This window comes from Bombyx mori, chromosome 12, assembly GCF_030269925.1.
Source record: "Bombyx mori chromosome 12, ASM3026992v2".
NCBI lineage: Eukaryota > Metazoa > Arthropoda > Insecta > Lepidoptera > Bombycidae > Bombyx > Bombyx mori.
Genome location: NC_085118.1, coordinates 4,620,941 through 4,743,287, shown reverse-complemented (window position 1 = coordinate 4,743,287; position 122,347 = coordinate 4,620,941). Strand labels below are relative to the sequence as shown.

The window sequence follows — 122,347 nt, the reverse complement described above, 5'->3', positions numbered from 1 at the left end:
AAAAAAGCCTAAGTAAAATAGCAATTAGACACCTACCTACCTATTAACAATCTTAGTGACAGTCAAACAGCTCAAACTGTAATTAAACCCGACAGTCCGAAACAACTTGTAACATAAGCACCTAAAATTACATAATCTAAGAGTTGATATTAATAATAGATTATTATTGCTGCTGCATTTAAAATTACTTTTTTACATTTATACTAAATAACATAAATTGTTAAATGAATATGATCCTTCAACTATACCCGCTTCCTAAAGAATTAATATGTATTTTTTTGCACCGTGCTTTAAATAACTTCTTTTAGTGAAACATCTTGTGCAGCTAATTATTTTAAATTACTCAAGATATCTATTTTCTATTCTTTCAAATCTTCAAAGGAAAGCTAAAATTTTAAATTGTAAAAATAAGCTGATTACATATTATTTATTTGATCGTTCTACTAGCAATAGTAAGCTTCTGCCTGAAAATATTTAATTTCATAAGAAGACTACTTTTGATTACGAAATGGTCTCGGTTTGTCAACATTATTGTACTGATAATTGCAATAAAAGATAGAGGTACGATTTAAAAAAAAATTGGCTGTATTGTCTTTGTTCCTTTTCTTTGTACAATTAGACAACTGATGTTAAACCTCTTTGATTTTTTAACATTGTAAACATGGCGTCTTTGACAGTTTTATGTGTCAAGGTAAACTTAAAAGTAAAATCTACGTTGTGAACATTGAATTTTCTGAATCGATTTCACATTTTTGTGTTTTTAAATTAAGTGAAGTGTTATAAAAATAAAACAATGAGGCTCTTTATGAACTGTTATGTGTCTAAAGATAAAGTGGATCGATTAAACAAATCATGATACCAAACCCATTTTAAATTTTAAACCAAGACTAAACAATGTTAATAAAAAAACTTGTTCCTATGACTGTTAATAATTATATTAGTTAGAATTGAATCATGGAGGAGAAATTGAACGGGGAATACTTCGAAGGTCAAGCGGAAGGCTTCAATTACAATAATCTGGTAAGTTTCAAATGATATCGACGAAAAACCTAAAATATTGGCACTGAAACAAAAATAAAATGTAAAAAGTCAGAAAACTATATTTCGACTCTGTATGTTACGATACATCAAATAGTTACTGTATTCTGTTTAATTTGTCTACTAATTTAAATTAAAGTCTACGAAGTCAAAATTCTCACACTAATCAAGGTTATTTGTTAATTTCTAAATAAGTCAATTGTACATTGAATCTAAAATTTATTGAATGACAAGAGAAAAAAAACTTTTCTTTAGGATTACTTAGATTAAATCAACAACAAATTTTCTTGACCCATGCAAATATTATAAATGTGAAAGTTTTATGTTTGTTACTTAATCATGCGAAAATAGCTTATATTTTCACAAAGATACTTTGAAAGCTGAAATAACACAAAGGATGCTTTTTATCATGGTAAATGACAAGATCAGGGCAATGTAGAGTAAATCTGAAATGATAATTATAACTGTGTTTGCTCTTCTGTGATTTTAAATACCAATGAATCTGCTAATCAACTGGTAGTTTTTTTATGATTGAGGGATTAATGGTCACCCGGGGCCTGTCCGGCTTCACCAGAACAGGTGGGTGAGCAAAGGTTCAGCCAGCCTACAACAACCGACCCATAGTTTATGGACCAAAGAATAATACAAGCAACCATTTGCTCTGAAAAAATGCATTGTGTTTTATTTATTTCAAATTTTACATGAGTAATAAGGCTTGGATAGTAGGGAATAAATTAAAAAAAAATCATTACACTTTCTTTTTAAAATGCATTTTGTTGAACTACTACTAGTGCAGTAAATTACAGAGTTACTGGTGTATTAATATCAATATCATCATCATCAGCCTATAGTTGTCTACTGCTTGACTTAGGCTACTCCCAAATTTCTGAGCGTAGTTTGTTACGCGGACGAAACCTTGGTCTTTGCCTGGGGTAGGGACTTGCGCGAGTCTGCCCGTCTTTCCTGCGCAGGGGTGGCCTTCGTCGTCGGCAGGATCCGAAGGCTGGGTCTGGAGGTGGCGTTCGATATATCTCAGGCCCTGTTGTTCCACGGGGCCCGGAGAGCGCCGCCTCAGGGGGCCCACCTCGTGATTGGAGGCGTTCGCGTCGAGATCGAGGCGACCGGGTTGCGGTACCTCGGCCTCGTACTGGACGATCGTTGGAGCTTCCGTGCTCACTTCGAAAGATTGGGTCCCCGACTGATGGCAGCCGCCGGCTCGCTGAGTCGGCTATTGCCGAACATCGGGGATCCCGACATGGTGGTGCGCCGCCTCTACACGGGGGTGGTGCGGTCAATGGCACTGTACGGGGCTCCCGTATGGTGCCACGCCCTGACCCGTGAAAACGTCGCAGCGTTGCGACGTCCGCAGCGCGCGATTGCGGTCAGGGCGGTTCGTGGGTACCGCACCGTCTAGTTCGAGGCGGCGTGCGTGCTCGCCGGGACGCCTCCCTGGGACCTGGAAGCGGAGGCGCTCGCTGCGGATTACGCGTGGCGATGTGATCTCCGCTCCAGGGGGGAGCCGCGTCCCGGCGCGGCGGAAGTTCGAGCGCGGAAGCTTCAATCTCGGCGTGCCATGCTCGAGGCGTGGTCTCGCCGCCTGGCGGACCCCGCCTACGGGCGACGGACCGTCGAGGCGATCCGCCCGGTCCTCTCGGACTGGGTGAATCGCGACCGAGGACGTCTCACCTTCCGAGCGACGCAGGTGCTCACGGGACACGGCTGTTTCGGTCGCTACCTGCACCTCGTTGCCCGGAGGGAGCCGACGCCGAAGTGCCACCATTGCAGTGGCTGCAACGAGGACACGGCGGAGCACACGCTCGCGTACTGCCCCGCTTTCGCGGAGCAGCGCCGCGTCCTCGTTGCAAAAATAGGACCGGACTTGTCGCTTCCGACCGTCGTGGCTGCGATGCTCGGCAGCGATGAGTCCTGGCAGGTGATGCTCGACTTCTGCGAGTCCACCATCTCGCAGAAGGAGGCGGCGGAACGGGAGAGGGAGAACTCTTCCTCCCTCTCGGCGCCGTGCCGCCGCCGTCGAGCCGGGGGTCGGAGGAGGGCGTTTGTCCAGCTCCGGCCCCTATGAGGAGGCAGTCTCCTCCCGGTGATGGTCACGGGGCGACCTAAGGGGGTTGAGACTGCGCCGCACGCTACCGTCACTCTAGCGCGCTGGCACCAGGAGGACGGGACGACGCGTCGGCGGCTGCGGACTGCGATGCGGTCCGCATTTTCGTCGTCGCTGTCGTCGTCGAACATACTGTGGAAGAGCAACCCGGTCGGCGGTGTAGCGCGTTCCGACCCGGCAGGCTGGTTCTGGCCCAGCGGGGTATCCCGGAACACCAGCGGCATCGCCCGGGCAGCCCGGTAGGGCCGCCGTACCGCGGAGACTGACGTCGTTGGTCGTCGACTATCGCCTCGCCGACCCGTCGGTCGGGCGTCCTCGGGGTGGCGTCGCGTGTCTGGTTGTAGTGTTGACCGCGGGAACCCCCCTACTCTAACCGGGTTTTGACCCCGGACGGAGATCGGACGTCGGGTGTAAGAATGCAGGGGAGTCGTTTAGTGGGTGGGCCCTAAATTCCTTGGGCCCGCGGTCTGCTCTCAACACCTGCAGATCGTTGAGTCTCACATACCCCGCGCGCCCCCCAGGCGCGGGGACCTCGAAGGAGGTTCGGCCCTCGGCCTGAAAAAAAAAAAGGCTACTCCCAATTTACACTATTTTTATATATTTATTTATATAGAAGAAACAATATAGTTGTAAGAAATCAATTACTCTATAATATATACATTTAGAACTGTTAACTGTAAATGGCTAATAATTATCTCAGATGCTTTGATTAAGTAATATTTTAGTATCTTAAAAAAAAGTGGTTTATTTATTTTTGTATACAAAATAATATGGTATTGTACTTGGTATCTTTATAATATTTTAAAATTTCGTCTTGTCTTATTCTTGAAGGACTAGACTAATTGCACAATAGTTGAATCCTTGTGATATTTTTTATCAACTACTATGTAGATACTTTGATCTTCTTCCTAAACACCTTTTAAATAATTTTTGTGTATTGTTGGATCATGCACACTTACATTTTAACTAGCATTTTAGCTTTATCATTATATAGATATAGAGCTCACTGTCCATTGGGTGTTAATTGGTTACCAATGCCCATATAAATCACAATGTGAAAGCTGCTACTCACCTTGAGACTCGAGGTCAAAATTGTGAGTTTTAATGTATGTAATCATCTGTATAAATATGATAAAAATGGAATAAATGTCTGATTCATGGGGAAGATACAAACTATACACTACACACTTTTTAACTTTGTGACCTACCTGGCTTAATATGATGTGATTAGAATAAACATGCTTGGTAAAATAAATTAATATTGCTGGTGCCCTGAAGTCCTTCCTGCTTCAAAAGGACTAGAGATCTGACAGGTTCAAAGTTGTGTGGACAAAGGCTGGTGCATTTGTATCAAGCAATGTAATTATGACGGTATTCAAATCCCCCAAGTAAGATACCAATTTCTCTCAGAAAATTCATACGTGACACATGTTAATAAATTATAGTATAGTGGTATAATAAATAACAAACCATCAAAACCTATGAATTTTCACAATTACCAGTGGCTAATATGCATAGGCTCCCCTCCCCTCCTTTTAGTAACCGCAGCTAGGAATGCAAAGTATGAATGGAATGAATGAAAGTACGAGAGGAATAAATGCGAGAACTGGTATGATAAAGAGGCTCGGAATGAATGCGTGACCTAGTTTTTAAGCCCCTTATGGGCAGGAGTATAAACTATAATTAAAATTAAAAGAAAACATAAAATGTAAACATGAATCTCTGGCTTTGTTGTTTGCTAGAGGTACGGCAAAAAAAAAAAAAAAAAAGCATAGGTAGCACCATCTTTTATTATTTCTGTAACAAAGTAGTAATGTATTCAGGTTTGTAGTACCTATCAATTTAGACTTTGATATCGTGTCTCAAGTTGAGTGTCTGCATTCACGTTGTGATTTCTATTGGCTCTGGAAAACTCTTTACATTTGGTGACTCACTTCACCAGTCTATGGAATAAAATAAAAAAGCCACACCCTTATTCACAATGAGTTTTCAGAGCTTTGTAAACTTTGTAAAAGTCAATATGTGAATATACATATTATATGTATGATCCCATAGATTCTGAAATGGCTGAACCGATTTCAATGAAATCAGGAAATCTTCAGATTGGCCATGTGAGTAATTCTAGAAGTTTGGTGCTGTTAGAATCAGTGTGGAATTAAAGATCTGCCAGCAAAGTGGGATGGTTTTGACTTCTTGAATGTTTCAATATTGTCAAAATATTTGATAGTGATAGATTAGATGGCAACGGCAACAGACATGGATGACTTCGGTCATCTGTTTAATCATTTATGTTAGTATTTCAATTGATTTCCAGTATTTCAAAGCCTTTACTTATAATATTTCCATTTAAATTAAGTACTTTTGTTGACTATTGCAATTAGGGTTTCCACTATTTTTTAAATAATGGATTTGTATCCAATTGGGCTATCTGACTGATGGAAGGTGTGTAAGCACTGTGGTTACAACCAGAATGAATGAATTAATTTGCGTATTACAAAAAATAGGGTCAAAATTTGGTGAGACGTAATCGGGACGTGGTAAAATATAAATTCAGGGCAGCTCCAATTTCAATGACCGAAATACGTTTTGTCTCTGCATTATAATGGCGTTAGATGATGTTACAAAACATGATTAAATAATTTCGGATAAACTTACGTTTTAATTAATATCAGTATATTATATAATAAAATAAAAATGTGATTATATTATAATATACCTTTAAAATGAATGTTAAAATTTTTCAATTAGTTAATGAAAAAATTCGAACGTCTAGTAAATTTGTGACTTTGTATTTGACTGGTATACCGTTAGTCCAAGCCATTGGCTTGTATTGACATGGCATATATATAATAAATAATTTATGTGAAGCTATCATTAATTCATATTGTCCACAAAATGATAAAGACTACAGAGTAACTTATCTTCAAGATAATCAATTTGCAAACAGATGTTATGAACTGACAGTGTTTGTTAACTTGAAACACCATCTCCTTGATACGGCAATTCTGGATGAAATCAAATTGAAATTGAAGTGAGTGTTGATTTATGTTTACAATATCGTGGACTGTAAAACATGTGTTACGTCACCATCGACGCAAATACTTAAAACCATATATCTTGTAAAATTTTTGTAGCGAAGTTAAAAGTCGACTGTATTGTTCACGTTTTCTATTTTACTACTGGCTGGGCCAATGAACAATAATAATATCTTGATCCCACGCCGAGAGACAATGTGATGTGGGGCAAGCAAGCTGACACAACTAAATTTGCTCGAAAAAAAACCTCACATGGTATAAAAATTTGCAGAATAAGCTAGTTTAACTCCAACGCTTCTACTTGTATAATCTATATGTAGTTAATTTTATTAGAATGCTACGTAATAATAAAATTGAAAATCTTCTTTTAAATCCAAAATGATTTTGAAAGGACAGATGGTCTACGACAGCTGTTTGTAGGCAGCTGTTGAATACAAACAGGTTTGTATGTTGTAAATATGGCACAGCAAATCAGTTTTTGGTTAACTCATCTCATACTCAACCTGTAAGAATGAGCTGTGATCCAAAAATATAAGAAAATCATTACAAAAACTTGATCTTCTTTTTCATACTGGTGGTAGGACCTCTTGTGAGTTCACACGGATAGGTACCACCACCCTGCCTATTTCTGCCGTGAAGCAGTAATGCGCTTCGGTTTGAAGGGCGGGGCAGCCGTTGTAACTATACTTGTGACCTTAGAACTTATATCTCAAGGTGGGTGGCGCATTTACGTTGTAGATGTCTATGGGCTCCAGTGACCACTTAACACCAGGTGGACTGTGAGCTCGTGCACCCATCTCAACAATAAAAATATAAAACAATTTAAAGTGCAGTGAATTCGATATTCAGTTTTTGTAATAAAACGCGCAAACAGCAGTCTTATTTGACGTGCAAGGTCGCATGTTAAAGGCGGTTATGTCGTCGGTACCAGGCTCCGGGCACGGATCGTCTTCGCGTGATATTTTCCTACTACCTATCTTTAGTTTACTACGCTAGCTAGGTTATTGCTATTGATCAAACTGAACGAATTCGTGGGTACGTTTGTATAAATAGTTCTGTTAATGTCAGGGGCCAGTTTTTATTGATAATATACCGGTTAGTCTGATTTTGAGACTTATAAACGAAGGTTAGTTTTAAAACGATGAATTTTATTATGATATTACTTTGGTTTTCTGCTAAATAGCTCCTCTTGAATAATGTGCTTAAGGAACGAAATCAAGTCGAATACTAAATTATGTTTCAATAATTGAAGGACATTACCATTAATGCTATAATCAAGCTTTCAAATTTCATATAACAGATTTGTGCAGAAGAAGCATAAAAGGTACCGATCGCGTGTCTGCCGCAAAACTTAACTACCCAGTTGGCAATGTTCAAGTTTTGTCAGCCAGTACGTTTTGGTCTCGCCGTTTCGTAAGACTTACTGGATCGTGAATAACTTACCGGTGCGAGATTCGTTTGCATTAATTCGGTACCTAATTGTACTGTTTTAAGTCTGTGCAAATAGTAATGAAACGAGTGAGCTTTACGAAAAAGAAAGTAAAAAAACTGGTGCGTGATATAATATAGTAGTAGTATTTAAAGATTCGTGCCTTCTTACACACAAATTGTCATAAGAAGCTTCACTAGAATCGTTAACAATGCGCTTCTATGGATAAACAAATTTCAGTTCAAGATCCAACAGATAGTAATTTCCTTTTTGACAAAGTTTCAGTCCGAATTGCTTTGGATTAAAACAACCTTCATATTATGTTCTTGGAGACTTAAAAAGATATGTTGCAATTCGCTGATAGTCGTTTCGAAAAGTATTATTCAATTTCCAATGAAAGTTATAAATTGTACACATAATTGTTAATAAGTTTTAGTAATTATATAGTTATATTAAATGTTATTTTTCATTTAAAGTAATAGTAGTTAAAGATATATTTCACCGACAATTCCTAGTCATTAGTTTTTTTCTCCATCCGATTGCTAGAGCAATTCTATTTCTAATCCGTTTAGTTTTGCTCTAAAAGCGATCAATTCGTTGTAACTAAAAGTGTAGGTAGTTTTATTTTTCACTTATTTTCTATTTATTCTACGTGAGTTTGTTTTAATCGTGTCGCTTTCGTTATAAACGTCCGTTTTCATTAGCATAAACCCCATTTCACGTTAAAGTCCCGTCATATTCACCCGTGACTGTAATCAACGAGGTTAGTGCTACAATAATGTAATTAGAACGTGAAACGGATTATTTAATCGAGCACAATTACTTAAATATCCAACAAAAAAACGAATAACCTGCAAATGATTCACCGTAGTTGTCCTAAAATAATATCTTCATAAATTGACTGACTACGTTATGGTTTCACGTGAAAGGCGGATAATAAATATGAGGTTGAAATATTGCATTTAGAAAATATCGATTTAGGTTACATTATCGATTTTAATTTTTATATTACTCATCTCTCGGTGCTTTCTCATTAGATGTTAATCGGCACCCTTTCTCACTGCGTGTTTGTTGGAGTATTTTATTCGCTGCACTGCGGTAATTAGTCACTTTCTCTGGTTATATTTCTGAACTGCCAGCTAATAGATTACACTGACAGTAATGGATAAGAAGGGCAAAAGTTATTGTATATAATTTAAATATTAATGTTTGGAATTGAATGACGTGGACGTTAATGATGTTTTTGTATTATCTATTATTCTAACCAGGGTTTTGGAATTATGAATACAGTATTTCCTAATTATTTATTAATGTGGCACTGGTTCTCGATACAGGGTTATCAAACACCCCTATTACTTATGTATGTCAATTGTTTACGATTATGCTAATATAATGAACTCTACGTAACTTAGGTTAGTGTACGCAGCTCCTTCATAAAGAAAACGGTTTTTTTTTTGAAACATTTATGTTCTAAAACTTTGAAATTGACTTCTCTCTCTGTTTAAAAAATTGGGAAAAAAGTAAGTGTACTGTTTGTAAACCGCGGGGTACACTATCTTCTGAGATAACAAGTTGTGGTTAAACAGTGTATGTTGCTTTACCGAGCTGTGTAATTAATGTTTGTGTTCGAAAAGAAGAATTAGAAACCAAATAGTTGCTTTCTTATTGTTTGTCAGCATATCTATTTTATACTTTCGTAATGCTCATTGTTTCGTTTTGTCTATTGTGCATTAATTAATACACATGCTAATTTTATTTATTTATTAACATAAACACACACGCACATATACATTTACATGTATATTTATATACTACCTAAAAGTAAACGAAACCAAAATAATGGTAAGCTCATTACATAAGTACATATTGCACCATATTTTTCTATTCATTCCCGCGCTTGTTCCGAGGTTTTCAAAAGGGTACAATTGGAAATATCATTTTCAAATGAACTAATATTAATTGAGCGTATGGTTTGAGACAAGGGGACAAATTAATTAATTGTAAGTAAATTTGTTCAAATCGGATCTATAAGACGACTGGTAGTTTATGGACAACAGAGAGAGAGAGAGAGAAAGAGAGAGAATACATTTTATTGCACACCAAAACAAAAATTAACATTCAAAATCAGTCAACAAGCAGATTCTATACATTTATACAATATGCGCTACAGTGTGGCTAAGAGCATTTTTTCTTCTTCTTTGAAATAATATTTTTAATGATTTACAAATTTAGCGCAGGTGAAACCACGTAGCGCGTTTAATTTTTTATAAACAAGAATTAACCCATAGACACAGCCCACTGAGTTTCTCGCCGGATCTTCTCAGTGGGTCGCGTTTCCGATCCGGTGGTAGATTCTGCGGAGCACTGCTCTTACTAGGGTCAGTGTTAGCAACACTCCGGTTTGAGCCCCGTGAGCTCACCTACACACGTTAGGGTGAAGCTGAAATAGCCTCTCAAGGCTATCAACATAGGTAAAAAAAAAACTTTTGAATCATCTAATTTAACGTATTTGATATCAATAGCGTTTATTTCCTATCGCAAAATCTAGTGCTTACGTCACTACCGTTTTGTTGTCGACCTCGAGTCGCGAAAGCCTAGCCTATACAGTAAAACCTTTTGATTCCTCCTTCCCACGCTAATAATGCCAAAATCAAACTGAACGTTATTGTGTTGTTACAAAGCAACTTTACGAACTTGCCGCTTTGAAAAAGTTAAATTTCGGAGCAGATATTTATTGTTGACTAGCTGACCCGGCAGACTTCGTAGTGCCTCAATCGATAAATAAAAGACACATCAAAGGGACACATCAAAGGAAAAACAAAATTGGTTGTTTTTATATATTTCCGAGTTTTTTTTAATTTTCTCACCTTTTAAACCTTCCCTGGACTTCCACGAATAATTCAAGAACAAATTTATTAAATTTGAGCTATAAATCCACCGGTAGTTTATGGACAACAGAGAGAGAGAGAGAGAGAGAATACACTTGCACTACATTGCACACCAAAACAAAAATTAACATTCAAAATCAGTCAACAAGCAGTCAAGCAGATACATTTATACAATTTGCGCTACAGAGTGGCTAAGAACATCTTTGTCTTCTTTGAAATAAAGCGTAGCGCGTTTAGTTTTTTATAAACAAGAATTAACCCATAGACACAGCCCACTGAGTTTCTCGTCGGTTCTTCTTAGTGGGTCGCGTTTCCGATCCGGTGCTAGATTCTGCAAAGCACGGCTCTTGCTAGGCTTCGTGTTAGCAACATCGTCAGGTTTGAGCCCCCTGAGCTCACCTACTAGCCCGGCGACGTGGCATGGTCTCTCTAGCTAAACCATCAGCGTAGGTAGGAAAAAAATAATAATAATATATCTTGCATTACAATTATCTATACGTTCGCGTGCTTAAAATTTAATTAGTTCCTTTTAATTATGAAAACCTAAGAAAATACAATATCTCACTGTAATTGAAATCTTTCATCATTAAAAAAAGGCGTCTATTAATCGTGGTAGTTTAAAAAAATTAACTCAAACGTGTTACGCAATTCACTCGAAGCAGTTTTATCTCAATCGAGCATCTCGAATAGTTCGGTCATCTATGCTACTAAGATGAAGATCGAAATTCTTGCCAATCATCGCGTTGCTTTAGATGTTAATCTGGAATGCTTTTCATAATTTTTATGTTCCGTGCAACATACAAAATCCTTTATAATTATTGCAATAGGAAGTTATGCAAGTGGATTCATTGAATAAAGCACTGTATATTATATTTATTCTTAAGAAAACGTATGATTAATACATTTGGCTTAATAATATATAAAATAAATTAGTTGCATCAATACATATAATTCAAGATTTAGTTCTCTATTTTATTTTCCATTCACGTTTTGGAAAAATAAAAATTGTATTGACAATAAAAAAAAAATATAACGTTAAAGCTCATTAATCGGCCAAAAAAATATGTTGACAAACGTAGCAAAAATGGTACTTAACTAATTTATATGTATAATTTTATTTCAAACTAGCTGACCCGGCAGACTTCGTAGTGCCTCAATCGATAAATAAAAGACACATCAAGGGGACACATCAAAGGAAAAACAAAATTGTTTGTTTTTATATAATTCCGAGCTTGTTTATCGTTTCTCACCTTTTAAACCTTCCCTGGACTTCCACGAATAATTCAAGACCAAAATTAGCCAAATCGGTCCAGCCGTTCTCGAGTTTTAGCGAGACTAACGAACAGCAATTCATTTTTATATATAGAAATTGAACTGATGTAGTTTCTCAATAAGGCATAAATTCGAAATAAATTCAACTGCCGATGTAAAAATACCGACAAATACACGTGTGGGCTTACGACAAAGATGACATATTTAGAAATCTTTCATTTAAGTTCACTTCCACAATTAGAATAACAAAAAATCGAATTACCTCACTGCGCCTTATAAGATGTTCGTATAAAAACGTCTACAACACCAGATGGTGGTCGTTATGTCCTTATTGCGATGTAAATCAATTTGCGTCACCATTCACCAATGTCGATTAAACAAATAAAAATTTAATTACGGTTTTCTCTATATTCTCATAACCGTTTAAGGGAAACTGTAAATCTTTTGGTTGCTAAGTAGAATTATCTCAAACAAAGCGAGACACATGCATTTAATGTTACTAAAGCTATAATTTAATGTGATAGTAGAAAGCTTGGGTACAATCTAGATCGTTCTGTGTACTTGATTTTAACTCTGACAAATTATCATTAGCTTATTTTATGTACTGGTCGAAAAGTACTATAAAATCGATAGTAAAATTCAATGAGTTATGATTCTATTTTTATTTACTTTCAAAGACTCCGTTACATTTTAGCTATTAAATTTCTTGTACATATACAAGTTTGTTGTAATCTTCAGCATTAATTTTAACTGATTCATTTTATTACACGTAACTAGGAAATACTTTTAGATTATTTCGTCAAGAATTTAGTTGGGTAGAATGAAACCTATTTTAAGGGTTTTATACTTACCGAAATAATCTTAGACCAACCAGTTGAGTGTTGTATCAATTTTCAATATTGACTTTTGAATTTGATAAGTTTGTGAACAAGCTCATAGTCGGGAATTAATCGGTGTCTAGAACCCATAGACGTTATAATTAGATTGCCCTGCCTTCGCCCAAGAAACACTTTTTTTTTCCTACCTAAGCTGATAGCCTTAAGAGGCTATTTCAGTGTAACCTTAACTAGTAGGTGAGCTCACGGGGCTCAAACCGGAGTGATGCTAACACTGACCCTAGCAAGAGCAGTGCTTCGCATAATCTACCACCGGATCGGAAACGTGACCCACTGCGAAGATTCAGCGAGAAACTCAGTGGGCTGTGTCTATGGGTTAATTCGCTCGTCGAGCCCTCAGCAAGGACGGTGACCGGTGCTTGTGGTAACTAAAAGCACCGTTAATGGATCGGGAGGATCCGTAATGACGTATTTTGGGCAAGAAACACTGCGCAATGGAGTTTACTCTAGAGCCTAGATAGAGAATGGTACGTGACAAGAATAATTTTGAATAACGGAATGTGGAACACACGGTAGAATAACGTTGCTCTTCCAGGTAGAAGGGATGAAGTCTTCCGGTGGCGGGTGGTGCGATTGTAAAAATGAGATGAAATATCCTGTCGCACCCATTTGATTTCCTTTACAAAAGAATAATTAATGTAAAGGTATTTTTCAGATGAATCACTTTTGTGGTTTTAACATGGAAACGAGCTGACGTTTTTGTAATATAATACAAATGCCAGCGACTTGGAGTATTAAAACGCATTATAACTAAAATACATTCGATTCGGTTTTTTAATATATTATTTGTCATACTTCGAATAATGTTCGTAAATTCAAGTAAATCCATCGACACGTGTTGTTCAATTGCAAAAATAATTCAATTAACTTTGCAAACACAAAAAAATTTAGATGTTCGTGACACGTGTAATTATGTGAATTGTTATACATATTGGCAACATGACGATGTTGACCTATTTACAGGTTACAGGGCGGATAGTCGGTCGCAAGTATTACTTCTAACTTTGCATTCAGTCCCACCTTAAAAGCACGTTCCCTAAACAAGACCCACCCTGTACAGACACGCGAACAACGTGAAAACATTTTAAAATAACATTTTAGACATTTCGCTTACGAATGAAGTTTTTGTTAAAGTAAAACGGGTCGCTGCTAATTCAATTTTGGGATTCTTCCATAAACTTAAAAATAACAAAAGCATTCCGATTTTGATTTGAGAGCTCTGTTTTCTTTTGTAATCGATATAGATTAATTAATTATCACAAAAATAACAGAGAGATTATAGCACTTTATTAAGATAATCGAAATGTTTCTCAATTGCGAACTAAAGTTCACAAATATGGCGGTGTCGACACGGCATTATAACTTTCCAATGACTAAATAATTTATGGAAAGTGTTTTCGAATGCAGAAAGTTACGCCTAAATGAGAAAAAGTGGTAAATAGCAAAATAAATCATCACATCGGTCGATCGACATCGGCTGCAACAGAACAAGTGTTTTTGCTTTATTTGTGCCCAAAGCGACGCGCTCTACTTGTTTCTTCGTCTGAGTACGCTAATTTCGTGAAAAAAAAATGTGACAATTATTCGTAACGGTGATAGCGTCACATCATGTTTCTCAAAGTACTATGATAGTACGCGAATAAACCAAAGAAAATTTTAATTTCAAGAATAAATTCTAAAAAATATGTAGTTTGGTAAATCAACTCTACTGTTCCTGATATCTGGCATGAGTGACTCAAATCTGTCTGTATTTTATTATACTACATTCAGTCATATTAATGTTTTGCTATACGTTAAAAATTTGCTAACTATTTAAAATACAATACATAAAATTATTTAAAATTCTTTTTTAAGGATTCTAGTAGCTAAAATTAAAATTTAATATGTATTCTTATTTATTTTTTATTATATTCTTATTTAACATTAAATTATTTAACTATTCTAGATTTAATGTGACTATATACCAGATTACTATTTTATAAAAAAAAAAGATAGGTTTATAAAATTTACTTTTGGTTTATTTATTACACAACGTTCCGTATAACAATTGTGATTTAATTATGAGCGCACGAGCGTATTCTGACGTTCACGATTTGATCAATAACATTACGTTGATATCAATTTGTGCGATTCTATCTTACTTAAGTAACGTTACATGTGTATTACCAAACTGTTTCACAATACAATTACTTTAATGTTATTATATCAAATTTGAAGTTTATAATGGTGCCGGATTAACTGCACGTAGAATAAACTTCTCAAATAACGTGTAGGTATAAACAAATTGTAATTGGATGACGTAAAATGAGCAACAGTGCCACCGTGCAATAAAATGACGTTCTTTCTGTTAGCAAAAAATTATTTAATTACAGGAAAATATAATAATTGTGCGCAGTTAGTTACGATACAATTTTATTGGCTGTGTTATGTGGAGAGAAGACATTGGCTTTCGAAATCGACTCGACCACATCACATGGTAAATAGCGATTTCTTTTCGACTTTCCGGTTCAGTTTCGCTCGATCTTTGATTAAAGGCAATAATAATCGGTACGGCTTCGTTTTCAAGTGCATTTGTAGAATCAAGCGTTGCCCGTAGCCAATACTTGCTCGTTAACTTTGATATATTGACCGGTATTCGATCCGTGATAGGTGAGAGTAGCACGTTACACATCCATAGTTCACTAGAGTGCCACATCCGTGTGTGCCTTGTTCTTGCAACGTAACCATAATACTTAGCCTGATTCTGATAGGTACTATTCTTAGTTAAGTAATTTATGAATTGTAAGAGAATTCTCTAAGGGGATTGAAAGTAATCAACACTGATGTCAATGAGTCATCACTAGCGGCCGTAAATCGTCGGGAAGGCATGTTATATAAAGTAGTTTATAGCCCAGTAAATTATGATGAAATTTAGAATTGCTCGTGCCTTAATAATTGGTTCGGAGACTTTGCCGCTTAATTAGAATGGATAGGCGAACTCAAGGGCTCAACCAGGAGGACGAAGTTTCCTAATAAATGTCGGACATTTATCGCTCCTAGTTGAGGTTTAACAGCTTAATAGCTGCTTCGCGAGTGCAACTACTATCAGATCGGAATCGCGACGCACTGAGAAGATCTGAACAGAAACTTCGCGGCCTTTAGGCGATGGTCACCAGTTGACCAGTACAGTACGATGATCTGTGCTTTGGTTGATGCTACCAGTAGCGTCAGAGATCACTTCAATCCGATCCGAAGGATCTGTGAGGACGTGTTGCAGAGACGGGCAGCGTCCTTGGATTATAATACCTGAAATACTTTTTTTTTATTGCTTAGATGGTTGGACGAGCTCACAGCCCACCTGGTGTTGAATAGTTACTGGAGCCCATAGACATTTACAACGTAAATGCGCACCCACCTTAAGATATAAGTTCTAAGGTCTCAGTATAGTTACAACGGCTGCCCCACCCTTCAAACCGAAACGCATTATTGCTTCACGGCAGAAATAGGGAGGGCGGTGGTACCTACCCGTGTGGATTCACAAGAGGTCCTACCACCAGTAAACATCTAAAGTCTAAAACACATAGCGCTGCAGCGAGGCATTGTGATCACTTGCACGCCCCATACATTACTGAGACCGCCGCCAGTGTGCTAGGCTTACGCTGTGGGCCCAATGTTTGAATTTTAAAGAAGCTTTGGTGATCTACAATTTCACTTTTTTTTTCTAAAATTAAAAAAAGTGATCTACAAATATGTAATCGGCATGCATAATCCATAACAGTAAAAACGAAAACGCTTCCAATTGTTCAAAGCCTCCTGAACGTAAAATTCAGTAGGTTGGTAAAAATAGATTTTCTTTTCGGTTTAATTTAACAAAAAGAAAAAATTAAACCTATTTACAAAGCGTAATGTATAGTTATTAATGAATGAAAATTAGAGTTGGTCTAATTATCGGAATTCGATCGTAATAAATTCTGTGTTTAGGTTCCGTTTTTATATTTATATTTTTATGTATTTCATATATTTTTTCCAAATATTATTTATTGCAAACAACTTTTAATAAAATAATAAAATAAATTATCTTGCACCACAGAGGACAAGATTATACTTAATTATTTAATTTGATTTTAATAATATTTTTATTTATTTAATATATATCAAATCAAATCAAATCAAAAAATTTTTTATATAGCAATAGATAAAGTCTAAGTAAGTCTAATAGTAAAGTTTATTTACTGCGTTAGTTTATTTGTTTCGTAAGCTGTATCTATTTCGGTTGTGCAATCCTTCTCACACTTGATGATTGTAACAAAAAAAAAACCGCCGGCGTTACTAGTTCTGTAATAATTATTTCGAAAAAAAAAAAAAATGGTTTAAATTTTCATTGTAGTCCTATAGAAATTATTACTGCATTAAGCAAAGAGAATCTATTACTATTAATTTTTTTAAATGTGTTGAAAAAAAAAAAAAAGTTTCTTATAATTTTTTTTTTTTTTTTATTGCTTAGATTGGTGGACGAGCTCACAGCCCACCTGGTGTAAGTGGTTACTGGAGCCCATAGACATCTACAACGTAGACGCGCCACCCACCTTGAGATACAAGTTCTAAGGTCTCAGTATAGTTACAACGGCTGCCCCACCCTTCAAACCGAAACGCATTACTGCTTCACGGCAGAAATAGGCAGGGCGGTGGTACCTACCCGCACGGACTCACAAGTGGTACCACCAGTAAAAAATTTACCACCAGTAATTTTCAGTCCACCGAGATTGAGAGTAACTTTAATGAAATCGAGCCGAAATTTATGTATCATTTACGCGGGTAGTTCCACTTGTCAAACTTTAGTGGTATAAAAAAAAAAATCTTTAAATCAGGATTTTAGTCAATATGTAACAATTCGTATGAATCGTGACGTACTTTCGTAATGTGTATGCGTTAAACGTCTGTCACGTACGAAATCTCGAATGGCGTCGGATTTAATCGGCGAAAGTAGTTGCGTGTCATGCGCGTGCGCAGAAGTTTGATCGCCCTCTTGTTACACTACTATTATACGTTATATGAACACTTAAAGACCCATTTCACACTAACGCGCCGTGAGTCTGGAAATTGTCGATTACGACTTACTCTTGATTTTTTTTATTGCGTAGATGGGGGGATGAGTTCACGGCCCACCCGGGGTTAAATGTTTACCGGAGCCCATAGACATCTACAACGTAAATGCCGCCACCCATCTTCAGATATGAGTTCTAAAGCTCAGTATTGTTAAAATTGCTTGGTAAAACGGGAACGTGCTAATATATTCGAAAAATCATTTTTTCTTAAATTATAGTTTAGATTAAGATTTATCAAACAACTTTGTTCCCAACGAAATCATAATGCAATCGTGTTTGAGTTTACATTTATAAAGTAGATTTATACATATTAGTAGTATGCATTGGATTCTACTTTATATTACTCGGAATAATTATTTGAGAAGATAGCTACGATTAGTATCACATATAATTATGTATTTATTCACAATTTACTTAGTGTAAACACCATTGTATTGCTATAAATGTTGTGTTTTCATGTTTCATATAGGCGCTACACTAATAATGACCGGGTTATGTTCTGTTACATTTCTTTAGTTACCACATGGTTACTACTTCTTATATTATTTTTCATCAATGCTCAAATACACGAAATTTTACTGTTTATATGTCATTATATCGAAAGACAGAATCATGGTCCAGCCAGTTTATAAACGAAATACTTTATAAGGTTTAAAAAAAATCATAATCATCGGGGTATGAATTCATTCAGCTGCGCGCCGAGAGCAGCAAACGGAAGTCGTTTAGTGGATGAACCTCTACTATCTTCGGTCCTAGCTTCGGCCACCGAGTCCCACATATCGTCTTCTCGCATTAAAGCTATAATCTCAAAACTTACTAATTTTACAGGAGAGTGTTTTATAGGTTTATCTTGCAATATTTTTAATATTAATCATATTTGCAACATTTATTTTTTATTTTTTACCAGTTACATTATTTATCTTTTAAAGTAAGATAAAATTATGTATTAATTTTGTTAATATTATTCAAAACAGGTAAACCAAAAAAAAATTAAAACTAAACTACGCTCTTTTGACAGTATTTATGAGAAGAATACTAGTGATACCAAATGTTTACGCATATTAATTCAATTTCGAATATTTTTGGAAATTCTATAGTTTTAATGCGAAAAGGCCGATATACGATATACTCTAAGGCGCGGGAACCTCGAAGGTTCAAACTCGACTCTGAAGAAAAAAAGTCAGAACCCGCATTTCGTTATACTATCATTATTAATCTTAGATGATTGGTAATTTATAACAATAATTTCTGACGTCTGTTCGTTGCTGCGGGTGAACATTCCGCTCGCCGTATCATTATTACGTTCATTACCGCATTTACACAATTGAACAATTGTCAGTTTGGTTCCGATTACGAAACTGGATCAACACGAAATTGCTTTTCGTCATATGTTTCAGAAAAGAACTATCAAATTTGATAGCAATGCGTTACGCAGAAACGTAATTGAAGTTACTTAATATAATTAAATAAACTAGAGGTCCCGCAGTAGTCGAAATTCAACTATAATTAATTGGAATTTTAAGTGTGTACACTATTATGATTGTATTTTATACTTCTATAATCACAAATTTCGCCAAGGCTACACTATAAAAAAATATTATTAAAAACAAACAATATTTAATCTATTCTCAATTTGACCACAGACGTTAAGGACAAAAGTTTGACAATAAATAGTATGCATGCGTGTGTGCGTCAAATACATGGTAGTGTGTGTAATGTTTTTTTTATTGATTTAATGTATTTATTAGGCATAATTTAAAAAAATATTAACATTCTGCACTCCTTCTCTATATTATCTATAAGTGTAGAAAATTTCATACTCCTCCGTCCGCGCAATTTTCGTAAAAAAGGATATAAAAATTTTCCTTCACGTATTAATAGATATAACTGTAATGTTTGTGTTTTTTTTTTCCTGAAAAACTGAAAACTACCGAAATATTATGGCCGACTTCGTGTCTCGAAGCTATTCATTTAACTAATGAATCATGCCTCACCTTATATACATACTTTATAGGTTTATAGAGTACCATAAAAAGTTATTGCAATACCATAGTTAAATGAAATTGATAATTAGAAATGATTAATGCAGTATGTGCTATTATGAAGTTCAGGAAATTAATACGAACAGTGTCAAATATTAACGATATTACTAATTTAAAACCGTACTATATAAGATACCGCGACTTCATCCGCGTGGTCAAGACAAAGCGCGGCAGTGTAATTTCCCGTGCCATATAGATTTTTTTGAGTTAAAGTGTAGGATTTGTCACTTTCTGCCCGAATCTGTCACATTAAAAAGATCATGTTAATGCGTTGCTTCCTTGCGATGTGAAAGAAGGACAAACAAACACACTTTCACGTTTTTTAAATATTAAAATAAAGTATGGATTACGTATGGACATGGAAGTAGGGATTATATACATACGATTAATATTTTTCCCGCTTAGCCGTCGCAAAAGTCATCTTACGACTCTCGCTCATTCAGCGCCAAAATAAGCGGGTTACTGTGTCACTTTCCCCGTTTTTCGTTCAAAATTGACATTATAAGTCCTCTGCTGTCCTCCGTCTAGTATGTGTGATATCGGAAGCATGTATCGATATCGATAGATATACATCTATACATATACGCGTCCGTTCATTTACAATAAGCCAAACGACCGGTTTAAATTCGCCGGATGCACGAATAAAAACTCGTTTGTTTTAATCACGTTATGATGAGTTCAAACTTTCTTTGTGAGTGCATTGTCAAAATTTCACTTTGGAAGTACGTGTCCTCTCGCTATATACAATAGCCGAATTAGTGCTTTTCCATTTAATTTTGTTCCATTGTTATTCGCGTGTAACGAAACGATTCTTGTTTGTGGTAAACGAGACTACAATTAAGTATAATAAAAAAAATACAACTGTAATTGTGTAACAAGTATAATTCTTCAAAGTAACGATAACTTCACTTCTAGCCTTGTAATTGATACAAGCTCTCGGAACCACATTTTGTTATCTATAATCGAGATTTCAAAAACAAGACATCGAGTAGGTTTATTAGTATTTTACTATTCTTTGATCATTAATCAACATAGTTATGATGAGCACCTGATGGTGAGTTGTCTCCGTCATTCATGGACTTCAGAAATGACATGGGTCATACCATGCTTCCGCCTATCGAAAATATATTTATTACAATATCGATCATGTTGATTATTAGAAAATGTTCAATAATTCTACTACTTAATATTTAACGATTTCATTACTCTTACAATAATGAGTTCGAACCTAAGTTTTCATAATAAATACTCATTATACTTATTATCTTTGTAGTCAAATTGTCGAGAATGTAAGTTGCAATTGCAGAGTATAATAATGTATGTCAATGCTAATCACACTTGGTGAACACCCACTCACAATAAAGGTCGCACTAAGACACTCGAAAATGCTTACACAAAATTGTATTATACGCCTTCAAACACATAAACGTGTAGGCTAATTAATAGTTACAGACAAAAAAGCGATGCTTTTACAATGTAGCCCACGTAAAGCTTCGCTAACCTTCTACCGTAATCTAAAGTTTTGCAAGGCCTTAACCTTGAAGGAAACTTAAAGCTTAGGCAAAATAAATCAACACAATAAGGCTCCGACGGAGATTTCCAATATTGTGATTTAATTATAAAAAATCTTACGTTACGGACGTTTTTTCTCGGTTAGGGTACCCCTCCGCATCGTCCCAAAGGAACTTCGTTCCAAAAAATTGTTTAAAATCTGTTTTTCCAGAATATGGGTAGGATTGAAGTACTAAATCTAATATTTTCACTTAAGTTTATGTTAAAACGTTGTGCAGTTGTTGTTGATTGTACTTCAGAAACGCTTTCTGGAATAATATCATAAACATACAACGGCCGTTGGGTGGGTATACTCGTATTACACATACTACAAACTACATTGTATTTCTGGAATTAATATTCATGGCATTGTTTGTACATACGTGTTCTATGTATTTACGCAAAGTTGAAAATTCGTACAGTTTTTCCTGTTGCAATTGTCGCTAGAACTTTCGGTAAATCGGTTATTCTTTAATGAATAAACACATATGTAATTAGATAAGAATAAGAACTTAGACAGTTTTCGATGGCCTATCAATAACCTATACCACGATACGGCCAAAAGAAAGCGAAACTAACCGGCCAACCATTCACGAGGTCTATTGTTTGATTGTTAACATTTTACTGCATAACAATCGTTAACATATTTTTAATACAAGATAAAGCCGAAAACTACGGTGTCAGGATGAGATGTCGTAAGGGCAGGATCGTGCCATTTCATCTTTGTTGCCTCAGATTGTGTACCGAATTGTGTGACTGCTTGGAGTGCTTGGACAACGAACGCTAAGAGGCTTTAGTCGGATCAGACATAAGAAAATAAACGTACGATTTCTTCCCGCCAAAAAATTAGACTAAAATATGTCATAGAAATGTACCTAATACCATGGCTAATAATTAAAAGAAACTGTCAATTAGAAGATAGATAAAATGGTTTAGTCGAACATGAATGAAGAGGAAAGATAGGATATTGGTTAATATAATGCCATTGAAACAACGACTACTAGGCATTTGTGTTGGGTTATTATATTACTTCCAGTAAACGTTTGATTCCATGTGAGTTTGATGACTTGAGCTCGTCGCCTACGTGTATGTATACATTTATTTATAATAAAAAAACAGACATGAACTACGCAAATTGAATGTTTCGGAAAATTACTTAACGGAATTTAGTTTTGTTCTAAGCAATTATCGTCGTAATTAAAAAGCTAGAGGAATGGTCACACATAACGACTTTAGAAGCAGTTATGTCACCTCAATACAATACCTTCCCTTTAAGAATTCCATATCGTTTTTAAAACATTAACGATTAAAATATATTATCTTGGTGCATATGAAGATTTGGATTTTTTTATTCGGATGCAAACGTTTTTTCCCCCTGTTTTCGTTATGCTTTAGTATAACCTCGTTTATAGTCGTAATGTACGTGGCCAGACTCACATTTAAAAAAGGAGATTTTTCTAAAGGTTGCCGGCCCTATCGTTGTCGTGTTAAATTTTGTACCGATATGAATTTTACTGATATTCGTGTATTATTCTATAAGAGTATTAGTTTTTTACTATTAGGTACTAATATTGCAAAAGCTGTTCATAAACCAGGTAAACCTGAGAAGTTCTAAAACATGCATGAAACATTGAAAACTAATCAGCTTGTAAGACTTGATCGTTCCTAAACCTAACACAGATATAATTTAGAAACGTAACTTAAAGTAAATAACTTGGTGTTTTTGTATGTTCATATTTCGTGGAACCGTAAACTAAAGCGAATACTGATGGGGACGCCACACCCTCGCCTATCCTGAAACAGTAGGTCACGCGCGTCAGCAAGCTCAATACTATGCTACATCGCGTGCCGTGCAAGTCTATACACCCAGGCAGTGGACAGAAAGCCTGACTCGACGTAATACTAAGAGCATCGTTTTTTTGTTATTCGGCCATACGGAACCCTAAACAGATCATACAAAGTAGTTACAGAAGGGCACGAAATAATGATCCTTCATGGTCGATTGCGGTCTTTGGCCTTGTATTTGAGGTCTTTCAATTTGCCTGCACGTATGCCTTAATAAAAAGTAGACTATCATAGCGTGATCCAAACATAATACAGGTATTTTACGGAAGTAATTACATTGCTACATCGGAGTTTCTTGATCCTAACGCTGCGTGATTTGGAACCGCGGGTGACTCATGCTGATTTAATGTAATGACTATCAATCATAGCCCCAGGAACAAACAAAACTATTTCAACGAATTGAAAAAGCGATGACGCAGTACTTTGTAGTAGATATACTATATGTTTAAAACAAAGAGAGAAAAAAAATATATTTGATTTGCGTGCACGAAGATTTTCTTATATTTGTTGGCGGTGATGTCGGCGGCAGACACCAAGGCGCAATAATTTTCAAATTCCATCAGATAACTCAATAACAGTAACTGTTATTTTTCAGAAAAGTCGCCTTCAAGATATCAACGAGCGAATGTAACTGACACATTTGGAAATCAGAACCACCTTCGCATTTTTACAGCTTGCTATGTGCATTAAAATATGTGGTAGAAATTGTTGAGCTTCATGATGATACTGCGTAATATAGTTATCCAAGTTAACGTAAACTATATAACAGCATTTAATGCGTTAATGTTTTAAGTATGTAACTATTTAGTCAATAATAGGCTTTGATGTCGACGATGTCTTGTTTCGCTTGGCGTAACAAATGCAAATGCAATTACCAGAAACTGGAGCATAACTGGCAGCGCAAATGTCCAGTAATGGATGGATACCGTTTGCACATTACTGTGTGCTGGCGACACGAAACGTGCTCAAATGACGACAAATAGTATAATATCAATCGACTTCAACAGATAACTTTATTGCCAGGCTTGTTTTTCACAGAAGTGATATTACTGTTTAAAATTTATTTCTAAATGGATTGCAATTTTATTGGTTTGTTGGAACGTAAGTCTTTACTGTCGCTAGGGCTTTGTGGACGACGCCTTCGCCATAACGTATAAATGAGTGATAATCTGTAATATGGGATGCCATCGCGCCGTGCCGTTTCCATGCCGTCTCTTGCCGCTATCTTCGTTTAGTTCAAAATAATCATGTGCGCTGTACATTTGGTTATACATCACCACCCCTGAACTTCTCAAACGTAGCACGATGAACATATCAAATTTTATTAAGAAAGTGAGTTACCATTTGTATATTACAACTAGCTGTACCCGTCCGCTTCGTTAGGGCATTTAAAATTAATATTATTATTTCTCACCCCCACAAAGATTCTCATCATTAACGCCCCCGCAACTGGTGTAGGGAGTCCAACACTCATATAAATATTAGCCTATCCATTAAGTACATGTATTTTCTACATGGATACCAAGTTTCAAGTCAATCGGATGCATGGTTCAGTAGTTATAACGGAACATCCGTAAAAACACTGTAGATTTATATATTTTAGTATAGATAAGAAAAATAGCTCTGAGCATGTTAAAATCCCCCATAATACACACTCAAAGGTGAATCATATTCGGATACCAAGTAAATGCTACCGTCATTTATTTATTTTAGATTTCACAACAAACCATTGTAACATCACGAACGATTATATCTTAATATTACATTTTTAAAACATCAAAGATGGTTATCGCCTGCTTGTTTGCAATCGTATCAATATTGAAACACCAAAAACGAGCGAAGCTTAATGATTATGATGTGCCATTGTGAAATTCAAATTTGATGCTATTTATGTCATAATCGTGTTATATTGAGAGTAGAAATGTTTAAACAAAACTAACACGTTACAATCATAACTCTCAAATAACATAATTTGAATGTGTCACAACTTTTTCTTCCGCGACGCTTTAATGAGTCTTCTGTAACTAGAATAAGATACAATTAATATTGATTAATAATCGTCACGCCCACATCTCTGCAATTCATCATGCTCTCCACACTGTTGATTTATTCGTTAGCCAACAGACGTTTTGTATAATATCATAATGTGTTACGTTCGCAATAGTCGCTCATCAAACTGATGGAATGGATATAGAACTTAATTTCGCCATGTCACTCACAATTCTTCAGAAATTTGTACGCAATTTTATAATTGTAGACCGCAAGAATTGATGACTTTTAATAATCGTGATTAACAAATAGAATATGAGACGAGATGAATCAGGTTTGATAGCTGTTTAAAATGCATGCGTTACTCAACCACGTACCTAGTTAAAAGCACCCGTTCGCTTTATTAGGCCGTTTCCTGTCTGAACTCAAAGGGTTGTGGGACCGTCTGTTAGTCATTAATAAACAATGTCGTGCATCAAAGTACCGATTCTGAGGATGTTCGTTTTAAACATTTTGGAAATTTGCCTGTTAAGAATATTAATTTCTTGTTTGCGAAACTATGTGCTCGATATTCTTTCTTCTAAAAATATCTGTCTTAATATATATATTTTTTATATTTGAGAGATTACTGGTGGCCCGGAAGCCTTTTCAGTTTTACTAGGGCAGGAGGGTGAGCAAGGGTTCAGACAGAAGGTTTGGGATTTGCTAACAGCTACCCGAGCACCTCCAAAGGAGACCTAACAACTCAAGAGTAGCTGTTTCGCGAATGAATCTACTACCGGATCGGAATCGCAACCCGCTGAGAATGCAATGCAATTGCATGTCGAATTCTTTGCCGAGTTCGACGAGTACGGTTACTGGGGTCCTTACTCCTAGTGTTAGAGCTAAAGGTGTCTAATGCAAGGGTTGCCTTAATATTAACCTTCTTGTGTAAGTGTTCTTTTCCGTATGTACATATATGTTTACTAAAAGTGTTTTACAAAGTCGTGAACGACGTTCGTTGCGTCGTGACAGTGGGCTGTTTGCAGTCGCGCATCACAAACACATGTGTGTTGTGTACAACTAATAAAGGGTCACCGCTTGCTTTTCAATTACATCCAACATTGTCTATTCAATTCGCTTCGATTCTTACGAATCACTTTGTATTATAACGCGTCCGACTCGTAACGACTTTGCAAGTGTTCGATTAAATTCCAATTGTTTCGAGGCCGTTTGTTGGCTCTCAAACGTTTAAACAAAGTTTTATTCCTCAAACGTGCACGTAGTCGTGAAACGTTCCTCACGTTGTTGACTCAATTTCGGTTAAGTTAATATAATATAATATAATAAAAAGTTAACATAAAGTGTAATTGTGTTGTGGTCACTGTCTCTAGTGTTTTTGTATGTGAAGTGTAGGTACTCGCGGAATTTTAATGACCTTGACATTTGTTGTAATTGTTAAAGTTGATGTATTACAGAGAAAAAAACGACAGCAGTGAGTGATGTATAAAGGTGTACATTAAACCGGTAGATGAAATATTCCCAGAAAGGACATAATTAGGCTTAGACAGCTAAGTGCCGTCGCAGCTTTCAAAATAACATTAAAGGCGGTTGACGATTAAAATATACACCTTGACCGGTCTGACAGCATTCAACAACATTAACATAATGCTAACAAACTAGGCGAGTTACATCGGGGCGTAAAAGAAAGTAGATACGGTTGGCAGAAGACAAATGAATCTAGAAATGAGTCCTGCTTTATTTCGACTCATTTTGTTATATCGAAGGCTGAAAGGCTATTTTTGGTTTAAGCGGCATTTCGATTAACATGCGATATTTATGCTTGAAATTAAAGGTGCATTTTATGTATTTGGTATTTGCATCAACAGTTCGATGTTTTTAATTGAATTTCAAGTAAGTTTACTCCATTCAAATAGCTGAAGAAGGTTTTTTTTCATGGTATTTTTTCCAAGTTTTAAACTTGTAATGGCTTTCCTATAAATTTCAAAAAGTGCCGCTTAGCCCAAATAAATAGCTTTTCACCCCTCGATATGTACTATAAAACATTGCTGATATTATTTGCAAATAAGTGACGCACGAAAATTTTCGGTAATGGCCATCATCATGTTTAACGTCGTAACTGCTCACCCTGTCACAGTACAGATCTTAATACTAAGAGTTACTTAATAAGAACAATGTTTTTGATAACATAAAAATGTACAAGTAAAGATAATTTTACAGTTAAAAAGTTAATCTTGGTTTTGTGACATTTGAAATCAATAGTGAACAGTTCTAGGGACTCGTCACTTAAAATATATTTTTTACTTTTATGATCACACAATCTTGGTTCATTACATATATCTCATACTAGCAACATTTAAATTCAAGCTACATATTTTAGTGACTTATTTGCCATATTAGTCCCTGGCTCAAACAGAAGTCGTGAGCACAATCGTATATTTATTGTAATATTATTTATATTTTGTTTGTTTGTTCTAAGATATTAAAACCAATACTTTCAATTCCAACAATAAAGTAGTATTATTCCAGGTAACCCGCACAGTAAACGATTCTGAATTTTGACGTCATAATGTTATATCCATGCTTAATATTATAAAGACGAAAATAACTCTGTCCGAACCAATTTAGACGGAATTCGGTATAGAAATAGTTTAAACCTTAGGAAAGAATATATGCTACCTTTCATATTTTGTAATTCGGGCAAAGATGTGAGCGGAATATTAACGATAATTTTGTTTCCAAGGTCGTATTAATGATCACTGTATGGAATAAAAGTGATCACGTTTTTAGCGCAATAAAATCTACAGAGAATCCACTCTGAAATCCAATACAAACCATGTATACAATGAATCGACTCATGAATTCTTTTTGATTTGAACTCCGTTGAAATGAACATTCTTGAAGCTTTGTTTGTTCGTGTTGTGCATTCGATTTCAGAGTTGAAACTGTACGGTTTGCAGGGTTTGGTTTTATCACTAAGGTACGGTGGGTGGCGCGTGAAATATTTCAACAATTTGAAGTATTTTTATATCTTTAGCAACTGAATTCACTTAGCGTATAGTTAGTTACCAGGGTATCTTTTATAATTTAAACATTTAGACTTATTTTATTTATTTTATTTCTATTTGGTAATTAAAAAATATACCTACTAAACAAAACAAAAACGGTTGATAAACTGACAAGAAAATAGTGCTTAACTATTTTGTCTTTACCTATTTCACATCTACTTTTTTTTTAAAGTTGTCCGTAGCCTTAAAGGGTAACAGGCCGGTGTACTTGTATCAAGCGATCCGACTATACCGGTGTTCACATTCCGCACTAATCTTTTTACTTCCACAATCCGAATCCGCATCGTGTAATGAAAATCAAAGTCGCCAAATTTCAAAAGCTTTGTAGTTGAACTTCTTGTAAGTCCATCACCTGACCTATTTCTGCTGTGAAGCTGTCCCTAGGACAGCCCTTCAGGCCATAAAGTAGTTGAAACTAATTAGGATAACATTAACAAAACAAAATTTGAGACTACGGATGGCCCTCGTCTCGAATGTCGAGATTAGTTCTAATTATTTACTACCATACATACCAGTAAATACATTTAAAAGGGTACTTTGAATATTAAGACATGGTACGCTAGTGGAGTTTTACAAAAAAAAATTGGCTTATATAATTTACACGGCAGTTGTTTTTCTATAAATTGCAAATAAAAAGACACTTATTGATAGATAATTTCATTGTAAATATTCAATTATTATAATTAACAGACAAAGTGCAATAAACTGCAACAGTACGCTATTGTATATGGGAGGTGCGTCTAGTCGTGAAATGTGACGTGTGTCGGCCTTGGCGTTCGGATATTGTCGGACTGATTCGTTGCTAGCTCGGCTAGTATATCCATTTCAGTCGTACACAATGTCTGCAATCCTTCTACCGTTTCGGATTTCCACACTCAATGTTCGAGGAAACTGACTCAGCTGTGAAACTAATCTACAGCTATGCGATACCTTATTTCGTTACAACCAAAGTCCAATTTCGTTTACACCGGCGACACGACGACTGATATCTGCGACTTCGATACGTCAAATTATAGTTCTTTCTCTTTTTCCCAAACCACAAACCTACCTCCGTTTAGTATAGTAAAAGCGCTGAGGAGATATGGACTGTTGCGCGATTCTGACGTTTTAATCGAACCAGCTTTCGAACATAACGAATCAACGACGTGTTTAACTGCAATTTACTAAATACTAGCCATTTCAGATTTAGTGTTTTACAGTGAAATTACATACGAATAGTTATTGATATTGTTATAACGAAAATATCGATACAATTGAATACGATATTGTCGTAGCTATTGTTTTCACAACATACAATTAGCATTTGCGACTTGTGAAACTACAAGTGATCTTGTGGACAATATAATTAAAATTAAAAAAACGGGAACTAATACGTGTTGTGCGCGTGTTCGTTACGGTCCAGTGATTGTTGATCCCCCTGAATCTAGTGTCCTCAGTGTTAAATTGAATACACGAAGGAATTATCGAAGCGCTGATGGATTGCGTGGTAAAGGTATTCAAGTCGGGGCGTCATGGTGGCGCGCGTGGTTGTGACTAGCGTGCACAAACACCGGCAAAACGGCGACAACGGAGACAACGTCGATCCTGGCACCACAGGTCAGCTGTCCTAGACTTTATCGACACTAATAATCTCTGAAAAAATATACTCGTTTAACATGTCAAACGTTGTTTTTAGACTTTAGAATAACTGTAAGTCGGGGCTGCACTACTTTTAGAAGTATATCAGTGACTAAGGAAACAAGTTTTCAAGGTAATCTGTGAAGGGATAAATCTATATATTAAGACGTGAAGCAAAAACTTTGTACCCCTTTTTACGAAAATTCCGCGGACGGAGGAGTATGAAATTTTCCACACTTATAAAAAATATAGAGAAGGAGTGCAGAATGTTAATATTTTTTAAAATTATGCATAATAAATATAATCTATTAAAAAAAACATTACACATACTACCATGTATTTGACACCCACATGCATGCATACTATTTGTTTATTGTCAAACTTTTCTTATTGCTTTTAGTCTGGTCAAATCGAGAATAGATTAAATATTGTTTGGCTTTATTAATATTTGTCTTAAGTGTAATCTTAGCGAAATCTGTGATTATAGAAGTATATTACTTTTTGACTTTATATGATTATAGTCTTCTTTTTATGATTCTTTATATTATGATTATAATTTCAATTAATTATAGTCGAATTTCGACTACCAGGGGACCACTAGTATTTAAGAAATCGGCTAAAATTCTTTCAAAAACGCTACTGATTCTAGAGAGACGACAATTTTAGTTATTATCTTAACAAGATAAATAAATAAGAGCAACTTGGCGAAGATTGTGATAACGTCTTTGTTTATCTGTATACTTACTTGACTTAAACAGAACAACAGATCTGGGGAAAAACAATTTTTTGTCATCTCTGCGACCGTGAAGCAAGTAAGTACCTATCACACAATACAAAACTGAAGTTTTTGTTCACTCCGATGACATTGATGTACAAATTTCAAAGGCTGCACCTAGCCGCACACATCGAATATGCTTGAAAAGATTTTTTTTATAGAATACGTACTTGATAAAGTTTGATCGTGACTATTCTAAATTAAACGACGTGTTCATATTGCATTATTTCCTTGACATGTCAGACTTATTGTAAAGGTTAACCACCTGCCATGTACGTTTTAATATAACACATAATATGTGCAAACCATAAAATACGTAACAGTAATCTGTTATCTCAAAGTGGCATTTAAATACTCATCACCATACTGTTTTTTAGAAATTTCCAGTCGTATGGAAAATTGCGTAAGCGTTCATATAAATTAAGGTTACGGACTACTTTTGAGACTTATTGTACAGTTCTTTTAAAATAGTGTTTTTTTTACCTAATTGTACTTTTGTTTAAGAAGTGGATGAGGAGAGCCGCAGACCGTGCTCAGTGGTGTGGATTGGGAGAGGCCTATGTCCAGCAGTGGACGACTGTGGGCTGTTGATGATGATGATGATGATGTACTTTTGTTCGTGTTCATAAATAAATATCATTGGTATAATAATGTGATTGAAATGACCATTATAAAAACCATTTGCTTATCTTATTTACTGTACCCTCAATGTGTATTAAATAAATGGATAAGTTCGAAAACGCAAGTTAAAACAGGGTTAAACAAAGTTTTTGAAAGAATGTATATATGTATATCCATATTAATATAATTAATATATTCAATGCAAAAGCTGTATCGAGATAAAATATTTAAAGAATGATACGCGGATCCATCGGATCGAAATATTTTTGCTATGACGAACAGGCTCGTGATTAGATAGCGCTCGTTTCAAATTTGATACTAAACAAAGCTAAAACTATTGTCTGATAAACAAAAAGGTTTTGCAATTGCATTTTTTTCTTTTAAAGAAAAGGCATTTAAGGAATGTCTTAAATAATGTAATTTTATTCTTATTTTTTTCACAACGCATTTGTTTTCCGGATTCAAACACATTTCATCTTGTTACTTACTTTTAATTTTTTACGTATTATTCTACTTACCACTTCTTAATACAGCGTATAAATAAATAAATTAATAAACGCGACAGTCACATGGAAGTGTGACGTAGCCGTAGCTGCACTGGTAACTATTGAACAGGCAATGTGGATAAAAGGTTTGAAACTCACAGCGTCGCAAATCGTTTAAAACGCAACTAGCAAAAAATAGTATGAATATCTTATCTTAAGACTTTCAATAAATGAAACATTCAAACGTACATACACTGATTGTTTTGTCGAGTAAACACCATCTCTGCAACTTTGCAAAGAATCGATTGTTAATGTGTCATTAAAAATGAGAGAGCATGGCAGATTTCACAAAGCATTTTTACTTTTTTGAAACAAGCGGAATTCTGTGACAGAATTTTAACGATTAAAATTTATTTTTTATAATAGGCGATAGTTACTAATGACCAAATGGTTTTGAGCGCTTATGTCTTCGACCACAGTGAAAAAGTTGTTCATTCATTTGTTTTTACTAAAAAAACACCAAAGATGTCTTGATTTAATACTAGTGTGGTTTGTTATTTAGTCCGTATTAACGGGAAATTTTCACTCAGAATATATAAAAGTCAAACACACTATTTCATACTTATAATGTTTTACGTATACGAGTATACGAGTATGTACAATATTAAAATATAAACAAACGGAAGAAAACGACGTTAGGCACTAGACTGCACTAGACGATACAAATCATACTAAAATTTCGATTTTATGTTGAATTTAAATCGACACCTGCGCGTTCGGGAATTCCGATTACGCCCGGTGACACCCGAGTGCTACTTGATGTGCCAATGTAGCCCGCTACACTGGTATCCTGTAATTATTATTGCTCCTCTACTGCATATCATATTTTGCTAAAAAAAGGAGTCATACCATACTTTTTTTATTTATTTTTTATTGCTTAGATTGTTGGACGAGCTCACAGCCCACCTGGTGTTAAGTGGTTACTGGAGCCCATAGACATCTACAACGTAAATGCGCCACCCACCTTGAGATATAAGTTCTAATGTCTCAAGTATAGTTACAACGGTTGCCCCACCCTTCAAACCGAAACGCATTACTGCTTCACGGCAGAACTAGGCAGGGTGGTGGTACCCATCCGCGCGGACTCACAAGAGGTCCTACCACCAGTAATTACGCAAATTATAATTTTGCGGGTTTCATTTTTATTACACGATGTTATTCCTTCACCGTGGAAATCAATCGTAAACATTTGTTGAGTACGTATTTCATATAACGTCTCATGCCTTACATAAAACATGGGTTGATGATTACAATATTAGACACGACGTCTTGGTCTTGATCTACCAGCTCTGATGTATTAATAAATTGAATATATAGTGGAATTCATTGAGATTTTTCGTAATGTAGTTTTAGTTTCATGTTAATATATTATACTCATTATAAATTTTCTTGTCGTTAAAATAGATTGTATACCGAGAACTACCCCTTAAACATAATTGCCTTGGGAAGGAGTTTCCTTAAAAAAAATATATAGGTCTGTTGGATTTTGGGAAATTATAATTAACAAGTTTGGTTTCCACGTTTACGGTTAATAAAAGCGGGCATCGAAGTTTGAAAATTAGTTTTCCTTCGTCCGACATTGTAATTGCTAGAAAGTTTGCTTGAAAAACCTTTCGTGAATATTATGCGCTTATTACACATTTATGCAATACCTTCGTTAACTGGCACGTGGAAGTCGACTCGATACGGTTTAGATCGCGATAAGCACCCGCAAAACGTGATCGATTATTCATAACTTCGTTTGTAATAAATTAAACAATTCGTGTCACAGAAACTTATGGTATTCGCTATTTTCTGTTATGTTAATACTAAAGATATCTATCGTATAGTAATAAAATTAAATAGGTACGAGAAAAATATTTTTATTTTTTTTGAACTGGGTACTACGTTAAAATTGTCCGGTTTGTGTATAGTGGTGCGACTTGGCCAGGTCCTAAATTATAATTTTTTTTGCAAACACCAACTATACGATTGTTCACGTATAACTTTCAACTAATAATAAATAACAATATTATATTTTTTTACAAAAATCATACCTGAAATATTTCTAAAGCGTACTTAATAATGGTGGTGGAGCGCGTTCTGAGCCTAAACGGGTAGGTACCACCACCTACCTGCCTATTTCTACCGTGAAGCAGTAATATATTCCGATTTGGATGGTTATGTCCCGAAGTGTCCTGTCTCATGGTGTTATGTTGTCTGTGGGTTTCGGCAACCAGTTAATTTCAGTTCTCTAAGTCATTTAAAAATACAGACAATAATATAGACTCTCTTTTGAATGATAAGTTAATTCCTCGGGGATATGGAAAGGTTGCCGGCCTGTCGTGATGAATGCATAGCACATTTCAATTGAAATACTCGATTCCAAATTGATTTTAAACCACAAACACTAATGCCAATGGATGAGAGTGAGAATAAGATCGATTTAAAGAAGTCCAAAAATACGTGTCCGTCTAAATTAATGGCTTGCTCACCGTGCGTAACTCGGTTGCTTTTATTCCAGAGAGAGCACTTTCTATCCGTTATCTCTCGATCGGCACCTCTTACCTCACGGTAGTCGATGTCGGTACGATTAGAGACACGCTGATTAAATGCTGTAAAAGCAAATAATTCGAATAGGCCTTTCGTTCATAAACATCGTAAACACTTCCTTTTCTGGGTTAGCGGAACGGTATCGATATTGTAATTAGTTTGTTACGTGAGTATCCACAAAACGTATAATAAAACATCCACATATAATAGAACAGAATTTGGGTTTTTAATTGGCTTCTCATTCGTTATAGCATAATAATAGAGAATGAGCTACAATGCTATGCTTGTACAGTAAGATTGTATACGTCCCATCAAAATAGAGCGTAGTATGAAACAGCGTAAACGAGGATATCACATTATGTGGTGATGGGGTTTGGGGAAGATGGGTAGTAAATTGGTCAGGTATTTTACCATTCAATTTATTATGTTTCATTATTTTTTACTTTTATCATTTATTTAACAATAAAGCAAAATAAAATCTTACAAATATAATAAACGAATATACATATGTACATATAAAAATAAATAAAATTCTAATAAAGACTAATAATCATAATATTTTATTATAATATGAATGGTTCTTTTATTAAAAAATGTATTTACAATACATAAAAAAAAGGATAAAAATACGTGCGTAGGAAAGAAGAAACTCAGATAAACTGCTTCGGATATCGGGAAACCTAAGGCTGTGTGCAATTTCGGGGAATCCCACAATACAAATAAAAGAGCATTAAACTGAAACAGCCTTAAGGGTGGTCCGGTCGCACTGTACCAGTATCGACCCACAGCAATTCGCAATAATTATGATAAAACAATACGCTTTTTGCAACAGTCTCAAATGTTTAGTCACAAGTTCTTAATATTATTTATTATACGGGCGTTTGTGACTGCGCCTATACCTAATATAAAACGCGATTTCGATGTTCCAGGCTAGTGATGTCGACCGCATGCATTGTGCTGCGGTTGTTTGCCATCTACGGTGCATTCGTCTCGAACGAACATCGACCCAGTATTTTTAAGGTATTAAATAAATTGCGGTTAAACAGTTGAAACGGTATCTTTAATTCAAGCGTGGTCAATCTATTGAAGATGCCACAGGAGAAGGCTAATATCGTATGGGTTCCCTAACAATGCTATGTCGTCAATTGTTGCAATCGTTGCATTTTATATAAATTTAAACTGTTTAAAACCAAACAATTCAACTTATGAAACATATCTAGTTTTTGCAGTGGATTATAAAAAAGCTGCATTAGCATAATCCCAGACAACAATGCGTGCAAAAGTCGACTAGGCGTGCTTTAACATAAATAGAAAGTGTCGAATGCTTTGCATTTGTGTCCAGAGTTGGATACCAGACGACGCGGGCAAAGATTGATAGATACCTTACAAGCTAAATATAACAGTGATTAAATGTCATTTGTTATACTGAAACTAAACAAGATTGTATTCTATCCTTTGCTGTATTTGTTCATGACCACGAAAACTATATAATAGAGAATACATAACCTCAAAAATTGTATAATATAAGTAATAAAATTAATAGTTTTATAGTTAATGTTAATTCTGTTACACGTAAAAACATTTTTTATTACCATACTATTCTTTAAATTGTTGATCATTTTGGATTTAGTTTTAAGATAAACTCGGGCAAATGTCGAGTTTTGATAGGTTTTATTTTAATATTCATTGAAACAACATTAAAACACATAAGTAACCTATATTAAAGTACACATAGTGAACGCACTTGTAAATAATATTTTTGTCGAAGAGGTACGTTTCATTGTCAACTTGTGCCCGTCACGTTCCACTGAACGAGACAAGGATGTAATTCATGTAGAACCGACGGGGTCGCATCGATTACAATCTACCCAAACTTTAGAAGATTCATTACGACATTGAACTGTCAAGCATTTTTTTTTTAATTCCAATATAAATACTAATGTCCATTAGTTCAGCTAGGCTTAAGAATAAATTCTCTTCTTGATCTTTCTACAGTTAGCCAGGGTAATTAACAAATTAAAGAACGAACGGTTAGCGTGGTATGGGCATGTGATGCGTAGAGAGAAGATGCATGTGAGTAGGAGATGTATGGGAAAGAGGTCGAACAAAGAAGACATGGATGGAGTGTATGAATGATGATATAAGAAAGAAAGGAGTGAGTGTTGAGATGACGGCTGATAGAAGAGAATTGAATAGAAAAACGCTGTGCCCCATCAAGGTGGAGAAAAAGAAGAGATGTTTCCACAACATATCCTTCTTCAAACTAGTTTTGAAAATACTCCTTGACGAAAGGTCAAGATTCGACCGTTCTCGTGATATATTGATGTCTATCAATAATAAAAACACTCCGATGAATTGGACCGCGTGGTCTTCGTATTAACACGTCTTTTAGATGTAACAGTTTCATGAATCTAATAGATCATAATATCTATTCACATTTCATAAATCGCGACATTTTGAGGTCGTCGAAAGAAACAAAGCAATTAGAAACAATTGCTTTATAATGTATGATTTAATGAGACAAAGGGTACGGGAGTTATACCGCTTTAATGTTGTTTGCAATAAACAATACAATTCCTTTCGGTACTCTCGATCAAAACCGCAGTTCTGTTGGTTTATAACACAATACAGTAGAAGTTTTCTTTCGGGTTTCAAAACTAATTTACGGCAAATGAAATGGTTGTTGCACAGAAAGAAAAACTTTCTTTAATGTATAATTCATTTATTCGAGGATATGAATGCACGATTGGATCTTCCGTGGCGAGAAGAGCGTAATTCAATTACCGCCTACTGCTCATAAATGGGTTACTGGCCTGGGCATGCTTCGTTACACAAACAAACGTAATGCTAGAAGAATCTGTTTGAGTAAAGGTAATATATTTTATAAAAACTATTTCAAAAAATATTTGTTATTTTAAATTTCAACTACAAAAATTCCGACTTATATTTTATATTATTATTGAAATAAAATTCAAAGTAATCTTAACGAAAGACGGTATAGGCCCTATTACCTGATTGTGCAAATTCAGGCTTAGCAAAGTTTATACGAAAGCTCGCCTAAAACAAAACTTGATTGTATTTTTTTTTTAAATCCATTGGACATACTTTATATAATAATATGTACATATAAGTACTTAAAAATGTTAATTTAAAAATCTGCATCGTCGACCAGCTTGGCCGTATGGAATATGGTAACGTGATTGTCAAAATTGAAACAGTTCAAATTCTGTAAATTCTGTTTTTAATATCGGATTTGTAATTGGATTAGGTATTAGGTTTACCGAATTTAAGAACGATTGTTATCAAAGCAAACTAAAAACGGATCTAATTATGGATCGTTGGAACAAAGCATTAATTTAATTTAGGTTTAATTAGGTTTACAGAATTTAAGAACTATTGTTATCAAAGCAAACTAAAAACGGATCTAATTATGGATCGATGGAACAAAGCATGAAAATGTAGTTTGTATGAATCTGAAAATAATAATTCCGACTTTTTTGTATAAAATTTCGTATCACTGACATAGAGATTGCAAAGATGAATTCACTTGAATTGTTATTTTATATCTACTTGAAAATGATGCTTTTATCTTAGGAGCACCTTGAAACGTCACTCGAAACTCGTGATATTTGATAAACTAGAACTGAATGGATTAAGTACTGCATTATTTTTGATTCGTACCTACTTGTGATAAATTTTGTATAATCCCTAAGAAATTCAATGTAAATTAACAAATAATTTGTGTGTTGATGTGAAATGCGAATAATAACAAAAACCTTTAGGTACGAAAATTTTAGTAACGATGCTATGCTGCGAAATAGCAATGACACCTGCGATTTCATCACGAAACTTGCTAAAAACTTGATATTAACAAAACGTTTAAACTTGTACTCCCGGTGTGTCCAGAGAGTGACGTCACGTCATAGTGTTCGCGTGTGCTGTGGACCGTGACGCCGCTTCCGCCGTCGCTTCCGCCTTCCACCACAAATTATGTGAACTCTTTGTTAAGTTCTATTTCGTAATACACTTTTAGATGTTTTGTATGAAGTAGTACCCTTTTAAAAGAAATGAGGGCCTTTGTTTTTACACCCATAAAAAAGGAAATTATTTGAGATTAAAACATTTTAAACTTTTTCGAGTATGTAAATCTATAGGCACTACTGATATATAGGAAGAAGAAGGATATGGAGCGTCCTTTCACGTACTGAGATGATACTGTGCGATATGCGATATAAACTCGTCGGCACAAAAGCGGTCATATCTGACCGCATGTGGCATGATACAGATTTTTAGCGACTTCAAGAACAAGGTTTCTTTTTAATGCAAAGTTATTATAAAGTGCAGTTAATCTCAAAATCAAATGAATTGAGATTTAAAATCATAAAACCTTTGCATGGTTATATCAAAATTAGTACATCGAAGTTATACTGAACTAGCACAGGGGATTTCATGTGCGTCTGGATAACCAAAAGGAAATCCTTCTGTAGCGGTTCCGAAAGTCCTATTTGTGTTGCACTATAGGTGAGTAGATGTCGCAATATTCTTGTTGCTAACCCATCTCGTCCACCAGCCTTTCGTAAATTTCACTTATATAAAACAGGTAAAACTGCGCTTCCCACTGATGCTAAATTTTGAGACACCCTGTACAGTGTTGTGTATTCAAAATGCTTAAAGTGGAACACAAATCTAGTCCAAGCGTTTACATAATTTGGTATTAGATCACATTTTAATTAAAACAGCGTAAAAATAAGAATATTATTGAACCGAAACAATCTGTAGTTGCTCGCGTCGCCTGATCGCCTCGCCTGACGTCGTTTCATGTGACATATTGCCACATGATACCGTATTATCGGATTTCTCCGTGCACTTTAATTAGCGCGTAGAGAAATGCTCTACGGTTATAAACCATTATATATTTCAAGCGAACAAAGTTTCCACTCTAAAAAATATTTATTATCATTCGTCACTATCTTTAACCTAGTAGTGGCGCGCTTTGGAAGTCTAATCAGTATTCTAAAACGATTCTTGAGATTAACGCGTTATTTGTCTATTTGGATTGCATAGAAAGTTTAATCGATTGTAGTGGTACATAGATAAGCATTGTGGCACAAACGAATTATTTAGATTTAACCAATTTTGTACAACACACGTGAATCATAAACTTCAATTGACAATAAAACTAATTTGATTGTATCGAACACATGAAGCGAATAGAAAGTGTCGTGACTATGTGTCGGAATTCCTTTGACTATAACCTTTAGAAAACGTGTCGTGCATGTGAATTTTAATGTAAAGCTCGACATAATCCATAGGATCAATAACGTAATGCTTAGAATAGGATTTAGAATTAAGAGCCGAACCAGCCCTGCGGTGAAAGTGTTTTAGGAGAACAATTGATCATCGTTTTACAAAGTGTCACCGAGATATATTATATGATAGATTTCGCAGACTTCCTAGAACAATATCGCAATCGATTCGCTCTTTCAACACAATACGATGTTGCTACTTAAAGTCACTGATGTGAATCGCAGGCACAGCTTGTTATAAAATTTTCATCTTTGATTTATAGACGTTTTTAATTTAATTCTTGAATTATAAAAAGGATAGAGTTATCTTCCAAACAGAACGAATGACTCATAAACGAAATTAACCGACCATTTTGTTCTTGTAATATTCCAAAATAGGCAACAAGTCATTAACTCGTCTATGTTAGGCGTACGTCTTTATAGAAATAAAATGCTTCCCCAATTTACCTGGAACAGTCCCAATGTGTTGAAATAGTTAACGCGGGCTACAACAACGGAGTGTCTATTTCCGATCTCTCGGTTCGGGAGCACCGACCTACTGTCTAATGCATTTCATTCACAGTCAAAAATGATTCACGTATTGTTTGCGCATTTACTTACGAGTATGTCATATTCAGGTCATGTACACCCGAAGTTCGAAACTTTTGTTACCTATCGGTTAGAAATTTAGGTCATCCTCCTTCAATCCTAAACATAAACATTTTGGTACTGCAATTGTTTTTTTGCTATTGACCTCAACATCAACAATTTTAAGGATTTTTTATACTATATTATTTTTAGTTGTATAAGACAACTAAAAATAATATAGTATAAAAAATCCGACCTAAAAATTTTTTTAAAGGTTTGGTGACCATTGCCGTTCCATCTTATCTGTCGCAAGTGAAACATTTAGATCTTTGCAATGCAATTTGGATGGAGAAAGTCTTCTTGCGCAGTAATGCAGTACTCAAAAATTTGTTGCACACGCACTTCAATACCAATATAGTCTTTTAAAATATCTGGCTTATCATAATATATATTATTAAAATTTTAACGTAATGACCGTTGACGCTCTATTATAGTGAAAAATCTAAATCATTTTTAAAACAATGATCGATTTTATATGTGAAAAATTAAACAGCTGTTATTCAAAAACATTTACCCAAAAGGTTGAGGTTTCAATTGTGTTTTATGGAGACAAAATCTCAAGATGGGTGTCGGCATTCATGTTGTCATGTCAAACGCCTCTGGTAGCTACTTTAACTTAAGATGGATCTTGAGCTCGTCCACCCATGCAGACCAAGAAAAAAACACCACATAAAAAGTAGGTCGTTTTCAAAATAAATTATCTATATAAATTATTAGTTTTGTTAAACCATTCACTGTTTACGACAACTGTTTCAAGTATATATTTTTGTGTCGGGAGCCGACTGGCCGCAATCCAGACACCCAAACCGCATAAGAATCTTAAGTAGCCAATCATTAATGATTCATGCAAGTACAGCTGGGCGCCGTTAGCTTATTGACGGCACTTACAGATCGTTCAACTGGCTTCTCTAACATCAATTATATGAATTGCTCTTATCTCTTGTTGTGTGCCTACAGTCGCGTTTCATTCGTGTAATTAGAGATGTTTCATACAAAATGCTGCGTCTGCGACCGAATGATTGCAATCAACTCGGTGTTGGGTAACATTAGATTACGTTAAAGCTGTGTTTCCTTAATTTTATGTTTTCTCGTAACCTGGTCATCTGTGTTAATGTCTCATGACGGATGAATCTATATAGAGCGTATTTATTTTAACGTGACTAATAACGTAAAACTATACATACATCTTTGATCTTAATAACTACTTATTAATCAGTTTTGTACTGTGGAAAACATTGACTATTCCACACAGCTAAACTAGAAATTTTATTGCCATACAAAAAATGATATATTATTAATAATATTTAATTCTTACAGTGTCTAACGTTAAATATTATATTCAAGGTTCAAAATCCGTTTTACAAGTATCGTTAGACTTCAAATTATCACATTGAACAAAGAATTTCTAGGTATGTCATGAGCAATTTAAGTCATGTTAAATTACTCTACCTGTTGTTCGTATCACAAAGACCTCGAAACCGAATAACTGGACTAAAACATTTTTTTAATAATTCGCTTCGTGCAAACGATGTATGTACATTAACATAAATTATAAAGGTATTGCTACACATCCGCTTTTATTTAATTTTATGTTACGCAGTGCTTCTCTTGAAATTTTGAATGTAAATTATTCATTTTAAATACGCAAATTAAACCACAATGATTCATTATATTTACATATTCTCATTACTATATACAGTGTTTGTTTTTTTTTTCTTCTTGCTAATATATAGGGAAGTAATCCGTAACTGACCACTGCTAATGAAAGAAAAAAAAAAACCTTCACAATTTCTAATGTATACATTTATAAAAGCTTCACACAATTGATTTTTTAGGATGGAAAGATTGCAAGTAGCCTGGCAGTAGGTATTTGTTTTCGTCAGGAGCGAAGGACGGGCTTAGTGAAGTGATAATTAAAGTTACTAGCGAATAACCATGTTTTTATTATGCCCATTCCACCTTCATACGAAAACAAATCCAGATATTGTTTATCCAGATGTCATCATTTTTTCCTACTTAAGCTGGTAGCCTAGAGAGGCTATTCCAGCGTAACCCTAACTAGTAGGTGAGCTCACGGGGCTCAAACCTGACGACGTTGCTAACACGAACCCTAGCAAGAGCCGTGTTTCGCAGAATCTACCACCGGATCGGAAACGCGACCCACTGAGAAGATCCGGCGAGAAACTCAGTGGGCTGTGTCTGAGAGTTAATTTACTCGTCGAGCCCTTCGTCGCAAGCGACGGGTTCGACGAGAACGGTGACCGGTGCTTGAAGTACCTAGAAGCACCGTTAGTTGATTGGGAGGATCCGAGATAACGTGTTTTGGGCGACGTCGACTGCTTTCCATTCTTTCCGCAGGATCGGGAATGCCAGATGTCATCATCAGCCCACAGTCATCCACTGCTAGCCGTATGCTTCAAATTATCAACAGAATAAAACCAAAAGACGTATAGCCCAAGTTTTAAGTCGAAGATGAAAATTCTTTAAAGACGCGTCAGTAAAAAAGCGTGTTTTTATCATAAAATTAACATTAAAAAAAAATGGTTTATAAGAAAATTGTAGTTATTCAGAAAAGTGTAATAAATATAATGAGGCCTGACGTCGGTAAGCGATATCGTATTTCTAATAATTAAAACATACCCTTGTTATTCAGTTTGTTTGTGTTAGTTAACATTCCGCTTACTAAGTGAGAACTCACAAATAATGACTACTAGTTATTTCAGAAATCGATGGTATTAATGTTTTGTTTAATTTTCTAATTAATTTGAACTAGTGAAATAAAAAGCAAAAACTATTTGCACGTTAAGTTTGAAAGACATTGTTTTTCTTAGTCTTTTAAAATGTCGGAATTTCTCTTAACTTTTCAAACATAAGGATGTCTGTTGGTATCTCGTTGCACACCATCATTTGACCTTTGTGTTCATATTGCATGTCAATTCAAAACGTTGGATATCTGCCACTGGTATATAATATAACGTTAAACAATTTGTGTGTATGTATGTGTGTATCTTCGAATAGGAGAATTCCGTTTTCGAAAGGAATAGTTTGAACGATTGAGGTCTAACCGATTAGACCGTGGGGAAAAAACTACGATCAAGTGGTAATTTATGTATGAATTTTATCTTCAAACTAAAGATTGTTATTTCAATATCAATGTTGTTAAAGATTATTCTTATGCCGAACCGTTGAACCCTAATAAGGATAATTTCAAAATAATCTTGCGAGTCCAATTTTTTTTTCTCTACCTTATTACTGGTAGTCTAAGGACTAATTCCAGCTACTCTTGGACCGCTAGGTGAGCTGACGGGCTTATTAACTATTCGCCGTATTCGATAAGTTTGGCGGGCATGATGACCGGTGCTTAGAGAACCTAAAAGCATTGAGAGTGGATCGGGAAGATACGATAAGATCAAAAAACAAAATTCGGGCGGTTGCGTCGGTATATCGAACCATCGCGTGCTCAATTGAATATCTTCCCTTTGTTGTCACATCAAAACATAACGAACACTGAGAATAAGTCAACAGTTAGGTAAATTTGTACAATAGGCGATCTTTATCATCTGAAAATGATACGACAGGTATCAATTAATATTGAACAGTCTCTGATTTAGCTTGATTCTTTTTCAGTCAAACTTTGCACCTTCATTTTAAACCAGTTGCACGGTACATTAATGATATTAATGTACCTTTGATACTGTGATCTAGAACGTATCCTTCCGTTTTATTTTTGGTTTTTCTATGGTAGCAAATAATCTAGTTAACCATAAACTTTTTATGCTAGGGTGTATCGTGGGCTTGAACGTTTTTGTACCACTAACTATTCTTAACGTTGATATCTCGGCGCAACCATGCGTTTCGGTTCGAACGGTGGGTGGGACAGCTGTTATTCGAAACAATTGAGTGTTCCAACTCGAATAGGGTGAGGGCATTCCCGATATAATGTCTATTTGCTCCGGTAACTACACAACACCAGGTGGACCGCGAGATTGTCTGTACAATGAAATCAATAAAATAATCATAACCTCTTTGACATGTGTAAAAAGAGACGAACAGAAGTCATGACGTCATTAGCAATATTATCTATCTACACAACAAAGGTTGTTTTTTCACGATATTAATTCTCGATTCATTTTTATTGGCCCTCTCAAAACTTTTGTAGCTGTTTTTATCTCAATGGTTAGTATACCAATAACGAAACCATACAAGAAATAAAAACTAGAACAATTCATAAACAAACGTATTTGATAAAGTACGTCAGATAAAACATTCATTATGGCGATTTTCACTGTTTTGCTTTCATTCTACTAATTTAATTGGAATGAGTTTGCGCGAGACATCTCATCGTTTGGCCATGGAAGCACAAAACGAACGGGTGGGTGCAACAATCTGTAAACCCACGTATAACATTAGAAACAATGAACCATGAACGATCTCTAAACGTTTGCCATTTACGGTTAACCAACCTACGAATATGTTTTATTAATTACCCATCGTAAAGTTGTTGGCTGTTGACTCAGTCTTTTGTCTATTATGTTTATTCTGTGAATTTCGAAGATTAAGAAAGTAAGAATGATAAGTAGTTCTGTACTTTCTGGAAATACTGTTCTCTTTTTACTCAGTACTAATATTTTAAGAAATTTATCGTTTATTTAATTAATTTTTCTATATCTCAATGTTTAAAATACAATGTAAAAATTATTAAAAACAAGACGAAAACAACTGGAGAACATAACTTCTACTTTTTAGGAGGCAAAGGCTGTGCTCTTGTCTTTTCTGATCTATAATTGTAGTTGCAGCGGTAACCATCACACACTATCAAGTGGACGGTCTGCTAATTGGCCTTCACTGATACCCCCGATTTAAAATCGCGACCAACTGGGAAGATCCGGCGAGAAACTCAATAGATTGTGTTTATGAGTTAATTCGTTCGTCAAATTCTTCGTTGTAATCACTGGTGGATTATTACTAGTGGTAGGACCTCTTGTGAGTCCGCACGGGTAGGTACCACCACCCTTCCTATTTCTGCCGTGCAGCCGAAATGCGTTTCGATTGGAAGGGTGGGGCAGCTGTTGTACTGTAAAAACTGAGACTATGTCTATGGGCTCCGGTAACCACTTAAAACCAGGTGGACAGTGAGCTCGTCCACACATCTAAGCAATAAAAAAAATCAACGAGGAGGGTGACCAGTGCTAGAAGAGCCAAAAAGCACCGTAAGTGGATCCGGGGGTTCCGTCAAGGCATGTTTCTAGCAACGGCGGCTTTGCTTCGCCCCGTCACGTCGCCCGGGTCGGATATGTAAAGTCCCGGTTAATTCAAATAAAACAATCAACAACTCAAATACTAAAAATTTTGATTCGACTGGTTGTATAGTAATTTAGAATGAGTAGTTGTTAATCGACTATCCACACAATATGACCTGACAGACCATGAACGCATTAAAAATTTATAAACATCTGTATGACCTACGTATACTAAAAGGTCATATTTCGAAATGTCAGCAAACGCCTGAAACGAAATCCATCATGCGAACAAGACTAATTAGATTCCCTAGAGTTATTATTGGAAATCTACAGACACATGTTATTAAGCACGTGTATCTCTATTTGCAGGTGGAACTGGAGCATTAAATAAAAAAATCTGAAACGTGACTTTGTAGACTGCAGACGTTCAATTGAATCCGATTAGCTTCGGGAATTATAATGACACGCCATTGAGAAAGCTGATTAATATTAATTTTCTTATTTACCCAAACATCGACATTCAATTATTGGTTTGTATGAAATATATGTACCGAATGGGTACGGTATCCTGATTTTTCACGACTTGTGTCGCAATAAAGTAATTAATCACTCAATCATATTTGATTAGACATCGAATAAAAAATCGTTGAAAGTTGTCTTTGAACAATGAACATTAGTTTTCGCACACTGTTTTTATTGTCGCAATTATTGGTTCACATGTGATTGTATAATGTTACAAATTTATTTTAACAATTTATGACACGTTACTACATTACCTACTTATTATAAAGCTAGACTTCAAAATAATCACCAACGCTATTAAACCTTAATGTTATGCGGCTCTTCGTAATTATTAGGAAGTATTATATGTGGAAGTCTTGCGTTGTATGCCCGTATTGAAAGATTAATAGTTAGACAGACTATTACAATATCGTGTCGTGTTTTCTGGCTACATGTGACCGATTCATAATTGAGGCATTTCAAATCAATGTCTAATAAATAAAATATGAGGATATAGTTGCGGTGGACATTATTCAATGGTTAATATTAACTAGTTCATGGCCTACCGTTTTATTAGTCTACTTTTATGCCTTCTATCGCGTTATTGATTCTAGTTGATGGACAGGAAACAGACGTGGATTTTATCTAACGCGTAATAAATATGCATTTTTACCAATAAAGTATAGGCCGTATACAAGCGCTTCATATTAGGTGGGGCCATCACGGTTGGTTGTTTTCAAGTATGCGGCTCTTTCCGTATGCGTGCACCGTTTTCCAGCAACATACGTAAATGAATTTTGTAAATCGTGCTTACACATGCATATTCGCGTCGCGAGTGCACGGTTTTTTGTACAAAAATATGTAGCTTGCCTAACGATATTTTAATATTATAATTATGAGAAGATGATGATTTTACACCGTATTGATGAAAGTGCTTCATTTTAAAATTAAGTTTGTTAAGTTGTTGAGAGACAATACGAAACTAGGTGTGTTGCATTTATCTACCGAATATAAAAATCAATAAAAATAAGTGCAATGTGAGAGCATGTTCTACAACGCGTAAAGCGTTTTTCACAAATAATCTAAATAGATTCGATTTAACAGTAGACAAAAATCTCATTATTACCGAAACCAACGCTAATATGAAACCGATAGATCGGAGAGTGAAAGCACGTAACGCTCGATTGGATCACGTTGCTCTTCAGTACTTTTATTTGTCGGCAAGTGTCAATAGTTCGCCAACATCTAATTCTGTTACGCTTGTCTATTTAGTTCAGCCTTCGTCTATACTTCACTAAAAACTTCTTGGAAACCATTTAACATTGTGAGAATTACATGAATGGGTGTATTTAAGTATCAATTTATTTTCGTGTAACTAAACAAGTTGTTGTTTGACTAGGATCGTAAAACTACAATGATTAATTGTGTTGTTAGTTATATGAAATGGATTCACTTAGCGAAGTTACAATTTTTCATCTAATAACTCACTCTGGCGCATTTCTCAACAGTTAGCTGTACCGTTAGCTGGCGTCCAACTATTTAATGATGCTGTTTTACCATTTAAATGTGGTTGCCGGATGCTACGATTAAAACATGTCCTTATACAAATTATACTAGCTACTCGTTCTTCTGATACTTTTATGTTTTTTTATTTATCGTAGATGGGCAGTCAGATCCACGTGCTATGCGGTGTCAAATTACTATTAAAGTCCAGAGACATTACATAGTGAATGCAGCTCTATCTTAAGATATACTGTCAAAGTCTCAATCCTTTAGACTCAACTCCTAAGATCATAATAAAAGTTCTTTTTTGGGTCATTTGACTCTTGCGCAACTTTAAAAGACTGATATAAAAAACTTGTAGGTGTTCTTTTTTATTAGAATACAATTGCTAAAATTACGTAGATGTATGACACGTGTCTCTATTTTTTATGGCCTGTAATTTAATATTATTTTTTACTTATCGTGTGTCACAAAACAATTCCGTATGTTCCACGCTGATATAGACAACTGCAGATATCAAAAATAATACTTATGATTTTTCAATAAAAACAATCGGACAACAAAAATCCTTTCGTTTGGAGTTTTTAATTACCGAACACTTAAATTGCAAGTGTGTAACATAGCTGCTTGCTCGCAGTTCCACCAACGATAGCTTTGGAATATATCAACAAACTAATGCAAAAGTAAATAAAATGTTCTTGAAATGGGAATCCACCTCGTATAGGTTTTTGATCAGAAGAAAAACATATATATTTTATTCAGTATCTGAAGGAAGTAAAATTGCCAGTTATTGTGTCATAAAAAATCGCATCAGTAATCTTACCATGATGGTCAACCGAATAAATCATTTTGTTTTTTTTGACCCGAATTTTCGACTCGGACTTGCGCTTTTCAGAATTTCGAACGTATTCATGAGCTATGGTACAGATTTTATACCAATTTCCACTTAAAGTAAGCTACTTTTTATTATTTATTGATTTTATTTTTTACCTCAAGTTCATTTAGGGAACATTAAACAAAGCATCCAAACAATGTCTAAATCAATGCTAAATTATCCATTAGTCGTCATACAAAAATTATGTGACATAAACGTTCGGGCGTGATTTTTCGGTTGTGGTTTGAACCAGTGTTGTGCATTAATAGTCTTATTGTTATGTAGAGATTTATGTTTGACATTATTTTGTTACACTAAAAAGTGTGACAGATTATTACCAATGTTTTACTGGTTTACCAAATTTTTACTGGTGGTAGGACCTCTTGTGAGTCCGCACGGGTGGGTAGGTATCACCGCCCCTCCTGTTTCTGCCGTGAAGCAGTAATGCGTTTCGGTTTAAAGGGTGGGGCAGCCGTTGTAACTATACTGAGACCTTAGAACTTATATCTCAAGGTGTCTGGCGCATTTACGTTGTAGATGTCTATGGGCTCCAGTAACCACTTAACACCAGGTGGGCTGTGAGCTCGTCCACACATCTAAGCAATAAAAAAAATGTAGGCGAGGGTTTTTTATTACCCTAACATATATAAACAAACACCTGTTACAGTTTTATAATAGTAACTTGATTGCTGGCGGCTCGACAACTGTGCGCTGGTTTTATGATATTATTATGTAGATTGATTTTTTTTTCTTGTTCTCTGTAAGTGTCCAATTTGATGGAGAAAAGCAATCCGCAAATTACGTTACTTCTATTACCATCTAACAAATGAATGGGGGATACTTATGTTTTATTGTCATGCTAATGATACTTATTGGGTAAGCTAGAAAGGAAAGTTGGTTTCGTAGTGTTCTGTTGTTAATACGTAATATACTTATTGACGCACTCTTTTTTATAAATTAATTATTTTTAATTTATTATTTTAATGATGTATTCATATTAAATTTAATGTGCATGACCTAATTAAGAAGATATTGCGTAGTAGTCCGATTAAGATCAAGACAACGGGTACAGTATACAGTATAGTTCCAATCATGCGTCAAAGTAGTACTGTTTTTATCGTACTTCTCTTTTCATACCTTGATTTCTTGTAATTACATGTTGCAAGTCTTTCAACAGGGTAGGTGTTAACACTGCAAATTTTTGGCGCGTAGCATTCAAGCCGTGATACCAGTACGTTGAAACTTCGATCTTGTAGGTAGGCTTTAGTAGTAGTAAATAGGTAGGCTTTCGATATGATAATGTCGACAATTCCGAAGTAAAACTACTCATAATATTTTAAAATTAAATATGGTCTGATTTATACTAAAATATACAAAATATAAATTGCAGATTCTATTATTTAAGGTCATTAAGTTTTTATAAAACTAGTGTATAAACAAATTGCAAGGACTGTGAACTCATCCGTGATTAGGAAGAAACTGCAGCAATTCGTCTGGGTTTTAATTCTTTAAAATAATAACTGTAAGTTTATAATATTAATTTAGTAATGTTTTAGATTCTTTTAAGAATAATGAGCCAACGCAAAGAGATATCGAAAGAACAGGTAGAATGTGTTTAAATGGAGATATTAAACAGTTCAACGCGTATATTATTGGATACTTTCAAAGACCGACCGGTTGGTGTCAAGCTGTAACCAACACGTAGGTACCACACGGTATTGCCGGTTACCATCTTGCGGTAAATTCCGAAAAAGTAAAAAAAATCAACCTGATTTTACTTAAATATTACGTTATAATAGATTATTAACATATGGTTCATCTTTTCTAGAATGTACTTACAACTTGTTTTGTCCTGTACATATTTATTCAACCGTATGTCGTTCTTAGAATAAATGGTGCTGTTTCATTGTTCTGTGAAGTTTCATTCAATTTGAAGACGTAACAAATCGCGGTTTTTGTGCCTGCACAATAAAATGTAGTTGTCGAGCAAATGATATTTCTCAATATTCAAGTTCTAAATTATGGATTAAACATGTACATTTTGTCGAGGTCTCTATTTGATTGTGGTTTTTGCTTAATATGAGTTTGTATTGCGAACATGGTTTACACATTTAGTAAAGTTGGTAAACTATAAATCAATTTTATATAGCTGACACTTAAGTTCAGCTGTCTGTACAACAATACAAACAATATTGTAGGTACTACAGTACGAATAACGACTATGACTAACTACTTAGTATTAACTAAATAACTTTCAAACATCACTGGCAATTCTTTTACTGAGAACAGTTGTAAACATGAAGAGCGTAACGTTTCATTTAAGCCTAGATTTATGTTTTATGTTTATGTAACATATGAGTGTAACTTGTGCATTGAAAGACCTTTCTTAATTTTATTAGTTAACAAAACAAATCAAAAAATCTTCCACAGAGCGGGTGACATTAACTGGTTTAGTTTATATGCAAACTTAACTTGGAAAGAGAGTAAGCGCGGTTCAGATTTTTACTTACTGAAGCTACTAAACTGTACACGTTTTAGTTAGTAGTGCTTACAAAAAATGTAACGTAATGAAAACCATATTTTGGTATTCAAAGGCTAAATAGAGAACCTTCTTATTACCTAACCAGTAAACGATCGGATCTTGTCTAGTAAATTTCCGCTTTATTGTTCAGTAAAACATCCTTGTCCCGGTTCCCAGCGAAATTAGCCACATTGCTTCAGAAAACTAACGTTTATTTTAATCGGTCAAAATTATAGAACGTGTACACGCTAGGAGATAATGAGCTGGTTCGAATATATATAAAAAAAAACACTCATGAATGTTGGGAACCGTAATGTGAATCGTTCATTGCAGACATCTAGAACGTCGGGCGAAACGAATGCCGAGAGGTAACTAAGTACATGCGCACAATAATAAATATTTATTGTTGTATTTTGTAGAAAAAATACTAAATGGTAGTTACTATATTTGTATGAACCATACTCCACTTCAAATCAACTAGGGTTTTTGCTTATTACAATTAAATAAACAAATAGTAATAAAGTGAAATTTCTGTATGTTTTTTTTTTGCTTCGGTTTTTTTGGGCAACAGTAAATCGTCGGATCTTCGTTCACGCACCAACTAAAATCTTCTGTTACTAAATAACCCGCGTCCGAATTTCACCAGAGACTAAACTCGACAAGGTCACGAAAGTGAGTTCTTGCAGGCCCAGCATAGATTGGAAAAAAACCTCGAATTTAGCACTAAATAGGTAGTAACTACCATCTTATTTCCGCCGCCTTTAGATTAGATACTTCCATTTCAATATTTTTAAATAATAGATATTTCAGTTAGTATGATTTATATTTGCATTAAACTATAGAGTTTAATTTAAGCATTTACTTTAGTGTTACAGATTATATTTGGCAAAATTTAACAAAATCACCGTTTCGAACCTAACACAGACTTAGCTACTTTTATCGAATTGTATAAACACGACAAATACTTACCTTAATGTCATACCACACTATTAAGCTATTCTAACGATCAGACTGTGTTTAACGAGATGGAGACACGGCCTTGCCGTGACGCAATTGTAAAGAAAGTGAAAACAAGAAATCGCCACCAAAACGTAGTGTCATTGAATGAAAAGTCAGTTGTTCTGGTGGTCGTTTGTCAACAGTTTGTGGGCGCCGGTCGGTTACCACTAAAACACGCTTTCACACAGCTATTGTGAATAAAACTAGTTTCCGTTAATTGCTACTAAATAAAAAAAATACGCGGAATGCTTGGTAAACAAAATAGCTTCGCAATGTTCGAGATTTGTCTTCTTTTCGGTTATGGCACGAACGGACTGAAGACAATATAATTTTACCGTTTAATCACCGTGAATGACTTGGCAATAATTCTCGTTGTGGGTCATCAATCATCTTGGGAATTATGTGTGTATGTAGCACCGCAGCAATACATATTATAAACGGTTAAGCATTTATTTTATATACTGAGGGTAAACAATTTAAGCGAAATAATCGTAGCTATCGATTCATTCAATTGCAGTGCAGATCAGTATCACCCTTTATGTACCTGTTTTCATTTTTATCAAAAATGATAAGAGGTTTATTTAAGTTATTGACAACATTGAACCTGATAAGCCTCTGATATACTTAAGAATTTGAAAAAAAATAATAGTTTTAACCGGTTGCATATTAAAAACACAATTATTTTCGAGTGTTATGCGGAAATTGTAAAGTTGTCATCTTTATAAGTGTAAAAATATTTTAAAAATCTGAAAAAAAAAATTTTTAAACAAAAACGGATTTGTGATGTCTTCTAGTATTTTAGCTACGATTCTATCACTGTTCTGTGGATGTTTTTAGCAGTTATGGTTTATCTGGGGTGTTTGAGAGTACGTTCTTAATTTAATAATGTTTAAATTTTTAACTAAGTACTACTCAGTAATATTGATTTTCGTAGGAAATAGCAATTAAAATGGTGGTCCTTAATAGAACGAATCTGTATTATTGGAGACGCTTGGACAAATAAATACTTGGATTTACACTTTATCATAGATTTATACCTACAATGCCAAATTATAAGCTTGTTTCTTAAATACTATGATACTAACTACTAACTTCCATTTCCTTCTTCAATAACACATACTTGTGTTCCAGGAATTGTCCAAAAGTAGATTTTGCGCCGATCATCTACCCTTATGTCTGGCTTCACCAGATAAAATGCAATATCCTTCTGTAAGAGAAGTTGAAGAAGTACTTAATGGTGTTAACAGTTTGATTCTCAGTACCAATGTTGATGTTAACGAGTATCTTCGTATGACTTTGTTTTTTTAACTCTTAGCACATAAACGCTACAATGAGAATCGGATTTCGCAGGCATTACAACATATACATTTCATACATATATTACAAATATTACAACTATCCTGTTGTCAAATCTTCAAATACATCCCTCTTCATACCTACTGAATTCAACGAACCGGTTTGTAAAAACACATTATAATTACTAATGATGACAATAGGTTCGAAGGAAGAGAGGCGTCGCTTTGTTGGATGTTGTGTCCGGGTGCGCATTCGACCGTAACGTAATTTAACGGTGGGGCACACCGCGACATTATTCTGTTTTGCATTGATCACTTGTAATGGCTAGTAAGCTATTTAATAGATTGCTCTGGTTTACCTTTGTATACCATAGACAATCACAGTCGTATACGTTTACGTTTGTTTTAACAATGATATAGGTACCTAATGTAATTAAATTTGAAAATCTTATATATATATAAAATTCTCGTGTCACAATGTTAAATCAAATCAAATGAAATCAAAAAAAAATTATTCAACATAAACGAAAGTACATACTTGTTGAACGTCAAAAGAACTACCGCCAATTCACAAGAACTAGCTTTATAGTAAGCTGTATTGCACAGATGTTCTTTAATTATTAGTTTTCTTAAACCTATGTGTATGTAGGTTCTGAACATCTTGTGGGATTTTGTTGTACAGGCGCACAGACAAACACCCGAATGAAATTCGTATCTTATGTAACCTACTCATCGGCACAACAAGCTTGTGTTTGTTCCTAGTATTTCTATTATGTATGTCCGACTTTTTAGGAAACTCCTCAATATGTTTACGAACATACACTAAATTTTCAAAAATGTACTGGGAAATGTACTTTTAGTTACCATACTCCTCTGAAACGATTTGACCGATTTTTATAAAATTTTATATGCATGTTTACTAGGTCTGAGAATCGGCTACTATCTATTTTTCATACCCCTAAGTGATAAGGGTTGTCCACCCCTAACATTTATTTTTTGTAATCTTTTTGTTTGTTTTAATGAGGCATTATTTGGTTGAAGGAGGTTTTGTTATTTTTATATTCCCTCATCGTTCACAGCGCTACATGCCTCTTTCACTCTAGCGTTGTGAACGATCAGGGAGTATAAAAATAACAAAACCTCATTCAACCAAATGCTCAACCATGCCTCTTTCACTCATTTACCACATCCTTACACACTTACAATATGTTAGTTCTTTTTCTACACTAGAAATTCCTTACAAATCTTATATATGCCAAAACAATGTTTGCCGGGTCAGCTAATAATAATATATTCCCTTGTTTCAGACGGGCGGTGCGGACAGTGCCAGCGGAGGGTCTGGTGGCTCGGGCATGGAATGTCTTCCTCTCCGTTCGCAATCATTCCACTACCTTGTCTCAGAGCAGGCTAAATCCCTCGTCGCATTACAGGTGAGCAAAGAAGTGTATAGATAAAAAATAATAATTCCAAGACACACAAAACCTAAATAGACCCGGTTTGTAGGGGTTATTATACATAGACGTTATTAACAATATAATTGAGACTTCGACCTCTTGTTTTCAAGGTGAACAGTGACATTCACGTTTGAAGTCTGACCACTAAAGCGCTGTCTACTCAAATAATTTTGTATTTTAGTTTGTCTACGTGGTTACCTACCTACCTATTTATTACTTGCCAATTGGTTTTATATATGTTTATGCGATCATGATAATTCTATAAACCTCTGAAAATTTATGTCACAATATCATCATCGCACACAACTGGGACAGCGAGAAGGCGCAAAACCTTATTAAAAAAAAATCGTAATTAAATAGCGTCTTAAACATAACTTTTGGGTCATCAACTCATCTGCCAATCAAGAGGATTTTTTTTTAATACAAAATTTCGAATCAATCATTAGCCGTTGAAAGTTTTTCGACCGGTATTCTATGCTAAAAGTAAATTTTGTACAAATTTTGATCAGGAACTCCAGAATGAGGTCGGGGCCCTGCTCGAGTTCCGCGACCTCGTCATCGAGACGTTCCCGAATCTTCGGTCAAAGATGGCGCCGTCGCGCGGGAACAGCGTTACGCGGCGCGACTGGGAGCCCGGAGTGCGCGTGCGGCGCAAGCTCCCTGCGCCACAAGAGCCGCGAGCTAAACCTCATCCCTCCGTGCAAGACTCCGGCTTCAGCACAGAGACCTCATGCAAGGTATTAACCTAAACTATGCTAGCAGCTACGCATATTACAAGTTAATACGGCCTTCTTCAAAGTTTTATAAACCGACTAGTTGTACCCGTCCGCTTCGCTGGGCATTTAAAATTAACATTATTATTTCTCACCCCCACAAAGATTCTCATCATTAACGCCCCTGCAACTGGTGCAGAGAGTCCAACATTCACATAAATATTAGCCTATCATTTAAGTACATGTATTTTCTACATGGATACCAAATTTCAAGTCAATCGGATGGTTCAGTAGTTATAACGGAACATCCGTAAAAACCACTGTAGATTTATATATTAGTATAGATCAGTTAGAAACGTTAGTTATTTTTACCAAGATTTCTAAGTTGGTCTTGAACCGAAACTGAATAATCAAGTGTTCTGTTGTTAATCAGTTTCGCTGAACGGAACGGTTTCAGGAAGCGCATTCGTCCGCATCCGCGTCGGCTTCAGCGTCGAGGTCGCGTCCGTTGGAAGACGAGCTGTGGGCGTTACTTGATGTCATCCAACGTAAGGGCGGCAGATTGCGGGAAGAGGCCGAACTGCTGCGTGGGGAACTCGACGAGCGGGCTACAGCCGAAGACGAATTCACCCACACCGTCTCACACCAGCACTGCGATTGTGAACATGTACAGAGGTTGCGCGAGGAACGAGACGCCTTGCTCGAAAGAACAGCGCAGCTTGAAGCGCAGGTACATAGTATTACTGGGATGTTGCAACTCATATAATATTTTGCAAACCGTTATCGGTGATAATGTCACTTTCGTCATGTCAACTTGAGATTCAGTGTTGCTTCTGTTACACTGCACAATAATATGGCAACTTTTGTCTGATGATTTACTTTTAACACGTGCTGTTTGCTAATTTGACGTTGCTGATTTCAAATATACCCTCAGTTTTATTTGTAACAGCTCTCGTTTACGAGATATAGCTTTCACGAAAAAATCGCTGTGTTAGTGTGTTATTTGTTTTTAATTAAAAAAATCTTGTTTTTTTTTTTAAATATAATTCCAATCTTCTTCATCTTCAAGAAGAGTTGACACATCAATGATCCATATCATTTTTGTTTCATATGCGTAGAGTACATATTTAAAGAATACTGTTTGTATATAATATAATTATAAATAGGTACCGTATAATACGTATTTATACCGTTTGTATTCTGTCATTTTATCGATATGCATTTCTATATAATATGATTGGTAAAATTTCATGAAATGCTGATTTGTAGTACAGAACAAGGCCGAAGGATAAAGCTATTTATTCACTTTGAAAAGGCGGCACGCCATGAAAACCCTCTTGTCGTGGCCGCCGGTAATTACATACCCGATCATGTCGACCAAATGGTTTACAGTCGACGTCGCCCCAAACACATCATTACGGATCCTCCCGATCCATTAACAGTGCTTTTAGGTACCTCAAGCACCGGTCACCGTTCTCGCCGAACCCGTCCCTTGCGACGAAGGGCTCGACGAGTAAATTAACCTATAAACACAGCCCCCCACTGAGTTTCTCGCCAAATCTTGTCAGTGGGTTGCGTTTCCGATCCGGTGGTAGATTCTGCGAAGCACTGCTCTTGCTAGGGTCAGTGTTATAAACACTCCCGGTTTGAGCCCCGCGAGGTCACCTACTAGCTCGGTGAATCTAGAATCTCCTCGAGGTTACTAGATAGGAAGGAATAAAAAAATATATTTGCATTTACTCCAGGTGCATTCGTCGAGCAAGCCGACATCGGCGCTGGGCCGGCTGGACTCTACGTTTGGTTCGCCGTCACGAGTGCGCGTGCCGACTCCCGATTCGGAAAAGTTCGCGGCGATTCTACTCGAGAGCAATCCCGTCGAACTGCAGAGACAACTCCTCAACTCCACCGTTCAGAATCAGGTTAGCGTTTGATTCTTAAATATTTTTGATTTGACACAGGGCGTGGACTTTCGGAACGGCCTATTGATTTGGTCGCTTGATGTACTCGTGATGCAGAGATTATGTACCCGATTTTCTCTCAGATTTGGTTAAATTTCTCAAGCATTTATAATTTTGTATGATGTTGCAATCTACGTAAAATTATTTTTAGGGCATTTTGTGAGGTCACGCGGGCTAGGATCTACTCCTCCCGAGAAACTGTATATGATATAGAAAAACTTTAGTATTTAGTACAAAATTACATACATATGTAACTTTGCTTGTTTCTGAAGTTGAAATTGATACAAAATATAATATGAAATTTAAAATATATTGACCTTTTTAACATGGTTTTATATATTTTTATTAGACCAAAACAATAAAAGTACATATTAAACTGTTATGAATCCTTGATACGTGTAAAAATTTGCAAGTTGATAGAATATCATAAAGTTGATGAAATTTATGTTGAAATATTCCGTTACATAGATAGGTAGACAGACGGAAACACACGCAGAGCGAGCTAATAAAATCGTATTAAACAACATAAATTGAAATAATTACAATCGCTTCAGCCTACTGTAACAAACAAACAAAAAAGAATCGTAAAGAAGTAAACTAGTAATAATTGTAAGTGAGATGACGTAAATGAGTACGTGACTGTCATTGCTGTAACGAGAGACGGCGCGTTGACGTAAACGGAGATTTCGGCAAAATTACGCGGAACAAAGCTAATGGACTGTGTCGACGGACCATTATGAGAGGCTATGTGCTCGCGTATTGTTCATTAAAGACCGTTCTCGTCTTTAGGTTAAATTTAAAACTTTTCAAACTACCAACAACGACAGTAAACGCACAAAATAATTTGTGGTAAGCGTCTTTCGACTTATTATTTTTACGCGACTTCGTGTCTAATTTTAGTACGAGTACTTTCGTTCGATCTCGATTGTTGTCAATTAACTTAACGCGATAAATACGTAAGTGCGTTGCGTGGTCTAGAGTAGTACTCAGGTTGAACCCGTGAGCTCACCTACCAGTCCGCGGATAGATGAAATAACCCCTTAGACTACCAACGATTACGCAGGAAAAAATGGAGACACAAAGTCATTTGAAACAAAGCACTCGATCTGGTACAAGTACTTATCTACGGTTTTACAGGCTTACCCCCGTATCTTTAGTCGTTCACACGAGCTTAACTCGACTCGACTCAACCTACAACGCGCGTTTTGGTATGCTTAGACGTAAAAATAAACTCCACTCAAGCGTCCTTGGAAAATTTTCCTAACCGGAGTGGAGTAAACGAAATGTCAAGTCAAGGTACGTCGCGACGTACCTTGAACGTTCCTCGAAGCTGGTTTTCTATCAATGTCCAAATAGTATGTGGACCGCAAATGGAAATATGTATATGATATTGTTGTGCTATGGCCTGGATCTCTGCATGACTCGCGCATCTAAAAATCTAAATCGAAATCTAAAATAATAATGGGTTAGAAAATAAATAATACACTTTCAAATTTACCACACATATTTACGAATAACTCAGCAACTAAAACATCAAACAAGTTCAATGCTTCTAGTGTCAAACAGACAGCAGCAGCTTGACTTTGACATTAAACAATGACCATAGACTACAGAACTCTATAGGTTTGATGCTAGCTTGAACAAATTTTCCTCAAACTGATGTTGTCGTGGTGACGCAATAACGCGACTCTACCTCACTCGAGGACAGTTGAGGAATATTGTAATGGTCGACTAAAAATACCAAACTCGAGTAAGTTTGGGAGGAATGCTCGAGCATCGTCGGATGAGTTAAGAGTGGAGGACTATTTGACGAAACGTCTAAAGATACGGGCATTAGTCAACCCTAAATAAATGCCCTTTCTGTAAATTTATATTTCGTACACACATAGTCTAAAATGAACTAATTTTAATTGCGTTACAATACGTATTTGGATATGATAACTTTGAATCATACTTCTTTAGTACCATTGCGATTACAAAATAGATGAAATGACGATAAAAAGAGAAAAAAAGGCACATTTATAGGTTTTAGCCAGCGAGAGAACGTTACAGAATACTTCTGTAGATACATATAAATAATGGTGGCGCCTGGTCAATTTTCAGGTTTTAAGTGAACGGCTGAAACGTGTCGTTGCGCAGCGTTCGTCACTTTTCGAAAGATTAGAAAGAGCGCGAGATGTCAACGAAGATCTAAAATTTAGAGTAAGTTATTTTTAATGTTACATACAACGCACTGTATGTACACGTACTTCAAGTAAAAAACGAATGCGATCTATAAGCGTTGGCAGCGTTTCTGTTTGACATCTTATGTAAATAATTGTAATGTAAATAATAGGTAATATTTATAAATTTAACTGAATTATTAATATTGTATACTTCTCTTCCCTTTGAGCTCATTATTTTAAGAAAGTTTATGCAAGCGAAGTGACTTATTATATTGTGGGCTTATCCCACATTCCATGCACACACATTTAGGTACTCTTCACAATAAAATACATACTTATATGTTTATTTAATATAATTATTAATACACACAAAATATACATTCATACATATAACCTATCTATGAATATATTATTACTACACTATATATAAAACAAACACATACACACATGTGTGTATGTGTGTGTGTGTCTGTGTGTGTGTATAAATGTGTGTGCATGGAATGTGGGATAAGCCCACATATTTAATGAATGTTGGTTAAATAAGATTAAAGATTAGAATAACGACCATATCAATCAATAATTATTCTAAGAATTTCGACCTTAACTTTGAAAGTGCTGCCATCTACACTACCTCCTATAGCTTATTTATGGGCTCTAAAATTGGATGGGTTTACATTAAAAAACAATTAGGAAAGCGTACATATCTGATTCCAGTTGGAGGAAAAGAGCATAGAGGCGGAGACGGCCCGGGGTCGCGTGCGGCAGCTGGAGGCGGGCGCGCACAGCAGCATGCGGGAGATGGAGCCGCTGGCGCTCCCGGGCGAGGCTCCCGGGCGCCGGGCGCGGCCCTCCCGCATCCCGCTGCACAAGGGCGCCGCCCCCCGCCAGCCGCCGCCCCGCCCCCCCTCCGCACACTCGCAGCGCTCGACCAAGTCCGCGGTGCCCGTGCGCCGGGAGCCCGCGCCCGACGCCAAGGTGCGCGCGCGCTCCTTCTGGAACAATTGGTTCTTTAAAGACTCCTAGGGGACAGCGCCCCCCTCCCCCCCGTGCTAAAACCCACCGTGTGAGAGTGCACCAGTGACTCGCTTCCGTCCGGTTACGGTTAACGCTCGCCGGCCCATGCCATTATGTCGATAGTAAGTTTTCGTTTCTGTTCGTTTTCGTTCGCGGCGTTCTCTCCATTTGTCCGTTGAGTTGTCGCGATTCGAGCGAACGCGTCCGAAGCTTTGGCGGCCCGAAAATCAAACGCATCAACCGAGTAAGATTTCCGCAGTTCTCGTCCGCTTTCTGAACATTTGCTGTATCTATAAATTCGTGAACGACGAAGAGAAATGTTTACTCGAATATGCGTAATTTAACTTTATTATTTATATAATTTTGTTTAGATACGCTGTTTTGGGTCCCGCGAACCGCAAAGAGCGCGCGTTCGACTGTGCTGTAGCGCAGTAGTCGCGATGTGGCCGGCTAGTACGAAACAGTGAAACGTAACATACATGTGAATACAATGCGTATTATTTAAAACTTACCCTTGTAGTTGCGTTTCCAGAATGAAGCATTAATTTCTTTTAGCTTGCATGACTCACGTTTTTTTGGTACTTAATATCGTTCGTTTGATTTTTGCGCCGAACAGAATGCTTATCGTCTCATCCATTGATTTATGTTATTAATAAATTAATTAAGATAACACTTGTAAAAATTGACGTTCGTGGAAAGCCATTAGAATTTACAATGTAATAAATTGTAAGCTCCGCGAACGACAATTTTATCATTTTGCACTATTGGCGTGGGGTTACTTATGTGTTTTATGTTGAAATAATATTCATATCATGTTTTGCAATTCATTTGAACTACACAAAAATGGAAATAATATTGACTGTTATGTGAGTTTTTAATAAAAAACCATTATTTTGCGTAAGCGGTAAGTGCATTATTATTATTATTATTATTATTTTTGCCACAATTATCAACCGCTAGTTTTTTGTTAGTTTATTTGCTATTTGTATTGACATAGTGGCATAATAAGAAATAATGATTAAATAAATAAAAACACAACAGAAGCTCTCACATGGCAATAATGTTTTAACTTTTTTAGGACTTACACAATAAACACATGCACACTTGCTAAAGTAAAAAAGACACGGTTGATAAACTACTTAGAAACCACATAAAATAATATTTACACTTTTTTGTTGTAAGTGTCGATCGTTGCTTTATTTGTTGACGCCATTCATAAAAATATCGATTAGTTTGAAATATTAAACTAATATCAATCACGCGTATGTGGGATTAAAGTCGATTAGTGATTATACGAAATAAGTGGGAGACGAGCAACGATCGACAGTTGACGAGTGTCGCAGTGAATATACCCGGCACGTATAATGCGATCAAATTACAAAAGAAAACCTCATTAATGGAATTTTTAACACAATCATAGCTTCAATATATTTTTTTTAATCGAAAGTGAATTTCTTGCTATTCGTAATTAGGACGTGTAATTTGACGACAGCGAATGTTGAAAATTGGCATTCGTATACGTTACGTTTGATCGTATTATAACGTGAGGCGTTTGTACAGAGCGGCTCGAGCGCGGAGTGGGAGGTGGCGTGGGAGTACGTGCGTCGGCTCGCCCGCCTCGAGCCGCGCCTGCCCGCCGCGCGCTCGCTGACCGCCGAGCTGCTCAGCGCCGACCCCGACTCCATCGAGCTGTGGAGCGGCCGCCCGCAGCTCTACTTCGAGAGCATGCGCTATGCTGACGACGGAGACTTCGAGGTCGACTCTCTCGCTTGATCGGCCCGACTTTTATTGTACTCTCTCGCTTGATCGGCCCGACTTTTACTGTAGACTATCTGGCTTGATCGGCCCGACTTTTACTGTAGAGAATGTCCCTCAAGCTTTTGCGAGTCACTAGGTTATCTGTGTGCTTAGTGCGAGTGTTTTTAACGTTCGCGATAGCGTAAAAGTTAGGTCATATTTGTATGGAATGGGATCGTTTGCGCACGTTTGCCGCTAGGGGCGTTGTTCCAATTGCATACAAAATTGGCTTAACTTTTATCGCTATCGAGAACGTTAAGAAACTCGCACTAAGCGCACTGGAGTTATTTTTATGTAGAGCAAAAATAACGCAACTATGTCTAGGGTGCGCTATATTCGCTCTGTTCATGGATTCTTTTCACATGCAGCCGCTCTAAAATGTAGAGAATTCCCTGAGGTTTTTGCGAGTCGTGAACGTGATTAAAAATACTATTATGGTTTAATCTCGCGTTTGTTGAATTGTGAGTTAATTGGAGTTATTTTTATGAAGAGCAAAATGAACGCAACTATGTTTAGGGTGCGCTATATTCGCTCTGTTCATGGGTTCTTTTCATATGCAGCTGCTCTAAAAGTACGAGCTCGTTTCACAATTTTTAAATAAACTTAATAAATAATTCGGTTTTCTTGGTTCTTAGTCATCGCTGTTCCTTTAGCAAATGCGTAACATATACACATTGTTGCTTGGCTCGCATCCAAGAACAGTGATAAGATCAACGCCGAGCGTGCTACGTTTGCACGCTTCAAGAGTCGCGATCGTTGAAATTGAATGAATTTTTCAATTCTGAATTTTAGTTCACAATAAGCGTGCCGTACAAAAAATTAATAGCGATTTTTTTAAAGTATGATGTTGCGAAACTCGTGCGTTACGATCATTTTTCTTTTACGGCAATGATTATTTTACATCCGGCATAAAAAATTCGAGGTCAAACTTTTGTATTTTAAATCACGTTTTTAAAGCATACTTTCTAAATTTTAACACGCGTAACTTAATTTCTTTCTGTCGAGTTAAACGCTCACTGTCGTCAGCAATCAATATAATGTCACTCAAATTAGTCATTTGATCTAGTAAAACGAGAAAAGCTATTTAGTCTGACACTACGATCATGAGACAAAGACTCTGAGGCCGAAATCTTTTAAAGTATAAATCCTGGATAATATCATGCAGTTCACCCGCTGGGTACGCGCGCCGAACTGTTTCGATCATGTAAGTGTTGTAGCGCTTGTTTTGATATTGACAGCTGTTAAACGACTCTGCACAATTGATTTCTCTCGTACGACGAGCAATATTTAGTTATACGCTTGCATGAATTGTGCTGTGGTATTTGATGTCATCATATTATATTGTTTATTATTCATTATATTGTATGTACTTTGTTGAAAATATCAAGCACTGAATAATAAATATTATAGTGCACTCACTCTCTTTGTTGAACGAGTAAGAAAACGTATGTTCTTATATACTTGCACGAATGGGTTTTATTAATGAAATTGGGATAATATTTAAATTTGGTTTTTAATAAAGATCAATTTAATGAGAAATTAATTTCTTTTGCATAAAACAGTTTAGTTACACACGAAACGGTTCGAAATATAATTAGTTTTATTATGATAATCAACATCATCGTCGTCGTTATTGGGGCGGAACGCGGATAGTATAAAAATGTTAATGTTTAAGATTTGTGAAAATTACGGTAGCTATTTATCCTAAATATATTAATGTCATTCCTAAGCCTGTGCAAGCAGACTGTAACTGAACGCTTGGGACGACTGTAGAAAGGCTGTGAAACACTAAAGCGTGCATGAGATTGTTTCTTGTCTGTGTGTACTGTGAGTATAGCCGACTTTAGCAGTTAACTTACTTATAAAGACAGCACTCGTGTTTATTGTAGATATTGTAATAATTAACATTGAAAATATTCCAAACGTCCAACTCTGAACGTCCTGTTGTGGCAACACACGACTGCCTTTTGATTTGTAAATTGATTTCAATAACTTGTTAGTATTATTACAGTTTTCACGCGGCGAAGCTCGGTAACAAATAGTAGGAGACTGATTTTGTATAAATACATATTATATCGTTATAGAGATACTCCATAGCTTTTAAAATATTTTTTTGTTTAAATCAATCCTGTATGAAGGTATCTACTACATAAGTATATTTAGATAACTGATAATATTCCAATTCTATAAATGTAAAATGACTGTATTTTATCTAAATCTAAGTATGCTAATTATTATTTAAAATTAAGTCAACTATTGTACAGCTTTCGTTTACGCTATTATTATTTGTAATTAAGTAAATATCTATTTTTAAGATACCTACTCATAAATTATCTAGTTGACTTGAATCTAGTTGATGACTCTTGTAAAGTTGTATAGAAATCATATCATTATTATAAAAAAAATATTAAAATAAATCGTTCAATCAAACTAAATCTTTTATTTCTACAAATTCAACAATAAAAGTATAGAATACAAACAGTTACAATAAAATTAAAAATAGTCATGGACATAACAAATTAACGAACATCTATGAATTGTTTCAATAGAACATTCAATGTTATACAGTATTCTGTATCTACTTAACAACTAAATAAAATTGTGTATAATATTTCTTTTATCAAAAAATTCACTCAAACTTTGATCCTAACATAATATCGCATACTTCTAAAGTATTTACATCTTTTATAATCTTGATGAAGCCATGTTGTTTCAATTCTGAAAACCATAATAAAATGAACACTTATTTTTCAAAAATCTTACCAAGCGTAATATTTTATGTATTATGTAGTATTGTGTATGTAATATGTTATGTAACAAACGTAATATATGTGTAGAATTGATAAGAATGGAATCTATCAAGAGTGTGGAGCGAAGCGTTAAGATGTGAGTGAGAGAAAACGGAAAAAAGGGAAAAGAAAATAGCACACGGAATAACAGAAAAGAAAGATGGCGACGAATACGTTAATTAATTTTTAATTATTATTCTAACAGAAGACTTTGGAACATTGGAAGTTTTATTTTATGCGCTGCGATCCCTATTCTACATAATATGTATAAATAATGTTCTAATTTGAAAGTACTCACTGAGCAAAGACGCGAAACAACGGGCAGCAATTATTTTCTTGTATCCGGGAACGAGCGGCCCTTTGAGTACGAGACTCGTCACGTTAATAGGGAGGAGTCCGGCTTTTATATGCTTTAGAATTTTTATCATAGTTCCTTCAGTACCCCACTGGTCTCTGCAATTTTGAGATATACTCTATGAGAAACTGTTCTATTTGTCCTGTCGTTTATGTTTCAGAAGTTTATGTCGAAATTATTTTAATGACGATACGGAGCTTAAACATTATCTATTGAATTAAATATACGTTTATTGCACATTTTATTATAATATAATATTCACAAAATTGTTTAGTTTTAAAAAAAAATTAGGAATTTAGTATTAAAAAAATGAAGCCTCTCGAAAACCTTAGAAATACTGAAATGTAATATTTAGGTACCTACAATTTTTTGGTTCTAGTGCGATTTCGTCTTAAGTTTTTCAAAGTTATCAGGGAGTTACTTATTTTATTTTTTATTGCTTAGATGAGTGGATGAGCTCACGGCCCACCTGGTGTTAAGTAGTCCACCGTCCACCTCGAGACAAGAGTTCTTAAGGTCTCAGTTTTTACAGTACAACGGCTGCCCCACCCTTCAAACCGAAACGCATTATTCCTTCACGGCCGAAATAGCTAAGGTGGTGGTACCTCAAAATGTCCTACCACTAGTAATTACGCAAATTATAATTTTGCGGGTTTCATTTTTACTACACAATGTTTAATCCTTTACCGTGGAAGTTATTCGTGAATATTTATTAAGTACGTATTTCATTAGAAAAATTGGTACCCGCCAGCGGAATTCGAACACGGTTGCATCGCTAGTTACGATTGCACCGGATTATCCTTTAGGCCACGATGACTTATAAGAGTGGCGTTATATTTTTTTTTATCAACGCTAAAATTCAATTAGATTGGATCACCTATCACCAATATGGGCATATTGAAATATACAATATCTATTAACCGTATAAATCTTTTCGAATCCGTTGTCTGTTCAGAGTCCCCTAGCGACACTTTAGTTCGGTCCAGACTCCCTAGAGGTGTCTCTGAGCTCCCGCTGGCTGGTCTCGGAGGTCTCTGCGCGGTGGCCGCGTGCAGCTCCGCCGGGTGCTCCTGCGCGTCAGCCAGGCCGACCTCATGCAGCATGGCCGTGACGCTCCTCTCGCTGTCCTTCGGTTGTTCGTTGTAAATACTAATGTTTTCTGTTAAAATCGTTTTCCTCCGAGCTTGTTTACTGGAGGACGGCGTCGCTTGCCGTCCGAAATCTGGTACGTTTTCCTTTTCAGCTTGTGGATCTGTTAAACGTATTTACTGATTATTGATTTTCAAAATTAATAATAATCTCGTTTTTCTACAAAATGCAAAATTTATATACACACTGAAAATTTTGTGGTGGGGCTTATTTTTTGTTGTATGTTAATCAGACAAACACATTATATCAAATGTGATTAATTTGTGTCATGTTATAATTGTATTTGTTCAAGTATGGTTCCGTCAGATATGAATTCTGCATTGAAATTGTTAGTAATATGGTATTTTTAATTTTTCAAACACAAGATATATTTCAATCATTTTGCAAGAAATTTCAGTCTCAAAATCGCACGTTTGAAGGATTTGTGAAATGTTCACCAGTGCTCACGATTGACTGTCAATAATACAATGTATTTTGCCGGAGTGCCGACGTGCAATGTATGTGGCTGTACGTACGGTTTCCGATTAGTTCGGCCATCAGAGAGAACACAAACGACGCTCTCGCCAGTAACCGTCGCTGTGACTTACTGACTAACCGATGGTTATATTAATTTAAATCTTTCTAGATTAACATGACACGATAAGATTTTCTGCACATAAATATCTTTTAGACTTTATTTTTTATGGTTTACACAAGAATTGTCTAAATTAAAAATAGAATTATACCTGGTAGAGCCATAGTGATTTCTGTTCTTAACTGCTGGCTTTGTCTGAACGAAACGTATCCTATTGACCGTTGACGTTTTGGCTGTAAATAAAAAAGAATCGAGTGTTTTTCTTTAGATATGACAAACGTTCATTTTTATGCGATCTCAAATAATTCTGTTGTAATAACTACTGGTCCAATTTTTAATATAGTAGACTAAAGAATAATGAAGCGTTACCCAGTGCTAAGGATTATTTACGAATCTTATGTTAAGGAGGATGAAAGAGAACGTAATAGTTTCAGTATGACCGTGAATTGCACTCTGGCAGCGGGTTGTATGACGGTAAGAGGGTCGTGTGAAAGAGTCAATATGCCAAGGATATATTTTTTTGATTGGGGGTTTACTGCTGTCCCGAAGGCCTTTCCAGTTTCACAAGGACAGGTGGACGAGCAAGGGTTCAGCCAGAAGGTTCCAAGGAAAAATCTGTACCACATGTTAATTGCTGGAAGTAATTCTGCGTTTCAAAGCCGTTGATCAGCTTTTATTTCATAAAACACATAAACTCACACTTTCAACCGCTTCACATTCGAGGACCCTCTTACGGGCTTGCACCTCAATTTTTTGTGTTGGCAACATAGATATATCCAAATTTTGTTCTATGGCAATTTCCGTGTTGTTCATATCTTTCGTGAAGTTAATTTCAGTTTCGGTGACGTGCTCGATGTGTAGCGGCTCTGTATGCGGCGGCGCGCCTTGCTGTGGCTCCTCTACTTCTTCGATCCTTTCTAACACCGACCTGACGCGGCTTCGGCGAGAGCGCTGCATTGCTTCCTACAAAAGAGTATGAATCACTTATGAAATACTCCTGACATCAGAGAACGCATTTTCGAGTTATATTAGTCAAGCATGAATTCAGAGTTCACACTCTGATCATCGTTGTTGTCGAACCCGTCGCTTGCGGCGAAGGGCTCTGCGAGTAAATTAACTCATAGACACAGCCCACTGAATTTCTCGCCGGATCTTCTCAGTGGGTCGCGTTTCCGATCCGGTGGTAGATTCTGCGAAGCACTGCTCTTGCTAGGGTCAGTGTTAGCAAAAACGTCAGGTTTGAGCCCCGTGAGCTCACCTACTTACTAGTCAGGGCTACGCTGAAATGGTCTCCTCTCAAGACCATCAACTTAAGTAGAAAAAAAAATTGTTCACAAACTGTAAGGGTTGCACCTATCTTTCTTCCGAAATTATACAAATGTTAAATAATGTATATATTTTGTTAAATAATGTATATATGTAAATGTATGTATTAACTAACGTACATAAATATGTTAAATAATTTATAAACGTATAACTATTGAACGTCTGTCATCTCTACCACTGATTTAAAACATTACCAACCCTGAGAAGAACCAGAGGAACAAGCCCTATTTATATAGATAAAATAAATCGGTCCGAAGTGAACATCTCAGTTCCACGTCCTGCTCACTGTTAAGTGATTGATTTTATAAAATGCGACTATACAAGATAGTTTTTTTAAACTTTCATACAGGACCCATTTTGTTCCCTAAATATACAGAATAGAATTACTTTTTCAAATGTTTGCTCTCATTCCTATTTACTTACTCGTAATACAAAAATGCGTGTACATTTCAGATTAACACAACGAAATAGTACTAAGGATTAATTCGATTCTTCGTTAAAGCATCAAATAAAAACCAATGAATCGATTTTGATGAAACTTTAGGGTCAGTCGCTTATTATACTTAAAATTATAGCATTTGGACAGTTGTTTCCCTTTGAGATTCAACATTCTTTACATTCAATAACTTTACCTCCATTTCTCTCTCAGCGTATGGTCTTCCAGCAACCGGCCCCAGGTTCCTTACGTAGAGTCTTGTTAGCTTCAAAGAAAAGTTTGATCGTGGTTTACCGCCAACGTGACTCGGTGTCCGAAACAGTATGTCCCAAGGCGTACGGATCTCTATAATGTCGTCTGAACTGTCCTGCACGGGGGTAGTATGGAAATCATGTAAAAATTCAGTTGCAGTTTTACATTAAAGTATTGAGGGTAGGCATCGATTGAAATAATAATAATAATATATCACCGTAAAACTATTACGCATCTCAAATGCAATTAATTTATGTCGTGTTCTAATCGTATTTGTTCAAGTATAGTTCCGTCAGATACTAATTCTATGTTTGAAATTGTTAGTAATATGGTATTTTCTTTATTTGGTTTTCGCGACTGGTATCTCAAATCAAATCAAAAAATTTTTATACAACATAAATGAAAGTACACACTTGTTGAACGTCAAAAAAACTGCCGCCAATTCACAAAAACTAGCCTCCGTTCTGAGAAGAATTGGCAAAAAACTCAGCGGGCATGTCTTTTTTTTTAATATTAGGTTTTTTTTAAATATTAGATTTTTTTTAAATATTCATTTTTACATTGAGTATTATAACGTAACAATTATTACAATATTGAAATGCCCGGAGCGAGCAACTCATTCCCACTTCGTGCAATCTTCTAGTTAATCATTGACTTTATAGTAAGCTTTATTGCACAGATGTTCTTTAATATTTTTCTTAAACCTATGTATATGTAGGTTCTGAACATCTTGTGGGATTTTTTTTGTACAGGCGCACTAATCTAAACCTAATTAAACGTAAAGTATTAGAAAGTAATAAAATGGAAATGACAAACACGAGCTTAAACCGTAACGGTAGCTATTGTAACGCTAGTGATTATGACAAAAACCGCAGCAACTACCTCGCATCTCAACTCCACGGCCGGGTTTTCTATTCTAGCGCGAAGTAAATTTCCTCCAAGTTTTATTTTCTTATCGACTATTAACTTATTCTTAATTCTGCGTCTTTTTGTTTGTGGCTCTAGTTCTTCTAATTCCTGTGACGATTAAACGTGTATTATGAGAACAGAGTTCAAATGTACTACGAAGCGCTTTTAATATAGATTAGATAAATTTATACTTTGTCGCTACGATTAATTGGTAGGATGAAAACCCAACCAAAAAATAGGAAAACTTTTTCACTCACTAGGAAAGCTTTTTCGCTCACTAGGAACTCTTTTTCGCTCGCTAGGAAAACTGCTTTTTCACTGACTAGGAGCTCTTTTTCGCTTGCTAAGAAAACTCTTTCGAGCTCACGGTCGATTTAGTGTCACGTAACCCATAAATAATCACAGCGTGAATACCACCATTAACCTCGGGACATGAGGTATGTCTTAATCGTATTGTGAAACAGCTTTTTTAACCTTCAAATCAGTACGCGTGACTGCTTCGTGGTGGAATAGCCAGGGTGGTGGTACCTACCCGTGCGGACTCACAAGAGGTCCTACCACCAGTAACAATCTTGATTTAATATCGACACATCTTTTTGTGTAATATACATACTTCACTGATTCTAAACTAAACTAAAGGCATAACAGTAAAATTTAAGTTATATAAGTATATCGTAAATATGGCTTACTTCTAATTCGATTTCATCAATTACTCGCTGTTCATTACTAATTTCTAGAATTTGTTTTGGTTCAGTCGCTGCGAGCTCAGGCACCGCATCCTCCGTTAGGTTTTTACTGTTTCATTGATATTTTAAAAATGTTATACAATTCCTATAATAATATATTTCTAGAACTTCTTTAATCCTATTCTATTCTTTTAGTGTATTGCTAACCGTACTTTTTAAATTTCATACTTTCAATCAAAATCAAACCTGTCCAACCAAACCAATTCAAATGTTTATTTATTGGTCACAGACTTTAAATTTATTGGGAACTGAAGAGTTATTTTATGTGGAACTTATGAATTTTGTTGCTGACTGTATAAATTTTTAAGAATAACGGAACCGACATCATAGTACTCTCGCTCTGCTCGCAGCTTTCTAAAAGCTTATTCATTGGATGTATTATATTTACAGCCTATAATAGAGCATCATATTCAATTGATAATTTTTACCACCTTCTTTGCTTTTCGACATTGCGTAGAATTTTTTTTGATGTGTTACAAAATTGTGGATTCTGGTAAGGACTCATCATAGGTTAAATAAATGTAGGAAGACGGAACTAATGGATGGGATGATTTTTTTTCTTAAAGATGTGCTCGTTGGATGACATTGAGACTAACTTCTCCGTTTGAGGAATGTTGAGGTCAGGAATCGGGAATACAGGAATTTCAGGAATTTCTGTGGGATTAACGAAAAATTATTAATCTAATTGCTATGTATTTGTAATAATTATTTTTGTTTACTTTTACCGAGATTAGCTTTTATACGGATCTGGGTGTTTTAAGACTTGTTTTATTGTTTTAAGCATTAATTTTTTTTCCGTTTGCTGCTTTAAGAAGTGACCTTTAGATATCTACTGTAACACATTACAAAGGAATTTAGCTTTAATATCTTCAAATAGAAAAGAAGAAACTATGAATACCCGCCCGAATATACCTCGGAATTCGAAACATGAGGATTTATGAAAAGAATATGATAGTAGTCATCTCATAATAGCAATATCCCGAAATAGTTGAAGTAACACACTGACACGTTCAAATAACCAACGAACAGACTATATTTATTAGACTATATAAATCATGGCATCAAAATCGAAAAAATACGAAGTAGATGAAAACTTTTCAAAGTATATTAAAGTCGATCTGCCTTGGGAATTTTCCCGAAATGTCACTAAAATCGGTACGTAAACGCTTTACATTTATAATTTCGTTTATAAGATTACGTTGTTAGATTTTTTTAATCACCTAAATAATTAATTAATATACTAGAATTTACATGCGGCTTTGCTCCTGTTAATGTAGAAACATTTTTTGTTTTGGGGGAATAAAGTATTTTTTAAAGTTACTCTATAAATATTTCATGATGATTTTAGTTATAATTAGTTAAGACTTGAAATTGTAACTAATTCAATTTCTCATTTATAACATTAATAGTGATAGTATTGATGTAGTTTACGTCAAATAACTTACCTGGCGCAATTTCGGGGGCATGCAAAGCTCCTTCGGCAGAAACTAAAATCACAAATAGGTAACAAAAATTTTATACTTCGATTTGAAGCTCCTCATATCTCAAGTAACGCAACCATACCATGTCAAGTTGGGATATACTTACGAGTGGGTGGAAAAATAGAGTGAATTTTTTTGTCTAAAGTCTAAGGTGTGTTGAATTAATTAGGCAAGTATCAAAATATTCCAACACATTTTGTGAATGTCGTTTTCATAGTTGGTTTAAATGATTTTAATACGCTTTTATTATCTTCAGACGTATGTATGTTAGTATCTTTAGTATGTAACGGAATCTTAGAATATGATTTTGACCCCCTTCAAAACGTCGGATTAACTCGAAATTTGGTATACTTGTTAAGGACTGATGACAATTTAGTATTAAAAAGAAATTGAAAAAGTTGACATTCAACTAAAAATTAAAAATAAATAATAGTTTAAAAAAACTGACAAAATACGCTTTTATAGAAAATCCAACTAAAGAAAAAGAAAATAAATTTTAATAAATTTGAATTAAAAATAGTGTAAGAAAAAATGATTTTATTGTAAAAAAAAGGGTGGGGTGCATGGTATTAGCAGTTATAAATATTTTATGAACAGATATGAGTAGAAGGGTTATTTTGATAATATCCTGAAAAACACCCCACGCTTTTTCTATTTTTTAGTTGAATTTTCTATAAAAGCGTATTTTGTTAGTTTTTTAAAACGATTATTTTTAAAATAAAAAGATGATTGTGTTTATGTTCCACAAGGACCCGTCGACCGTGGGTCAGATTAAGAGCGACGTGATTCTGATTCGAACGAAGATAAGGTAAATTAATACATTCCTTTTTATGTTTATTTTTATTTTTTACTAGCTGATCCGGCAGACTTTGTAGTGCCTCAATCGATAAATAAAAGACCTAAGCTTTTGTATAAAATAAACTTAAAACAAACAAAAGGAATCGGTCCGACGGGGGGGGACACATCAAAGGAAAAACAAAATTGTAATTTTTTATTTAATTCTGAGCATTTTCATATTTATCTACCTTTAAACCTTCTCTGGACTTCCACAAATAATTCAAGACCAAAATTAGCCAAATCGGTCCAGCCGTTCTCGAGTTTTAGCGAGACGAACAGCAATTCATTTATATATATATATATATATATAGATTTCTTATACCCACCTCTACCAAACATGGATACGTTTAACTCCGAGATCCTTTCCATTTGAGGGTCGACTGGCAGACGAGATTTGTCATGGGATTTATCGGTAGAGTCGAGCGGCAGGTCCAGCCCGCTGTGCTGCGCCGCGGAGCCGTCCGCTTGCAGCATCATTTCGAGAGTTCGATCTGTCAGCAGCTGAAGCGCTACATCCTGATTCTCGTCACCGAAGTTATCCTGATGTAAAATTTAAGACTCTAGTTCCATTAGGCATGCGAGGATCATGTAAATATATATTTCAAGGTGGGTGGCGCATTTACGTTATAGATGTCTATGGGCTCCAGTAATCACTTAACACCAGGTGGGCTTTGAGCTCATCCACCCATCTAAGCAATAAAAAATAAAAATAAAAATTAATGTCGACTATTATCGATGGATTTAATTTTTAGTGTTTCAGGTCTTTGCATCTCTGATGTCGTTATCTATACATATAAATAAAATTGGAGTGTCTGTTTGTAATATTCAGTCATTTGTCAGGCAGTCAGTTGGTATTAGGTGGTTTTAAGGGTCCATAAGAAATATCTTGAAACTTGAGATCGAAATCTGTCCCGGCTATAAATAAGAAACCAAGATACCTCATGACAGAATGATGGTACCTACCCGCGAAATATCACAATACGCTCTACCACCAATATAATTTCACGAAAAATAGTAGGAAATTTGTCAATTTTTGTATAATTCATCTTTAGTACTTTACTCATCAAGCACGCGACGTATTTTTATCTCGCAAGCCAACAGCCATGGCTGAAAGCAACTGTTTATTCTTAGTTTTTAGGGTTAACTGAAGTAACTTGTTACCTAATATTGACTTACGTTTTGCGGAAGTTGTAATACCGGTATTGTTGCTTCTTTCAATGTTATATCTTGAACATTAGTAACGACGTTTCCGCTACTCTGTAAAAGAACATAATTATTATGGAAACATCTTACATAGTCGTGAAAGCAAGCAACAGCAAAGGCAGCTAACATTCGGCCGCCGCGTTCCCTTGAGATGATATGTTTCACGCGTCAGCCGGTTTTTTATCGCAATAAATTGCGCGCTATGCAAAGTGGTTTTGTAAATAAATAAAATAAACATATTATCAAATATGATTTCATGTAAATACAACGAGTTATAGTTCTCGGGGAGTGTTCAAATACGGCTTGTTTTATATTATATTACGGACTAATAACAGAAGTGGCGGTTAGAGAAGAACGAAAAAGCATATCCGGAACTGTTGAACGACATCTGATCTATTATTATGTAAAATCATTTTCAAACGTCAAGTTCAAAAACAAAGCTTATTCTTCATACAAACTACTATTAGGTAACCAAAATTGTAAGAATTCACATTGAAAACTTATTTTAAACACAGGAAATATTTGTCTAATATTATTCTTGCTTGACCGAATGAACGTGGCTTAACATTAAATTTTACCTGAATAAGTTCTTCGATTCTCTGTTCGTTTGGATCTTCACGGAGCACGAACTGCAGAAGCTGCGGTAGTTGCCGGGGGCGAGCTCGGTGTGGTCTTTCTTCATCATCAGAAGCATCGTGCACATTCCACCTGATTCCGTTAAAAGGATTATTGTAATGGTTTTTAATCCCATTTGAATCCGGCTTTGGAATGAACTCTCCTCCACGGTGTTTTCCGAGCGCTATGACTTGTCCTTCTTCAAACGAGGCTTGCGGAGAGTACTTTATGGTAGGCAGCGGCTTGGCTCTGCCCCTGGCAGCGCTGAGGTCCATGAGCGACGGTGACCACTTACCATCAGGTGGGCCGTATGCTCGTCTGCCTACAAAGGCAATAAAAAAAATATTTTCCTACCTATGCTGATAGCCTTGAGAGGCTATTTCAGCTTCACCCTAGCGTGTCGGTGAGCTTACGAGGCTCAAACCGGGAGTGTTGCTAACACTGACCCTAGCAAGAGCAGTGCTTCGCAGAATCTACCACCGGATCGAAAACGCAACCCACTGAGAAGATCCGGCGAAAAACTCAGTGGGCTATGGGTTTATTCACTCGTCGAGCCCTTCGTCGCAAGCGACGGTTTCGGCGAGGACGGTGACCAGGTGCTTGAGGTACCTAAAAGCACCGTTAATGGATCGGGAGGATCCGTAATGACGTGTTTAGTGTGACGTTGACTGTTTACCATTCGGTCTACAGGATCGGGTATGAATTTAATCCCACAGATTGCCTTAGCTACAAACATTAAATTCCAATCTAGACCGCCTTACTATACTTAGAACTATCTACTGTCTGGTCGCAGTGCTACTAGTCAACGATGAATAAATAATTAAGTTTAATTATTGTAAAAATATGTTATCGTTACTTACTTTTTGTTTGTGTTTTTTATGACATGAGCATTTATCATGCACAAGTCACCTGAAAATGAAATATTATGCTTTAAATACAGTATCCCTGTTCGTTTACTTGTAAAATGAATGAATTAATCTGGAAGTCATCGTAGCCTAAAGGATAAGACATCGGTATACTTATACCGAGTGATGCGACAAAGTCTGTGTTCGAATCCCGCAGATAGGTACGAATTTTTCTAAGCACATGTTGACAAATAGCTTCCATTTTACTGGAAAACTGAGACTTAGAATTCATATCTCAAGGTGGGTGGCGGCATTTACGTTGTTGATGTCTATGGGCTCCAGTAACCACTTAAAACCGATTGGGCCATGAGCTCATCCACCCATCTAAGCAATAAAACATAATTATCAATGTTTTTAGATACATTAATATAAGCTGTAAGGATTTTTTTATTTACAAAGGAAAATAATACAAAACGTATTAGTCTCTAAATATAAAAAAAAAGGTCAACATATAATTTTAAAAGATAGTTATTTCTTAAGTCAACTAAAAGATTAGTCTGTGGAGTGAAAGTAATAAATGGATACTTACTAAGAAAAACTGTGACCTTCCTTTGATAGAGTCTTACTAGTCCCCTCATAAGCTGAGAGCTGAGTCTGAGAGAAAATCTGTTTGAAGGTCGGCCAGATTCATTATTCATTACTTCAATCAAATCATCACTAGAATAAAGACATTTCAAAATATACACAATAATAAAAAAATTGAGAATATGACAACGTATTATGTTTTGTTATGATGAAATAGGTAAACATTTTTATTTTCATCAAACTGTATAGATTAGCTTATGGCTTGCCTTATGTTAGGTGGTGCCCCAAGACTGGGTAGACAACAAAATAGATGGTACATCCATTGAGACAAAGTTGAAATCTCAATTATAGAGGAATAGCATTTATTCTATCGTTTATATTGGAACAGCTGGTTAATCCTCAATAGACAGGATGGTAGTAGTGGTAGTAGTAGTGTGGGCAAAGTTGTAAGTTCAATTTTGAAATTAAATATTGTTTCTTTATGTTTGAAGAATTATGCAGAGTAAATACCTGTTAGTAGTTAATAGCATAATAAATAATAATGTAATAAATAAATATAATTAATAGTAATTACTCATTGTTTAGCAATCAGTCTGCGGACAGTTTTTTTTACATTAAACCTTGCTATCAGTATTAACTAAAAGTACTCCAATCATTGATTTATATTTCAACTCTCTGACTCCAATCCTAAAATTAGAACTTCCCCTATGATTTATCTCATATAAAAACGATAGTCTTATAAATATGTAAGTGCATATTTTTGTATAAATTTTTTTCACAGTTAAATATTATAGTTAACTAATGTATAGTTAACTATTTGTAAAGTATAATGATAATCATTATTCACTTGATTTTGAGTGTGGCGAAAACAATATAAATTCGACAACTCACAATCTACATTTTACATTCTCTAACTTACACCAAAGTTTGTCGTTTCTTAAGTTTTTAATAGAAAATATCTACATCACGATCGATCTGAACAGCTTTTTAATGTATCCACTTATTTGTTGTTATTACTTTTGGATTTTCGTGATTTTTTGTCTTTCTAATAGAAAATTTATTTAGAGTTTTCGCGGCAAAACTAGAATTCTACTTAAGTGAAAAGTAAAAAGTTTTCTACTAAGCAAGATGATTAGACAGGCAATATAAATGAGTACTTAAAAATATTACCATATTCTTCTAATATCTTGAGACCAAAGTTGTCTGTGTGTTATGGTTGCAAATCTCAGTGGCCAAGAGTCAGCGACCCAGCACAAATAAAATCGTCCTCCCCGTTTTAAGGAATCGACCGGATAAAACATTTTGTAGTTGGAAATTTCTTATTTTTTAGAGACTATCTTATAAAAATTAGAGACAAGAGCCACTTGTGCAATCAATTAATAACAATTAAACTTAGTATGTAACGAATATCTTAAAACCAGTCGAAATCAAATCAAAGAGACGCTTATTTTCGCGCCTTTAGCTCCATTGGTAGCAGTGACAGTTATTTGACGTCATATCCTTAATTCTGTCCAAAAATCTCCAGTTTAAAAAAAATGAAAAGCACGGAGCAGTAATAAAATTACGTTGAACGATTTTAATCTATAACACACTTTTTGGTTTACCTATGTGTTTCGTGGCTAGAAAATAGTAAGAAGAAAATATTATTTTTTCAAGGTGGTGATCGATTTTTACATTACCATCAGTGTATTAAGTTTTCATTTATTTCTCATATGGGTGAACGAGCTCACGGTCCACCTGGTAGTGTTGGACAAGTCCAATTATAGAACAATATTTTTAATAATCGGCCTGCTGAATGATAAATTCTAACGAACTTTGTTTAATTCTGGTATTGTGTAGCTTCAGCTGACAATCAAACGTAAGGTACATAACTGCAATCACTTTGACTGACTTCAGCTATAATCTACCACGCGTTTTGCTCTTGATCCAATTGACTGCTGTTGTTATCGTTTCTCACTACATATATTGAAGAAATCCGGAACGTGTCGTTAGCGTCTGGAGATACAGCAGACTTTATATTTCAATAATTTTTAGGTAATTTTGTAATAGATTTTGGGATATCTTTAACCTGTTAGTGATTGCCTGACCTCATAAATATCACAATGTGAATGCTGCGATCCATTTTGAGTTAAGAAGTCCAAGTATCAATTGTACAGGAGCTGTCCTACCCTTCAAATTGGTGGCACATGGCAAATACGCAGCAGTAATTAGCAGAACGGTGGCAATAAATAGTACCTATCACACCACCGCTAAAAAAGTAGTGACAATTTTGTTGGCACGACGACCATGTAATTGTTTTCCAGAAGTTAAATAAGCGTCTGTTAAATCCTGACTACGAGAATGGATCCATTCTGGATAAGTAATGGAAAACTATGAAAGTAATTGAGACGCCGTCTAAGTACAGTATTTAGGTTTTTCTGTTTCTGAAAATATTTTGTATACACAATGTAATAAATAAATCAGTTCAGAAATTCACAGAACTTATGGTGTCAATAGTTATAAATATTTTATTGACAGATATGAGTAAAAGGATTATCATTTTGATAATATCTTAAAAAGTAGTCTACGATTTGTTACAATAAATTTATTTTCTATTTTTTTGTTGGATTTTCTATAAAAGCGTTTTTTATTCATTCATTTTTTAGTTTAAGTAGCATTATGCATCATAAATTATTATTATTCATGTAAATTCACGCGAACACAACCGTTTCCAATTTGCTAAGTAAAAAAAAGAAGGCGCTCAAATGAATTTGTTTTGAATGCCGAAAGAAAAATGACGGGTCTGTTTAAAATATTCAATTGTCATCGGTCCTTGATAAGTAAGCCAAATTTCGAGTTAATCTGATGTTTTGAAGGGGTCAAAATCACGTTCAAAGATTCCGTTACATACATACTAACGTACATTAAGAAGCTAATAAAAGCGTATTAAAAATAAAACACAATGTATATTTTTAATTTTATTTTGGAATTAAATTAATATCTACATATCTGAACATTTGAAATTATATTAGGAAAACTAAGCTATCACTGACTAACATATTACAAGGACACATTTTCAACTCAAGATTATACTGGTAGTTAGTTTTTTAATTTGAAAATTTACCAGCAACATAAAACTAAAGATTATAAACCTATGGGAGTCGTGTTCGCGTTACTAAATTTCGAACTGTTTAAATTCTTTTACAGTTGCTTCGATTGCTGACTTTAATCTCAACAAACTTGATTTGTTAATGTGCTCTTTTGGTACACCTTGTTGAATAGCATCACTCAGCAACGCTTCAGCAGCCGCGATGTTGTTGTTCAGTAAGTAATAGTTCATTAATCTTGAATACGCATTACCTAATGACCTGGTTGGTAAAGTTTTATTTGTTTTCAATGCGTTTATTAATTTCATTATTATTTCTGGTTCGTTTTTAACGAAACTCTCTTGTAGCAGTCTTCTGAATACAATGACCGGTGCCGTAATAAGCCATTTGTTCCATAAGTCTCGTGCTTCTTCGTCTTTTCCTGCCAATATCAATTCCATCCAAAGTAAATTAACTGGCGTGGTTATACCCTTCGACGCTGCGATTTCCGCTATTTTGGTGCCTGAAAAAAAGATTGACCTAGTGATAAAATTCAAGCTTGGCATGCGTCTGTATTATATTGTTTTTATAAAGTACGAAACGTACTAACAATTTTATAAAATAATCGGCGGGCTGTTCGTGTCTTTTGAAAATTGTAGGTTATCATTTTAGGGAGGAATTTCTAAGAAATTAATGTTTAGCTTAGGTATTATGAATATGCTTGTGTAAGGAACCCATTGTGATTAGTCTTGTTTTAGTATTTATGTATTCTTAATTCGAGCAATAAATTTAGAATTATGATTCAAAATAATTATTTTTACATAGACAATCTTGTGGTTGAATTGATGTCAAGCAGTTACGGAGCATATAGCCACCGCAACTGACTCTTGCCCTTAAGACGCGACATCGAAGTTACATTCCGACATATCATTTCAAATGTTCTAAGCTGCGAATAAAGATTTTTTTTTAAATGTGGTCTAATTGCCTTTCGATTTTTACAAATTATCAAACGGTGTGATGTAACAAAACAAATAATAATTATGATCTATTATTCGAAATCAAGTAATTTGATTGTGTTTATCCATACATTCATATTATGTTAGTTGAAATTAGGTAGTAGTGTCAAAAATGACTTACATTTTTGAACGAGCTCTGTATCATTAACCAAGTTTGCTAGTGCACTACTTCTAGGGAATTTCCTGAGAGCTATTTCCAAATCCTCGCGTATATTCGCTGCTTCGACAGATTCCAATAAGTTGTCAATGTGTTGTCCACCAGCGCCTCTTCTGAATATCGCCAAAGTCAGTTTATCATCGTACGTAACTTTACGTTTCGTGTTTTCGCTGATATTCTTTCCTAGTTGCTGAATCTTTTCAACGTTTCCCTCCTCGGCCAAATTCTTCAATAAATATTTAACAACATTCGATTTGGGCATGGTGCCTACTTCAATCGATTTAAGCAAGACGTCCATTGCTTGTGCCAAGTTTCCGTCTTTAACAAGGGCCTCGATGTTTGTGGAGATTTCGGCCTTTGTTGGTTTCTGAGGTACTTTAGGTGTGACAATTTTTTGGATTATGTCTTCCTTTTTGGACTGAACTTTTTCTATTTTTTCCGGAATTATAAACGGTACATCTCTGTTCTTTGATTTCAAATGGTTTCCGAGGTAGACAAGAAATTGGTTACTCGGTACTTCGCTTTCTTCTTGAAGCAGTGTCCATAGTCCGAGGGCTTTATCGGTTTCATCGGCATTACAGTATGTAACGAGTAAATGGTAGAAGATGTTTGAGCGATCAATGTGAGAAAGTTCTTTCGTTGCCTCAAGTAATCCTTCCAAGTACTCTGATTTCCCTTCCTGTTGAATTAAAAAAATTAGGTTTTGTGATAACTTTTTTACCAACGAAAAAAATATCGCATTGCAATTTTATCTTAAATGGTTTCTAGGGGCACTGAATATCGTCGTCAACTACTAAGAACTAATTTCATAACTTTCATTTTCTGGATTTAAAGTACACGGCAGAAAAAAAACTCTAGCACCGCAATAGTAGCGTTTTATGAATGCTGCTAGAAGATTCGCCGTAATGGTTAAGCAGTATGTGAAACTATGGAGGGTAGAAGTAAGGATCATACTCTTTGTGTATGAAAAAAAGAGTCCGTTGAAAAGCGACTAATTAAGGTGGCGCCACCGTAGCAAGTGATATGGTTGCCAAGATGTACGAATGACTGTTTACCTACCTAGTCTAACCTGATGTATATACGTATATATCGGATTATACTCGTGTAAGATGTCCTACAAGGGGTATATCAAACTGAAACGTGCTGTATTATCAACAATGTAGATCACGTTAACAATGAAAAAAAAAGGAAGTCGAAATGAGTAATTTCATACAAAAAATCATTTATTCATGTTTTCAACTGTTCGACGACAGCCCTGAATTTATACAATAAATAGTAGTTTAAAAAAACTAACAAAATACGCTTTTATAGAAAATCCAACTAAAAATAGAAAATAAATTTTAATAAATTTTAATTTAAGCGTGGGGTGCATGGTATAGTAACCGGCAAACATCTTGAGCAAATGACCTTGACTGCGCAGAACCGAATTTTAGATCACTTTGGTGGTGAGGGTGAGGCGCGACGGCAGGGGAAATCGTATCGAGCGCTTTATTGGTAGATCAGTCGAACCTTGCGTCCCGCACCGCGCCCTCATTCCGCTTGCTCCCAAAAGTACGCTTGCGTACAGTGGAAAGTTATTATATTATTAAAGTCTATCGTTATTAATCGTTAAGTTATTTGTTATAATTACTTGTGGACTTTGTTGCCATTGCTATTTGTTGTGTGTTTGTTGATTTTTTATAAAACATACACTATGCCGCGACAAACCGGTGTAGTATTCAAAAGAAAGGGTAGAAAAATTGTGTACGACGTATATTGCTTCATTATAAAACAGGGGAAGAATGATATGGAAAAATTAAAACAGACTTCGGAAGTAACAAAACCATCAGTGAGGACTGTTAGGTGCATTATTAAAGAAGCTAAAGGCTCTGGCTTGCTCGCCGTGTTTCGGACTCCGGGTAAGAAAAGATCAGGGAAGAAGAAAGTTACCGGAATGGATAGTTTCGTTCAATCTGTAATAAAAAGATATAATCATAATAACTACATAACAAGCAGCGAAACTCCGTACCGTAGAAAGGCTTCGAAAATTTTAAAGAAGATATAAATTTTAATGGCTCGGAATGAAGCTTACGACGTATTATGAAAGAGCTAGACTTTAGATGGAAAAAAAGAACAGAAAATAATCGGAAGCTGGTAATTGAAAAAAGTAACATTCGATTACTACGAATCGAATATCTTCAAAAAATAATTAATTATAGACAAAAAAGAAGACCGAATCGACCGAGTTGTAAACTACACCGATGAGCCCTATGTCGACTAATCACGATGATATCGACTCGGGTGATGAAAACAGTGATGATGATGATGGTCAAGATTATGATAACGAAAAAAAATATACAAATACCAGCTTCGCTTCAACTGAACCAAGACCTGGCAACAGCTCTAGTTTTGACTTAATAGAAGGAATATCTATTTTACCCCAAGATTAAATTATTACAATTATTAACCTACATTTTTTGTTGATGTTCTAATAAATATATAAAAAAATACATATGTTGATTTTAATAATTTAATTGCATTATGACGCAGAGTAAATAATGTTTTTGCACGTGAGTGTACCATGCGCAAACTTACCCCCACTACGTCAACAAATGCTCAAGAAGTTTGCCGGCTATTATATCAGCAGTTATAAATATTTTATGAACAGATATGAGTAGAAGGGTTATTTTGATAATATTCTGAAAAGCACCCTAAGCTTTTTTTTACAATAAAATCTTTTTTTTTACACTATTTTAATTCAAATTTTACTTTAATATTTATTTATATTAATTATTAATTAATAAATAATACTTTCTATAAAAGCGTATTTTGTTAATTTTTTTAAACTATTATTTATTTTTCGATTTTTAGTTCAATTTCAATTTTTTCATAATTTTTTTTATATTAAATTATCATCGGTCCTTAATAAGTATACCAAATTTCGAGTTAATCCGAGGTTTTGAAGGGGGTCAAAATAATGGTCAAAGATTCCGTTACAAATATATGTACATACTTCTGAAGCTAATAAAATCGCATTAAAAACAGTACCGTTAGGCAGTTTCTTTTGTTAAAAGTGTCAGAACGAGATAGACAATAACAAATTCGTCGAATACGATAAAAAATGCAACCATATTACTAGGTCCATAAGGCTTAAAAAATCAAAATAAATTTCGACAAACTTATTACGGTGAATGTAACTAAATTTCACCTTTATTGCAAATATAAAAGAAGCTGTTTGATGTGCCGACGCTGGTGGAGTGTTTAAGTGTCAATCAGTTGACAACATGTGACCGTTTTTAGTTTTTTTTTTAACTCAAATATATCTCCATATCATCGCGTTTGCTGCGTTTTTGATTTTCTAAAGCAATCCGAAGTCATTGGGTTTTTTTAAAATATTTTTTACATTAATCAATTTTTTGCGGGATTACGGAGGCATTTACGTTGTTGGTATCTCTATGAATCATATACGATACCTTACGTAAAACATAATTCAAGAGTTGGCAGAATAATATGATGTTTGTTATGTTCAAGTATTATACTTTTTATTCCGAAACTATTTGTTTACTTGGGAATATATACTTTTTTCGTCGAATATATATTTTAATAGAACATTATCTACAGTTTTCGACTTGATATACCCTTTGTGGGACACCCTGTATGTAACACCAACATTTTTTTTATTGCTTAGATGGGTGGACGAGCTCATAGCCCCCCTGGTGTTAAGTGGTTACTGGAGCCCATAGACATTTACATTGTAAATGCGCCACCCGCCTTGAGATATAAGTTCTAAGGTCTCAGTATAGTTACATGTGTAGAGATTTTTTTTATTAAAAAAACATTATATATTATATATTTTTAAAAGATTCACCTCAACGTATCGCTGACAAGCGTCATCCAAGCGTCTGTGTCGAGCCTGCAATCCTGGTGTTTCGAGAATACGACGTGCCTGTCTCAGTCTTCCGCACTCAACGAACGCAAGTACTAAATCATGTAGAATGTTTACTTCACCGTGTATCTATGAATGTAATAAAATCAATTAATATGGCATACTTTAATATACTTTCAAAAAATATAGGGCAATTTAAATTGAAAAAAATCACCTGTGTACTTAAATCAGCAAGCCACTGTAATTGGTTAGCATCTTCCTTCATAATTAATGCCTTCATCAATTCTCCCTTCCAAGGAGTGCAACGATATTGCTTGCAGCATTTCTCAAATTCAACTAGAGCGCCTTGTACGTCATTGTTAAGAAGGTACGCTTTGATTGTAGGACCAAATAAAACATTCGAAGCCTGGACATAATTGTTTTCGAGCAACGTTTTTGTTACTTCTTTTACCTGAAAATTTAAATTTATTATGCCTGGCTCAAACAGGAAAACTTAGGAATTACCAGTCCCATTTGTATTATTATAGGATTGGACAAATACTCTATGACGGCTCCCGTATTTGTAAGCCTAGTCTAGTCACATCTACTTATTAATGTAATAAAGAGCTGCTGCAGTGTTAATAGATTTGAAAAAAATAATATTATTAAGGCTTCATTATAGTTACTATGTGCAGCCTGTTTAACAAAACAGATACTTTTTTAAATAAGTTTTCATGTTTAAAGTAAATTCAAAGACACACTCACTTTTTCACAATCCTTTTGTTCAGCTAAGCTGTTTAAAATTTGCCAACATTTAGAATTAACTAAAAATCCTACATTTTCAGCATCAGAAAATTTGTTTTCTATTAAAAACTGTATGGCTTCATCATATCTATTGGTTCGGAATAATGCTTGTGCCATTTGAATCAATTTGAGACGACTCAATATGAAATCTTCATTCTTTGATTCAATTTCTGTTCTAATTTCTTTTGCAAGTTCAATCTCATCATTTTCACATAAAAATTCAAACAACTGTGCTAAAATGGCTGTGTTTAACTCGAAATTAGACAATCTAAGTTCACTCAGATAACTTTTGACTTTTTCGATGTTTTTTTCATTAATATAAGCACAGAGCAGTTGTTTTTGAAGACGGTTCACATTGGTGCCCTTTTCCTTTAATCTAGCGATGATGCTTTCGATTTCGAGCGCTGAACGATCATTAGCTTGTTCAGTCCTTCGTGGACTCTCGATTGGAACAGGCTCTAATTGAGACGAACTGAGTTCTGATAGTAATTGCGACACCTTCGTTGTCATATTTTCACCGAGATATTGCTGTATAGCTTCAGCTGTCTCAATGTCAATACTAAGCCCTTTGGCATAAGCAGCTTCTAAAATACCTTCACTTTCATTCTTAGGTAAACTTTTAACTGCAGATTTGATAATGCGACCGATATCACGTATTTCATTTTTACTATCGTTTTGAGCTTCGTCAGTAGTTGAGTCTTGTTCGGACTGAAGAGGCGGCTTGCTGCTGATAACATGTAAAATGTTGATGAAGGAATTGATATCTTTACTTTTGTAGAGTGCATTAACTAAGGGCCGCCCCACTAAATTGTACTGCCCTCGAGGACGGTATTGCAACGCTATTTCTGATGCCTCATTTATTTTTCCCAATTCCAGAAGATGAATCATCACATTACGTGCAGCATGTATAACTGGCACATTCGCTATTTGAAGTTTAACGATAACGCTTTGCGCATTACTTTTTGTGGTCAAGTAAGGTATGACATAATCCCTTAATGTCTCTCCTGATGCTGGAATATTATTTGTGGACATGTCTCGCAGTATTTGCAAGAGACCTTCTTCATCTTTTTCCTTGCCTTTCTTTACAAGTAAAGGCCAATAGTAATGCTGTCTAACTTCTTTACCTTCGTTTACCAGTTCTTTAAATAGCTTCTGAGCTAGTTCACAATTTCCTGATTGTAGTGCTCCCTCAGTTGCAATGTAAATTGCATTTGGTACAAGACCTTCATGAGTTAAATCCTTGCATGTTTTAATTATAGAGTCTGGGGATCTGTTCAATCTTAGTAAATGTCTCACAAAGAAGGCCCCTTTGAACAGGTTATCTTCGAAATGCGAAGATTTGGGCATAGTCGCAAATATTTTCTTTGCGGTCTCATCAAGTCCTTTGTTAAGCAGTCTCAGAATAAGGTTACAAACATCTTGATTGTAGCCTATGCTTTTCTGAAGATGTTTAAATAGATTTTCTACTTTGTCTTCATGTCCTCCAATGGCTAAATGTTCGATTATATCTAATATATCCTAAATAAATGGAATAAAAGTATGAAACACATTTTGAATTCAGTAAGTCTAATATGAACATCTAAACTGCAATGAGGACCTCATATTCATAAATTGGCGAGTAAGCTCAGCTCTGCAGCATACGCAGTAAAAAAAATTAGAATGTTAACAAACGCGGACACGGCTCGTTTAGTTTACTTTAGTTACTTCCACAGTGTCATGTCCTATGGCATTTTGCTATGGGGCAATGCGGCCGATGTAGAAATGATATTTATTCTGCAGAAAAGAGCTATACGTGCTATTTATAACATGCACTCAAGGGAATCCCTGAGGGAGAAATTTAAAGAAATTAAAGTTCTCACTATGCCATCCCAGTACATTTTTGAAAATTTGATGTATGTTCGTAAACATATTGAGGAGTTTCCTAAAAAGTCGGACATACATAATAGAAATACTAGGAACAAACACAAGCTTGTTGTGCCGATGAGTAGGTTACATAAGATACGAAACTCATTCGGGTGTTTGTCTGTGCGTCTGTACAACAAAATCCCACAAGATGTTCAGAACATACATATACATACGTTTAAGAAAACTATTAAAGAACATCTGTGCAATAAAGCTTACTATAAAGTCAATGATTATCTAGAAGATTGCACAAAGTGGGAATGAGTTGCTCGCTCCGGGCATTTCAATATCGTAGTAATTGTTACGTTATAATACTCATTGTAAAAAATTCATATTTAAAATAATAATAATCTAATATTAAAAAATAAATAAATAATAATTTAATATTTAAAAAAAAAAAAAAAAAGACATGCCCGCTGAGTTTCTTGCCAATTCTTCTCAGGACGGAGGCTAGTTCTTGTGAATTGGCGGTAGTTCTTTTGACGTTCAACAAGTATGTACTTTCATTTATGTTGAATAAAAATTTTTTGATTTGAAATTTTTTGATTTGATTAAAAGAAATAAACATACCTTATCAGTTATGTAGGCATCCTTTTCGTTAGCTAATTGTAGGATGCCTTCGACACCCCCAATATCACCTTGTTTTGCATATCCGCACGCTAATAAAGTATAAGTACGGTTTGATGGTTGCAAACCAGCTCCTGCCATAGTTTCTAATACAGCCTTAGCTCCTTCAGTATCACCATGGAATGCATGACCCATGACTAAAGCGTTCAGAACTGGCTCAGAAACCGGCATGCTTAGCTCCCTCATCTTTTCTAGCACTTTGGTTGCTCCCTCGACATCTCCCTCTTGGCAATAACGCCACATGAGTCTCTGATAGGTGACCCTAAATAGTAAATTTAACTTACTTAAGCATTGTGTTAACAACATATGTTATTTATATTGTTGTCTATCAATATTGGGGAAAGTACTCTGAATAATTGTATTTTTTTTTATTGCTTAGATGGATGGACTAGCTCACAGCGCACCTGGTGTTAAGTGGTTACTAGAGCCCATAGACATCTACAACGTAAATGCGCCATTCACCTTGAGATATAAGTTCTAAGGTCTCAAGTATAGTTACAACGGCTGCCCCGCCCTTTAAATCGAAACGCATTACTGCTGCTACATAAAATGTTCAAAACCTGTCAAACATTCTAATAAGTAGATAAATAACACCTTTTCCGATTTTCTTATGTACCTTGAATTACAATGTTAATATAACTGAGAGTTTCGAAAAAATTTGTTAATTTTTTTAATGATACTAATTCTTTCTTTATAACTTCTGAATTTGAAAAGTTTAGTGCAAAATTATGTAATTATTATTTTATATTTCATTATTTATAATTGGTATTTTAGGGGTATGTATTGTCATTTGAAACTGAAATTGTATTGTAACTAGCATAATTATCTGTTTTTTTTTCCACCAATTCATTTATTTTAGGAAGCAGTCTTAAAGCAGTCTATGGTAGATATAATTGTAATACCAATTAACTGCTCCACTGTAAGCTTTATGCCTCAATAATGACAGGCTATGGTAATTACAGAGTCCTTGAGTTTTTATTCCAATATTGGCCACTGTAAAAATAGTTCTTAATGTTGTTTACCTATTTGGCTGTAATCCTTTATTTTCAAGTTCTGTAAGGAACTGTGCAGGCGAGAACGGATGTTGGTTTTCAATGTAAACTCTCAACAATGCATTGTAGTGAGAGATGTCCATTGCGATTCCTCTTTCTGTTAAAACACTCCATATTTTCTGTACAAGTAAGGTTCTTTGTTCTGGTAGCTCTTCTGGGACTAGTTCACCTGAATTTTTAAAGGGAAAATCTTGAGTTTCATGCATTGAATAGTTTAACATAACAGTATAGCAACAGCAACAGTGGATGAGATGGTGGAATGTCTAAAATGATTTTCTAAGGTCTACCTTTTAATTATTTTTGGAGTTATTAATTATTATGTTGCACTTGTTGTTATTGTTTGCATGTTGAGGTTTTGATGAATAATCTTCCAATAACATTGTTTTGTAACAGTGATTGGAACTGAAATGTTTTTTTTTCTAAAATTGAGGAATTAAATGTGAAATTTAGATTTTTATGGCTCTAAAAAATTTAAATTATATATGATTATCAATTGATTCAATTAGATTAAGTAAATTAGGAAAAATGTAAAAACCAGTAATTATGATGTTATTTTTTTATTTATTGCTTAGATGGGTGGACGAGCTCACAGCCCACCTGGTGTTAAGTGGTTACTGGAGCCCACAGACATCCACAACGTAAATGCGCCACCCACCTTGAGATACAAGTTCTAAGGTCTTAAGTATAGTTACGACGGCTGCCCCACCCTTCAAACTGAAAAGCATTACTGCTTCACGGCAGAAATAGACAGGGTGGTGGTACCCACCCGCGCGGACTCACAAGAGGTCCTACCACCAATAATTACGCAAATTATAATTTTGCGGGTTTCATTTTTATTACACGATGTTATTTCTTCACTGTGGAAGTCAATCGTGAACATTTGTTGAGTACGTATTTCATTTGAAAAATTGGTACCCGCCTGCGGGATTCGAACACCGGGGCATCGCTTCAACACGAATGCATCGGACGTCTTATCCGTTAGGCCACGACGACTACAATGGAATGTTAATGGAAGACTATCCACACAAAATAACAATCTCGAAATTTGGGCATTGGTTGTAATGAATTTGACCTTTTATACACCATGAATAACTTTCGAAGCACTGGGAAGCAAAATTATTATTTTTTGTGTATGAAAATAGTTCATAATGGACGTGGAAATTCTTCTAAAATGTTTAATCTGATCTAAAAATATTTCAATTGTCCTTATCTTAAAAGGGATCTATGCTTAATATTATATTGGTATTACAAGTGAATTAAAGAAAAGTAACCAAAATACCAATATTGGATCTAAATTTAAAATTTATATCCCATATTGGTTTTCAATGTTATGAATCCAATGGTGACTAAATTACATGGAATAATAATAATTAGCTCCTGTAGAAGGGTTCTTCTAGTTTTAAGGTGGGACCTATGAACTGTTTGAAAACTTATTTCATAAATTTAAGAAAAGTCCCAAAACCATTTCTCTAGTTGTTCAGCAAACATTTTATAAAATCCAATAATTATTAACAACATAAGACTGCACAAGAATGTGTTGTTCTCTAAAAAACAAGACCACAGAGTTCACTGTGAAGAATGGGGTTGTGGCTCTATTTGTAACATATAGTAGTTAGCAATGAAGAACAGTTTCCTTACAATCAGGGTGTCTTAATGGATAATTATAACTGTGCGATGGATATCTTACCACAACATCTTATAACAAGAAGAGACTGTGAGCTAGTAATGTCATTTTTAGATTGAATTTCATCTAATACTTCATCAATATCTCTTTTTGTGATCCGTCCATATCTTCTAACTTCCGAGTCTAATTTCTGAAGCAGAGGGTCAAGGCTTTCTGTTTTCTTTGTTGTTGCATAATCTCGTACAAAAACACTAAAATTTATTTCAAATTATTAAGTTGGATAAATTGAATACTCTTATCATATTTTTTGCATTATATATGCATGTTTTTGAAACAAGGGTTATCTTAATCTGATCTAATTTTCAATTACTAAAAGCTAAATGTTATGACACAAATTTAATTTAAACTCAGCCCACTGAGTTTCTCGCCGGATCTTCTCAGTGAGTCGCGTTTCCGATCCTGAGGTAGATTCTGCAAAGCATTGCTCTTGCTAGGGTTAGTGTTAGCAACATCGTTTGGTTTGGGTCCAGTGAGCTCACTTTCTGGTTAAGGTTACGCTGAAATGGTCTCTTAAGACCATTAGCTTAGGTAGGAAAAAAAAAAATTAGCTCTCAAGACTGCAACATAAACAATCAAATCACCAAATGCTGCTGCATATTGAGTTTAAAGTCACTAATAAATTGAATTCTAGTGAGGTCTAAAGGTCCAAAATATTTAATTATTTAAAGTATATTCAGATTAGCATAAAATAATTGTTTTCGATTTTTATTTTATTGTTTATTCCAGTGTTCCTTCTGGGAGCTTTTTAACTGGACTGTATTGATGTGAAATTTACACAATATCACAAGAATAGCTTTAAAGAAAGAACACTACCTTTGTTATTTTATCTGGTTGAATAAAACTGTTGATAACGAATGAAAACCTTCTAAAATTATACGACATTCTGAGTTTACTTATATTACCATTTTGAATTTCAGATTTGATTGTATACTACTCGTTTACATTTACTGGAGAAATTTTAACCAGATGGGGTTTTATATACATTTTGTGACTGTTTCACTTACTTGTTAGCAGCACTTAAGGCTTTAGAGTTGAGGAATGCACTGGCTTCGGCAGTTTTCACAGAATTCAAAATAAGTGTTCTTGCAGCACCCGTAAAGTACCGAACGAATTTCGTTGATCTCAACAACGACGACATGACTGTAATTTGATTGGGTACATTCAAGTAAATTTATCTTATTATATAAATACGGCTTTCAGTGCTAGAACTGCTAGAACAAGAGACAATATTTTTAGGTTATTTATCTAAGTATCTACGTCTTTTTTTAAGGATTTTATGACTTGGTAAATAAGACCTTTTAGTCATGTCTTATTTTAATTTATATATATATATATTCTTATTTTTATGAAAAATGATAATATGGGATGAAATGAGATAATATGGGATAAAATATAATCTCAGTAAAATGGTGGTCATTTACTGAAATTTTTTCAGTGGACTTTTTGGAGTCCCAAAAAGTCACGTCCAGCGGCTTTTTTCCTTTTTCCACATTTGTGCTCTTTCACAGATATTAAACAATTTACAAACCATTTTTATTACACATTTAAGCCTGAAGAAACACTAAATAGACAAAATAAAACAAATCACACAACTTCACTTTTCACGTTCCCGCCAAAAAGTCCTATCTCTTTTTAAATTTTACTCTTTGATCATAGTCTTTGATTTTCATTTTTATTCATCATGATTTTATGGCCTGGTCACGAGACTTTTAAGCCCAATAGTTTTCTTTCTCTAATGTTCTGTTATATATAATGATTGGAGCTACCTAATGATGAAGATGATTAATTTGAGATTTTAATCAATTGAAATGAAATGAAATGGACTTGAATGAAGCTAGACGAGATGGGATAAAATAAAGTCTTAGTAAAGTGATAATTATTTACTTAGACTTTTTCAGTGGACTTCTTGAAGAAGCTACGTCCAGCGATTTTATTTTTCCCACAAGTATGCACTTTCGCAGATGCTAAACTTCCATTGCATTGTATCTATGGGTTAGTTCACTCGTCGATCTCATCGTAACCGAAATGTTCGATCGGACGCTGACTTTGTGTTGCTCGTCCCCTGGGTCAGGTATGTAACTAGTGGCGGCCACGAGAAGAGGGTTATGGTGTCGCTCAGCTCGTTCAAAGTAGTATTCTGACGCTTCTTTTAGATACTTACGTCTTGGTTCTGTTAGACGGTTACATTTGAGGGGATTGGGTTCTGTAGGTTGATGAGGGGCTATTTAAAAACACACTGCTTCATTATAATTATATTGGAGATAGTTTGACCACTGTTACATCATTATAAAATTATTATCTTTATATTTTTTATAAAACTAATACATGTTTCTCTTGCCGTGTCTAGATGAGAATTTCTGACTTTTTCTTAGGAGAATACAATAATCATCTGTTTTTTTAAACATTTAAAATAATTCTAATATTCGAAATCTGTTATCAGTGTCAAGTGTTGCCTGCCATTACATTTATATTCAAACTCCAACAGGTTCTATGGTCTTTTTTTTTATTTCTTATAATTTTAGTTTAGTTTAGTTTTTAGTTAGTTTTAGTTCTTTAGGTCGTCGTGAAGATTGACGTTCCTCACATACCATGGGGCTTCGATGCTGCAGAAACGAAATTGGATGACTTAAAGAGAGTTTATGTGCATTCGAACACTATACATGCATAGGACTTGTGTCATGACGAGACGTATGCAAGTTTTGTAGAGTGCCTTGTTACCTTGTAAAGGACAACGTCCTTCGCTTGCAGACCATGGGTTAGAGTCTGTTTCATTCTAAAACTACTTTCATTTCAATCAATTTCGCTATTTACACAAAAGAGCTAGTCTGCTAGCCTCTGGCTTTCGTTCCAAAAATATTGTCTTCACAATCTTTATTATCTTTGCCTGTCGATTAGTAGAATTAACGAAAACAGTCTATGGTCAGTAGGTAATTTTTCTAAAATAATTCAACAGTTTGACAACTTTGACTTTAAACTCATAAATTTATGTAGGTAGGTAGGTACATACGTGGTACATACCTACATATTTATGTTTTATCTATGCATTAAACAGAGCCGGAACTCTACAGAATTTTACTTCTTTAAAGCTTGTGTTTCATCTTCTTTTTCATTCATCGTCTGAGAGTGCAAAACGTCTGACAATACTTTTAAACTAGCTTAACGAGATAATTATACGGGAATATCAAAATGGTAAGTTATTGCACTTTTGTTGTCCATGCTCCAGTGACATTGAAACGACCTTTATTTATCGTATAGTACACGTAAATAATTTTCCGTAGTAAAAATAGTTGAAATATGGTATAGTTTTTTTATCACTGAATTGCGTTATGACATGACTTAAAAGAATTCATCACTGTAAATAATAAAATGTAGCTGTCTTCAAATATCAATAACCTAGTGAAAAGATAGTTAATCTAATAATTATGTAGGTAGATAATCCTTATCACTGATTTTGCCATGACTGTAGACATTTAATTTAGTCGTAATCATGCCTATTTGGTGCTGTGCTGCTTCAGCACCTACAGAAACCCATGTTGTTAGTGAGGTAGTGGTTATCATGGTGAGACACTTACTCATTTGTTCCCTAAAAATTTTTTTTTGTATAATTGAGGATAGCATAACTTGTAGAGGTATAAACTAATGTACTACTTAGTTTAGTACTAGTAATGTATTTGATCAGGTTAATTTGCTTTCTTTCAGGCTGAACCTATCAGAGTTGTTGTAACTGGTGCTGCCGGACAAATTGCATACTCACTTCTTTATCAAATTGCGTCTGGAGCAGTTTTTGGACCTCAGCAACCTGTCTTCCTCCACCTTCTTGATATTGCGCCTATGATGGGTGTACTTGAAGGTGTTGTCATGGAGTTGGCTGACTGTGCTCTGCCACTTTTGGCTGGGGTTCTTCCTACAGCAAATCCTGAAGAAGCTTTCAAAGATGTTGCTGCTGCTTTCCTAGTTGGTGCTATGCCCAGAAAGGAAGGTATGGAGAGGAAGGATCTTCTTGCTGCTAATGTGCGCATCTTCAAAGAGCAGGGCCAGGCTTTGGACAAAGTGGCTCGTAAAGATGTGAAGGTCCTTGTTGTTGGCAACCCAGCCAATACAAATGCTCTAATATGTTCTAAGTATGCTCCATCTATTCCAAAAGAAAATTTCACTGCCATGACTCGTCTCGATCAAAACAGGGCTCAGTCCCAACTTGCTGCTAAAATTGGAGTACCGGTTAAAGATGTTAAGAGAGTAATCATCTGGGGAAACCATTCATCAACCCAGTTCCCTGATGCTTCGAATGCTGTAGCTATTGTTGGAGGTGCTCAAAAATCTGTTTCTGAAATTATCAATGACGATGCATATTTGAAAGGCGCATTTGTAACAACGGTTCAAAAACGTGGTGCTGCCGTTATTGCTGCCAGGAAAATGTCATCTGCTCTTTCTGCTGCTAAAGCTGCATCAGACCACATGAGAGATTGGTTCCTTGGCACTGAAGACAGATGGGTTAGCATGGGAGTTGTTTCAGATGGATCTTATGGTACTCCGCGTGATGTTGTATATTCATTCCCTGTTACTGTTACCAATGGAAAGTGGAAAATTGTTGAGGGTCTCACTATCTCTGATTTTGCCCGTCAAATGCTCGATGCTACTGGCAAAGAGTTGGTTGAAGAAAAACAGGAGGCTTTAGATGTCTGCAAAGATTGACTGAGTAATCTTTAAGGATAATAATTAGTATAAAATACCACTTACATTAAGTAGGCACAATGCTTATGTAAATTGGTAACAACAATTTGTTGATATTGTTTTTTTTTGGTATTAACCTAATCATGGCAGGTTAAAAAGCATTATTGTTAAAGCTTTTATCAATGTTTTTATTTTTGTATTAGAGTTGTAGATGTTTTTAAAACATTAAGATTCAATGGTTAAATATTTCATGTCATTTTGTTCATTGAGTTTATCATATCACATATTATAATCTGATAAAATGTTATTTTATGAAATTCTTGTTTCATTTATCTTTTAAAAAACTAGTGCCGTTGTCTTATTATCAGTGATAAGAAGTTAACTAACCAATTTTAATTTGGCTTCCCCATAAAAGTACAAAAAGTAATTTTACAGATTATTGAATTTCATGTAAACTAAGAAAAAACTGAAGATTTGGATGTTAACATTAAAAATTAGCTTCCAGATACCTTCATAAAAGTACTTTTAAGATAATGGACAAGTGTGGAGTACACTTACAATCAATGTTTACGCAAACATCCATTTATCATTATCAGTGAGGTCAAAGGGTTTCATAATTAGTAGTACTTATATCATTTATGGAATTGATCAGACCAATTACATAGGTAGTAATGGTAATAAAGGTTTTATAGCTGAATATGTTTTACAGTGAATTTTGGTTTTAATTGTGTCTAACTCGTCAATTCAGTCTATGCGTAAATGCGTAAGTTTTATATTGCTAAGGTGGGTGGATGAGGTCACGGTCCACCTGGTCTTAAGTGGCTACGTCAGGCCATAGATAACAACAACGTAAATGCCGCCACGCACCTTGACACATGAAGTCGTCGTGGCCTAAAGGATAAGACGCCCGGTGCAGCCGCGTGAGCGAATACTACATTTGCATAAGTCATTCTCGGACGTACGCAAGTTTTATAGAGCGTGTAACCTTGTTAGAAAGGGACAATATTGCAGATCATGGGGTGTAGTTATTCTTGAAAAATTGAAAATATGGTTATCGCTATTTGGGTTTTATGGTAGCTATCGGTACAGTGTCACCAATCAATAACATTATGGTATACATATTTATGAGTAGGTACATATTTTAATAGATTGTTCCGAAAAAGGGTAAAGTTTCTCCAGTGTGTCCGAATGTAATTTATCGCTATTTATATATTAAGTGTATTTATCTATGGTCGCCATGCTCTGTAGCCCAAGCGGTTTGTAATAAATGAGGCGCGATGGTGTGTCAACCCTCAGACACAGCCCACTGAGTTTCTCGCCGGATTTTCTCTGTGGGTCGCGTTTCCGATCCGGTAGTAGATTCTGCGAAGCACTGCTCTTGCTAGGGTTCGTGTTAACAACGTCGTCAGGTTTGAGCCCCGTGAGCTCACCTACTAGTTAAGGTTACGCTGAAATAGCCTCTCAAGGCTCCCAGCTTAGGAAAGGAAAAAAAAGGTGTGTCATTAGATTTAGTTTAATTGAAGGGCGTCTCTCATGTTTTAACATGCAGAATCTGTGTGTAAGAAATGAATGAGAAGTTGTGAAAATGGATCTTAATAAATAGGGCAACTAGACAACTGATATAAACATTATAAACTAGAAAAGAAAGGTTTTAACATAATTTACAGTTAATCTTGTAAGTTGGTGAAGATTACATTGAAAAATTCCGCTTCATACAGTTGATGCAAATGAAAGGGTAAGTATTATTAAAGCAATATTTGTTACAATCCAACTAGTAGCCGAAGGCGAATAACGTAATAGCTACGTTCAGTTTAGAGACCTACCTTTATATCGTTTTTAATTATACCTTTATATCGTTACCTACCCTTATATCGTTTTTAATTAGCTTATCAAATCAAATATCAAAATAAAACAAGGAAAAATCAAAGATCATAGACATGATGATGACCTTTGATTTTTATATAATCAAAGCCTCGAGGCGATTGACTAAGTATTTACGACTAGCGGCCCACACCGGCTCCGCTCGGGACTAACAAAAATTTCAACGATATTTGACTTTGTTTTATTTTTTAAAATAAAAGAAAACTTATTGCGGCGTAACTATAATAGTTAGACATATACTGTCGCAACACTTTTTGTAAATAATAATGTGTTCTACAAAGTCGTAGTACATTATTTTATTCATACATCAATCGTTTTCGCTGGGCACCCGATTTAAAGAATATTTAGGGTAATTTTTTTACACCTAGGGTTACATTATTGAAGCTTTATTAAGGATCCGTAATTTTTTTCAAAAAAGATTATAGCCTATGTCATTTGGGAATAATGTAGCTTCCAAACAGTGAAAGAATTTTTCAAATCGATTCAGTGGTTTCGGAGCCTATTCAATACAAACAAACAAATCTTTCCTCTTTATAATATTAGTATAGAAGTATAAATATAGAAAAGGCCCTAAATAGAAAATTATGTAATAATAGTGTAGCTTAAAATGATTAATCACATGCTGGCAACGAGATATGAGTGTGAAATTGTTTACATTATTTAGGTACTGAACGTTTGCCAAAGCTGCCTGGTTTACCTACAGTTGAAATACTTAAAATTACGCACCCCAACCTTATTGAATGAACTCGCTTAATTGAAAAGACTAGAGGTCCCGAAGTAGTCGAAATTCGACTATAATTAATTGGAATTGTAAGTTTGTACACTATTATGATTGTATTTTATACTTCTATAATCACAAATTTCGCCAAGGCTACACTATAAAAAAAAAGTGTGTGTGTCCGCTCCGACGCACGACTGGAGTTTACTGGATATAAATATAAATTTGTGTCAGTTGAATACAGTAAAATATGGAAGTTACGTATTCTAGTGAGAATGATCCGGGAGTTGCGGAACACGTGGATGCGGTAATTAAGTAAGTCTATATAATTCACTTTTACAATTAATATATAAGTTGTCCATTCACTGATAGAAGGAATTGTTTATATTTAATAAGCTTTATTAATAAATGATTTGTAGCGGGTTATATTCGGGTATCAACCCACTAACAGTTGATACGTTCAGGAATCGAACCCGAACGGCGTCCGGCCACAAGCAAAACGATGTCGGTAAATTAAACGAAACAATACGAGAAATAGTTCTATATTACGACAACACGATACACTACAGATTATTAACAAATTAACGAGACACAAAACAAACGACTAACAAATATATGAAAATACAATAATGAGAGAAACGCGCGATCAGTACGAGGCTTTGTGGCGGACTGCCGGCGCAGCAGCCCGGCGTCACCTGCGATAACGCGGCCGCGCGTTGGCTCCTGATTGGCGCGCGCACGCATCACGCAATCAGGAGCCAATCAGGCGCATAACGCATTTCGTGTGACATGCTATACTCTCTAGTACGATTTTGGTCCCCATAATTTTCATACCCCGGGCCTATATATGTAAATCGATTCTTAAGGAGTAAACTCCAATAAACTCCAAAAATATTAATAAAGACAAACCATATTCTATTCTTAATTTGACAACAGACGTCAAGAACAAAAGTTTGACAATAAATAGTATGCATGCGTGTGTGCGTCAAATACATGGTATGTAGTGTGTGTAATGTTTTCTTTATTGATTTAATGTATCTTTTATGCATTATTTTAAAAAAATATTAGCAATGTGCACTTCTTCTCTATATTCTCGTGTGGAAAATTTCATACTCCTCCGTCCGCGCGATTTTCGTAAAAAGGGATACAAAGTTTTTGCTTCACGTATTAATATATAGATGGTACAGTGTCTTACGGTTTTACAACATGTAAGGTGACCATTTTCGAAGCCGATGACGAAATAAGTTTTTTTTTGTCGATGGCGAACTATAAAGGGCTGTTACCTTCATCGTACCGTAAAGTACAAATTACATTAGACCATTCACCCTGACAGGGACGTGGCCCAGCCGTTGCCCGCTATACTAAAATAAACGTGAAACAAGCGTTAAGCATAAATATTTATGGTCTCATTAATGATGCGTTGTCGGAGCTTTATAAGCCCACTATGAAAAGTCTCTCAAAAAGTGTTATTTTTAATACGAGTGGTTATTATTTTCGTTATAAGAGGATTGTCAAAAAGTGTTATTCATTTATGCAAATATTAATATGTTGGAGCTTTTGTTAATCGAAGTGTTGGAGAACACATTTCGGCAGTAGTATTAGACTTATAAACTTTAAGTTTAAGTTTAATGTGTCGTGAGTCGCAATTTAAAGCAAAGAGAGCTGGCGTTCGTATTCCTGCGTAACAGGAATTCTTTTATGGCCGTTAGTCAGGTCATGCTTATTTGTTTTACAGTGCGTGCAGTAAATTGGTAGTGATTGCCGGTTTTTTATCGCGTTCTTATTAGCTACTCGTGAGTGCATAGACACACTCGAAACTTTTTTCTTCTACCTTCTTAGTCGTAAACTCTTGACAGAGTGGTCGTAGTCATGTATCACTCGAATCCTGCGATACCGATGCTCTCGCAATGCGACGCCATGTGGCACGATGTTTCACAGAGAGAGAGAGAGCAATCATTTATGTTGGAGTGAGCTTAGATTCGAGTGAAGTCGTCGTGGCCTAAAGGATAAGACGTCCGGTGCATTCGTATCTAGCGATGCACCGGTGTTCGAATCCCGTAGGCGAGTACCATTTTTCTAATGAAAAAATAACTGCGTGTAATAAAGATCAAACCCGCAAAATTACAAATTTGCGTAATTACTGGTGGTAGGAACTCTTGTGATTCAGCACGGGTAGGTACTACCACACTGCATTTTTTTTGTCCTACCTAAGCTGATGCGCCTTGAGAGGCTATATCAGCGTCGCCTTAACTAGTAGGTGAGCTCATGGGGCTCAAACTTGATGACGTTGCTAACACGAACCCTAGCAAGAGCCGTGCTTCGCAGAATCTACCACCGGATCGGAAACGCGACCCACTGAGAAGATCCGGCGAGAAACTAAGTGGGCTGTGTCTGAGGGTTAATTTACTCGTCGAGCCCTTCGTCGCAAGCGACGGGTTCGACGAGAACGATGACCGGTGCTTGAGGTACCTAAAAGCACCGTTAGTGGATCGTGAGGATCTGAAATGACGTGTTTGGGGTGACGTCGACTGCTTTCCATTCTGTCCGTAGGATCGGGAATGTAGTTACCGGCGGCCACGATGAGAGGGTTCTCGTGTCGTGCCGCTTTAGGCTCTAAGTCCAGGTCGTCATGGAGGTCGACGTTCCTGACGAACCACGGAGCTCCGTGCTACGGACGGCTATCCTGCAAAAACGGGATTGAATTACCTGGAATGATTTTAAGTTAGTGCGGGCTGCGTGTGCAAACGCTACGCTTGCATAGGTCATAACGGGGTTGCGTATGCAAGTTTTGTAGAGTGTCACCTTATTTCTAAGGGACAATTTACTTCGCCTATATATCATGGGGTAGAGGCGTCCTAGAATGAAGGCGGCACGGTCGCGTACCGTCATTATGTGGGGGCGGAATGTCATCCCTCTGTCGAGGGTGACGCCTAAGTATTTGACCTTCGGGGCCCACGGTATGGGTTGGTCGTACATGATGATTGGGCGAATGGCGGAGGCGGAGGTGTTGACGCGCCTAGTCAGGAGTGGGATGCTCAATGTGGTGTTCGGAGCGCGACCCCTTTTGAAGAGCATCGCTGTGCTTTTCGTGGGGTTGATGTCGATGCGCCACTACCGGAACCACTGTCTCATGGTGGTAGCTGCGGTCTGGAGTCGCCGATGTAACAACGACTTCTTCCTACACGAGTAGTAGATAGCCGCGTCATCGGCGAAGAGCGCCAGATGGGTCTCCGGAGACCGGGGACTACCACCCTGCCTATTTCTGCCGTGAAGCAGTAATGCGTTTCGGTTTGAAGGGTGGGGCAGCCGTTGTAACTATACTTGAGACCTTCGAACTTATATCTCAATGTGGGTGGCGCATTTACGTTGTGGATGTCTATGGGCTCTAGTAACCACTTAACACCAGGTGGGTTGTGAGCTCGTCCACCCATCTAAGCAATAAATAAATAAAAAATGCATTTCGGTTTGAATGATGGGGCAGACGTTGCAACTATACTGAGACCTTAGAACTCAGAAAATATCTCAAGGTGGGTGGCGCATTTTACATTGTAGATGTGTATGGGCTCAATTAACCACTTAACACCAGGTGGGCTGTGAGCTCGTCCACCCATCTATGCAATAAAAAAATAAAAATAAAATCTTAATTCTCACTTTAAAATTTGTAAATGCTCATTTTTTCGGAGCTATTCCTCAAAAATTTACACGTCTTTTATTATACTTGAGTCGCTTGTTGCGAATGTTTTCTATATTAGCCATGGTGATCGAGGCCTCATTTATCAACCACATGACAGACGGCCCCGACTGGTCTTAAATCGCCACTCGACACGTCAACAGCTGCAGAGTTTTCTGATGGTCCACTTTCTTACACGTACAGAATTACATGAAATACGAGGATACAGTAAATGTATACTTAAAATAAAACAGTAGTTTTAATGTATAAAAAAAAGAATCGACATCCGAAATTTACTAAATACTACACTTGACGCAAAATAATATATGTAGGCACAGTAACGACGAAGTTGTAATTGAATTGGAATCATTATTATTCCACCCTTCAAATCGAAATATGTACAAGATTGCTTTGAGGCATAAATGGAGCTCAGGAATATTACTCATCTACTTTGTGTGTATTTAATGGCGATAATTGAAAAAAACGGGGATGGATTATTTAAAAAAAAGTAAATTGTTGATATATTTTGGTATTTCCGATTTCTATCTACCTTCAAAACATACGATGACTTTGCGGCAGAAATATACAAGAATTTAATGTATGTATCACTTTAAAAGATATATTATTTCCGCTTAATTCATTTATATACTTTCAGTGTATTGGTCAGTTTTGGTACTTAGCTATCTATTTTCAATTGCACATTTTATCACCATTGATCCTATTTTGGATTATATTTGGAAGGAAAAAGTTAGCTTGGCGTGCACTGGTGTTTGGGTTCCTATGTATAAAGATAGCATCGACTTTTTACAACTTTTATATGGAGTTTCCATCCGGAATGATGAATCCAAAGTAAGAGTGTTTCCTGTAATACACGAGGTCACCATTTTCACCATACGATTGAATGTTCTTAGTTCTGAAGTGAATAGATAATAATAATATGTGACCCACTCGGTGGCAAAGTGAATGGTGTAAAATTTAGGTCACGATATACATCACAACTTTCACATACTCTGCAGTTCTGTGACTTCCTTTCAACCTTGATATGATCCAACGTTTTTTTTTTTTTTTTTTATTGCTTAGATGGATGGACGAGCTCACAGCCCACCTGATGTTAAGTGGTTACTGGAGCCCATAGACATCTACAACGTAAATACGCCACCCACCTCGAGATTCTAAGGTCTCAGTATAGTTACGACGGCTACCCCACCCTTCGAACCGAAACGCATTACTGCTTCACGACGGAAATAGGCGGGGCGGTGGTACCTACCCGTGCGGACTCCCAACAGGTCCTACCACCAGTGATTACGCAAATTATAATTTTGCGGGTTTGATTTTTATTACACGATGTTATTCCTTCACCGTGGAAGTCAATCGTGAACATTTGTTGAGTACGTATTTCATTACAAAAATTGGTACCCGCCTGCGGGATTCGAACACCGGTGCATCGCTTCATACGAATGCACCAGACGTCTTATCCTTTAGGCCACGACGACTATAAATAATAAACGTCCAACTGGCCGTCTCAGGCTGCCTTTTCTAATACGAGGCCGTCAGCGCAAAAGTAGCCTAAACCACAATTGTTCATATTCGTGCTTATTACATGATTTAAAACATAATAAATTTTGATGCAAAACCGGCCTATCCCTAGTTTCACCCGTAGATAACAGATGGCTTTGTAAACATTATGTTTGCGCGTATTGTTTTTGCCTGCGAAGCAGTGTAATAGTAAATCCAAGCTTTGTTATCTCCATACTAGTAACTATGGTAAACTTAAGCCACTTTTGCGGCGCTGACGGCCTCATACGTGGCCACCGCTTGCCGCAGTGTCTATTGACAGTTCCTTCCGCTATAGCGATAAGAACTGATATCCGATTACAGAAACAGGTTCCTTTACAAAAACAAAAACGTATGTTTTTGCCTATCATTTCGAATCACGATCCTATTGAAATCTAACCAACGAACAAGTCAATAGAGATTATTCTAGAATAATGTTAAAGCATGTAGGCATCCAGTTTAACGCTTGTTAACTTTCGAAGGAGGGATAAACTCTTACCTAACCATGATTTATGTGTAGGTAAAAACCCAAGCCCGGTTTCCAGGAGTTGATTAATTTGGAAACTTTGAGGAGGGTTCGGGAATGCCCCGAATCAATCACACGTCGATAGGTGTCGCCACTAAATACATTTCACGGTACCATCTTCGGATTTTAGTTTGAAAATAAATAGGTAAAGTGTTTGTTACAACGCGACGGCCAAACATGAATCCGATAGTTATGTGAATTCGCATCGAAATCCGAGATGTAAATTATATGCAAGCTATAGTTCAGTCTTTTTAGGGTCCCATTGTCATATGACAAAAACAGAGCCCGTATGTGGTGTATGTCGTATTTGGTAGATCTTCAAATTATCTTATTTGGGAGCAATTTAGAAACTTCTTCCTAGTCGTACACTCTTGACAGAGTGGTTGTGATCATGCATCAGTCGGATCCTGCGATACCGATGCTCTCGCGATGCGACGCCATGTGGCACGGGAGCAATCATTTAGGTTGGAGTGAGTCACAGATTTTATGAGGTCGGTCCGTCATGTTGGAGATCGTCCGGGAGATCCTTTGTCTTCCACTTTGCCTTGCACCACCAACCGCTCAATGGAGTCTTCATTAGAACCATCAGGAACCAATTGGAAACATCAGCTTATAAATCAAATTCCTATGAAAGAAAACATTTTGGACTGTGCGTTTTTTTTTTGCTCTTGTAAGCAGACGATCATACGGCCCACCTTATGGTGAGTGGTTACCGTCGCCCATGGACTTCAGAAATGCCAGGGGCAGAGCCAAGCCGCTGCCTACCGCAGTGTGTGCGTTGTGTTCCAAAATCACAAAATCGGATTAATTATATGTTATAATTTAAAATTATAATGAAGTCCCGGCTTTTAAATTTATCAACGTTTACTTTATCGTTATCACAAAGCCCACAAGTACGAAGTCCGATAAGCACATGCTCTTTTTTTTGTTGAAATGTACCCTTCGACCCTGCTATTAACAATGGACACTATTTGCTAACAGGATACATTTGTACCTAGATGCCGTGTTCGTTTAATGATCAGAATTCCATTTACTTTATCACGAAGCCCGTATTCGATTTCCGGTCGGAGTGTCTTCGTGGAAGAAATTTGGCCTGAGCACCCGGACCGTAACAACGGAGAAAAATCTAGGTTGGAGTTGTGGAATGTGAAAACGTTGAAATAACTTGTGCAAGAAGTATCTCATATATTATATGCGCTCGAAAATACTGCGACAGCGGATAAGTTCTGATTACTTCGCATCTTGACATCTCCAATGTCCACAGCAATGGTGATTGTGATACAGGCTTTTTGCTAGACCGCGTTACCCGGTTATCTATACTATCTATACTAATATTATAAAGAGGGAAGATTTGTTTGTTTGTTTGTATTGAATAGGATTCGAAACTACTGAACCGATTTGAAAAATTCTTTCACTGCTTGGAAGCTACATTATCTCCGAGTGACATAGGCTATATCTTTTTTGAAAAAAAAATAGGGATCCTTACTAAAACTCCAATAATGTAACCCAAGGTGTAAAAAACTTTACATAAAATATTTTTTACGTCGCGTGTCCTGCGAAAACTATTGATGATAGAACAAAATAATGTACTACGACTTTGTAGAACACATTATTATTTACAAAAAGTGTCGCGACAGCATATGTCTAACTACTATAGTTATGCCGCAATAAGTGTTCTTTTATTGAAAAAAAATAAAACAACGTCGTTGAGATTTTTGTTAAAGACCCGAGCGGAGCCGGAGCGGGCCGCTAGAAGTAGATAATAATCCACAAAGATTGATTGAAAGAGAAGATCTTATTAGCCTTCAAAATAAAATAAAATAAACTTGTCAAATTCAATGACTACATTGTAAAGAACCAATATACTTTTAAAACAGTACATCGATAAAGAAGCGAACACATCAGTGTGTAGTGCCCATTCTTATTCAAGTGGAAATGCATTACCCTTTGTGATTTGACATTCTGGAAGCATGGAACCCCTCGTTTGCATTCGCTTTATACGCGGAAACCCTGACGGCCATTAGTTCCTGAGCACGAAGATTTCGTGTCATATTATACGAGTTAGTTTTCATGCTGACTATACTGATACGTAGATCTAAATATAAAACGTTTTTGTGGACGTTTCAGATTTATTTCTTTACAATATTTGATATTGCTTGCATTTGAATATTTTTTCATGTTTGAATTACAACTAGTGATCGTCTCGAAATTCGACTATGATCACTTACACCATAAGAAGGTTGGACAACTTTTTTTGATTTGCTTTTGGTTTATACTACTCCCGTTATCCGAGTAGGTATAATTAATTTTTTATAAAGTTTATATAAAGTTCATTTCAAGATATTGTTGTTATGCTTGTATGACACTTACTAATTAACAATACTCATCTACACAATTGTAATTAAAAATTCGTATCTTCTTTTCCCACCCAGCTTTCTATAATTATTACCAGCGATTTTCGTGGCAATTATAAGTAGTAACAAGTATACTTAGTCTGGCCATAAATACTGTTACAATAAAAAATAAAAAGAATCTATTGCAAATAACATTTATTACTTTTACAGTGTGTTAGTTTAATACATAAATATAAAACAATTTAAAGTATAAAAAGCTTATTCGAAGTTGTCTCCATTGGCTATAATACAGACTGTATTGCAGCCAATGGAGACGTTGGAATTTAAACGTTTAGGCCATTTATCAATAGAAGCACGCACTCTTTCCACGGGAAAATTTTTCACTGCCGGTCGTACGGATTGTTTTAGGGACTCCAAATTATCATGGCGTTTAGAGCAAGCCGTACTTTCTAAAACTGACCATAAATCATAATCCAGCGGGTTAAGGTCGGGACTAGACGACGGCCAGTCATCAGCTCTGATGAAGTCCGAAACGTTCGTTTCCAACCAAGATTGCGCAGACCGAGCTTTATGACCTGGCGCCGAGTCTTGCTGGAAGGACCATTCTTGATTATTGAATATGGTGTTGTTAAAGGGCTTCACTACCTTCTCATGAATGGTATCTTGATACACTTGTGCCGATGTTTTGATACCTTTTTCACAAAAGTATGGCCCAGTCACTCCTTCATAGCTAATACCCCACCAAACCATCACTGAAGTCGGAAAGTGCCCACGTTGCACTCTGTCGACTAATTGGGAAGCTTCCTTAGAGCTTTGAGCATAAATACGGTCATTTTGTTTGTTGCTCAATTGTAAAAAATTCTCATCCGTAAACAAACATTTTCTATGACCTCCCTTTGTTTACCGCTTCAGGAGTTGTTTCGATTTTACCACCCTATTCTCTTTTAAATTATCAGGTAAGAAATGACCAGTACGTCTCTTATAGGCTGCAAGTCCTACATCATCTTTTAAAATACGCAACATGGTTCTAGGTGCTATCTTCATCTCCCGAGATAAAATCTTTTGCTTTCGGACAGGATTTCTTCGAATTCTTTCCCTTGCTGCTTTGACCACCTTTTTCGTACGAACACTACGTGGACGGCCAGATCTTTTTCTGTCACAAACAGAGGAGGTCTCATTGCACCTATTAATAGCCCGGTACACAAATATTTTACTAATACCAAGCGTATGGAGAGTTTAAAAAATTGCATTTGGCTCCATACCTACTTTGTGTAATGCAATAACAGCGATTCGGTTCTCTTTATCACCCCACTCCATTTTAATATCGCAAAATATTGTACAATGTATTGGCGCCAAAATGAGAAAACTCAATGAGCAATCATATAAAAATGACAGATTCCAATTTCAAATGTAATATTTTGTTTATTTTTAATTGTAACAGTATTTATGGCCAGAGTAAGTATACTTGTTGCCACCGTTCGGTCTGTGTTTTTAGTGAAGCAAACTTGCGTTCTTATTTAAATGGCGGAACAGCTGTTATTCCGATCACATAAGGTTGAAAGTTCCAAAGACGACGGTAAAGTAAAATAAAAATGTCATTTAATATGAATCGTAATATATCATAATGGTATTTTCGTAAATTATCCAATGTTACTTCAAAATTAATTTAGCAATGAATAATTATGAAGCTCTGGTCGTGTTTAATTTAAATTTTCATTCACGCTGTCGTGGGTCTCAATTATCTAGCCACCACCTTGTAGGAACAAAGGGCGGATTGAGGAACCTGTAATTCATTGTCAGAAATCTGAACTAGTTCAATGTATAATTTGCTTAACGGAAACCCCTTTGATATTTAGATACATATTATATAGTAAATGGGAGTAACATTAATATTGGATAATTTTCATTGTTTATGAAGACATACTACTATACGGCCTACATAATGGTGAGTTGGCTCCTTCATTTATGGATACCAGCAATGGCAGAGGTACAGCCAAGGTGTTGTGTACCACAGAAAATAAGATTTTTGGAACGAAGTTCCTTATGGGACGATGCGGAGGTGTACCCTAACCGGGAAAAAACGTCCGTAACGTAAGATTTTCCTTAGTAATGCACACAGTGTACGACTTAACTTTGTAATAACGTACAAAAATTAACATAATATTTTTGGAATGAAGTTCCTTATGGGACGATGCGGAGGGGTACCCTAACCGGGAAAAAACGTCCGTAACGTAAGCTTTTTTTCTATTTAGTTTGTTATCAACATAATAAACAAAAAATCTATACCCGAATAATTATTTTCTTTATATCTCGAATAGAACTTAAAATTAATATTTTTATAATAAGGAACTTCGTTCCTATCCGGTGTCTCACGACACCACACATCTTTTTTTTTATTGTATCAAAGTGAGGTCTTGTTCTATCTACATTGCCGGTGCTCGTCATAATATCGGCAGAAAAACTATGGACCGTACCATGACGTGTTACAGCAGGTCAACTTTGACCGGAATTTCCACTGTCCTGCTATTTCGTATCATGAACGCGGTAAAAAATAATACAGGCTCCTATGAAGGCGTACTATAAAGTTATTATTTACGCTAAAACAGTCGCTTAATATTATACATATTATTTATAGGAAAAAAAAACGTTGCTAAATTTCGTAACTTAATAGCAGTTAACATGATTGCAAGGAACTTTTTCACACATTACCAAATCTTTAATAACGCCGTGTTAATGGCATTCGTAAAAGTACTATTGTATAAAGAAGTTTATTATTAAAGTGAAACTTTAATTATTACATCCCCATGCGTACAACAGGTGCACCGCCTCACGGAGCACATTCTCGTAGGACTTAACCGATCAAAGCCGATCTACACGGGAGCCCTCTTCTTCGATGTGCCAAAAGCGTTCGACAAAGCCTGGCACAACGGTTAGATTTTCAAACTTTTCAACATGGGCGTACCGGACAGTCTCGTGCTCATCATACGGGACTTCCTGTCTAAACGCTCTTTTCGATATCGAGTAGAGGGAACCCGCTCCTCCCCGCGACCACTCACGGCTGGAGTCCCGCAAGGCTCCGTTCTCTTTCCGCTTCTATTTAGTTTATTTATTAACGATATTCCCCGGTCGCCGCCGACCCAGCTAGCCTTATTTGCTGACGACACAACCGTTTACTACTCAAGTAGAAAAAAGTCACTAATCGCGAGTAAGCTCCAGAGCGCAGCGTTAACCCTCGGACAGTGGTTCAGAAAATGGCGCATAGACAGCAACCCAGCGAAAAGCACAGCAGTGTTATTTCAAAGGGGAAACTCACCGCTTATTTTCTCCTACATTAGGAGGAGAAATATCACCCCCCTCGATCACCCTCTTCGGCCAACCTATACCCTGGGCCAGGAAGGTCAAGTACCTGGGTGTCACCCTGGATGCATCCATGACATTCCGCCCGCATATAAAAACAGTCCGCGACCGTGCTGCATTTATTCTCGGCAGACTCTATCCCATGATCTGTAAGCGGAGTAAAATGTCCCTTCGGAACAAGGTGACACTTTACAAAACTTGCATAAGGCTCGTCATGACTTATGCGAGTGTGGTGTTAGCTCACGCAGCCCACACACACATAGACACCCTCCAATCCCTACAATCCCGCTTTGGCAGGTTAGCCGTTGGAGCTCCGTGGTTCGTGAGGAACGTTGACTTACACGACGACCTGGGCCTCGAATCAGTCCAGAAATACATGAAGTCAGCGTCGGAACGGTACTTCGATAAGGCTATGCGTCATGATAATCGCCTTATCGTTGCCGCCGCTGACTACTCCCCGAATCCTGATCATGCAGGAGCCAGTCACCGTCGACGCCCTAGACACGTCCTTACGGATCCATCAGATCCAATAACCTTTGCATTAGACGTCTTCAGCGCTAACACTAGGAGTAGGCTTAGGAACCCCGGTAACCGTATTCGCCGAAATCGACAAAGAGGTCGACGCGCAACCTAACCCATGCATCAGCCCGCTGAGTATCTCGCCGGATCTTCTCAGTGGGTCGATTCCGATCCGGTAGTAGATTCATTCGCGAAGCAATTGCTCTTGAGTTGTTAGGTCTCCTTCGGAGGCGCTCGGACAGTTTGTTAGCAAATCCCACCCCTCCTGGCTGAGCCTTTGCTCGCCCACATGTCCTGGTGAAGCTGGAAAGGCCTCCGGGCCAGTAATCTATCAATCATAAAAAATCCAGATTGTTGAGTAACAAGAACTAAACAATTCGTGTCCGAATCTCAGCTCAGGAAAAAGTAGGCGAAGAAAAAGATGGAATTAATTTTCGAATTCAAATTAACATTATGCGATGTGACTAACTTACTTTTGTAATATTTTTAATAGTAGGTGAATAGATGGATTTAGCTACGGTAAAACATATGATTTCGACTAATTTATTGTCTACTACTTGATTTTATCTAATTAATTTTAAGAAATCATCGTGGCCTGAAGGATATGACCCCCGGTACATTCGTAACCAGCGATACTCTTCTAGCCCGGTGACGCTGATATGGTCTCTAGACCATCAGATTAGGTAGTAAATAAAAAATCCAGCGATGCGACTGTACCGGTGTTCGAATCCCGCTGGCAGGTACCAAGTTTTCTATTGAAACAAGTACTTAATAAATGTTCACAGATGACTTCCACAATGAAGGAAAAACTTCGTGTAGTAAATATCATACCTGCCAAAAATATAGTTTACGTAATTATTAGTGGTAAGGCGACTTGTGGACCCGCGCGGGCAGTTATCACCGCCCTGCCTGTTTCTGCAGTGAACCAGTGATACTTTTGGCTTGAAGAATTAGGTAAAATGGCTGCCTACTGTGAAAAACTGAGACTTAGACTTAGAGATTAATGTCTCAAGATGAGTTGCGACATTTACAATGTTGATGAACATGGGCTGCGGTAACCACTTAAGACCAGGTGGGTCGTGAGCTCGTCCACCCATATTATAAGCAATAAAAAATCTAATTTAAAATGCGCTGCACTTATATTTCTACACTCTTACATGCAGATAATCTTTTAAGATGATTGACGATTAAGATTTAAGAGTTAGTGCATAGAGTTAGTTATTGCATAAATAGAGATGAATTAATCAGAAATACATATATTTCATTTAATATGTAAATGATAATAATGACAATAGTTCTCGAGAAATTTCCTTGATTGATTAACTTTGTCAAAATATTTACGAATTAAATCATTGTTTTCTAGGATATTAATCGACACGGCTTATTAAAGCTGACAAAACAGAACTTGGAAAATTTCGTACAATTCACTTAACGAAGTCGGTCAAGTTCGGCTCATTAATTGGTTCCGAAAAGTACGAACGAAGAGACGATTAAGACATCGATTTTCGATTCAAGTACGATATTTATTACATTTAATGTAGTAATGTTTCTTCGCTCTTGCGACATTAATTTTTGAATAATGCCGTTAGTTTTATCATTTTGTTCATCATATTAGCTTTTAGATCTCCATAAGTGAGTTTCATTGTGGTTTTGAAAAAATCGAGTTAACGAATACTTTATTTTTTTTTACTTAATTGGGATACAGAATCTGTAAGAGTTTAGAAAGAAATACTTGTGTTCCGAGTCGAATGATGTCTCCTGTCGAATCATTACAATAATAGTGAACGAATATACGTAGTATTTGTATAAATAAATAGACGTATGACGCTTTCTGAAGGATCATTGTTTTTAATGCATTTCTTTTTTAATTAGGTAAATCATCAACCATCATTTAATCATCAATCAACAATAATACATTTATTTGCAAAATAAAGAAACGTCCTGATATTTTTTTCAATTAACATTATATTCAAAATACTTAGTCTGGCCATAAATACTGTTACAGTTAAAAATAAACAAAATATTACATTTGAATTTGGAATCTGTCATTTTTATATGATTGCTGATTGAGTTTTCTCATTTTGGCGCCAATACATTGTACAATATTTTGCGATATTAGAAAAATACCTTCTCCGGCATTATATATTAAACTATTTTCACCTGAAAAGTGCATCACAACACACCAATTATTAACTTATAAAGAATTACCTCAATCTTCTTTAAGCATAGCTAACGGTTTGTAATGTGCTGTGTAAGCACGCTAGTTTAGATACAAACTTCTAAAGATTAAAGATATCGCTCCTGAGATCATATAAATTTATACATATACTTAGTCTGGCCATAAATACTGTTACAATTAAAAATAAACAAAATATTACATTTGAATTTGGAATCTGTCATTTTTATATGATTGCTCATTGAGTTTTCTCATTTTGGCGCCAATACATTGTAAAATATTTTGCGATATTAAAATGGAGTGGGGTGATAAAGAGAACCGAATCGCTGTGATTGCATTACACAAAGTAGGTATGGAGCCAAATGCAATTTTTAAAACTCTCCACACGCTTGGTATTAGTAAAATGTTTGTGTACCGGGCTATTAATTGCTGCAATGAGACCTCCTCTGTTTGTGACAGAAAAAGACCTGGCCGTCCACGTAGTGTTCGTACGAAAAAGGTTGTCAAAGCAGTAAGGGAAAGAATTCGAAGAAATCCTGTCCGAGAGCAAAAGATTTTATCTCGGGAGATGAAGATAGCACCTAGAACCATGTCGTGTATTTTAAAACATGACTTAGAACTTGCAGCCTATAAGAGACGTACTGGTCATTTCTTAACTGATAATTAAAAAGAGAATAGGGTGGTAAAATCGAAACAACTACTGAAGCGGTACGCAAAGGGAGGTCATAGAAAATTTTTGCTTACGGATGAGAATTTTTTTACAATTGAGCAATATTTTAACAAACAAAATGATCGTATTTATGCTCAAAGCTCTAAGGAAGCTTCCCAATTAGTCGACAGAGTGCAACGTGGGCACTATCCGACTTCAGTGATGGTTTGGTGGGGTATTAGCTATGAAGGAGTGACTGAGCCATACTTTTGTGAAAAAGGTATCAAAACATCGGCACAAGTGTATCAAGATACCATTCTTGAGAAGGTAGTGAAGCCCCTTAACAACACCATGTGTAATAATCAAGAATGGTCCTTCCAGCAAGACTCGGCGCCAGATCATAAAGCTCGGTCTACGCAGTCTTGGTTGGAAACGAACGTTTCGGACTTCATCAGAGCTGAAGACTGGCCATCGTCTAGTCCCGATCTTAATCCGCTGGATTATGATTTATGGTGAGTTTTAGAAAGTACGGCTTGCTCTAAACGCCATGATAATTTGGAGTCCCTAAAACAATCCGTACGATTGGCAGTGAAAATTTTTCCCGTGGAAAGAGTGCGTGCTTCTACTGATAACTGGCCTCAACGTTTAAAGGACTGTATCGCAACCAATGGAGACCACTTCGAATAAGCTTTTTATATTTTAAATTGTTTTATATTTATGTATTAAACTAACACACTGTAAAAGTAATAAATGCTATTTGCCATAGATTTTTTTTGTTTTCTTTTGTAACAGTATTTATGGCAAGACTAGGTAGATAATTATTGGAATTATTGGATTATTATATTGGAGGATCTCGAGAAGCTACGCCCAGCGGCTTTGTTTCATTTTTCCACATTTGTGCACTTTCACAGATATTAAACAGTTAATAAGCCATCGTTATTAAACATTTAAACCTGAAGAAACACTAAACAGACAAAATAAAACAAATCACACAACTTCACTCCTCGATTTCCCGCCAAAAAGTCCATATCGCTATGAGAAAAATATAGAAAGTGCAATAATTTAAAAAACTATACATTCAGTTCGGGTTACATTTATGCGTAAAGTTCTAGTACTTGCCAACTTAATTTTATAACCAACAGTTTATCGGAATGTATATATAATATATCGGAAAACTTTCTTTTTAACATTTCAGCTACCTCGTTTAACCTTTTCATAGACAGGAGGGCGACGAATAAATCAAGTAACTTTCAGGACACGTCTTACGGCTTTCTAAGCATATATTTATGAATAAACGTGAAAATGGCATGTTTAGAACTTGGAAAATTTAAATAAATTCCGCTTAATACGTTTTTGTCCTGCACGTTGTGACTCACAAGAGGTCCCACCACCAGTGAGTGTTGGATGTACTAAGTTTTTTGTTGCATTACGTCATTAGGTAGCACAATTTCTTATACGCATTTATGAGCGTTTAACGCAAAATGACAATTTACAATTAATTGCTTTGAAATCCTTGGAATGATAATTAAGGAAATAATAACACGAAATGGTCTTTAATGTCTTTGAAATGGGGCAAATAATTTCATATCACTAAAATTTATTTACGTCATTGGCAAAAAGTAAACGCTATTGCCAAAAGAAGAGAAAAAAAGCTATTTAAACTAGTGCCCGAAATTCAATCATAATTGTTGACAGCTAAAATTCGATTTATTTTAAATATGACATATTGTTGTTTGTTGGAATTGAATTTTTTCTTATAAAGTTAGGGATAAAACTGTTTTCAATTTTTTTATTGGTGAGACTAAATCTCGTCAATACCGATGTTGACAACACCATCAGTGGCCAATGCTCGTCTGCCTTCGAAGTCAATAAAAAAGAAACTTAGCTATAGCTGATGATAAATGTGCAGTTTGACGGGCAGGATAGTGATCTTTGAAATAGAATTTTGTACTTAATCCCTCAAAATACAAGGTGGCGTGTAAACGACTGGTCCATGTGTGCGTTTGGAACTTGGTTCAGGTTATACAAAGCAATGCGCAGGCGGTAGGAATATTTTTGGCGGTGCGGTAAGCCTACAAAAAAGGTCCAAATCGGCGATACAGGTTCGTGACTGATCTGTATTTATTTAATTAAGGACGAGAACTGGAAATTGGAATACCTATGGGGTTTCTCAAAGGATTTTCGAGGGGTGTCATTGTCGTCAACTCCTCCCGATATTATTGAAACAGTACTGACATGAAGCCTTGAAGCGAAAATTAAAATGGAAACAATGTTTGATAGAAAAGAATGTTTTTAGAGCCGCCTTTTAAATCCTCTACAGCTTCAAGGAGGATTCATTGGATTCGAAAGAGGCGGCGTTACAATCATGTAAATGCTAATCTAAAAACTATGTAAAAGGAAAAAAGGCGCTCTTCTACAGCCATCTACGTTAATGCTTTTTTTTTTTTATTTATTTATTATTGCTTAGATGGGTGGACGAACTCACGGCCCACCTGGTGTTAAGTGGTTACCGGAGCCCATATACATGTAGGTACAACGTAAATGCGCCACCCACTCTGAGATATAAGTTCTAAGGTCTCAATATAGTTACAATAGCGGCCCTACCCTTCAAACCGAAACGCATTACTACTTCACGGCAGAAATAGGCAGGGTGGTGGTAAGAGGTTCTACTACCGGTAAATTAACCATTAATACCACAATTAATACAATACAGGCTGTAAGAAAATAATTTATGAATGAGATCAAATTTTTTTTTTGTTGTTTGGATGGGTGGACGATCTCACAGCCCACCTGGTGTTAAGTGGTTACTAGAACCCATAGACGTCCACAACGTAAATGCGCCACTCACCTTGAGATATAAGTTCTAAGGTCTCAAGTATAGTTACAACGGCTGCTCTACCATTCAAACCGAAACGCATTACTACTTCACGGCCGAAATAGGAGGGGTGGTGGTACCTACCCGTCCGGACTCATAAGATGTCCTACCACCAGTAAAATGGGTTCTAAGCAATATTCTAATAACGGACTCGTAAAAAACAAAGAAAACCAAATCATAACACTATGTGGACGCCATTTACAGAACCCTGCTGACAAAAGAGCACATAAGCACAATATACATTTGTAAGTTTATTTTTAATGTCGGATTAAAAATAGAAAATTTACAATGCATCGAGTAGTTTTTGAAGATAGAATCAGCCGTTTCATTATTTACGAAATTTAAATCATATATCAATGATTTTAACTCACCCTCAAATTTATGAGGTGAACTGTAAGTGAATTTGGACATCAATATTCAAGGCATACGATGCACTGTGATCCGTGAGAAGCATTTTGTGATTTTATATGAATAGGTACATTTTCTGCAATATTTCGTGGCTACGGTCAACGAAGAAATCAGAAAGCGCGGATCGCAGGTATCGATATAATTCAATTGAATTTATACAATGAACTTCATTAGGCTGTTTTACTTAGTTGAGTATATGCATTGCATTTGTGCCATTGAATAATTTATGTATCCATCCATCCACACTTGTTCAAACTGATATGAAAATTCTATAATACGACCTATCCATTGCCGAGAGTACAATCACATAATTATGAATATATTATTATATTAACAGAAATTCCAAAGGCGTCAATTGGCATATAATTAAAATAAGAAATTTGGCTGCAAGAAAGGTTGAGAAAAAATTGAATTTGATCCATAACATTAAATTTGTTTTATTAATAATTGGAAGGGAAGGAAGAAAATGCCGAGTTGTAGATTGGATTGTTTTGTATTATATTGTAGGACTTAAATGTAAATGTGCATGGGTCAGAGGCAGCTTTGAGTTAATTTTACCGTGGAAAAATTATATTATTGAAATGTTGACATACAACGTATGGGAAGGAAGCAGGTAAGTCGTGAGTCGAGTGGAATCTCACGCTAATTAAGAAATGTCCCTCTTTGAGCACGCGAACTTATTATCTCATTCGAAATTCAGAGACTTGTTCAAGGACTTCCTTTACATTATAAATCAAATGGGACTATGGATTATAATTCAATATTTTAGAGTTTACTGGCTCCTTTTCAATTCTAACTTCAAGCAATCATAGACGTATTTACATATCAAAGTATTCCTCTTAATATTTACTATTACGTTAATTATATCGTATATTGTAGCTTACGTTAATGATTATAATTATTAATCAATTAATTATTTTAATTAATGTATTTAATTTCCAAGAAGCGTTCTAGTTCGAAAGCAGTGTGGGCCTGTCTCATAGTTTTAAAATTATCAACTAAAATTAAAACCATTTTACCTCGAAGTACTTCGGCGCCGGGACGCAGACAACTTTCCTTGTGGTCTTCCGTTCCGCAACAAAGCCGAAATTAGTCCGTGAAACGAACCGAGCTCATTCTTTGGGAATTTCCTTTAGAGTTGTAGACTTTGAGGCCGGGATGTTGGAGGTTACTGTAGTGTAATCTGACTTAAGTATTAGTAGTATTGATCAGATTGTGACTGTTTATTGTGGTTAAATATAAATCCGTAAATCTAAGAAAATAAATAATATGATCAGGATCTGACGATTTTTCGTCAATAATTGTGCTTAAAGTCATTTTGAATGTTGTAACGGTATTTTTGTTAAATACCATAAGTATTAAGTATTCACTAGTTATACTTATATACATACCTAGTCAGGTCATAAGTTCTGTCACATGTTTAATGTAAAATAATTGAAACAAGTTTATTCATTATGTAACCATTCATATACCAAAATGAACTTAACAAAACATAGATTCTTATGACACTAAAGTTTATTCAAAATGACCTCCGTGATTTTGAATACAGACCTTCAATCTGCGCGGCCAGTCGTCTATCGCAGCACGAACGAGGTCCATGTCAATATCGGCGGCTGCCTTAATCAAGGATGTCTTGAGTGACTCCAAATTGGGATGAGGCTTTGAGCACGCCTTTTCCTCCAAGTGTTGCCATATCTTGTAATCTAAAGGATTCAAATCTGGACTCTAGGAGGGCTAGTCTTCGTGCCGCATGAAGTCGATTTCACGCGCCGCCAGCCAGTCTTGTGTGCTCTTCGCTCTATGAGCTGGCGCCGAATCTTGTTGGAATACCCAGTGCCTGTTATTGAACACGGTATGAGAAACAGGTTCCACAAGGTTCGTCAGGACTGTATTTTGATACACAACTGCATTTGTTTTTACACCTTTCTCACAAAAATGTACCTCTGTCTGTTAAGCCCCAATAAGAAACTCCCAACCATACCATGAGCGAGGATGGAAAATGACCTCGTCGGACACGCGGAATACGGTTGCTCGCTTCTTCACTACTGTGTGCGTACACCTTATCATTTTGTTTGTTGTAGCTCTCTTCTACGGTAAAATTTTTTTCATCCGAAAAAAGAATTTCCCGATATTTTTTTCCCGCGTACCGCTTCAACAAAGCGCGGCATCTCTTCAGTCTCAGGTCCATTAGACGAGCATTCAAATGATGTCCTGTTTTTCTTCGATATGCCTGAAGCCCTAAGTCTTCATTTAACACCCTTTTCACCGTGGTTCTGCTTAACCCCATCTGAAGGGCCAACAGTTTCTGCTTACGTTTGGGATTTCTTTGAATTCGCGCCTTCACAGCTTTTATCACTGCTGGAGTCCTAACAGACCGAGGGCGACCACTTCTTGACCTGTCATCTACACTAGAGTCTTCATTGTATCGTTTGATGGTACGATAAACGAATCTTTTGGTTATATTCAAATTTTTCAGTATGTTAAAAATTTGAATTGGCGCGTAACCGCAACGATGCAACGCAATAACTGCAACACGGTCTTCTTTAAGCGTCCACTCCATATTTAAAAATGAGTAAAATTCTAAATATATACATTTTTATTTTCATGAACAATTCGAAATTCGAATTCAATAAACTTTTTTGTGGCCAGCATTCTAAAAGAAAAGTTTTTACTGTGTGACAATACTTATGACCTGACTAGGTATAATATCGTATGTCTCGTTTTCTGTACTTCTGTAAGGAGATGTGAAGCTTTAAAACCAACAGCTTCATCTTAAAGAGCTTATCATAAAGCTATTTCATCAAAAGCAAAAGAAAAATGTAGTTGCAATATTGTTGAATAACTCTCCGACTAAAGTTACGGCTGACCCATTTTTAAATACTCATTGGTATTTTAATCAATTTTCTGTTGGTACAGAGGAAGCTTTAAACGCGGCATAGTCTCGAATAAAGCGATCCTTTCTTAGTAATTATCTCGTATTTAATCCGTGTAATCTTCGACGGATTTATTGAGGCAGTGAGCTTTTAATTTCAAGCTCGATTTCTACTGTACGAAATGAAAATGCCTATGAAATGGTGGTGAGGTATACTTATTAATTTTAGAGGGTCTTGAAACCGAGATTCCCAAGATTTAGCTGTGTGCTGTCGCGGTAAATATTCTGCGAATTTCGAAGAGCTAATTTGATATAAGATGTACATATTTTACATTTGAAATACCATAGCCATATTTTTGTTCTTATTGTCCTGGTTGCTGAAGCTTAGCTCACGTACTGAGTCGGGCTTGTAAATTCAATAGTATGGTCTTGAGACCATCGAGTTGGAAATCCGTACCTTCTGTCCTAGGTCACAAAAAGTTTGTTATCATCGTCTGATATCGGTTGCCATTGACAGTGAGCGCGCCTCCTTTTTCGAAGAAATAAGGGCCGGTGATACCGTCGTACAACCATGTAGCGTTCCATGGTGAAATGTCACAACAAAATATGTGTTCATGCCACTGAAGTAGGAAACCTATGGAAATGAAACGTCAACAAAAAATTATTATAACATATAAATAACATATACATATAAATATAAAAATATGATTGACATAGAGCTAAACTAAGTTTAAGGCTACGGTGTTTTGCTTCATTATTGTTTGGTACATTATTCAGATAACATTCTTGCTTCCAGTGATGTGCCACGAACAAACAATACCGTTTCAGGCGTTCAAGATTGCATTTTGAAGTTTGAAGTTGAAAATGATAAGGCTCAGTTTTTACGTTCTTACAGTTTTCTTTTTTCTGTGTACCTCTGCGATAAACTGATCCTTTGAGAATATTACTTCTATTACATTATTAGGTGTAATCAAAACGAAATATTTTTACGGTTTTCGTATTTTTTTATTTTTTTTATTGCCTTTGTAGGCAGACGAGCATACGACCCACCGGATGGTGAGTGGTTACCGTCGCCCATGGACTTCAGTAATGCCAGAGGCAGAGCCAAGCCGCTGCCTACCGAATATGTTGTTCGTGAGAACGAAAGTTGTATAGTATTCGATATATCGGAAATGATAATATGAATACAATGAACTCGATATTAAGCCGCAATAGTCATAGGTACCTTCTTTCTTTAAAGTTAATTAAATTTCAATTATGACTCGCTTAAAACTCGTCCACTCGCTTATGATAAGAAAAAAAAGAAAAAAAGATATTGTCTGGTACTATTTTCTTTTTGAGATTCAATTTTAATGCCAAAATAATGTTTCACAACGTAGTATATGTTCATAGGGGTTTATAAAGTTAATTAAAGTAATTCTTGGATCAGATCAAATGAGTTTTCGGAAAAAAATTACACGAAAATATATTTTTGTTTAGATAAAAGAAGATTGTAGTACGTAGTAATTTTGTGACATTCAAACAAAACTCTCTCTTTGTAATTTGAGTTTTATTTCCAGAAAAGTCGTGAATGGCACGTGTTAATTTACAAACAAAAAAATGTATCGCAACAGATAGGCAGATATTTCATTGAAATCGCTTCAATGAAACTTTTAACAATATAGTTTTCTTTTATGACCAGTATTATTTTCATTTTAATTCATAGTGAATTATTTTTCCAAATTATGACTTTTTCATTTTTAGTGAAAACTCAAATGGCTTTTACTCCAAAAACTTACCGTATTAGAACAATCTATTTGGATAAAGCTGAGCAGTCGTTACATTGCAGTTTTAAAGCCAACAGGAATAAACTGGTTCAAACAAAACTTTGTTCCCGCGGAGTTAGTTGAATTTAGCTGTCTCTTTGCGCTGCGGTGTGAGTCAGGGAAAAACGTGGACTTTTTCTTGTTACAATGTTTGGAAGAATTTTCTAATGGAACGAGTTTGTTTAGATTACAAAATAAACATTAAAGGCATAATTTAATAAAAATGTTATAATTATTATTCAAGTTTAGAGGGCCAACATTTAATAAGGTTAACAAATCACCAGTAACATTTTCGTTACAAATCAGCTAGCTGGTTGAGTCCATTGAAACAATTAAATGAACCAGGGAATTCAAGAAGGTATAAGGGTAATCTTTTGACGTCTTCCGACCTAAGAACGACTTTGTAATGTTAGCCTTTTCTACTTTCGACCATAGAGTGACTTTATAATGGAAGCCTTATGCATGTTTGTTCCCAGTATTCTTCATACTAAAAAGCATAGTCTTTACTAACGCTATTGAAATAGCTTAACTGAGATATCAGTCATATTTTTCTAGCTAAGAGTTTCGTTGGGTTATGAAATCGTTTTAACCATCATGTCTTATAAAAAAAAGGCCTTAGTATCAATATCGTCAGTCTAAGCTATAAACAATATATTTATATTCTGTATTTATTTATTACACTTCATATAAAATTTACATAGGCGCCTTCATGCCTAAGGAATTTTCTATCAGTCAGTCAACCGAACGGACTACAGAGTAAATAATGGTAGGTGTATTGAAATTTATATTAAATTACAAATAAATACATATAGTACATAAGTGTAAATATATACATATATACACAAATGCAAATACATACATAAACATAATAGTTTATACAGTATTCAAATATTAAATATGTTATAACTGGTGCATGTTCATGCATGGTCACTTGATAAGCGCACATTTCGTTTGATTCGATTTAGCAAAATAGGAAATCAAAGTCATAAAAAATCTCTTTCATCTGCAACAAGATGGGAAACGCACGGAAACGCGCGATATGTGGGAAACTGACAGTGGTTTGAGTGTCGTATTTCCGTTTTCGTTCCGAATCGCATTCTGGTAGCGCTGCAAATTTGTTATTATTACCATTAATAACACTAGTAAACTTCTTAAAACTGCACATACTTAAACTTTAACGGCCGTCTGGTGTAGTGGTAAGTGACAGGGTCACTACGCAAGGGGGTCGCGGGTTCGAATCCCGCCAAGGGAAGATATTTGTATGATAAATATAAATTTCTTTTCCTGGGTTATGGATGTATCTTAAATGTATCATGTGTATAATAAAAATCTTACATTTATTTCCGTTATCTGGTACCTGTAACACAAGTTCTTTACGGGACCAGTTAACGTGGCGTGATTGTTAGTATTTATTTATTTATACATACTATGCATATGCGTACTAAAGTTCACCGGGTTTTGCTGTTTAAAATAAATATTGTAAATGCACTTGATATGTACAATCAGTTGTGAAAACATGGTTAATCGTCTTTACTCAGAGACTTCGCTACGAGGTATAATGCCACAATAAAAATAAATGCAAGTATGCAGCTATTAAATTGACTCATAAATATTTCATTCAAAGTTGATAAGGGGTACTGCGTGATCCTCATACTAATAAAACACGCACAGAAAGATAATACGGACAAATAGGCAGCTAAAAATAAATACAATTTCTTCTTCTGACTTCTGTTTTTTTTTCAATTT

The 122,347-nt window shown here is 35.8% G+C and overlaps 4 protein-coding genes across 9 annotated transcripts; 2 read left to right on the top strand and 2 right to left on the bottom strand.

The window, feature by feature from the left end:
* Positions 1-656: 656 nt before the first annotated feature.
* LOC101742357 (uncharacterized) lies at positions 657-64,748 on the top strand. Of its 3 annotated transcripts, none has more exons than XR_005245300.2 (8): positions 657-1,020; positions 54,520-54,642; positions 55,176-55,403; positions 55,837-56,109; positions 57,125-57,298; positions 59,441-59,539; positions 60,217-60,638; positions 62,077-62,217. XR_005245300.2 is itself a non-coding variant. In XM_038014505.2 (8 exons), exons 1-8 carry the CDS (start codon positions 955-957, stop codon positions 62,287-62,289), a joined length of 1,437 nt encoding a protein of 478 aa, XP_037870433.1. In that variant the 5' UTR covers positions 657-954; the 3' UTR covers positions 62,290-64,748. The 3 variants fall into 3 exon arrangements, 2 of the variants coding, with proteins under 2 accessions (XP_037870433.1, XP_037870436.1); XM_038014505.2 differs by having other exon boundaries at positions 60,217-60,477; positions 62,077-64,748; XM_038014508.2 differs by lacking the exon at positions 657-1,020 and adding an exon at positions 28,109-29,852 and having other exon boundaries at positions 60,217-60,477; positions 62,077-64,748.
* LOC101737592 (uncharacterized) lies at positions 64,734-77,899 on the bottom strand. 2 transcript variants are annotated; one of them, XM_004929397.3, is made up of 16 exons: positions 77,586-77,899; positions 76,420-76,547; positions 75,846-75,894; positions 74,949-75,078; positions 74,344-74,424; positions 73,494-73,707; positions 72,295-72,336; positions 71,446-71,503; positions 70,793-70,898; positions 70,077-70,211; positions 69,139-69,309; positions 67,880-68,143; positions 67,332-67,413; positions 66,379-66,709; positions 65,401-65,555; positions 64,734-65,031 (listed from the first exon to the last, which is right to left on the bottom strand). In XM_004929397.3, the coding sequence occupies exons 1-16, from the start codon at positions 77,714-77,716 to the stop codon at positions 64,943-64,945; spliced, it is 2,166 nt and encodes a 721-aa protein (XP_004929454.1). In that variant the 5' UTR covers positions 77,717-77,899; the 3' UTR covers positions 64,734-64,942. The 2 variants fall into 2 exon arrangements, with proteins under 2 accessions (XP_004929454.1, XP_021205807.1); XM_021350132.3 differs by lacking the exon at positions 72,295-72,336 and having other exon boundaries at positions 77,586-77,882.
* Positions 77,900-79,359: 1,460 nt separating this feature from the next.
* Positions 79,360-91,788, bottom strand: LOC101737451 (leucine-rich PPR motif-containing protein, mitochondrial). The gene is made up of 9 exons (XM_004929396.4): positions 91,571-91,788; positions 90,570-90,757; positions 88,853-89,051; positions 87,774-88,092; positions 85,263-86,819; positions 84,733-84,969; positions 84,501-84,647; positions 80,618-81,332; positions 79,360-80,003 (listed from the first exon to the last, which is right to left on the bottom strand). The coding sequence occupies exons 1-9, from the start codon at positions 91,702-91,704 to the stop codon at positions 79,570-79,572; spliced, it is 3,930 nt and encodes a 1,309-aa protein (XP_004929453.1). The 5' UTR covers positions 91,705-91,788; the 3' UTR covers positions 79,360-79,569.
* Positions 91,789-93,620: 1,832 nt separating this feature from the next.
* Positions 93,621-95,554, top strand: LOC692952 (cytosolic malate dehydrogenase). Of its 3 annotated transcripts, none has more exon segments than NM_001046792.2 (2): positions 93,621-93,755; positions 94,266-95,551. In NM_001046792.2, coding segments are annotated over 2 exon segments (996 nt in total). In that variant the 5' UTR covers positions 93,621-93,752; the 3' UTR covers positions 95,259-95,551.
* Positions 95,555-122,347: the final 26,793 nt, after the last annotated feature.

Coding starts and splice junctions, on each gene's coding strand:
- LOC101742357 (XM_038014505.2), top strand. CDS start 955: ATGGAGGAGAAATTGAACGGGGAATACTTCGAAGGTCAAGCGGAAGGC. Junction 55,404..55,836: donor GCACAGAGACCTCATGCAAG/GTATTAACCTAA, acceptor GAACGGTTTCAG/GAAGCGCATTCGTCCGCATC. Junction 57,299..59,440: donor ACTCCACCGTTCAGAATCAG/GTTAGCGTTTGA, acceptor GTCAATTTTCAG/GTTTTAAGTGAACGGCTGAA.
- LOC101737592 (XM_004929397.3), bottom strand. CDS start 77,716: ATGTTTTATCCGGTCGATTCCTTAAAACGGGGAGGACGATTTTATTTG. Junction 71,504..72,294: donor TGCCCCCGAAATTGCGCCAG/GTAAGTTATTTG, acceptor TTAATCCCACAG/AAATTCCTGAAATTCCTGTA. Junction 68,144..69,138: donor ACGCTGAGAGAGAAATGGAG/GTAAAGTTATTG, acceptor ACTCTTTTGTAG/GAAGCAATGCAGCGCTCTCG.
- LOC101737451 (XM_004929396.4), bottom strand. CDS start 91,704: ATGTCGTCGTTGTTGAGATCAACGAAATTCGTTCGGTACTTTACGGGT. Junction 84,648..84,732: donor TTGCTGATTTAAGTACACAG/GTGATTTTTTTC, acceptor TTACATTCATAG/ATACACGGTGAAGTAAACAT. Junction 81,333..84,500: donor CTTGTCAGCGATACGTTGAG/GTGAATCTTTTA, acceptor TTAATTCAACAG/GAAGGGAAATCAGAGTACTT.
- LOC692952 (XM_012693092.4), top strand. CDS start 94,054: ATGCCTATTTGGTGCTGTGCTGCTTCAGCACCTACAGAAACCCATGTT. Junction 94,126..94,265: donor GTGAGGTAGTGGTTATCATG/GTGAGACACTTA, acceptor GCTTTCTTTCAG/GCTGAACCTATCAGAGTTGT.